Below are 123,901 nucleotides of genomic sequence, written 5' to 3'. Positions count from 1 at the left end.
CCCATTCTTGATGTACAGTTAGCAAAACTCTCTCCATTTTGGTTTGTTGCTATCCTTATTTTTATTGATTTTTCATCTTTTTGAGCTGCCCATCTCCATCTCAAACAAGGGTGTCAAATTCACATCATCAGAGTAGCATCACGTGCAGGACTCTCCCCCACTTTGCTAAACCAGGCATGTGGGCGTGGCCAGTGTTTGAGGCCTCTGGCCTGCAGGACGGGAATTTGACAGCCCTGATCTAGAGTTTCAACTTCATCACGAAATAGACAGTGTTGAATCCTGTGTTGTATGGCTCTCACTGCACTCTTTTCTCTTGGTTCCATGGTACTCCTGGCTCTTTTCTTATCCAGATATCAAGCAAGAATATTCTGGATTCATTTTTCCTATAGCAGAATAATTTTTTCCTAGTCAGGTAGAATGACACCAGCTGGTTAATAAGAGAGTTTTTCTCCCCACTGAACAGAACAGACTCCCTTTATACATTCCTCTCTTTTATGGGGCTACGATGAGCAGTATCCTAACTTACAACCCTTTTGTTCACATGTGCATTGTGGCTGGACATTCTTAGGTAGGAAAAACTTATTAATTCATTCTGTTTTGAAAATTGGAATGAATAATATGGGAGGGAGGCAGTAGCTTATTCATCTAATGAATCCCCCCCATTTAATTGCTTTGTATATGCACACACAGAGAGAGAAACAGAAATAATGACATCTAAGGAAATACTTATGATGCAGAATAAATAATTACTACCCACCTGCCTTCAATCGAGGACCTGTATACTGCACGAGTCAAAAAGAGGGCTGTGAAAATATTTACAGACCCCTCACATCCCGGACATAAACTGTTTCAACTCCTTCCCTGAAAACGACCCTATAGAGCACTGTACACAAGAACAACTAGACACAAGGACAGTTTTTTCCCCCGAAAGCCATCACTCTGCTAAACAAATAATTCCCTCAACACTGTTCAACTATTACAAAGTCTGCACTACTATTACTGTTAATCTTCTCATCAGTCCTTATCACTCATCCCCTCTCACATGTGACTGTATGACTGTAACTTTGTCGCTTGTATCCTTACGATTTATATTGACTGTTTCCTAGTATGATTTGATTTTTGATTGTACCCCGTGACTATCATTAAGTGTTGTACGTTATGATTCCTGATTCTTAATGAATGTTATCTTTTCTTTATGTATACTGAGAGTATTTACATCAAGACAAATTTCTTGTGTGTCCAATCACACTTGGCCAATAAACTATTCTATTCTATTCTATTCTATTCTATTCTATTCTATTCTATTCTATTCTATTCTATGTGCTTCTGTAATGTATTAGGGGGTCAGCTATTGCCCACCTTACAGGTAGGGCTACCAGATCTAGGTGGCAAAACCCCAGAGGACCACTAGTTGGTAGCAAGGGGATACACCTGTAGTCCAAGTTTATCAGCATTTATCAGAAAAGCCCTTTCCACATTCTATGGAATCTCAGTACCATGGCTCACAATTGATTTTCAATATTCCATATAGAAACCCCAAAACATGAGTTTAGCAAGAGAGGGGTCCAACAGTTTGGTCTTTCCCTTTATTAGACGATCTTCATTGGTTAGACAGTTTTAGTTATTTAAAGAAAACAATGGTTTTTCAAGCCTGTCTTATATCTCCATTCTGGGAATGAATGATTGTTGTCTCCTCTTTTCCATATATCTTTAACAGCAAGCTACTGTATTCATTTTCAAAAATGAAGGCTACACCATTTTTTGCTGGTAATGGGCAATATTTGATTATATCTTCTAGGTTTCCCAGTATGCCACCTACAAATGTACATAAGTGATTTAAACACCACTATTGTACCACTTCCCACTTTTTTTAACCAGGCTTTTTAATCCTCTCACTCACAGAGAAATTCTTGGAAATTCAAGAGCACGTGCTTTTTTGTATTACAGATGTTGTTGTAATACAGATTCTAATTCTTTGGTTGCCCGGTCGCTCATGACGTTGGTAGAGATGCAACAATGGAATTTTGCCTCTTGTATTTTGACTTATTTTGCAGGTGTACAAAGTATAAGAGGCTACTATAGAGCTTGTGTGGTGGAGTGGCAATAAATTAATGAATTAAACAGGCAATCACACAATGTTGTGGAAAAGCAGCCACTTTTCTAATTTTCTTGTCTGGATAAACGCGAGGTGTTTTGACCCAAATTCAGTCATGAGAGTCAAATTCAACCCACCCCATTATGGGTCTTAAATGTTACATTAAGAACATATCCTTCGACGTTACGTCACTGACACTTGCTTTCGCTTTCACCGAGACAGACTGAAAGAAAGTTCATTCCTTCTTCCATAACAGCGATCGCCGCAGATGCCCGTCCCGAAGCCGCCGCTGATAAGAAGGGCAAGCAAGAAGGAGCATCGAGAGTAAAAACTACATCTCCCATAGTGCCTTTTGCACCCGGTAGTAGCTGGCAGTGGCGAAGGAAGAGCCACGCGTTTCCCTTCTTTTTTTTTTTCTTTCCCTCTCCCCCTTTTCACCAGCTCAGCGATTTTTCTTTGGTCTTTGGACTCACTTAACGTGAGCAACAGCTTGTACAACAGTTTGCACTTTCCTCGTCTTAGGCTGTTATGCTGCCTTTCCCTTTTAGACACTTTGCCAAGGTAAGATGCGGTGCGAATTGCAGATGGGGCTCTCGTGGAGGGGAAGAGAGCAAGTTGCTTTGCCCCCTTGAAGTGGGAGCAGAGGGGCAGCTGCTTCATTGGTCACTTCTGAGAAGCGCTTTTGATGTTTGGGGCCTCTTGGGATGGAGAGCGGATGACTTGAATTGCAAAGCATCAGGGGTCTGACCTCAATGGTCGTTTTCCCGCCCCCCCGCGCCCCCCCACCCCAAGCCGCATGGAGGGTGATGGGTTATTCAAAAAGGCCTAAGCTGTTCTCCACGCTCGGTTCAGTTCTTCTACTTCTCTGAACAGCAATAAGTTTCGCTGCTCCAGGAAAGAGCCATCTCCTCTCCTCCTCTCTCCCGCCACCCCCCCCTTCATTTTATCTCTTTTGTTTTGAATGGGACTGTTAAGTGTGCAAGTTTAGAAATCGGAGTTTCTTGGGTAGAGGAGTTTATATGCCCGCCTGGGGCTTATAGCAGGGATCTGATAGCGGCACAGATCGTTGCCATTCTGCTACTCAATTATTATTTAATTCTGGCTAATAGCTCTTGGAAGCGGCACAGAGCAAGGCGAAGAGTTATCTTGACGTTCAGGACTGAGACGCTATTATCAGTGGAAACCTCTCCAAGCAGTCATGCTTTGCTGATTTTTATGAGCTAATTTTTTTGTAACATCTCTTTTCTTTCACATACTGTCCTATCTGACATTGCAGCTTTGAAGAGAGGAATTACAGAATTGGTTAGGGCCTCCAGCGGGCAGGAAGGAAAGAACAGATCAGAGACAAAACTAACTTTGTGCAGTTACTCTGTGACCTGGCTAAAGGTCCCTTGGCAGTAACTCTGTTGGACCCTGGAACCATCAATAAAATGACCCGGCCTCTCTGATTTGCAAGGCTGTTGATTAGATAATGTCATTAAAATCCTCCTTTAAAAAAAAAACACAACAACAAAAAAGATGAAAGGTTGTGTGGGCAAATTCATCCTTGCAACCTGTCAAATATCCCTTTCCTTTAAAAAAGGAATTTAAAATTTTTCCCCCTGGCAAACAGCATTGGAGCATTTCATCCTTAAAGCCAAACTTGACGCATTCTTAAAGTTTTGCTACTTTGCTGATGCAACTTATATGAGGTCGTTGCATTTTGTAGAGGAGATGATGGTTGGCTGATAATCCCTTTAATAAAGAAAATGAAAGCCAGTTGTTTTGTTTTTTTCCCTCAAGGTGCCTGTCGTTTGTGGTAATGGCCTTACTTTGAAATGAATTTTAGTGGCGGGGGTAAGGGAACCAGTACAGCTTTGTAGACACATACACACCTAGAAGTTCTTCCCTGACTGGATTTACCAGCTCAGCAGCACAAACAGAAGCCTCGGCTGTTCTTCTCAACAGAGGCCTACTTGCCCATCTGCAGTACAGAGCCATCTCTGTCTCACCAGACCTTGAAATTGACTGTCCCACTCGCCCCTCTAGCTTTGTCTTTTGAGTTCTCACTCCATTGCTCATTCATTGAGTCAAGTGGCTAGAACTGTAATTCCTTTTCTGAGTTCCATTTGGGTAGGATGCTGTAAGGAATGTAAATGCCATTCTGAAAATTCATTGAGACAACTTAGAGCGAAGTTGACTAGCTTCAGCAATTTTGGTTTGCATGCTTGCCAGTATATAGGACTGTGTTCTTTAATGTTAGCAAAAGTAATATTTCGCCTGCATGATTTCCTTTCCCCCCCAATCTTCAAAAACTACCACTGTGCTCAATAACTGTCTGATGACAGAAATTTGTAATTTAAATTTCTTGCTATCCATGATATTTATGTGATGATAGTCTAGTTCTGACATGAACATGATTTCTACTGGTCACTGCTGCAAGAGCCAGCATGGCAGAGTGAGAGAGTTGATCTGGAGATCTATACTGGATCAGTGTAACTTACTGGGTAATCTAGTCTTTACACCATTTTCCTGCAACCTCACAGCCTCCAAAAACAATGGACTCTCAATAAAGGAGAAATGAGGGATCGTTGGTGCTCTCTGAACTTGCTTGTTTTCTTGCAGATGTTTCATTACCCAAACTAGGGTAATAGGGTAATAGTTTGGATAAGGAAAATCTGCAAGAAAACAAGCAAGCTCAGAGAGCATCAAGGATCCCACAATGGACTCTGTTGACAATGTTCTTTGCACTATTGGGAGTTGCGATATTAATATGCTGTATCTGGAGAATTCCAAGCTGTTGAAATCTGTACAGGCAGTAATTCCCAAACTTGAATGGCTCTAGATGCTTTTGGAATATGATTCCCATCATTCTTTGCCATTCCTTATGCTGATAAGAGCAGTAACATCTGAGGACCCAAGGGTAGAGTTTACTGCCAAGTCTGGTTTGGCAGTATCTTTCCTGTGATCTTAATTACACGAAGGAAGAATTGAACTGTATCCTAAACCTTGCAAAGACATCTTTGAGGGATCTGGCCCTTCCCTCACTGGTCTCGAAAAAGGAAAGCTGCTTTAAACATATAGGGCTTCCTCAGGGATTGTGGAGTTTTTATATATGAACAGTCTTTCCCCCAATTTCAAGCATTGGCCCTTAAGATTGCTATTGATCATCTGGGGATACCTCGCTGAACTTAAAACCAGCCCTGCTGATCAGACCTAGGCCCATTTTAGTCCAGCACCTTGTTTCTCATAGTGGCTAGTCCGATATCTTTGGGAGGGCCTCCCAGGCAGGATATTCCCCTCTTCTGTCATAATTCCCTTGCAACACTGTTTGAAGGCATAGCATTTTGAGTTATTAAGAGTGACAATTTGGGAACCAGAACTCTCTGTTCCCAGAATGCTCTTCTCCTTGCTACAAAGCTTTTTTTATAAGTATTTTACTGCTTTGGAAGATTTATCTTTCTGCTCAGTTGTCCCCTGTCCACCATTATTCTCTTTCTTCTGTCAGATAATAGGCTCGAGGTCACATTCTGAGATGAACTAAGAAGAATGGGACCAGGAGCAAGGATTTTTCTATGGTAGCTCTTCCACTGTGGAATCTGTTGTCCTTGGAGATATACTTGGTCCTCTCAATCCTGCTTTATAGGAAATCTCCAAAACCTTCCTTTTTAAAGAAGTCTTGGTGTCTGGTGAGGGGAGAGGAAAATCTTCTTATTTAAACAAGTCATTTTTTTTTCCTCAGACGTTTCCTAATCTCATGCTTTCTTTTCTTATTCATATCGTTGACCTCAGTAGCTTCCAAGTTTGGACACTCAAATGAAATTTAACTATCCTTTAAATTATAGTTGGTGAGGCAGTGTTAGAATGCAGTACTGCGGCTACTTCTGCTGACTGCTGGCTGTTCGATTCTCACTGGCTCGAGGTTGATTCAGCCTTCCAACCTTCTGAGGTCGGTAAAACGAGGACCCAGATTGTTAGGGGCCATAGGCTGACTCTATAAACTGCTTAGAGAGGGCCGTAAAAGCACTGTGAAGCGATATGTAAGCCTAAGTGCTATTGCTACAATCATTGGTCCTATGGAATGGAACTATTTGGCATTCTTATCCCACAACATCTGGAGCTATAAAGGTTTCCCTCCTAGGTGGCCATTTCAAATATGTATTAATGGGGGCTTCCAGTAAAGGATTTAGATAACAGATAATATACAGTATGTTTATATGTTTTTGAAGAATCAGTTGTTTTCTGATCGGGATGGCTTATGCTGGCTCTCTTGTGATCCTGTCTGCTCTTTTACCTTCTCAGCCCCTACAAAGATGCTGCCAAGCAAGGGGCAGCCTGCGGGCCCAGCACAGCAAGGCAGCTGCAGCTTCTTCCAAGGAGGCATCAGGCTGGACTGGGCAGGAAAGCTTGGCAGAGAGCGACCCTGAGATGTGGGATTTGGTGCAGCAAGAAAAAGATCGCCAGTGCCGGGGACTTGAACTCATTGCCTCAGAGGTGAGTGACAGAAGCATCTTCCTCCTCAGCCTGGGGTTAAAGATGAAATGGAGGCATTTTACTTGGGATCCTTTCAATGGGGGAATGTTGTCATCTTCCTTGATTCCTAAAAACATATACTGGGAATCCTTGACTTACAACAATTCATTTAGTGACCATTTACAAGTTACAATGGCACTGAAAAAGTGAATTATGGCCATTTTTCACATCTATGACTATTGTAGCATCCCCATGGTCATGTGATTTACGTTCGGTTGCTTGACCACTGACTCAACATTTATGACGGTTGCAGAATCCCGGAGTCACGCAATCCCCTTTTTGCGACCTTCTGACAAGCAAAGTCAATGGGGAAACCAGATTCACTTCACAACCGTGTTCCTAATTTAAGAACTGCAGTGATCCACTTAACAGCTGTCGCGAGAAAAGTTGTAAAATGGGGCAAAGCTCAGTTAACAAATTTCTCACCTAGCAACCTAACTTTTGGACTCAGTTGTGGTCGTAAGATGAGGATTACCTGTATTCAGCAGAGGGTTAGTTACTTTACTTCCTAATGACAAATGCACCCAGATCTTTAAGAGTACAAATTATGGCTTTTCAGTTGTATTCTTCTGTGTCCATCATACTTCTGGTACAGTAGCAAATCACATATTTCTTGAAAACCCACAAACCATCTGAAAAGGCAATAGATTTCCATCCTTTCATGGAACTGTTCTTCTTCCCTCTGCAATGGATATGTGATCGCAGAGCATGGCCCATTAGTAGATTGGCCTGATGTCTGTTCATTTGTCACAATTCAGTACATTTTGTAGAATGTGGATTGAAAATCTCTAGTTCAACTCTTTGCAGCTGCCTAGAGAAACTTATTGGGACTGCTGTTCTGTCAAATTAGGTTGTCTATTTGCAAAGTAGTCTACCTTTTAAAAAAACGTTGCAAGAATTAAACAGTCTGTAATGTCTTTCCTGTCGTCTTGCAATATTAATGGATGGAGAAAGGATTATAATTGCCTTTAACAAGAAATCAACAACATATTTTTCATATTGCCTAGCCAAAGTTTAAGAAACACCAAAATATTATTTCTCTCCGGATTTGGAGTTCTCCTCTTCTACTATAGGGTTTCCTGCCTAAGCAGGAGGTTGGACTTCAAGTTCCCTTCATTACTCTGGTAATTCCAACTCTGTTATTCTATTCCATTCTAGTAGATATTCACCCTCACCTGTTATTTTATGTTTATCGTACCCTATGACTATTATTAAGTGTTGTACCTTATGATTCGTGACTCTTGACGAATGTATTTTTCTTTTATGTACACTGAGAGCATTTGCACCAGAACAAATTCCTTGTGTGTCCAATCACACCTGGCCAATAAAGAATTCTATTCTATTCTATTGCTTGCTTCCAAAGTGGCCATTACAGCATTGGCTCCACTTGGAAGGTCCTAAGAAGGAACAGCTTAATCTTCCCATTGTGTTCATCTGAATTAAGCTGTCACTCCACAAAATACGGTGTTTTTCTTCTTTAGCATAAGAGAACCAAAAATGTCTATTGAGTTTCACTTTCTTTTCTTTTCTTCCTTCCTTGCTTTCTTTTTTTCATTGTGCACTTCCTTTTTTCTCTTTCTTCAATTTCAGAATTTCTGTAGTCGGGCTGCCTTGGAGGCCCTGGGATCATGTCTCAACAACAAGTATTCAGAGGGCTATCCAGGCAAGAGGTAGTGTACTTTATTATGGGACCCAAAAAGACCTTAATAGATTGGGATGGGCAGATGTGAGAATGGATTAAAAAGAGATTGCCTGAATTTATCCTCAGCAGTTTGCCTTAGGATAAGAAAATACGGTAGTCTTTGACTTACAACAGTTCATTTAGTGACTGCTTGAAGTTCCAACCGCACTGAAAAAAGTGACTTAACGATAATTCTTCACACGACAGTTGCAGCATCCCCCCATGATCAAAATTCAGGAACTTGGCAACTGACTCATATTTATGACAGTTGCAGTATCCTGGGGTCAGGCGATCCGTTTTTGTGACTTCTGACAAGAGCAGTCAATGGGGAAGCCAGATTTATTTAACGGTTGTGTTACTAACTTAACTGCACTGATTCACTTAACAATGATCGCAAGTAATGTTGTTAAAATAGGGCAAAACTCACTTAATGAATGCCTTGCTTAGCAACAGAAATTTTGGCCTCAATTACAGTCATAAGTCAAGGACTACTATATGGCCCTATAACTGTGGTTATATTCCAATATGTCCACCAGTCCTATTCACTAAACATTTGAAGGATCATGATCCCTCCATTCAAGTCCTACAGCATCTCAAGCACTGCACCACACCACTTTTCACAAAGTGATATGTATTTATGGTACACACTGATACAGGTATATGTACTCAGATATCCATTACTCCGTCAGAAGGAGGAAGCCCTATTTTTTTGTTCTCTTGGATTATCTGGGAGTGAAGGCTAAGGAAGCCTGTAGATCCTATTGAACCCTTCTCACAGGCCTGGCGTTTGCCAGCTGCATGAAATGATTTGCCTTCAGAAGAGACCTCAGATTTTGGTAAGGTCCATTGTGGGGCAGATACAGTGATAGGTTGGCTCTGAAAGTGACCTCCGATCCTGATGGTGGAGATAAGAAACGTGTTATAGCTATATTTTGGAAACCAGGGGGGAGGGAAAGTGTTGTATGGGCATTTATTGTGGACCAGGTGCCGAGACTTACATGGAGAGAAGAGGTGGCCAGAATACTTCGTTAGGAAATGGTTGCCAAGGTAATGTTCTTTGTACACTGCAATGGCATAGAGGAGAAAGATAATTTTTTTTTCTAATTTTTTTTTCTGTTTCAGAAATTATGGTGGCGTTGTGTGTTTTTCTGTTACTAACGTTTCCTTTGTGGCTATTGATCTCCCGATGCAGGTATTATGGTGGTTCTGAGGTGGTGGACCGCATTGAATTGCTCTGTGAACGCCGTGCTCTTGAAGCTTTTGACCTGGATCCTGAACGCTGGGGGGTGAATGTCCAGCCTTATTCTGGGTCCCCGGCCAATTTTGCTGCCTACACAGCCTTGCTGCAGCCTCATGAACGTCTCATGGGCCTGGATTTACCCGACGGGGGCCAGTACGTGTGTGGATTGGGGAATGATACTTGGGGAGGAACGCCTCATGAGATGTTCCAGTCTAGGAGCATATCAGAAGAGGCTGAAAGAGAGGATTGGGCTGCCACAGCTGGGATAGCTGAGGGGATAGAGAGGAGGATGGTGCACAAGAATAACTGGGAGAATGAGGATCTGATCCACAAGAAGAAGGAGCTGAAGAAGCTGGGAGAGACAGGGAGGAGGCCTAGAATGACTCATAAGTGGCCATTTTGGAGTACCCTTTTTTGACCAGCAGTCTCGTAGTATTACCTCATCGTTGTCTGTCTCTTATTTAGGCATGATGATGTTTTCTTTAGTTTTGACCTGTGGATGTTTTTGTCATCCCTGGATACCAAAATGGATGGTGGTGATGATGGGTGATGTTGAAGAGCATCTGCCTCTTCTCTTTCTGGGAACTGCTGTCCTTTGTGTCTCCCCATAATCCACATAATCTCCATGCTGCCAGTCTCACGGTGGCCTTGTGGAGGAAGTGCCTGGCTAATTTGTAATCCCTTTAGACATAAATATTTGTTCCCTTAGCTTCCTGGCTTCAGTTGGGCTATGATTGAGGCTTAAACTTTTGTCTTGACAAAATGTCTTCCTTCTTCTTGACAGCCTGACTCATGGATACATGTCGGATGTCAAGCGTATCTCGGCCACGTCCATCTTCTTTGAGTCCATGCCTTACAAACTCAATGTGAGTAAATGGGAGTTCAAAATATTTGCATGGCCCTGATTTCCTTTTCTGCTTCTGAGAGTAGGTGGAGAATGCAGATCTAGAATGGTGTGCTAAAGAGTTCCTGATCAAAACTTAGTGCATGCTGTGATTCTGGATGCAGGCAGAAGTTGGGAATGAAGATCCCATTGAATTTTGTAAAAATCTAGATTTCTTTTTAATGATAATCTTAGTGACAACCAATTGCAACAGTTTAGCTTCTGTGGTGCCAGTAAGTGTGTGAGCGGTGTTTTCTGAAATCAGAGTTGTGACTGAATAGGTTTTCCAGTAGTTGAGAGGATGGTGGGGAAAGTTTCATTTACACATGGACTGGACCTCCCTGCAGCTGACAGAAATCAGAATAAATTACACTCATTAGTAAATTGTGCAGATTAAGTTGTGAAGAAAGGAAACATTGGACATACATATGCTTAAGTTATAGAAATAGGATTTCATGATCACCAGTTTTATTCATTCATTTATGTTCACAATTCAGTATTGTATCACCCCTTCGCCCCTTTGTAGCTTCGATGTCTCTCTTCTGGATATGCTGTGCCCAAAGATCACTCTTTTGAATAACAGTAGATTTTTTTTTAGACTAGATTTTTTACTTCTGGGTGAAGTAATCGTTGTTATGCTTGGCTGGTTGAATCTAACCCTGATGCTTGCTGTCAGCTTTTATTTTCTTTTTAATTGAAACAGAGAATCACTTTCTCAACTAGTGCCCTTTATTACATCTTCATGTGTTTGTTAAATATTAAAGGTATGACCTTGCAACTTTCAAGGTGGTTTGTAGAATTTTGACCATGTTGACTGGAATGTTCCAGACATTGATACTTGCAGTCTGGATGATGTGTCTGGATGATGTCTGGTTGAGGAAGGCTAATTCAAAGGCTCTTATCTGTCATTCCCACATCCCCGTTGCTGGTTTTCTACCTTCAAGGTATGCAAACAGGTTTGACGTTGAGGATCCTTATTGCCAGCACTGAAGGAGAAAGGAAAACATCAGGATGTATTTATGTATCCACTACAGGCATCCAATAAAATTATTTGGGATTTCTTTCACTTTTAGTTCCAGCCTGATTCTCTGTGGATGCTCTTGTTTGGATTCTCTTGCATTAAAAAAAATCTTTTTAGAAAATCAGGACACTGATTGTTGGCGGTGTCAACCAGCTATAAATATAGTGGCTGGGAAGTGATGGCTAGTAATATCTCTACTTCAATATCTTGGCTGGATTTAATGCAAGCTTCTAGAGATGATGTATTTCCTGTAGGTTGATCTACACAAGTATTTGTACTAATTTTGCCAGCATTTGGAGGAAGACAGTACTGGTAGGCCTTGACTTATAACAATTCATTTTGTGACCGTTCAAAGTTACAACAGCAGTGAAAAAAAATGCCCCCAAAGTGCTTTATCAAGGATAGTCTAGTTGCCTCTTGAAAAAGCACATTTGGGACAACACTGACCTGGATGACTGAGAATCTCCATAGACATTTAGCAGTGAAAAAAATGACTTGTGAACATTTTTCACAGTTATGACCATTGCACCATGGTCACGTGATCCAAATTCAGATGCTTTGTACCTGGTCATATTTATGATGGTTGCTGTGTCCTGGGGTCACGTGATCAACTTTTTACTTCTGACAAGCAAACTCAATGGGAAGCCAGATTCATTTAACAACCGTGTTACTACCTTGACAACTGCAATGATTCACTTAACAACTGTGATAAGAAAGGTCATAAAATGGGGGAAAACTCACTTAACAAATGTTTTACTTAGCAACATAAAGTTTGGGCTCAATTGTGATCATAAGTTGAGGACTACCTGCATTGATTTGTTTCTCTGTCCATTGTCCAGCCCAAAACAGGACTCATTGATTATGACCAGCTTGAGTTAACGGCTCGGCTGTTCCGCCCACGCCTCATCATTGCTGGCACCAGCGCTTATGCCCGTCTAATTGACTATGCCCGCATCAAGAAGGTATGTCTTAGTGGATTGGGAGGACAAAGGTTGAACTGAACAGACGGCAAAGTGGTGTGAGCTGACCTGTCCTCATGTGTCCCTTTTTGTCAGGTGTGTGAAGAGGTGAAGGCCTACCTGCTTGCTGACATGGCCCATATCAGTGGTCTGGTGGCAGCCAAAGTCATCCCATCACCCTTTGACTATGCTGACGTGGTGACTAGCACCACTCACAAGACTCTGCGAGGTGCAAGGTAAAAGCGTGATATAGATGGGCATGTGCCATTCTATGTGGGCAGCAAATATATGTCCCTCAGCCAGGGATCAAGGATTTGGGGAACTATACAGTAATCTAACAATATCTAAGGAGCCACAGTAACCCCCTTTTTTTCAGTTGTACCAAGGACTATGGCTATATATTCTATATTCAAAAATCCTGAGTCAAAAACATTTTTAAATAACATCAGGGTATTGCTGTCTGAATCTGTAGAAAGCAGCTGACATATACATACATACATACATACATACATACATACATACATACATATATATTCTTTCTTATGTATGGTATTTAGGTTTCTTCAGGTATTTTCCCACGTCTTAATATTTGTGCCAAGCCTGACACACAAGATTAAAAAGAACCCAATACACAAGCCTGAGGATGGCAGATGAGATTCTACTGAAACATCGCTATAATAAAAGCACAAATATTAAGATGTGGGAAAATACCCCAAAAACATGTATGTATGTATTTTCTGAGGTTTTCGTGGGTATTTGTATGTGGATCTTTAGTTATTCGGGTTTTCTCCCACATAAAATTGGAAGTATCCTGGCGACGTTTCGACGAAATCTCATTCATCATGTTCAGGCTTGTGTCTTCGGTTTTGTGCTTCTCGGAGCATAATAATCCTACCAGCAGACAAGCAACAGTGGTTATGAACACATCTGACCACCAAACCAAGTTAACCAACCTACTCCAAGACCCCACATACAAACCCCTAAACACAGACCCCACCACCTACCTAGAAAAAACCACCAGATCCAAAATAAAAGCCTCCCCCATCAGCGAAGAAATCCAGCAAAAATCATACCCAGAGAGAAATCATCCAGATGCCCTAAACTTTATGGTCTCCTCAAGATACACAAAGAAGGAACCACACTTAGACCAATAGTCAGCTCCATAGGCTCACCTCTACAAAACTTAGCCAAATTTCTTGCCAAACAACTACAGCCCTATGCAGAATCCATCAACTCACACATAAGAAACTCATTCCAGTTCATTGAGATCATAAAGAAACAAAACTTACAGCCCAGTGACCTACTAGTGAGCTTTGATGTCATATCCCTCTTCACCCAAGTGCCTATAAAAGAAGCCTTGACAGCCATCCAAAACAAATACAACCCCCCAAGCACATTCTAGATCTGACCAACCACTGCCTATCCAATACATACTTCACCTACAACGGACAAAAATACAAAAAAATAGGAGGAGCACCCATGGGATCACCCTTCTCACCTGTCATTGCAAACCTCTACATGGAACACTTTGAAACACAAGCTCTAGAAAAATATGATCACAAACCCAAACTCTGGCTCAGATACGTAGATGACACCTTCATAATCTGGCCACATGGGAAAGAAAAACTGAACAACTTCCTCACACACCTCAACAGCCTACACCCCAAAATACAATTCACCATGGAAACAGAAGCTAGCAATCAACTTCCCTTCCTAGATGTCTTAGTATACAAAAAATCCAATGGCTCCCTAGGACACACCATCTACCACAAGAAAACACATACAAACCGCTATCTACACGTACTCTCACACCACCACCCAGCAGAGATCAATTCCGTAGCTGAGACACTCATCTCCAGAACAAAATGCTTAGCCGACGAACAACACCTAAAAACCGAACTACACACTCTCGCTGATATACTAACAGCCAATGGATTCCAAAGAAAGATTACCCACTTAATCCAAAAAGAAACCCCAACCAAAATCCAAGACAGAGGACAAGAGAGCAGCAAAGCCCTCCTCCCATATATAAAAGGCACTACAGACAAAATCAGCAAGATCCTCCAAAAACACAACATTAAGACAGCATTCTGCACAAACAGAAAAATATCCACCATCCTAAGAAACCCTAAAGACAGAATCGAGTTAGAAAACCAAGGAGTATATGAAATCCCATGCACCGTCTGTCCCACCACATACATCGGACAAACCAACAGAATAAGTGCACGCATTGAAGAACACAAGAACTCAATCAAAAAAGAAGAACCGACCTCTTCCCTGGTCCAACAGCTCAAAGCCACAGGACATGAGATTGACTTTAAAAATACCAGAACTATCGCCAAAACCAAACACTTCAACAACAGAATAATCAGAGAAGCCATAGAGATAGTAAAATGCCCAAACAGCATGAATAAATGAGATGATACCTCCCGCCTACCAGCCATTTGGAAACCCGCCCTCATTAACGAACGAGTACCTAACATGAAGAATGACACCAGACCCACACCCACGAGGGCCACACAAGATGCTACCACCACACTTCCACGTAGAAAGCAGACTCACACCCACACAGATGATGAGACACGACCATGGACCAGAAGCCATACCGCAGCTACATCACTACCCGCTTCAAACCCCTCCGACCCATACATGAAACGAACAGACGCCTACCATGAAGATGTGGCATGATCACGAACACGAAGCCAAACAATAGGATCACAACTCACCAGCTCAAATTCTCCAGCAACTAAGACCAACCTGAGCACAACCAAGCCCCCACCTGAACAGAACACACCCCCAGCCAATGAGAACACAGCCAACCCTCCAACCAATCAACACAGCCAAACCCCAACCAATGAGAACACACCCCACCCATCAGAACACAGCCAAGCCCCCACCCAATCAAATCACACCCCCACTAGCAGTTAAAGGAAGAAGCAGCTGCAAGCTCACATTACTCCAAGAAGCACAAAGCCAAAGACACAAGCCTGAAGATGACGAATGAGATTTCGTCGAAACATCGCCAGGATACTTCCAATTTTACGCGGGAGAAAACCCGAATAACCAAAGATCCAGATACAAATACCCGCGAAAACCTCAGAAAAATACCCGTGAAAATATTCATAAAAATATATATATATATATATATATATATATATATATATATATATATATATATATATATATATATATATATATATATATATAGATTTAAGAACATAAGAACTCAATCAAAAAAGAAGAAACGACCTCCTCCCTGGTCCAACACCTCAAAGCCACAGGACATGAAATTGATTTTAAAAATACCAGAATTATCGCTAAAACCAAACACTTCAACAGCAGAATAATCAGAGAAGCCATAGAGATGAAAAACGCCCACACAGCATGAACAAACGAGATGACACCTCCCGCCTTCCAGCCATTTGGAAACCCGCCCTCATGAACAGACTGTTTTGATGTTGTGTTTTTGGAGGATCTTGCTAATTTTGTCTGTAGTGCCTTTTATATATGGGAGGAAGGCTTTGCCGTTTTCTTGTTCTCTGTCTTGGATTTTGGTTGGGGTTTCTTTTTGGATTAGGTGGGTAATCTTCTTTCTTTGGAATCCATTGGCTGCAAGTATCGTTGGTGAGAGTGTGTAGTTCGGTTTTTTGGTGTTGTTCATCGGCTAAGCATTTTGTTCTGGAGATGAGTGTCTTGGCTACGGAATTGATCTGTGCTGGGTGGTGGTGTGAGAGTGCATGTAGATAGCGGTTAGTATGTGTTTTCTTCTGGTAGATGGTGTGTCCTAGGGAGCCATTGGATCTTTTTGTATACCAAGACATCTAGGAAGGAAGTTGGTTGTTGGCTTCTGTTTCCATGGTGAATTGTATTTTGGGGTGTAGGCTGTTGAGGTGTGTGAGGAAGCTGTTCAGTTTTTCTTTCCCATGTGGCCAGATTATGAAGGTGTCATCTACGTATCTGAGCCAGAGTTTGGGTTTGTGGTCGTATTTTTCTAGAGCTTGTGTTTCAAAGTGTTCCATGTAGAGGTTTGCGATGACAGGTGAGAGGGGTGATCCCATGGGTGCTCCTCCTATTTTTTGTATTTTTGTCCATTGTAGGTGAAGTATGTATTGGATAGGCAGTGGTTGGTTAGATCTAGGATGTGCTTGGGGGGGTTGTATTTGTTTTGGATGGCTGTCAAGGCTTCTTTTATTGGCACTTGGGTGAAGAGGGATATGACATCGAAGCTTACTAGTAGGTCGCTAGGTTGTAAGTTTTGTTTCTTTATGATCTCGATGAATTGGAATGAGTTTCTTACGTGTGAGTTGATGAGAAACCACAAAAAGAGAAACCACAAAAAGGTTTCTCCTAGACCAAATCAACAAAGATCTCCTCACACTCCACCTCAGACTCAGCAACAAGATTCACCCTCTACTTTGGGTTTTGAAGATTGACACCAGACCCACACCCATGAGAGCCACACAAGATGCCACCACCACACTTCCATGTAGAAAACAGACTCACACCCACTCAGAAGATGACACACGACCACAGACCAGAAGCCGCACTGCAGCTGCATCACTACCCACTTCAAACCCCTCCGAGCCATACACAAAGCAAACCGACACCCACTATGAAGATGCAGCACGACCACGAACTCGAAGCCAAACAGCAAGATCACAGCTCGCCAACTCAAATCCCCCAGCAACTAAGACTAACCTGAGCACAACCAAGCCCCCACCTGAACAGAACACGCCTCCAGCCAATCAGAACACGGCCAACCCCCAAGCAATCAGAACACAGCCAAACCCCTACCAATGAGAACACACCCCACCCAATCAGAACACAGCCAAGCCCCACCCAATCAAGTCCCACCCCACTAGCAGTTAAAAGGAAGAAGCAGCTGCAATCTCACATCAGTCTGAGAAGCACAGAGCCGAAGACAGAAGCCTGAAGATGATGAATGAGACTTCATCGAAACGTTGCCTAGATACTTCAATCTTACACGGAGAAAACCCAACAACCAAAGATCCACACATATATATATATATATATATACACATATACACACACACACACACGACACACACACACACACACACACACACACACACACACACATACATACATTGACCAATAAAAGAGAATATTTGGGTCAAATTGTGGGGTCCTTGGTGCTCTCTGTATTTTTCTTGCAGACATTGCATTAATCAACTAGCTATCATCAGTGCTAGTGGAGAGAGCACCGAGGACCCCATACAGTGTTGGGGCAGATATATCAAAGTCTTGATGCAATACCAATACATTTTTCTTCATTTGACCTAGTTGTATCTTCTAGGTCAGGGGTGTCAAACTCGATTGTAATTGAGGGCCGCATCAGGGTTGTGCTTGACCCTAGGGGGGGTAGGGGTCGTAGCCAGGATGGGTGTGACCAGCTCGATGTCACTCATGTCAGGGGCACTTGTGGCTCCCGAAGTCCGCTTTCAGTTGCGACATCTTCCTGCAACCCTCTGCCAGCAAAAACGGAGCTTGGGAGGGCTGCCCGCAGTCCTCTTGAGCTCCATTTTCGGTTGCAATGGCCCCCTGCAGCCCTCTGCCAATGAAGCTCCATTTTCGCTGACAGAGGCACCAAAGGCCGATCCTTGGCTATTTCCAGGGGGGGGGCTGTGGGCCAGATCTAAGCACCCCGCAGGCCGGATCTGGACCCCGAACCTTGCGTTTGACACCCCTGTTCTAGGTTTATAGGTTCTGTGGTTTTTCTGCCATTCCCAGTATGGAAAGTGTGAGTTACTGGGGAATAATAGGAATCATGGTGTCACCTGTCCATAGTCTATTGAGCAAGCAGACTATGTTTTATCAGATTCAAGTCATTAGCATTGCAGAAGTAGCCAGCTGGGGATTCTGGTAAACTTAGTCCAAAGTTAATTAGGAGAGATTGTCTTTGGAGTTCAATACAAAGTCAGGAAAGGATGGTGCATTGCTGATTAGCCAATAAGTGAAATTGCAAGTCAAAGAAAGTACATCTTTTAAAAAATATTGCCTGTCTCTTGTCACTTTTTGCCTGCATATATTGAATTTTGGAATGGTAACAATACAGAATTTTTACTTTATTTATTTGTTTGCTGCCCATCTTGCCGTGAGGTGATTCTGAACCCACAGAGATTTCTGTTTAGCTTCTTTGATGACATCTGAGATTTCAGTACTTAGAAAAACAAGAAATTTACATTTTTCTTTACCAACGGAGTCAAAAGGAGGTGAATTTGCTTCCTGTTGCTACAATCACCGCTGTTGTTTTTACCTCAGTAGAATTACTGCAAACATGGTCTTGACGAAGGACGTTATATGGATGGAGGATTATTTTTTTTTTATAATTGCAAAAGCCTTGTTCAGCCTTGTACCTTTTGGAGCAATATTTGCAGTAGACATCTGGACTTTCATTTTTGACGCATCCATCTTCGTATTGCACACAGATCAGGGCTGATTTTCTATCGTAAGGGTGTCCGTTCTGTGGACAAGAAGAGTGGCCAGGAGACCCTTTACAATCTGGAGGACAAAATCAACTTTGCAGTCTTCCCCTCTCTGCAGGGCGGCCCCCACAACCACGCCATTGCTGCGGTGGCAGTGGCACTGAAACAGGTAGGAAAGGAGAGGTCTGGTTTTCTTTGGGGTTTGGGTGGTCATGAGTGGATTTTAGCACAGTTACCGGTAGTGACATGAAATATTGATTTTTCAAATCAGTTTAAGATTGGTAGTCAAGCCTTTGGTTTATGGGTTCTTCTCAAGCGGGGAGTAGCATCCTCTTATCTCTCTTCAGTTCTAATTCTGGAATTTAATTGGCCTTTCACCTTGGCCAAGTTGGATGTTCTACCCTCTGACCGTCCCTTTCCAACAGTGCTTTATCTCCCTTTGCAGATAGGAAAACCAAGGAAGATACATATTATCTCATTTTAAAAAAAACACCCCGGTAAACAGCACAATGTGTATCTGTTTCTGCTTTTATCTGAGCAAGACCGTGACGTATCTTTCCAGGTTGCCCAATTTTGTGCTATCATTTGTGGCATCCATCTTACCTGTAGTTGAAACTCAGCACAGATGTCATGATTGCCACTGCTCTTTATGCTACAATTATCATTACAGCAGTGCATTTTATGTACTTTCATTGCAACATTGCAGTCAAAGAATTACAAGTCGAGTTATTTATGTTGTGCTTTCTGGCCCATAGGCCGTAATAGCAATCGCACTTAGATTTATATACCACTTTCCAGTGCTTTCCAGCCCTCTCTAAGTGGTTTACAGAGTTAGCCTATTGCCCCTAAAAATCTGGGTCCTCATTTTACCCACCTTAGAAGGATGGAAGGCTGAGTCAACCTTGAGCCTGGTGAGATTTGAACAGCCAAATTTCAGGCAGCCGGCAGGCAGCAGAAGGAGGAATAAAGATTTTGATTTGATTTGAAATGGAATGAGCAACATGTAGTCTTCTAAAGTCTTGGATGGTTAGCAGCCTTTAGAAAAGGGAAGCGTCCAACAGGCAACTAAGAAGGATTTTGCTGAGAGCAACTAACCTGCCTTGGCCCTTTGTGTTCACAGTCTACTTTGCTGAGATGCCAGAACAACATCTGTTGACCAACCATTGCAAAATATGGCCAACTAGGTTGTTTCCACGTTCTCTATCCTTGTATCACCCAATCTAGTTGTAAATCCAGAGTTAATCTGAAGGACAATACCAGAGGATTTATGTTGGCAAATGAAGGCTAATATGCATGACCCAGATAACGTGACAGGATCCAATCTGAGTTGGTCACTGAGAACGAAGATTTATTCTTCCAAGCTTTCAGGCTTGTGCCGGAACCCATCCTCAGGAAACTCCTCTCTCTCTCTCCAGAATGTGTCATTCTGAAGATGGGCTCCAGCATGAGTCCCAAAGCTTAGAAGAATAAACCTTTAGTCCCAAGGACTGACTTAGATTGGATTTATGTTGGGACAAACAAATATGAAGTCATCACGGTAGAATAAATCCCAGAGAATCCATTAGAGCTGAGTTTATTGCATTTTTGCTGTAAAGAGGATTGTCTTCCTTATTTGATTCAGCATGGTGGCTCTAATCCTTCTGGGAGAAACTATAACTTGCATTCCCCAACTTGGTGCCCTCGATACTCATTGGATTTGAGTTCCATTCTGGGAGCTCAGGAAGTCTGGATCGAACTCTGAGTAATCCAGAGATTAGGAGTCTACAGAGATTCTCAGTCATCCAGGTCATGGTTTGTCCCCAAAGTGCTTTTTTTCAAGAGGCAAAGGGACTTTCTGGTTTTTCTCTGAAACTGTTTCATTTCTCATCCGAGAAGCTTCTTCGGCTCCGAAGAAGGATGGGAGTTTTTGAAATGAACATAGCAACGCACTAGAGCTCTGCAACGTTTTGGATTTAAAAGAAAAACGTTGCTTAAGAACACAGAAACATTCAGGTAGGATCTGTTGGCCACTCCTTAAAGCATCTTCACCTTTTCCTAGGATTGTGCAGCTGCAAAACAGTTCTGGGAAAAGATGCATTTGATTCCAGGGGTTGCTGACAGATGCTACATGTGTGCCTGCGTGCACTGTGAAATTGCGAAATTGTCTACATGCACTGTAATCTTGTATTACGCCTACAATATCCTAGTAATTTAATGTTTACCAGTAATACCTTTGTTGGCTTTTTAAAAACCACAACAGTGTAATGCAGTTTAAGAGATTCTGTGCAATGCAGCCTTTGGATATATTAGTTTGGCCGGGTAGATAAATAGGTTCTATTAATACATCACACTAAGCCATGCTTGTTTTAAGCATGCTCAATTGAACAAGCTGTAAACAGGGTAGAATTAGTCTTGCAGACAGACAAAATAATCCCGGCTTCTTGATCTAACTTTTTAAGATGATCTTGTCTTATAACTTTGAATTGGTTAGGGAGATGGGTGAGTGCCAGTGTTCATCATATACACTTAAAAACCACGTGTGTCCCTATTTTCACATAATAGTATAGTTTTCATAGCAATAGCAATAGGCTTACAATTTATACTGCTTCATGGTGCTTTACAGCCTTCTCTGAATGGTTTATATATACAGCATATTACCTCCAAAATCTGGGTTCTCATTTTACCTACTCGGAAGGATGGAAGGCTGAATCAAACTGGAACCAGTCAGGTTCAAACGCCAGACTGTGGGCACAGTTAGCCTGCCATACTCTAACCACTGTGCCACCACAGGCTTTTTTTTAAAAATCAGTAAGCCATGAACAAATCATGGTTTCTAACAAAGGTTTAATGCCCTAAAATGTGATTGATCCTGAATGGGCTTAGCATAATGTGGGAGCCCAACTATAAAGTTGTCCTTTAAGTCTTCATGATGGGACATCTTGAGTCCTGTGATGTCTTATAATGTCGTAAGTAGGATAAGTAATGCTGATTCTTCCCAACCTTGCGTCCCTTTCTGCTTCAGGCCAGCTCACCCATGTTCCAAGAGTATTGTCAGCAAGTACTGAAGAACTCCAAGGCCATGGCAGAGGCCTTGCTACAACGAGGATACACTCTTGTTTCAGGTATAGTGAAGATCTGTTCCCATGTGCGGTAGAGCACACATAGGAGCAGCTTTTTCTGAGCTGAGCTGTTGCCCACACTAGACGACTTACAACAGTCAACTCAGTGACCATTCGAAGTTACAACAGCACTGAAAAAAGTGACTTATGACCATTATTCAGACTTATGACTGCTACAGCATTCCCCAGGGTCACCTGATTTACATTCAGATTCTTGACAGCTGAATCACACTTATGACGATAGCAGTATCCCCCAGGGTCATGTGATTATCTTTTGCCACCTTCTGACAAGCCAAGTCAATGTTCACTTAACCACCTGGTTACTAATTTAACAGCTGCAGGTGACTCACTTAACAAATGTGGCAAGAAAAGTTTGTAAAATGGGGCAAAACTCACTTAACAAATTTCTTACTTAGCAACATAAAATGTAGGCTCCATTGTGGTCGTAACTTGAGGACTACCTGTATTTTAATGTTCTCCCCCATTTGTAGCCACCATATAGAATGATTCTTAGGTAAGAGAGAATAATTCTAGGCTAGCTTTCCATATGATGTGTGGGTGGATGGACATTTTCATGTGGGATAGAAATCTCCACCAGCAATCTGAACTGGTACAAGTTGCACTGTTCCTCCTTTACATTATAGTGTTGTGGTTGGCCAGCGGCAGGTGCAGACGGCTGAGGAGAGCGAGGACTCAGATGAGGGGCCAGGACCATTAGGGAGTGGACTGCTGCCTTCAGAGATTGTGGAGGCTGGCAGCAGTGATGAGGAGGTTCCCGAGGAGCCTGTGCCAAGTGCGCATGTGCACAGAGCTGCTCGCGGGAAACAGCAGTTACAACAGCATGGGCGACTTGGGAGTAAGGCTGCAAGGTAATGGCCCCTCCTTCAAGAAGATAAAAGTCAGCTGTGAATGAACGTACTTTGCAGAAGGCAAAGACGTTTTGAAACTCCAGCCTCAGGGACATTCCAATATTCTGCGTTTGTATTTGAACATTTTTGTCTTGCAAATTATTTCTTGTCTGTTATCTTTTGGCAAGCCTCGCACAGTTTGGCAAGGCTTGTGCTTATCACAGCGAATTATTTTGTAAAAGCATTACAAGATTTTTATTCCTTTTGGTTTGTGTTTGATTTGTCGGAAAAGGGCGTGGGTCAGAACATATAGCCTTCTTTTGATGCTTGAAGAAACTGGTTGTTCAGGCAATATCCATGAAGAGGCTGTACAGGTAGTTCTTGACTTTTCAAAGACACAACACGGCACTGAAAAAAGTGACTTATGACCATTTTTCACACTTATGACTGTTGCAGCATCCCCTTGGTCACGTGAACAAAATTCAGACACAAATAAAGGCAATTATATGTGTCCCAGGATAATGATACAGGATCAAATTTGGGTGGGCCAACGGGACCAGAGAATGAGGTTTTCAGACATGGCAGCCAATTCGTATTTATGGACGGTTGCAGTGTCCCAGGGTCACATGATCAGCTTTTGTGACCTTCTGACAGGCAAAGCCAATGGGAAGCCAAGTTCACTTAACAACCAGGTTCCTCCCTTAACAATTGCAATGATTCACTTAACAACTGTGGCAAGAAAGGTCATAAAAATGGGGCAAAATTTACTTCACAAATGTCTTTTTAGCAACATAAATGTTCGGTTCAGCTGTGGTTGTAAGTGGAGAACTACCTGTATACAAGCAGATGTGAAGGGCTGACATGTTTGGTAATGTAGTAAGTCTATGAAAGAATGTGAACAATATTGTGATAGGAGGGAGGACACATTCAGATGGTCGACTCAGCGAAGAACTATATAATATTTTCAAATAAGATAAAATCCCTATGATGTTGAGGTGAACAACATAACATGAAATTTATTGTGCCAGTGGAGGTATTTGCTTAATACTGCTGTATATGTAGTTTTCAGGGCTATGTGCCTTGTAATGGGGTAATTCTTAGTGGGTACAATGGAGGTCACTATTGTCCCCAGGTGAAATGGAGATTTAGTAAAAATATTGCCTATTAAAGTTAAAAAAAAATGCTTTTCTAAGAGTTTTCTGTCTCACCTTTTCCTGGTAAAAAAATGCTTTCTCTTATGCCATAATAATCTCAGGAGAATCAGGTTAGAATTATTTTTTTTTAGCTACTTGGACTATTGCATATAAAAAGAAATAAAAGCAGGTTCAATAGAGATGAAAATGAACTTTTCAAAGAAATCATGTAAACCCGCACACGGGGGCATGACATCTTCTATTATCCCTGCTCTGAGAGCTGAAGGGAAGGTGGATTCTATACCCTGTTCTGAGACCTTCAAGGAGAACATAGTTACCCTGTGGAAATCATTGACACAAGATTTGTTGGCTTGGAGTTTGGCGTCAGTAACATGAAAGAGTTCATTTACTTCATGAAGGAGATATCTGCCATATCTTAGCTGTGATTAAGAGATTCTGATTTGGACAGAAAAAGCTGGACAAGAGGCACTTTTGCCTTGAATCAGCATGGCAATTCTATTTGGATGTTAATCAAAATAACATTTTTGGGGTTATTTTTATTTTTGAACATACATCAATATCATTGCATGGACAGTGTGGCATCTGAGTGTCATTCATTTTGATACAAAAGTAATATTGATGCAAATGAAAATTAGTACATTAATCAAACTTACGTGATCTAATGTTATTATACATATCTGTATCAGCACATAGTCCTTCATTTTTCAATTATTCAATATTTGCTACATCTAACAGTAATAAACATTGTTTTCGAGCACAGCTGATAATATCCTGTTTCAAAATCTAATCTTAACATCTAACATTCAATTTAAATGTGTTATGTAAAAATATGTATAACAATATTCCCCCTATTTCTGATTTTTTAATCTATTCTAATTTTTAGTACAGCCAATCTTTTTTTTAAAACACCTTTCTATCCATCATCTCTCATCCTCTTGGAAATTTCACTTCTTTTCTTTTTAACTTGCCTTCCATATTCCTCAAAATAACTTCTAAATGGACCTCTAATTATAGAGGTATAGAGCAGTCTGCACTTGCAGATAGGCATTATGGGAGTTGTCCATTACATCTGGAGCAGTGTTCCCCAGCCTTTCTGGGTTGGCGCCCTGGCCTGGGGGGTGGGGGGAGAGAAGAGGGGGATGGCTTTCTGTGAGGGGCAGGTGTGCGTGCCCAACTTCATTTGTGTGAGTGGCGAGTGGGGCTGTGAGCATCAGCAGCGGCGCTCGCGCAAGTGGAACTGTGAGCGCTGGCGCCTGTCACACGTGCAAATCAAGCTGCATTCACGCCAGCCTGCTGTTCATGTGGTCTGTTTGTAAATAGGCCACGGTCTGGTATTGAGGACCACAGATTGGGGACCTCTGATCTAGAGGCTATCCTACCAGGTTGGGCAAAGCTTTTATGGAGAATTGCTGGGGATTAGTTAGATTGCCTGGAGAAAACTTAAACTCTTCTCACTCTTTTGGATTAGGTGGCACAGATAACCACCTAATACTACTGGATCTGCGCCCAAAAGGCATTGATGGAGCCCGGGCTGAAAGAGTACTGGAGCTAGTGTCCATCACTGCTAACAAGAACACCTGTCCTGGGGACAAGAGTGCTTTGACACCTGGAGGTTTGCGACTTGGTAAGAGCAAGGAGTATATATATATATATTTTAAAAGATTATCTGGTTGTTTCACAGCTGTGGATAATCTGTCTTAAAAAGGTTCTGCACCATGGCAACCTTGATTTCAGATGCATTTTTAAAATACTGTTTTTACTCGTAGCGAACTAGTTTAGAAATTCAGGAATGGGTGCACATTTCATTAATGCAGAATGGACTACATCCAAGGGTACATAAGCATTGTTCAGAAAATACAGTTAAATATAATTTTTTTTGGGGGGGGGGTTAATTATTTTGGGCATCCTCAATCTACTCTTCAGCACTTTGAGCTATTTTAGGAAGATCCATGGAGTTGGAAGAAGAATCCATTCAACACTTAAACTATTCCTTCAGTGGCTGAATGTATTTAAATACAATCCTTGCAAACGCCGATGTTGCAGGATTCAGAATCACACGCTGCTGAGCATTTCTTATACACACATTTTACTTTAATCTCCATCCCTTACCTTGCTGTAGAAGAGTTTATATATATATATATATACAGATGGGAAAGGGAATTTGTAAACTGAATTTACACCCCTGAATATGTGGGGACTTTTCCCATCTTATACACTACAGCAAGGATCTTCAAACTTGGCAAGTTTAAGACTTGTGGACTTCAACTCCCAGAATTCCTGAGCTAACAGAGACTGGAGGAGGAATTCTGGGAGTCGAAGTCCACAAGTCTTAAAGCTGTCACGTTTGACAACCCCTGCACTACAGCATGGGTGTCAAATTCATGGCTTCACATTGCCGTCACATGACGTTTAGCAAAGTTTTCCCCATTTGCGGAGCTGGGGTGGGTGTGGCCTACGCATGATGCATCCAGCCTGCGGGCCATCAGTTTGACACCCCCGCACTACAGCCGTATCCACTCAGGGTTTCACAGCATAGCATTTGTTTGTAAATTTGGTCTTTGGATGTTAAAAGCCACACTTCTTGAGATTATTTTGACTTTTTCCATAGGAGCACCTGCGCTTACTTCCCGACGGTTCCAGGAAGCTGATTTTCAAAAGGTTGTTGAGTTAATTGATGAAGGAATCCAGATTGGACTGGATGTCAAGAAGAAGACCTGTAAGTTAATGGGTTATGAAAAGCCAGCATCTGCTGGTCCTTATTGGCCAAGTCGTGTCCCCGTCCCGTCCCCCCCTGTTCCTCCCCCGTCAGTGAATTGAAATAGAAATTGCATTGGTTGAAAACGTGGAGATATTTGGTGAACTACTTGGTTATGTTGGATGGATTTGTTACATTCTTTGCTTTGTTTTAACTGTGGTTCAGCTGTGACTCGCGTGGTAACAAGCATCCTCTGAGCGCTGCCTACCGTCTTTTTATTGATCTTGCTATGTAAATTTCAACATACATCCAAATTTTCCCACCTAAAAATGAAAGTGGATTAATGTGCTAACACCCACTAGTCTAGATTTTTTTTTTTTAGTTTGCTCTCTTGCCTGGAAGAGAGGGAAAGCAAATGGATAATACCAGAGGGGGATATGGAAACCCATTGGCTATAAGGCAGAGGTCTCCAAACTTGGCAACTTTGAGACTTGTGGACTTCAACTCCCAGAATTCCCCAGCCAGCCATGCTGGCTGGGAATTCTGGGAGTTGAAGTCCACAAGTCTCAAAGTTGCCAAGTTTGGAGACCTCTGCAATAAGGCAACCTTCCTCAACGTGATGTCCTCCAGATGCGCTGGACAAATTCCCATGTTCACCAGTCAAGGCAGGAGAAGCCTGCCTTAGGGATTAATTATAATTATAAAAGAGAAGTAGGAAGTATTTGGGAGCATTTGCGGATCAGAGGGTTTTCTCCTGTGACTCGTATTTTTTTCCATATGTCGGCAACCTCCAGCTTATTTACCCTCTCTCTTTCTTTTTTTTTTTCCCCCACCACAGCCAAACTGCAAGACTTCAAATCCTTTTTGCTTTCTGATCCAGAGACGAAGCAGAGATTGACAGGTCTTCGGCAGCGTGTTGAAACCTTTGCCCGTGCCTTCCCTATGCCTGGCTTTGACAAACGTTGAGATCGGATTCAACCGAAGACTTGGCTAACCCATTACCCCTAGATAGCCAACAGGCTAGACATGAAGAATCCCTGAAGCCTTGTCTCTCAGGGCTTCGTCTAGTGGAGCCCTTCTTCAGAGGTGATCTCCTTGGCCATTCCCACCCCCCTCTATTCCTTATCTCCATTTTATAATGACTCAGACAACTTACTTGGTGTAAAAGAACTTGGCTCTGATTCCCCATACATGTATCGCATTATGCAGAACGACTTGTAAGAATTAAAGTGATCCACCTCTTTCTATGAATGAAGACATTTGAACTCTTTCTGAATATTTGCTCTTGCTTTTGTCATCTCTTGCCTGCAAGTGCCTTCTGTACGTACGTGTATCATGCAAATAATTTCTCTGGATGTACATGCACAGCCAAAGATGTGAATGTGGGTATTACCCTTGTTCATCATCGTAATCTTTCTACACAGCAACAGAAGTAGGCAGCATTATGCCTTTGTAACAATAGATCACCTCATACACACTGGATCACATCAAAGACATATGGATTTCGATCCATCATATGTAACCAACAACCAATCAACAAGGGAACCGGTGTGTTGTAATGACGAGGCAGTCGAGGTGTTTGATCATGATCAAATGAATCATGATGAACTTTATTGGAGTCTAGTCTTACATTTATACACATTTTTAGTAATCCTCTAACATTGGTTAACTTTAGTTTCTGCTCAGCTTTTGTTACTGTTTAGCATAGTAATTAACACAACTAATTATCTCTAGTTAAAGTCTAACATATGTTTACTTCCTTTCTCTAATCCTTCTTTGCATTAGTGATTTTGTTTGCCTGAGTTGTATTTGCTTTGGAACCTTCATTACCTGAGGTTTGCCATCAAGATAATAACATTCCTGCAATTACAACTCTACACCAGCGAGCTACTCAGAATTTAAATATAGCTCCAAACAAACAACCCATCATGCGATCAACTGATCACACTGGCTCACAAAACATATATAAGTTAAATTGGAATCGGACCAAAAAAATCCCACCGATGATATTTCCTAGCATGGTAACAAACGTTTGGGAACTAACTGGAAACAAGTTTGGAGAACAAACCACTGCCAAATTCTAAAACCCGAGCTGCAAGTATTTTCTATTATTTCCTATCAAGGGCCTTTCTAATTAAATCTCCTGATTTCCCAAAGTTTCCAATTAGATCCTGCTGACTTTCCACAAGAAGCACCCTCTCCATCGTTGTCTTTGAGCCACTGGCATAAAAAAAATGTGTGACTTCTGATTTTGGTGACAGCGTGGAGCCATTGTGACTAGTAACCACGAAGAGGAAACACTATGCAACACCTTTGCACTTCTCTGGCTTACTGAACGCAGGTGGCCACCTATAGTAACCTATTTCTATTGTTGTTTTTTAAATAGATGTATCATGATTTAATAGTCAAAGTTTATCAGAGGACAAGCTGGTAGTCTGCACTATCTATTTAAATGGGGACAATCATCTTGCTACTATTCCCAACATTCTGGCAAGTTTGGCCTGCATTAGTCACAGGGGCTCTTTCCCAGTGTAAAACTTTGGCTAACGAAACCACAAAGAAGGGGCTCTTGAATTTTGGGAACCAGGGAATTAAGTTTGGAGCTAATGATCATCACCTTCCTCCCCTAGATGTCATCAGGTCAGTGCATCTATACCTCCTCCTCTTCCTCCTCCTCATTGGCTCATGGTAAATTACGAGGCAGCATCAGAGACCAGCAGTACAACGGAGAGGTCCCTCCACCAAGAGCCATGTGGATGGAGAAGCCAACTTGAGCCACATGTTGAGAAACAGCGTGACCCAGTGAAGGAGTTCCTCAGAAAAAGACAGCTAGCTACCACGAGGAAGTCTTGTGGAGCTTTGCAAATGGACTAATCTGTCCAGCATCTTCACAACCAGGCAAATAGAATGACTAAGGGATCCAGAACCTAAACCATAACAAATGTGCAGCTGTGGAGTAGACTTTTGCTCACTCCGACAGTGCTGAACGTCAGCTTTCAAATGGCTGTGTGCAGGGATGAGCTTCCAAAATTTTAGCAATGGGTTCTCTGCCCGGTTGCTGGGTGGGCGTGGCCATGGTGGGCATGGCCTAGTGGGCCTCTTGCACCACAGCGGGGTGTGTGTGTTTTTGCCTCCCCGGACTCTGGAGGCTTTCCTCGAGCCTCTGGGAGGGCAAAAACGGCCTCCCTGGGCTCCAGAGGTTCTCTGGAAGCCAGAAATTGGCAGCGGTGGGATTCAATTTTTTTTTACTACCGGTTCTGTGGGCATGGCTTGGTGGGTGTGGTAGGGGAAGGCTACTGTAAAATCTCCAGTCAGAGGTGGTATTGGCCGGTTCTCCGAACTACTCAAATTTTCCACTACCGGTTCTCCAGAACTGGTCGGAACCTGCTGAATCCTACCTCTGATTTCTGGCCTTCCCGAATTTCCAGGAGGCCCATTTTTTGGCCTCCCCAAGCCTCCGTGCATGCCCTGCACTTACCTGCATTAAAAAGGGGCCCACTCCTGGGAGGGTGGGCAGGGCCAGCCAGGAGTGGGATTTGGGGATTCTCCGAACTGCACAGAATCTTGGGCAGGGGCTTTCGTGAACCTCCGCGAACCCCCAGCAGCCCGCCCATGGCTGTGTGGACCCTCTGTCAAGTTGCTATCTAATCAATCAGCCATCATAAATCTGGTGTTTCCCCCCTAAGCGTTTATTGCATTTCTCAGAATTGCTACTTAACAGGGAGGTGGATAGCATCAGCCTGGCGAGACTGTGGTACAATAAAGATCCATTGGTGTAGACATCTTGTAGGCAGAACGCCACTAAATAATAACGCCCCCAAAGGAAAACTGTAGGAGTTCCTCAAATACTAGTGCATTTGTTTTTAAATGAGACATACGTGACTCTAATCCTGAATACTTTAGTTGGTCAGCATGACCTCCTCCTCACCACAAAAGAAGATATATGTGTGGAATAATCCATCTACTACTCTAAGTTGAGATTGAGGTTGATGTGACCAACTTGGGAAGAAAACAGTGGCTGCAGCAGAGTTCCGTGAGAAAGTCTTATTTTGTCCTTGAGGATCCATCAGAGAATGAAAGGGTCGGGATGATGCTATGTTACTACCCCAAAGGGACCATTTCAGATACTATGTGCTTCAAGGCACAGCTTCCAGGGGAATATTTCTGTGTCTTCCTTCCTACTCCCACCCAAGGACACAAACATTTTTATATTCTATGTATAATATTTGGAACAACACATAATGTGGGTCCTTTTGCGCCACATGGCTGGGAGAATGTGGTGTCCCATCTATTCTTCAACTTCTCAGTTAATAGTTTTGAAAGGTAAATGATCTCTTTAATATTATCCATTTTCCCCCTTGTTTTGGGGGAAGCATACTGTTTCCCTCTTATTAATAAATCAGACAACTTTATTCAAATCTAGCTTTATGGGGGAAGTTCTTAAATCACTGGAAAGCTGCAGGTTACAGTAAGTTATATTCTCTCCTCCTCCTCCCTGCGTATCCTGGAAGCTTATCCTGAAGATTAATTACTATTGCTGATGACAACTGGTGTCTTAGTTAAATTGCCCTGGTTTCAACTTCCAGATGTTCTGTTTCTTCTACTACAGCTGGCTTTGATTATGTATTTTGATACTAAGCCTGTGTGTGTGTGTGTGTGTGTGCAATGCTTGTAATCACATGATGTTGCCTGAATCTGAAGATTTGTCTTGCCTGAATGGCCATGCTGGCAATTATAATCCAACACTTATGGAGGGCGCTATAGGTTGAGGAAGACTCATAAGTCAAGGACCTACATGCTAGCAGAATATCCCTGTCATGCTAATGCAATGATTATGATCATTGCCTTGCAAAGAGTTCTTATTTGCTCATTCTATAAGGTCATCACATGCATCAAAAGTGGTTTTTTTAAAAAAAATTTTTGAAAAAGCAACTGGACTGATTTTGGAGGCAAAACAAGACGTTTTGCTTCCTATCCTGGAAGCTTCATCAACAGTATTGGATGCTGTGGGAGATGGAAAGACAGATACTGTACATAGCCATTAGGTCATCACATGGAATATTTTCAAACAATACATTTGACCATGATTAATTGAACCATGACTTAATCAATCCAATTGTGTGGATTTGTAAAACCCATTGAACTAGCAAGCTGACAAACCAGTCATGTTTTTGCATGGTAACACGAGATAGAAAATGGTTAGCTAGTTTGCAGTTCAGTGTCCTGCAAATCATTTGTTGCTTTACATTCCTTTCACTTTTACTTTCCCCCCTAAGGAAAAAAAGAGGCCAAATAATAGCAATAGTATAGCAATAGCAGTTAGACTTATATACCGCTTTACAATGCTTCACAGCCCTCTCTAAGCAGTTTACAAAGTAGCATATTGCCCCCAGCAATCTGGGTCCTCATTTTATCGACCTTGGAAGGATGGATGGCTGAGTCAACCTTGAGCTGGTCAGGATTGAACTGCTGGCAGTCAGCAGAATTAGTCTGCCATACTGCATTCTAATTACTGAGCCACCACAGCTCATTTTATAATATTGCTGATCATTCCTCATCTGTAACCTTAAGAGTGGAGCTTCTGCTTCCAGAGGTGAAATCTATTCTGCCTTATATATAAATAAAAGCCAGTGGATTTAGGATCTGTTTTAATGATTACCATCTGATGTATGTTACAGTACATCTTGATATTTGCAGCTGGATTCTGAGCCTGGCTTCACCTGTGATCACACATACCTTGAATATAATGCAGCTGTCTGCCTTCTCTTGCAGAAAAGTGGGCAACCCATTTTATAATGCAGACGCCGGTCACTTCAAATTCACAATTTCAGAATCTTCTTCAGATCCATGTGATACGATAGCTATCACTGGTTGAGTGTCCATTAGCGATCGTGGTTGAGAATGAAGAAATGGGAAATGTTTATTTCCCTGCATTCTGACTCAGATTAAACTACAACAGCTTTTTCTTTCCAAGTTTGCCATAGCAGCTTGGGATACTCAGCTAGTAAAGATGTGAGTTTCAAAGCCATTAGGGCTGAAGGTACATATGAAAATCTTGCTTTCTCAGCTGTTCAGTAGCAAAATTGCTAAAGAAATGGGAGAGTGTAGGCTGATATATATGTAACACCAACCTGACCTCCATTGTACCATCCCTGCCCCAATCCTCGATGACATTAGGGCAGAGTCCTCCCCACCTCAGCTCAGAAATTCATTATCTGTGTAATGGTCAATTTAGCACTGCAAGAGCTCATCATGACAGCCCCCATCCATATTCAAGCCCCCAGGAAATTGAAAACGCATGTACACTTGGAAGCACAAAAACAAAGAAGGAATATTGATCCCTTATTCAACACAGCTACCCAAAACAAACAACCGCTGATTCCATCTCTTTGAACTCCACGCTGCGCTTACTTTTGATTTCCTAGGTTTAACCTGTAAATCCCACTGAGCTTTAACAAAAGAGCCTCAGCCAGCTGAAATGCAACCTTTAGTTTTTAATTAGAAATGCAAACAATCTTGCGAAGAAGTGTTAACATTTAAATGGCTAGCACGGTGTAAGAAACCTCCATTTAAAGAAAAATCAGTTCCAGATTTATTATTTTTCTCATCCTTTGACTTCTCCTGTGTTAAACCTGTCAGATACGGAAGTAAAATTTGAAAGCCTTGTTATCACCTTTTTGACCTGTCAGAAGAAGGCTGTCAAGCAGCTTGGCATGTTGACAGATGACATAATCACTCCCTCTCTAAAAAATATCCCAGAGCTGTAGAACATAAGATTCCCATTCTGCTCCATCACTGCTTACCATTAGTACCAATATGATCCATTTCCGTTAAAGGAATAAAGTAAACAAGAATATGTTTAATATTGCTTATATCACAATGGAGAAGATCCATTTTTTGCCAATTCAGTAAAAGTTAAATAATAATAATAATAATTATTATTATTATCATTATTGAAGGAGGGGCAGGTTGCATAGCTAAGCAAACACAACGCATTGCAAAGAACTAAATGAGTTATGCAATGTGGGTACTTTCTAAAAATATTAGCAAGCCAGGATTGATGGTCAAGATATCAAGGGAAAGGATATATTACATAAAACATAGCAACAGCCATGGAACTAATAGTATACCCGATTAAAAGTACGGCAAGTTCTCTGCTCTATCCTAACAGCTGATAGGGGTTGCAAAGCTTGCTTCTAAAGCTGCTCACCATGGTGGCATTTTTGTTTTTTTTGCGGCTATTGATCTAGGAAATGTAGCTCTTAACTATGCTTATCTTAATTGGCAATATAGAATGGATTAGGAAGTCTAGCAAATATCTTGATTCTTGGGCAAAACTGACTTCATGAACCACCAATGGGGAAGCAGAGTTTCAGAGTTAGAAGATGTAGATCACTGTCCACATGATGATGATGATGAATTGCATTTCCTAAGACTGCGATCTGGAAAACTTTGCATTAGCATTGCATTAATGGTTTGCTAACTATAAAAGGGAATTCAGGTCTCCTTTTGTCTTTCCTCTTGACTCAGTAGTTTTCATTTTACAAAGCCATTCAGAAATCTCTAGAGCAATAGATAGGTTTAGAAATGCAGCGACCTAAGACATCAACTATCAAATATATCCTTTTCTTAATGGAAACCGAAACAAAAAATTGCAAGGCAGTGTTGTGTTGTTCAGGATTCTAGCAATCCAGCCAGACCTAAACTTCATTCTACCTCCTCTTATACACTTTTTCATATTAATCTCCCAGCAATATTCTGCAGCCATTGTATATGCTTCATTCCCACTGAGTAACTTTCAGGGATCTTCTTACAATAAGATTAGGTTGACATTCTTCTGCAGATTTTTCCAAACCTGCCCAAATCTTTATGCTGTACCTGGATAGGATGAGCAACAGTGCCTAAAGATTATCACCAGGAGAACATGTATAAAGTACTGCTATTCTTATTTAACAGCCTTACAGAAGATAAGAGAACCTCCAAAATTCTCTTGGACTTTTATCTTTTTTTTACATGCCTGGTCATTGTGGCTGGGTATGATGAGAACTGCTGTAGGGGAGGATGGTGTACCAAATGGTTCATTTTCTTAATGTGTATTTCCCTTTGCTCTGGAAACAGCCAATTTACTTCTGGACCTGCATTTTTCTCTGATGACGACCAATATTTGTGATGCCGGAATGCAAGTCCATTCCAATTTCCTCCATTCTGTAAGTAGCACAAAGGATGACTGGCTAAATTTGTTCTGTTCTTACAACTGACCTTTACTCTGCCTCATTCACGAAGGAACAAGTGGTACTTTTCCTGCAATTTAATGCAGAACAAGATTTTAAAAGGAGAAGAAACAGTGATTGGTAGCTGGAAACATTTTCCCTCCCAAGTTGGGATTCAATTTTTTTTTACTATCGGTTCTGTGGGTGTGGCTTGGTTTGGGGGATGTGGCTTGGTGGGCATGGCGGGGGAAGGATACTGTAAAATCCCCATTCCCACCCCACTCCTGGGGGAAGGATACTACAAAATCCCATTCCCTCCCCATCCCACTAACCTGCTTCCAGGGCAACCAAAGAAGACCCAGCCAATCAGTTGGGACTCGGGAGGCAGGGAATAGATGGGGGCGGGGCCAGTCAGAGGTGGTATTTGCCGGTTCTCCAAACTGCTCAAAATTTCCACTACCGGTTCTCCAGAACTGGTCAGAACCTGCTGAATACCGCCTCTGCTCCCAACCCTGTTCCCAGTCTTACCTGCTAGGCTGTGGGGAGAAAAGTTAGTTGCTCCCCCTAATGGCATTGAGCTGGAAGGAGACAAGTTTTGACCGATGGCCAGAACCATGGGTTTAGCTATTTGTCAGAACCTGATTCTTAGAAAGAGAGGGGTGGGTGTGTTTCTGCTTCACTTGCTCTCACCAGCCTGCCTCTCTCTCGGGTTCTTCTTCTCTCATCGTTCACTCTCTCTTGCTCTGCCTCTCATACTATTATTTGCCTATGGAAATCCCCATGCTGCTTTGCTGGCTGCCTAAACATTCCTGCTGCCTGGACCAAAATAGTAATGGAGGGAAGTTGACAGTAACACAAGGGGAAGGAAGGGCTTGCAGTGGCTAAAGGCAGCCAATGTGATTTGGGCGCCTCCCAGTGGGTCTAGAACAACTCGCCATGGCTGACTCGCCCTGATCAACTTGCCCGGGGCAACTCGCTGTGCCCAGGGTTAATTTGGTAACATGGTTCAGTTAACCATGAACCCGCATTTGGTATGAAGATAGCTGTTTGCTGGAGCAGATGGAGAAGAAATAGTTCTGTTCTGCAGCTTTATTTATACTGAAGTGCAGGAAATTCCTTCATAGACTATTATGTTTCCCTTCTAGATACAAATACATATCTTCAAACACATGTACCTAAAGACCAGTTCTTTTGCCATTATAGACTGATCTACTTACCAGAAAATCAGGATCTTACTGTTCTAGACATACAGAAACTTACTCAATGTCTGAGCTAGAACACATCACCTTTTCCAGTGGTGGGATTCAATTTTTTTTAATATCGGTTCTGTGGGCGTGGCTTGGTGAGCTTGGCTTGGTGGGTGTGGCTTGGTGGGCATGGCAGGGGATAAAATCTCCATTCCCACCCCACTCCAGGGGAAAGAAAGTTACTGCAAAATCCCCATTCCCTCCCCACCCCACCAACCTGCTTTCCAGCTCCGTTCTCCTGTGCAGGGCAACAAAAGAAGACCCAGCCGATCAGCTGGGACTCGGGAGGCAGAGAATAGATGGGGGCGGGGCCAGTCAGAGGTGGGATTTGGCAGTTCTCTGAATTACTCAAAATTCCCGGTTCTCCAGAACTGGTCAGAACCTGCTGAATACCACCTCTGACCTTTCCCCTCTCAGAAATGCAGAGGTGTCCCATCATATGGAAGAAGAGCAAGGAAGGCCAGCAAGGAAGGCCTCTAGGAAAGAAGTTGGGCTGCATTTATGACCCACAAGTGAGTTGTTGTCGTTAAGGAGGAAGAGGGAAATTAATGAGAAAAATGGAGATGAGGGCTGCCCTCCAGGAGCACTTGAGTTTTCCTCTTTGCCTTTGTCTAATGTTAATCGAAACAGGAGACTGCATAGAAATGTAATTGTATCATTCTCCTGATAATTTTCTTTTTTTCTGGAGCCTAGTCAAAGGTTGAGAGAGGGGGTGGGCGGGAAATCAAGGAAAACTTGCCCAGCCCCATATGTGTGGATGGTTCAGTATCCAACTTCATTCTTTCTCTACTTGGCCTGAGGCCTAGATGCTTTTCAGAGCCTTTCTGATGCTGCCATCGCTTAAACCAGCAACAAACTCTATTAGCTGCTGCTGCAAATTGGATTTGTTCAACGCGATTGGATTTTGCTTTCGGCGTGTGTGGCTTAGGTTGGGGGCGCGGGCGGGAGGAAGAGAGTGGGAGGGCAATCATTAATAATAGTGAATGATGCATTTCTCTCCTGAGTCCAAGCAGAACCGTCATCTGTTTCTATAGGGTGGCAGGAAACTAAAGATTTAAGGGAGTAGCAGAAGACAACACTTGCCACTTTTTCACTGTAGATTTGTTAGATGGGGGAGGTGTCATCCACCCCCTCTCCTTCTTGCTTTTAGAGCTAAAAAGACAACAGCTATAGGAAATGTGACCTATCTTGGGAAGGAGGGGCATCAGTTGTAATAATTGTAAAACAGGAGTACAAAACAAGCGTGCACTCTAATGTTACAGTTGTGTAGCTGATTATTGGCACTATATTTACATATATAGTTAAATCCCAACCCTGCTAAGCTGCCAGGTGGAAGTCATGTCTTTTTCTATGCAATTTTTAAAAAAATTGCTTATACAGCCATGGCAATTTCTTTATTCACTGGTCCTTCATGTGTGTGCGTGTGCATTTGTGCACCTCCTGGCAACCGATGAATTAGTCCCTGCAACTTTCTTGGCAAGATTTTGGAAGTGGTTTGCCGTTGCATACTTCCCAGGATGGTGAGAAGTGGCTGGCTTAAGATCCCCCAGCTGGTTTTGTACCAAAGGTGGAACTAGAGCTCACTGTCTCCCAGCCTCAACTGCTAGTTTGTTCCCAAAGGCAGGAATAAGAATGAACAATGAATTGGAGAATTGTAGGGCTGTTAAAAAGAAAGGCCAGGTTTACATTACTTGGCAGACTTCAGCATGAAAATAGCACATCTAGGCAATTGGCATATTACAGATTTGCAGAATAATAATGAAAAGATTATGAGCAGCTGTAATAAACTATGTATATGGCTTAGACACCAACCATGGCTTGTTGTACTAACTGTGGTTAGACAAAATGAAACGGAGCCTCAGGTCTGGATTCAGATCACCGCTTAGGTCAGAGGTCTCCAAACTTGGCCAATTTAAGACTTGTGGACTTCAACTCCCAGAATTCTGGGAATTGAAGTCCACAAGTCTTAAAATGGCCAAGTATGGGGGACCCCTGGTTTATGTTGATTTGAGGTGTGTCAGTTCCGAGTCTCAGCAGGTTTAAATAATTTATTCTGTGTAGGAGCAGAGGCATCATTTCTTTTTCTCTGCAAGGAGATTATCTTGGTGTGAGGTATGACAGAAGGCATGTAAGGCTGAGGTGAAGCAGGGGATAAAACCAACTGCAGTTTTTCCTTGCGGTACTGTAATTCTTAATCACTTCATGTCCTGTAATAGTATAGAATTAAAGGAAATCTGTGAAAGAAAGCCTGCGTTGAACTGAGGGCTGACAGGGTAGGAGAAAGGTAAAGACTCCCTTTAGCGGAAACTCAGCTCATGGCAGCTTCACAGATTTTCTTGGGCAGTGTCTTCTTCCAAGATGTTTTGTCTTCCAGAACAGAGGTCTCCAACCTTGGCTACTTTTAGACTTGTGGACTGCAACTTTTGAAGTTGAAGTCCACAAGTCTTAAAGTGGCTAAGGTTGGAGACCCCCGTTCTAGAAAGATATCCTGGTGGCCTCCTATCCAAGTACAAATCTGGTCTGACCTTGCTTAATTTTGGGAAACCAACCACTCTGACCAATTAACTGCAGGATGCCTGAATGCATCTTGACTATGGCCTAAAACAGGGGTCTCCAACCTTAGCAACCTTAAGACTTGTGGACTTCAACTCCCAGAATTCCTCAGCCAGCAAAGCTGGCTGAGGAATTTTGGGAGTTGAAGTCCACAAGTCTTAAGGTTGCCAAGGTTGGAGACCCCTGGCCTAAAAGACAGTGAAGGAACAGATGATATAGCTACCATGGGCTCCACAGGCATGGAGGTTTCCAGCCAGCCCTTTGGTCTTTAAAAAGAAATGTATGCGACAGAGACCAACCCAGAGAGTTCCAATATATAGAAGTGGAGCCACAGGTGAAGAAGGCTGTAGATAAGTGGTCAACCTTTCCATTTAACTGTCAGATGGGTGGTATTATCCACTCCTCCTCCTCCTCCTCCTCCTTTTCTTTCAACTAAAAAGACCACATTCTGCTGCTGTCCAGATTTTTGCAGGCCAGATCTGACAGTTTTCCTGCTGATACAACATGCTGGCATTTATCTGGCCCCCAAACAGTGCCTGGTGCTTTTTTTTCCCTGCTGCTGCTGCTGTTTCCCCAAATCACAGGTTAAATCTTCAAGCCCCAAAGTAGATGCTGGTGCTTTAATCAAAGATTAAAGTTGAAATTTTGGAGCAAAAATTTGCTTTAGGGCCACCGAGCTATGCTTACGATCCTAGATCTCGAAATGAAAGAAGCTAAAGAATCCAGAGAACCCCAGTAATGTAGAAAGTTGGGGATGGGGTTCCTTGATGCTAATTATTATTATTATTATTTATTTTAAAAGAGTTGCAACAAGGATGAAATCCTATTGGGACTGAAGCAGCTGCGCCAGAGGCAGATTTCTGACAATGTTTTCATGTTGTATTATTTTCTGATCCAAGTTACCCTTTCTCATGCAGTTAATTTTGCACATGAGGATGGGGGAGTGGTGGGGGAAAAAGGCTTTTGTGCCTATGTTTCTGACACCCAGTAGGCAAAGAACAGCTCTGAAAGAATGATTCTGGTAATTTTTTTCAGAACTGATAGTTTCCATCAGAAAACTGTGGGGTGAAGAAAGTGTACAGTGTTCCTCCCAAAGTGGAAATGAAAATGGGGAGTCTTCCCCTACTGCTTTTTTAAAAGAGAAAGAAACAAGGAGCAATCTAATAGCAGGTGCCTTGTTGTTGATCCTGTAACAATAGACCACCTCTCCTGAATGGCAGAGGGAGTAAGTGACCACGTTCTCTACTGCTGCAAGCCCCAGAGAAAAGGAAGAGGAGGAGAAGGAAGTGAGTGGGGGAGAGGGCAGGGCCTTGGGGCTAAATTCTGAATAGCTTTTGGGATCAGCACAGTACAGGTAGTTACGAGCAGAATTGGGACCAAAATGTCTGTTGTTAAATAAGACGAATCATGCCAGATTTTACAACCTTTTGGCCATAGCTTCAAATCACTGCAGTTATTAGGTGAATTGTGTGGTCATTAAGCAAATCCAGCTTCTTCCATGGACTGCTTGTTGGAAGCTCCCTGAGAAGGTCACAAATGGTTATCACTGAGCCACAGTGGCACAGTGGTTAGAGCGCAATACTGCAGGTTACTTCTGCTGACTGCCAGCTGCCTGCAGTTTGGCAGTTCAAATCTCAACAGGCTCAAGGTTTGACTCAGCCTTCCCACCCTTCCAAGGTGGGTAAAATGAGGACCCAAATTATTGGAGGCAAATATGCTGACTCTGTAAGCCACTGTAAAGCACTATAAAGCGGTATATAAGTCTAACTGCTATTGCTGTCACAGGACTCTGGGATGCTGCAACCGTTGTGCCTACATGCCATCTGCCAAGCTCCTGGATTTCAATCACGTGACTGTGGGGATGATGCGGTGGTTGTAAGGATCGGGTTGTAAGTCACTTTTTTCAGTGCTGTTATAATTCTGAATGGTTTTAAGACCTACTTGTGGCCTGTTTGTTGGTCTATCTCTAGCCTGTGTTTATGTTTTGTGGTTGGGGCCAAAGAACCCACACAGGGAAGACACAACTTTCCCAGAGGTGAAGATAGTTTGAAAGAAAATCATGCGATTATTATTATGACTCTTATCCCAGTGACACTGGGTGGTTACGGTCTGCATATCTCCACCTCATGTTGCTTCTGAGGAAATGGTCTTACAGGTTTTTTTTGTGAGACAAGAGCATGAGACAAAAGTGAGCTAGCTGGCGTATATGTCTGTTAACAGATGCGATACTCTCTCAAACCACTTTCAACTCTTATTGAAGCAATTTAGCAGTGTGCAAAATGTTTATATATATATATATATATATATATATAAAGAAATGCATGAGTAATTTGGATACCTTCACAATACGACCATACTCATGGCAGAGGATACAATTTATGCTGAACTGCAGGCAGTCCTTGACTTACGACCACAATTGAGACCAGAATTTATGTTGCCAAGTGAGAAATTTGTAAAGTGAGTTTTGCCCTGTTTCACGACTTTTCTTACCACATTTGTTAAGTGAATCACTGCAGTTCTTCAATTAGGAACATGGTTGCTAAGTGAATCGGGCTTTCCCCATTGACTTTGCTTGTCAGAAGGTCGCAAAATAGGATCAGGTGACCTTGGGATGCTGCAACCGTCATAAATATGAACTAGTTTTCAAGCATCTGAATGTAAATCACATGACCATGGGGAAGGTGCCACAGTTGTAAGTGTGAAAAATGGACGTAAGTCACTTTTTTCAGTGCTGTTGTAATGTTGAATGCTCACTAAGTGAACTGTTGTAAGTCGACAACTGCCTGTATTCCAAGTTGTGGACAAGAAAGCAAATGGGGTGATACAAGAGCATTGGATAAAAACATACTCCCAATGAGGCCCAGGTAGATTCTGTGAAAATGTGATACTTTTGCAGACTAATCTGGATCAGGAGTCTCCAACCTTGGCAACTTTTAAGACTTGTGGACTTCAATTTCCAGAATTCCTCAGCCAGCAAAGCTGGGAGTTGAAGTCCACAAGTTTTAAACTTGCCAGGTTTGAAGACCCTTGCTCTAGGTCAATGATGGCGAATCTATGGAAACACACGTAAAGAGTGACACACCATGTTTTGGGTGAAACATTTGACAATATTCTTGAAAGCACACCCAATTCTTGCACAAATTTTGGAGGCAGTGTGAGAATAGGGTGTGTTCTTATGTGGCCTCTGGATCCTCTAGAAGTTACATGACAGGGCTGTGGACTTCTGCAGTCTCTGGAGCCTCTGAAAATCATACAAGGATGGACACACTTTTGTGGTTTTGGGAGGCTGCAGAAGCTGTGGAAGAGCCTTCTCCCAAGGCGCTTCAAGAATGAAGGCCTTGGGCGATCCAGACCTGCCACAAGGGCCTGTCACAGAAAAAGAACACCACCTGAGGGTAAGTGTGCAGCAGATTCTGGGAATCACACACATGATTGGATTCTCTCTGTGTGTGTATGTGTGTGTATGTATTGTTTCTCTTTTGTTTGGCTAGAGAGTCAAATTAGGCATTTTTCAAATGTTGGACAAACGAAGCCCAAAAGGTTCTCCATCACTGATCTAGGTGCTGGGACTGTCTTGTCTCTGTGTGGGAATGGTAAAATTAAGCATGGGAGGCAGGAAATGCCACACACATCAAGGTCAAGGATTTTTGCAGGAAGGGAAGGAAAATACTGAACCAAGGACTTTGCACAAATGGGATCAAAAAGAATGTGCTTTGTGTCACTTTGTCTCTTCCTCTCTCCCCCAACCCTCCTTTTTTTAAAAATAAACAAGATGTTTATCAGCTCAATATTTAGGGGCATTTCCCAGAGGTAGAATGGGTCAGTGCGTACTTTTGATTCTGTTGGATGGGCTGTAGATGTTGATTGGTGACCTTTGCGGTTTACACACCAGCAAATGGCAGAGGCAGGGAAGAACAGCTGCAAAATTATCTTGGCTGAGGCAGAAGCTTCATCGAGAACCCTTGAAAGGCTGAAATGGTCTGCCTGGGAAGAGGGCAGAAGATGCGGCTGTGCCAATGACAAGTCCAGTAACTTTCCTTCAACATGGCAGGAGTGAGGAACTGACTCCGTGTGACACGTTCAGCAGTCTGGGCGATCCTCCTTCAGGTCTTTGGAGTCCACAGACGTGGCAAATAACTAGGGAAGAAGGCATTATCGATGAACAACACTTCCTTTTCTGCACCTTGATCAGGTTACTGTGGTATGAGGCAATGAGTATTTTTCCTTAAAATGCAATCCCTAAATCAGTGTTTCCACCGGCAACTTGAAGTTCACACATGTTCAAGATGCAGGGTTGAAAACCACGGCCTTAAATCCTCACATTCCCAGCTCTTCCTTTCTATATCTGCCAAGGTTTTTCCAGGATTAACTATTGGACTATATTTTTCATTAGTTCTACAAGGTACCCACAGGTAGTCCTGCACCTACCTCGTGCTGGTCACTAAGACCCCGATTATTCCACGATTCTTGGTTTTTCTCCCAACTGGAAAAAAAAAACAAAAAAACAAAATGAAGTTTATACATAATGAGCGTGTCATCTGGAATTTGCAACTGAGCTGCTCCTTGGTCTGCTGCTTGTAATGTGCACTAGGACCGTTTTTATCCCCATAGCCTGTTTTGGGGAATTCTCTTGTAAGATATCATGATCAGAAAGACCATTAGGGGATCTGCGCTCACCAACCCACCCACGTGTTATAGTTTGAATTCATGTTGGTACTTTAAGCATTAATAAAATGGGACACTAGTGTGGACAAAATGGGTGTCATATAGCGACAAGCAATGGAATGAGACCAAGCAGACAATTATAATCCTCACCCAGTCACCATTTCTTACTGCAATTTACATCCTAGTCTTGTGAAGATAAAACATCACCCTTTGTTTTGTGAGCTGCTTCGGGGAGCGGGGGGAGTATAAATGTATTAATACGTTATAAAAAAGGCTCACCACCATGAGCCCCTCTAGTTCAAATCATCCACTTTTAAAGGGAAAGAATAGTTTAGGTAAAACCCACAAATATTCTTCTGCTACTTTAAAATTAGCAAATTTGAAATAGCCTAATTTTTACAGGCAATGGTCTGCTTTATTAGTTTTATGGATTATTATCCTGAGACAAGAGATATACTATACTGCCCATTCTTACAGAGACTGGGACATAAATTGGATTTTAGGGGGAAATAATGTTTTTATTGTAAGGTTTTAAAAGCTTCCTGCTATTTTAATTCGGTTGGGTTGTGGGTTTTTTTTTCCAGATTTTGAACTAATTGTTTTATATAAAAAAAAACATTTTACGTAAGCCATCCCAGAATGATAGAAAACAGGGAATAATGAAATAAACACATTTTTAAAACCTTGTACAATAATTAAGCCAAAACAATTATGAAAGTTACATCCGCTGCTGGCACTGTTCATTTTATGCAAAGCTGGGTTGTCTGGTTGCTCTTCCAAGATTACTCCCTTTGTTTCTAAAACAAGTAGTGGGCAAATATAAGAGGTAAGATGACAGCCATCAACCGAAAGATAAAATAGCCTTTTCTCTTTGACCCATGCTGGCTGAGCATTATGGGAGTTGAATCCAATGAATTGGGATGTTGGGTTAAAGTTTGATAGGCTCCAAGAATAAACTTCAGGCCCACACAATTTTGCACACCTTAATTATTTCCCCCCTCGAGAATAGCTCTGAGAAACGGGATATAATAACTTAAACTGATAAACATTCGTTTTATCTCTGAACCTATATGAAATTCACTTAACTATGTCTTATTCTAGCCACCCAATTTCAAATCATGGATTCTGAATCTAGCTGGCTGGCTTGAATAAAATGCAATTAAGATTAACTAGTGCCTCTCGGCAAGATGATAAATGGTGGTTAATTGAAAACAGACAGACTCTCTGAATTGGTTTGTGGTAAAAAATATGACCTTGTTTCTGCTGCAATTCGCAGAATATGACTGTGTATCTGTGTGTCTGTATGTGAATGGAGAGTGTATACTGGATAATGTTGTATGTGTATTTGCAACCTTCTTCTCCAGCCAGTCTGCCACATGGAGCCCACGATCATAAAAGGTTTGAGCATGGACACATCCGTGTGGTTTTCTTCAAAAGAATATATGAAATTGGTTTGCTGTTGTCTCCTTGCAGGATGGTTTTAGGATTTTCCAGTCTAGGTTACAGTCCTGGTCATTTTACATCAAGGATTCACCAGCTCTAAGCCTGCTTAGCACTTTGAGATCAGCTAGCAGTAATTTAATTCAGCTATTTTGAGACAAAAGGGCATGAATTTGTCCGCATCCTCATTTGGCCCGAGGAGTCTCATGAAAAACTTTTCAATGTCAGATTGTAAAATGGCTGCTGTCAAGGAGAGTTGCCATATATAAATGCTGCTTGCTGGACCCTGAGTTTTCCTGGATTTGCCTGCTACTCTACTTGGTATAACACCATGTTTAACTTAGGGTCCTGAGTAGATTTTGAGTCAGTTACTTCATTTCCAGAATGAAGGAAGGCAGAACCTCAGCTCTACCTGAAATCTAGCTGTTTCCTGGAAGATCTTCCTTCCAGGCCAGTCATGTTTCCAGATAGTCAGGAGTGAGGCAAAGATACTTTATACCTATTCAGAAGTGTGATTTTTTTTCCTGTGAGGGGAAAGTGTGGACTGGCAAGCCTCATGATCATGTTCACATATCTCAGTATCTTTTTTTTTCTAATTGGCTGAAGGTCAGACCATCTCCCAAGTAGATGGCATAAGATCATCTCTGGGTTGGGCCCAAGCCCTGTTACCCTCCGCTAGCTAACCTTCCTTCCTTTGCACCCCCTTTCTTGACAAGCACAGAAACATAAAGCACTTGCGCTGACTTCCTCCATGTTTTTCAGTGGATGACAAAGGATACCCTGAAGGCTTTGGGAGGGAGGCTTATAGTCACATTCTTCATCCCAGTTTGAAAGCACGATGCATAATAAGTCACTGTATAGATTATTGCAGTGCTCATCTGTGAGAGCCAAAAATCAGGAGCAGGGTGGTAGCCCCCTTTCAGACTAGCAAATGTGATTAAAATGCATGAAGCTTGTACATTTAATAAAGTTTGTTTGTCTGAAAAGGTCCTACTGCACTCCTGCATAGGTTATAGCTGTGCAATATGATTGCCGTAGATTAGAGTGGGCTGCACGTGAAATTGTGGGAATATTTTATTCCTCGCCAAATTTGTTTCTGAGCTGGGATCAAGAAAATAGGCAATTGCATGAATTAAGTTCCTTATTTTTCATCCAAGAGCAGCAAGCTGTTAGATGGGCAGCTGCAGAGACCCTCTCTATCCAGCACAGATTATATATATTATAATCTTCCCCTCCTATAAAATACCATTCCTTACATATTCACACATTTCCCTCTTCAAATAATAGAACAGAAGAGAAGAGAATACAGAATTAGAAGGGACCTTGGAAGTCTTCTAGTCTAACCCTATACTATTTCAGGAAAATGGTTGTCCATTTGTCATTCCATATAAGGAACATCATTCCATGTAAGGAAGTTCCTTCCTTGCCAGGGCTTCTTCTAAAGAGAATTCTTAAATTGTACACCTATGAATGTATACCTTCTCTCATTTTTCTGAGTAAATTTCTTTCAAGGGTTGTGAACAATAAAGTGCAAGGCAACCTACAGATCTTAAAGCAAAAAGAAATGTAGGTTATGAGCCTTGTAAAAGTATACATGCTCAAATAAAATATTCTAATGTTATACAGGTAGTCCTTGACTTTCAACAGTTCATTTAGTGACTGTCCAAAGTTGCAATGGCACTGAAAAAAGAGACATGACTATTTTTCACATTTATAGCCACTGCAGCACTGCCCTGTTTACATGATCAAAATTCAGATAGTTGGCAACCGACTCACATTTATGACAGTTGCATTGTCCCGGGGCCATGCGACCCCCTTTTGTGACCTTCTGCCAAGCAAAGTCAATGGAGAAGCCAGATTCATTTAACAACTGTGTCACTAACGTATCAACTGCAGTGATTCACTTAACAACTGAGGCAAGAAAGGGGCAAAACTTACTTAACAAGTGTCTCATTTAACAATGGAAATTTGGGGCTCAGTTGTGGTCATAAATTAAGGACTACCTGTATAAAAAATATATGGCAATAGATGAAGAAAACTAAAGCAAAGCTAGGCCAGAACCCAGTTTACGCTGATGTACATCCTTTAACCCAGGGGTGTCAAACTCGATTTCATTCAGGACCGCATCAGGGTTGTGTTAGATCTCGAAGGGCCAGGGTGGGCATGGCCAGCTCGCCATCACTCCTGTCAGGGGTGCCTGTGGTGGCCCAAGGGCTCTGTCAGTGGAAACAGGCTGCAGTGCTCCATTTCCAGCTGCCACGGCCTCCTGCCATCCTCTTCCAGTGAAAACGGAATTTGGAAGGGCCGCGTGTGGTCCTTCACTGTTTTTGAGGTGGCCCTGTGGGCCAAGTCTAAGTACCCTGTGGGCCAGATCTGGCCCACGGGCCTTAAGTTTGACAACCCTGCTTTGATCTCTCCCCACAATTTTTTAAAAAACAAAGATGTATTGTTTCAAACAAAACACATAGAGTAACTGAAAGGCACCCAAAGCTCTCTGTTCCCTGGACTTATCTTGCTGTTTCTTTTAGACAACGGGTTTTGGTGAAGCCATCCTGCTTCCCCTTCCCACTAGCAATCTCAGATATGTCAGTATGTGTTGCTGCTTTGCTGCTGACACTGGTTCCGTAGTAAGTAATGCAATGAGCTAACAAGATTATGGTTGTAAGCCACAATCTGCCAAGTCCCGTTACAATCCTTTTCCGTCAACTGTACTAACTGTACAAGCAATGTAGAGAGAGATTTTATTTTATTTTATTTTATTCTTTGCCCCAAATTACCTTTTGAAGTGTAAAAGTATTAGAAGTGAACAAGAAAACAATTGGAAAAATCATTGTCTCGAGTCACAGAAAAAAACAGGTTGTTTTTGCAGAGAAGCATTTGCAACATGGTTCAAAAGACCCTGGCAATTAGCACACTTCAGTCCTACCAGATGTTTAATGTCACTTAAACTTAATTTATTGCATAGTAGGCATGACGGGCAACTTTGCCAAAACATCCTTTTTTTTTTTAAATACAAAATCATCTTGGATGCTCTTTATTGAACTCTAATTTTTTAAAACCATTTTTGGTAAATCCTGAGCTAGTAAGAACCACCATGTTGCTTCATTTTTTAAAATAAAATTTTAAGCCTAACAGCATTTTTAACTGCAAATTTTATTTTTGACAAATAGCCCATATTTACATGTTGCAAACAAGATTATGAAATAGATATTTAAAAAGGAAAATTTGTTTATAGAACATCTCTTCTAGATTTAAATTCTTAAATCCTTGTTAGGGGTACAAACCCTGTTATTTCTAAAATTCTCTTAAAGCAGAGATAATGAAAGTGTTCTGCTTGATAGATGGAATATTTTATTCAAATTTAAACTTGTTAAAATTGCAGATTTAAATGTAATTAATAGTCTTTTTTATTTCTACAAGCAACTATTTTGTAAAGGGGGAAAACCCTGGGATATTAAATTTAATTTTATGTTTTGGATTGTCATAGGTTATAGTGTAATGATGCTATTCCCACCTCAGTGATTATATAGGCAAGAAACTATTTGGGTGTGTGGTTTCCATATAGTAGTCCTGAAAATTGCATTTTGAAAGAAATCCTTCTCCCTAAGCCCTTATAGACCTTCTGTAAACTGTATTATTTGACAGTTCTGGTGGTCCTTGTTTAGCTACTGCCTTGGACAGTGACCTTTTGTAGTTAAAACAGTAATGAAAAAGTAACTTTCCAATCATTTACCACCTTTGCAGGCCTTTAAAACATATGCCCGGCTGCAGTTTCATTTAACAGTTGCTTCACTTAATGCCTTAGTTGCTTTCCCAATTACGGTTGCTAAACAAGTACTGTCAGTACTGTATTGAATCAGGTGAGGCAATTGATTATCTCGTCTTGAAGGCAGCTTTACATGATAGATCTCCCCAGGGGAAATTCAGCATCTTAACTATTACACCACTTTATGGATTGACTCGGTCCCAGGATGTAATCATACGCTACTGAGCTTTGTGATAAGATTCTGAAAAGGTAAGGTTTTAGAACCCTGAAAGAAACAGCCCATCGTGAGATACGTACAGTAGCAAGAGTGGGAGAGATTATAGAGAGATGATTTGGTATTTGGTAAAATGATAGCAGAAATTCTGGGGAAACTAGATTGGTTGAGCCCATTGAGAATACTCTGTTGAAGAATGAATAACTGAGACAGGGAGAGTTAAGTGGAGCCCAGAAGGAGATTTCTACTATACCTGTGTGAAATTACCTACCGCACTGAAGAAACTAATGAAAAGCAAGAAACAGATTTATTTCTTGCCTGATGCTGAAAGATGTAGCTTAGTTTCTGTTGGTAGTATAAGGCCACTCTTCTTTCTAATAAATTCCCACTCCTTTCTTGTGTGATCTCATTAACCTTCTGGGGGATCTGTGAATATTTTACCTAATATCTTTCTAGGTACAGTAATAGTATATTAAGCATTTACAAACTGGATCCCTGTATGAAACTTATGAAATTGGTCCTAAATGTATGCATTAGGAAAAATATTTGATGTCACAGGAAAAGGGAGAATCTCATCTGTGTATTTACTATTTTTTAAAAAATGTATTACTGGCCTTGGTATGCTAAATGGGTTAGTAAGGTTTTCCTTTGACATAAGGAACAAATGTCTTCTTTGATCCTTTAAAATTTAAATGTTTTTGCTCTTACAAACTTTGCTGTACATGAAACATCATAAAATGTAACTCTCCAAGCCTCTCTTTTTCATCCTATGGAAATTACTAAATGTCCATAATTGATAATAAGTGACACTTCTCATTTATGATTTCTTTCTTTGTAAGATTTATATCCCATTTTTATTTTATGAACTCAATACATTTTCCACTTTTCGTTTTCTCCCCACAACAGCAACATTGTGAGCTAAGTCAGGCTGGGAGAGAATGTCCGGTTCAAAGTTGTCCAGTGTAATGGTATAATCAGAGCCTGAGAAGGATTCCCATTCTGGACATCTGGACATTCCTATTTTATTAGTCAAAAGAATAGTCTTGCTGCCAATTTATAAGTAGATTGTGGTTAAGAAGCTGGAAAAATCCCCACCTTAGCAGGATAAGAAAGAAAGTGGTTTTGGAAACTTAAAATCCTCTAGGGACAGAGTGTCAGGGTTTCAACAAATCCAGCCCCATTGCTGTAACATTTCAGCAAATCTGATCAGGAACCCCTTGCAGAAATATTGCTGTCAAGAGGCAGACACCAAGTAAGCTCCTGTGCCTGAGAATGGATTTGAACCTAGGTTTCTCAGTGACAGTCTAACCCCTTAATCACTACATCATGCTGCCCCTCAATTCCATTCTTGTAAATGCCAGATTATATTTTCCTAACTCTTTATACTTTCAAATTCTCTATTCATGTTGATCAATTTTGTCTGAATATGTTTTTAATTGCTCTACACCTCTGATTCATGTTATGAAATCAGCTCTATATTGTTCATCTATCTCCTTCCTTTTCCCTAAAGTTGATGAACTTTATAAGCAACGCAACCAACATACGGTTATGGGTTTATTTTTGCTTTCCTTTAGCTTTTTTGATTTCAGAGACAGAAAATATAAAATGGAACATTTTTAACTCCGAGACATAATTTACTAGGGTTTTCTGTTCTTGATTTCTGCTGGCTGGCTTCTCCTGAATCAGATTTGTCTCTGCCCCATAGAGCCATCCTTGATGGCAGTTAAGTGTGTTCTTGAATTCCAGTATTCCTTGTATTCTGCCTTGAATTGTCTCACTTCTTTTCAACCATGAAACCATCTCAGGTTATGTATGGGCAAGGGGGCATGAGATGAAACCTGATAAAATGTCTGGCCTGCCCCAAGTTTATCTTGAATTACAGTGAAGATAGAGTCTGTGCATATCCATGAAATTAATACAGTGGTTAGTGGGAATCATGATTAAGCAGGACTCACAGAGTCAGTTTGGTGTAGTGATTAAGAAACCAAGCCAGAAAAAAGGAAACTGTAAGTTCTAGTTCTCCTTTAGGCACGAAGCCAACTGGGTGACCTTGGGCCAGTCATTCTTTCTCAGCCCTGGAAGGAAAGCAAGGGAAAACCACTTCCAAAATCCTATCAAGTAAACAGCAGGGAGAAGTCCAGAGGGTTGCAAAGTGTCAAAAATTGACGATGACAACAACAGCAACAATAATACTTCAGACAACAATTAACAATAAGAAAGACAAAAAAGTGCACTTTGTAGTACCTGAAGACAGCAGAAAGAGAAGAGAAAAAAACTAGAAGAAATAAGAAAACGTAAAGATCGGACTTCCGGTGGTGAGGTCACAGCGGAGCGGAGCGGAGCAGGAGAGCAAACTCTGAGAATTGGAAGCGTGGGGGAAATTACAGCTATCACTACTGGGGAAAATTGCAGCAATTAAAATGTCTATCCTACCAAAAATACTATATCTTTTTCAAACTGTACCAATAAGATTGGATAAAACCTTTTTTAGAGAATTAGATCGAATAATAAGTAAATTTGTTTGAGATGGGAAAAAGGCTAGGATAAAAATGAAATTGTTACAGGACAAAAGAGAAAGGGGCTGCTTTGGACTCCCTGACTGGGAAATGTATTATCAGGCTGCAGCTATGGTATGGATTAAAGATTGGACCAACCTGGAAAATAGAAGAGTATTGTCAATAGAGGGTCATGACTTGCAGAGAGGGTGGCATAGTTTCCTATGGAATGGGAAATGTAAACAGCATGCATATTTTCAGAGACACATGATTAGAGATTCATTAATTCGGACATGGAACAAGATTAAAAAGAATCATTATTACTAAAATACCAAACTGGTTGTCAACTATGGAAGCACAAATATACCCAAACGCAATGGATCTGGGAAAAAAGAGGAGTTACAAAGACCTATTAGACCCACAAGGAAGATTAAAAATTAGACAAGAATTACAGCAACAAAATATAAAGATAGATTGGTGGCCATACATGCAAATCCAAGCGAGATATCAGAAGGACAAAGAACAATTTCGTTTCTGCATGGAAAAGCATAAATTAGATAAAATTCTACAAGAAATGGAAAAGAAAATGATGTCAAAAATATATAACTTTCTACTAGATTTTAAAATGGAAGAGGAGGTGGTCAAAGAGATGATGGTGGTATGGACGAAAAATGTTGGCCATAATATAGACCTGGAAAATTGGGAGAGAATGTGGGGAGCAAATTACAAACTAATTACATCCACAGCATACAAGGAAAATCAATACAAAATGTTCTACAGATGGCACCTTCCTCCTGCTAGATTGGCAAAAATGTTTAATTCAGACCCAAATTGTTGGAAATGTGGAAAAGAAAAAGGCACTTATTTTGATACCTGGTGGACATGCCAGGAAGTGAAAAAATATTGGAATACAATTAGACAATGGACAGAAGAAATCACGAATCAGAAAATTGAATTTAATCCGGAAACTTTTTTATTAGATATAATAATACAAAAATGCAATAAAACAGATGGATATATTATGTTGCATATATTAACAACTGCAAGGATTTCGTACGCACAACTCCGGAAGGAAAAAAGGGTTCCACCAGAAGGCATGGTTATTAAAAAATAATAGATTGTATAGAGATGGACAGGCTAACGATGAAAATAAAAGACAGAGAAGATTCAATTTATTATAGGGCCTGGGATGCCTGGTATGAGTGGTTTAGAAATAAAAAGAAAATAAAATGGCAATTAGGAAAAGAATAAAGTAATATGTAAATATGTAAATATACCATGGAGAAGACTGAGATGTAAGGATAAAAGATATTGATTTATAGTAAGAGTAAGATGTAATAGTAAAGGAATAAGTACATACATATACTGAAAAATGTGAGGAAATGCAAAAGATGTCTTGATGTTGATAACAATGTATAAAGTTTTGTTTTATGTTTTTTAAAATTTGCAAAATTAATAAAACATTTATTTAAAAAAAAGAAAATGTAAAGATCTGCACATAGAACAACTGTGGCAAAAGAAATCAATGATGTCAGAGTTTGTTGCAGAAAATCAAATCCTGAAAGCACACACAGATAACTGATTCAGTAGGATTCATTAACTTCTTTATATACATAATAACACATGAAGTAAATTTACAATACCAACAGCAGATTCTTCCAACGTGGTAGAGAGGAGAGATTGTAAGTAAGTTCTTAGTTTCAGTTCAGCAGGCAGACAAGACCAGACTAGTTTCATTTTAAAGCTGAGCACAGAGCTTAATACAGAGCCATGCCCAGGCTCCTTCCAGTTTCAGTTTCCAAACAGTCCTCATTGGCTGACTTAGTTGCTATGCCTATTTATTGGCTGACCTTGTTACCATGCTTCTGCCAGTTTGTGAATATTCTGACAAAAGAGAATACCAATAGAGATAGTACCAATCCCAAAACATCTGGAGCCTCACTTGAACAACACTGGCATGAACAAATCAACATCACTTGATTGCAAAAGTATTTTTAGTATTTATTTGATTTGTCAATCGCTTACAAGATACAGGTATAAGAATAAATATAATTTTGAATACATGAGATAGATACTTATAAGAAAAATAAAAAAAAACAATAGGACAGGGACGGTAGGCACGATTGGTGCACTTATGTACGCCCCCTACAGGCCTCTTAGGAAGGGGGTGAGGTCAATAGTACATAGTCTAAGGTTAAAGTTTTTGGGGTTTGGGTAAGAAACCACAGAGTCAGGTAGAGTATTCCAGACATTGACCACTCTGTTGCTGAAGTTGTATTTTCTGCAGTCAAGTTTGGTGTGGTTTACCTTGAGTTTGTATCTATTGTGTGCTCTTGTATTGTTATGATAAAAGCTGAAGTATTCATTTGCAGATAGGACATTGCAATGTCCTATAATTAATTAATATATAATTAAGATAATATAATTGCTTTACTTGGGACACCTTACACGCTGCAATCAAACAACATCATCTGCCTATCCCAGATCCTTGGGAAGGACTCAATAGCTGGATAAAAAAATGCCAAATCCAGTCTAAAGCAGCTGATTGTGCAACCAACCAGAATTATAACAGAGGTTCGTAGACACCAAATGTATCAGTGAAATATATCTGTTCTTTCCTTCACCATATATGAATGTTGGTACTTATATGGTAATAACAAACACAAGGGGATGAAAAGATAGGATGAAATGTTCCTGCTTCTTGTTCTATACCTGTGCTACACTTGTGAGAATTTCATAACTCCATGAAACATTACCTTTTCAAACACTATAAATCTGACCACCTTCCTTTTCTGTATCTTCACAAACACAATGGTAAACAGAACCACTGCGATGAAGACACGTATTCTGTGAACAAAGGCAGTGCATGGAGATAAGGAATTGACTATATATGTATATAGGCTGAGGAATAACTGTGCAAAAATATATTAAAGGGTGCTCAATTCTTTTGGTTACCAGCTGTTTTAGCCAAGTAAAGTATGGACTTGACAAATGCATTTTAATGCATATTTATCTGTCAGGCAATAATCAGAGATTGTGGTAAGGTGCCCAGGGGGAAATAGCCTGCATCTTTCCATTTAAATTAATATCCAGGACATTGGCAGACATGATACCAAGGCCTGACAAGGGATGGAAATCGTACTGTCAGATGCAGCCCTCTTTTCTTCGAATGAGGCTGAATTAACTCTTCTCAGGTCAGGAATGAAACTATTCCACCTTTCCAAATGTAATACAATTGTAAAGAAGAACAATGGGGAAAATTGAAGCTACTGAATGTGAAGAAGCAGCTGAATTTCCTTCAGAATTTAGACTCGGGAACCCTGAGCCACGGTAATGAAGCTGGCAGTTGTTTCTATCCACTTGTTACTCACTTATTATTAGCAGGCATTTCTCCCCACCCCTACCCCAAGAAGCATACAGAGATTAAAAGGTAAGAATATCTCTGCTCAAGGAAAAAAAAAGAAATGGGAATAGATTTCCCCCCCTCAAATAATCAGTGAGGTAAGATCAGGGTGAGAATACAGGAACATTGAAGTTTATCAAGTGGGCTTCTTGAAAGAGCAAGGGCCCATTCACCTAACTATCTACTTATCTGATTTAGGTCTCATCATTCATTTAGGAGTTCAAGACACCCCTTTGAGGCTATTTTGATGGCATCATTATTTCATTCACAATGCTGCTATCTCCTATTTTTCCCTACAACAATCGTAAAGGTTAGGTTAAGTGAGACTGACTGTTCTAGATTCATCCAGAATCCATTAACCAATCCATTATCCTCCACTTAGAGACAAACAACCTACTCTCCAATAAACAATTTGGTTTTAGAAAAAAACTATCCTGTAATCTGCAACTCTTACACTGCAAAAACATATGGACTACACAACTCGATCAGGGCAAAACAATAGATGCAATCTACATAGACTTCTGTAAAGCCTTTGATTCAGTGGTACATGACAAACTACTCCTAAAACTAAAATCTTGTGGTATCTCTGGACAACTGCATAACTGGATAGAAGCATTCCTGTTAAACAGACAACAAATGGTCAAAATTGGGAGTGTCCTATCAAATTCTGTACCTGTCAACAGTGGTGTCCCCCAAGGCAGTGTTCTAGGACCAGCTCTCTTCATACTCTACATAAATGATCTCTGTGATCATATTAAGAGCAACTGCGTTCTCTTCACTGATGATGTAAAGCTGTTCAATACCACAGACAATATTGCTACCCTTCAAAAAGATCTTGACTATGTATCAGAATGGTCAAACAAATGGCAACTTCAAATCTCAACAAATAAATGCTCTGTCTTACATATTGGCAAAAAAAAAAATCAGAAAATAAAATACAAGCTGAATAATCAAGACCTTGTTGATGATCCAAGCTCTGTAAACCTTGGAATACTCATTTCTAATGATCTAAGTGCTAGATCCCACTGTAACTACATAGCCAAAAAGGCATAAGAGTTGTTAACCTAATCCTACATAGTTTTTTCTCTGGTAATATCACACTACTAACTAGAGCATACAAAACATTTGCTAGACCAATACTCGAATACAGCTCATCAGTCTGGAACCCACATTACGTATCTGATAGTCGCACAGTTGAGAAAGTCCAGAAATATTTCACAAGAAGAGTTCTCCACTCCTCTACTCATTATAGAATACCTTATATCACCAGACTTGAAATTCTAGACCTAGAAAACCTTGAATTACGCCGTCTTCAGACTAAGTATGGTATATAAAATCATACATTGCAATAACTTACCTGTCAATGAATACTTCAGCTTCAACCATAACAACACAAGAGCACACAATAGATACAAACTCAAGGTTAACCGCACCAAACTTGATTGCAGGAAATACGACTTCAGCAACAGAGTGGTCAATGTCTGGAATACTCTACCTGATTCTGTGGTTTCTTCCCCAAACCCCCAAAACTTTAACCTTAGACTGTCTACTATTGACCTCACCCTTTCCTAAGAGGTCTATAGGGGGCATGCATAAGCGCACCAACGTGCCAGCCGTCCCTGTCCTATTGTTTCTTTTATTTTTCTTATATGTACCCATTTCATGTATTCATAACTATGTATATACTTATACCTATTATTTGGTAAGCAATTGACAAATAAAATAAATAAATAAATAAAACTTGTGTGGCAGAGGGCCAAATGCGTTCCTATTTACTGAGCATTTTTTACAAGTCAACTTGTATTTCTTCTCCTGTCTTGAAATTTTGCTTCTTCTTTAGGAGTACCTAAAAATGAGTATTGGAGCAATTGTCTCCACAGTTCAGTCCCTACAAAGTGGCATCTGTGCGTCCATTTTTACTGCTGTTCACTACAGAAAGCTGAGAACAGGTGGAAGCCATCATGAACCAATGACTGCTTTCTCCAGCCAACCACGAGGGGAATGCAAAAATCTTCAGTCAGTCAAAACCTCATCCCATTGGCTCCTATGCTAGCTCTCGAAATATGAATAGCCCCCCTTTTTTTTACACAGAAGAAAATGCCCTTCTTCATGTTTCAATACATGGTTTATGTATTTGTTAGTCTGTTTTGCAAAACAACTTCAAAAAAACCAAGTGAACTGACTAGTCTTCAATGTCAGTTCCCATCAAAAGGTGAAATGACAGTATGACATCATGGTTTGACATCATGGTTGTAGGATGCAATGTAGAACATGAGAAGAGAGCTTTCCTGAAGCTGTGGGTGACTGAGGCAAGGTGTAACCTGCTTGTGTAAGTAGTGAAAAAAGGACCCAGAAGACACAACTTGAACTGCAAGATGAGTGGCATATAGATATAATAAATAACTAAATAAATAAGCAAGGAAGGAAGCAGGAATTGGCAACATGACTAGAACAATAAGTTATACTTGTAAAGTTACCTGTGAGCATTGTTAGAAGAGGTTGGATGAGATGAATGTTCTCAAGAATCTTTCCAGGTCTTTTGGATAGAGCTCCAATGCCACAAATAATCAAATTGTAGATTTGTGGCAAGTTAAACCACTGCTAAATTAAATTTGGCTGCCCAAGGAAGATCAGATAGGAATGCTATCTAGTGGTGGACCAATGCAAAAACTAAATATAGAAAAGCCCACATTAATTTCAGATAACTCATTGGGATTTTTCTTTTGAAGGTATTCAATCTCCAGTACTGGCAGGTCACAGCTACTGCATCTTACTCAAATTGAGCCCAAGTCTGTTCCTTCCCATCGAGATCCATAGCCTCATACTGGGACACAATTACATCATTTTGGGGCCTGGGGTCAAAATAATCAGCTGAATATTTTCACCATACTGATGATAGTTTACCTCAAATTACAGATGAATATTTCCAGTAGATTCATGTAGATTAATGGTTCCCAAAGTGGGTGGTACCGCCCCCTGGGGGCGGCGGTATGCCTTAGGGGGGTGCTAAGAGGCAAGGGGGCTGGCAAGGGGACGCTAAGAGATGGCAGTGGGTTGTTTGAGGTGCCAGCCCTGCAGGTTCTCTCCAATGTGGAAGCGGTGGCATGTTATGTACTGCCGCATTCGACACACTGCCCCGTGCCAAATCTTAGCATCCCCAAGAGGGCTGGCAGAGGGGCACTAAGAGGCGCCAGGGGGCGACGCGTTGAACATGGCCACGGTGGCATGTAACATGCCACAGCTTCCGCATTGGAGGCGCCAGCTCCGGAGTGGTGCTAGTCAATGGGTGAACCTGCAGGGCCGGCCGGTACCTCGAACGCCCCCCTGCCGCCTCTTTGTGCCCCTCTGCCAGCCTCCTTGGGGACGCTAAGAGGCAGCAGGGGGGCGTTCGAGGCGCCAGCCCTGCAGCCACATTGGAAAAGTAAAGCAAAGCCAGTCTGAGAGGGAGGGAGGGAGAGACAGAGAGAGAGAAAGAGAGACCTGATGCATCAGATTGAATGAGGCCTAGTTTAGACTGAGGCCCTTTTCCACATTGAAACATCTTTGCCAGCACATTGAAACCTCTTTCGCTTCTATTAAAGGTTTTGTGGATGAAACATGGTCAAGACTATCAGGAAGCTCCCACATTTTGTTGGGGCTTTAAACAGGATCCATTGGACCAGATCTCCATCCTAAAAATTACTTTTCCCCAATGTATTACAGTGCCAATTCTAAAGAAGGCAAAACCAAAATGTACCGGTAAATTACAAGGAGAACACACACACACACACACACGCACACACACAACACACACACACACACACCAAACACACTCCCTTCTAACACTGTTGGAGCAGGTGATTGGACTAGAATAGATATCTCATTATCTTTCTCCTCCCTCCCTGCCCTCCTTCTTTATTTCTTTTTCTTTCTGTCCCTTCCTTCCATCCCCCCCTCTTTGTCCCTTTTTCTTTCTTTCCCTTTTCTCTTTCTTTTCTTCCTCTCTTTCTCTCTCTCTTTCTTTTCTCTCTCTCTTTCCCTCTCTTAGGATCACCCCTTTGGATCAGGGGTCGCCAAACTTTTGGACCTCAGGGACCACCAAACTGATAATTTTAAATCCCAGAGACCACTAATATGAATTTTGACTGACGGTGGCTTTCTGGCATTGGTGGGAGAGAGAGAGAGATCTGATCCAACCTCTCTCTCTCCCTCTCTCACATACACACAGGCAGGGGTGGGATTTAGACCCCTGATCTAAAGCTGTCAAAACTCCAAAAACAGGTCAAATAGCTCTGGGGAGGCCAGTCATAAATTAGAACACTTGCTAAACAACCGGCCATTAAGTGAGGACCACTTGTACTTGGTTTGCCAGTCACCTGGCCACGCCCACCTAGTCACATGACCAGCAAGTTGCACCCTCAAATTAGGCCACACCCACTGAAATTTGCATCCCACCCCTGGGTGGGGGGCACCAAGGATGAGTTTGTAGCACCAAGGGGGCGGTGGACTTAAAAAGTTTGGGAACCACTGATGTTGATGTTAAATAAGAGTGGGGAAATAGTTGTGCCCTGTGGCATTCCATACCACAGGAGGTTTGATTCTCACCACCACTGCTGACTGAAACTGGTCACAAAGAAAGAAAGAAACCTATTGCAACACAGTGAAAGTTACTCCTAATCTCTGTAGACAGCCCAGAAGGATACCACAGTTGATGAACTTGAAAGTTGCTTGAGATATCAGATTAAGTCAGGACAATTGCGCCTGCCCCATCCCAACTTCACCTGAAATCGTTAACAAGGATGACCAATGCTACCTCAATACCATGCCTTAGTTTGAAGCCCAACTGAAAAAGACCAATATAATATGTTTTCTCCAGGGCCCTCTGAAGCCACAACCTGACCACCTCCTCAACAAGCTTTCCTAGAAAGAGAAGGTTGAAGATTGGATAAAAGCAATCCAGAACGGTTGGATTCTTAAGGAAGCTGTATATGAAGTTAATGCAGCCTGACTAGTGGCATCCCTCCATGTTCTTTTTGAGTCAGAAATCACCTGGCTCTCTTGCCTAAGAATGATGAAAGGGTATATGATTTAAAATGTTTCAGGCAAGTCTATATATGAAATTTTACTTGAGAATTTTAGGCATCTAGGTTTTTGGCATTTCTTGCCTGCTTTACTTTTGGCAGGTGTCAGAAATGAAACCTCATCAAACTCAACTGTCAAATGGTAAAACTGTGGCATATCTTCTGTCAAACACTGACAAAATACTCAGAATATGTCAATGATAATCACTTAAAAATAGCATTGTATTGTTTTTTTTTTTATTCTGACCTTTCCATAACAAGCTCATGGTGCCTGAGATGATCCTCTCTCTTCTTTACAGGAGCACTAGCAGAAATGTACAGATCTGGTGGGAAAATAGGAGGAAGTGCTACACACTGCCCCAAGCTCCAGAAAGAAAGATGGGATATAAAATTAACCAATCGACCTGGGAGTGTGTGAACTAGGTCCCCCACTTCCCCCTGCTGTTCTCTAGGTTGGTTTGGAAAATTGGCATTAGCCCCAGATTTTAGAACAATGTTCCTCAACCTTATCAGCTGAAGTCATCAGCTGAGTGGACTTCAGCTTTCAGAATTCCTCAGCCAACATGGCTGGCTGGGGAGTTCTGGGAGTTGAAGTTCACTCATCTTAAAGTTGTTGAGGTTGAGAAACATTGTTTAAGAGTCTTCTATTCATCTGAGAACTTTGTGGGCCAAACTTGCTCGTAATAGTTAAGGTGCTGGAGTAGAAACTGGGAGACCATGAGTTCTAATCTTTTTTTAGACATAGATGTTAGCAGAATGACTCCCGATAATTAGCTAAAGGCTTTTTATTATTTCAGTCCAAGTTCCTCCTTTTGTGAGGGACAGGATTTATGCAAAAAGAAATTCTCTGGACTATGGTCACAATTTCACAAAGACTGCTGGAGAACAAAGACATTTATTTGTGTAAAGCCAAAAATATGGAATTAAGATTGCAAAATCTACATTAAAAACCAACAAGAAAGGTTTGTGAATCCAGTAGCTATGACAATGACCTGTTGGAGAAACCATGAGGGAACGTGCTACAGAGCGCTTCAATTATTTGCAAAGTAGCTTCAAAGGAGGAAAATAAGCCAAGTTTGTATGATCCCTTGGAGAAGCAACCACATTTAGCCGTATATGCATATGCCCTCTATTCAAGATTTGATCCCATGCAGATATATGTATCTGCCTGTCAGATATATTTTATTCTGCCATCTCACTGTACCAGGCTCTTAAAAAATCTCTTTAGTCCCTGCAGTGCGCTATATTTACTAATATTAGTAAATATTATAGGCCAGCATTGTCTTAGCTTCAAAACAAATATAAAATTAGCCAGCTAAAAGTTGCTCTCAGAGCTCTGAATTTCTCTGAGATTATTTTTTATGCTCAAGTTCAAATGTTTTTTTAAGATGCTTACATCAGGTAAAACTATTTGTCCACATATACAGGGTACACCTAAAGTCAAGCCATACAGATAATTTATGACATAAATTACATTAAATGTTGAAATTGAATGCTATTTATTTTTTATATCCTGCTTTATTATTTTTATAAATAACTCAAGTTGGTGAACACACTAAATTCTCCGCTTCTTCCCATTTCCCCCACAACAATGTCCTTGTAAAGTGAATTGGTCTGAGAGACAGTAACTGGCCCAAAGTCACCCAGCCAGCTTTCATGCATAAGGTGGGACTTGAACTCACAGTCTCCTGGTTTCTAGCCTGAGGCCTTAACCACTTTTTCTTCTTAACATTTCCTTATTCATCTGACGTATGACTTTCAAACATTTCTTAGTAACTATTTAATTGGAAAAAAATTAATAAAACATATTGTGATTATGGGGCCTGATTTTTGGTACACTTCGTATATGTCTCAGCTGAACAAGTGCCTCTTTAATTTCTTTTCAATTGTCAAAGATCTCATCCATGTGCTTTAAATTCTAATGATGTGTAACATTAGAATCTAATTAAAGAATGTATGTCATTAGCGTTTAATTTATCAGGTGCCAAGGTCTCTTATACAGGTAGTCCTTAGTTAACAATTACAATTGGGACAAGAATTTCCATTGCTAAGATGATCACAATGTCACGTGACCAGTTCTGGCACTTCCAGTTGCCATCGTTAAGCAAATCCTAATGCAACATCATATGGTTGCATTTGTGAACTGCTGGATTCCCCAGTGACTTTGCTTGTAGGAAGCCAAGCAAGAAGATTGGAAATGGTGATCATATTACACTATGAGAAACTAATCAATTAGAATTAATTAATTGACTATCAATATTGATTTTAAGTATCCAAGTGTTTTATGGACTGGTCATTGGCTAAAATAAAGATTCTATTCTATTCTACAAAGGTTTTCACAATTCATTGTGTGTTTGTTTGGACCTGAGTCAGAATCTTTCCACTTACTAAGGACAATAACTCTCATATAATAAAGTCTATAGAAACCTATGGAAATGTGTAGGGTTTACTGGGGTTGGACTTCCTTTAACTATTTCAGAATAATTACTTCAAAAAAAAAATTTAAAGATGTCAATATTCCAAATTGATATTATTTCACATTAATGTTGATATAAACTGAAGATTAAAAATCAGAAAGAGTTTATGGGAAAGACAATTTTTGCAAAATTGAAAAAGATTGATATATGTATTTGGATTCCTATGTTAATAGCTTTAATGTATTTTAAGCAGGTTGATAAATAATTAAGAACATTCTTATGGGATGGATAAACACAAATTAAATTATAATTCACATATGATAACAGGGCTTTTAACTTCATTTTTATTACTGGGCATGTATTTCAAATTCTATTTCTTAAAGGAATTCAAGTGATCAAATTGAGAAAACATATGCACAATTAAGTAATTATATGTTCTTTCTGATATTTTGGCAGCCACTTGATTAGTCAGAACTCAGTTGCATTTCCAGCTTTAAAGACTAAAATATATTTGAATAATGTTGGACTGCAGTTTTAATACTGACCCTTATTAGCATCATAAATTTACACTGGGGAATAATCCCAGTTTGAAAATAACATGCACGTTTTTTTTCTATTTCGGAGTTCATGGTCTAACAGGGGTATTAATGTGCATCTGCATATTACCTATATATTTTTAAACCATTCAAGGTGTTATTAGGGGAATAAGGATTGTCCAAAACTGTGGAATCCCTATGTGTTCAATTAAATGTCTTTTTGAGGATTCAAAAATGTGTTGTATTTTTATAGCCATTAAAGAGCATTGCTGAGGCAGATTAATATCTTGCAGGACATCTCTGAGAGCCTTGGAAAAGATATTCAAATATGATGCGTCTAAGAATCAGAACTGCACAACTTTGTATTCCTGTGACACTCCATGAAAGAGAAAGTTGGACTTTAAAGTAGCAGGATGAGAAGATTATTGATGCCTTTGAACTTTGGTGTTGCAGAAGACTCCTGATAATAATGTAGACAGCCAAGAAACAAGTTGATGGATCCTCTAACGAATCAACCTAGAATTCTCACTCAAGTGACTAGGTTGAAATGATCCTCCTCAGACACCCTATGCAAAAACCCAGGTCTCTGAAAATGGCTCTAATGCTGGGGAAAAGTGGAAGGAAGGAGAAGAAGATAACAACTAGCAGCAGGGTGGGTAAAGTCAATTATACTGGCGATCACTGCTTTGTTGGGAGACTTGAAATAACAGATTAGGATAGGGGATCATGGAGAATATCTATATGGTCACTAGAGGTTGAAAATGATGGGATGGTACATCATCCATCCATCCATCCATCCATCCATCCATCCATCCATCTCTTTCCATCCATCAACAACTAAGATGGATATCAGTTATTTACATGCAAGAGTCAGAATATTCCTTATTAATAAATTAGTGGTTAAGAGTCTTAAACAATTTGTCATCATGTTGAATGTTGATGCTGAATGTATAATACAACACATATAAACTATAGGCTTGCCCCATAATTGTTCAATTTGATTTCATATCCATACATTTGTTTATATATTTTTGGGAAAGTGGATTAAAATATATTAGGGTGAATTATGATTTTGAATTATTTAGCAAAATATGGAATTTGTCAATATATGAAGGACTCTGGATTTAATGAGAATGGAGTATAGCAGATAGAATGGTTACAATATGAAGAAAAGGCAGTGTCATATTGGGCTTACAACTTTGGATTTTTTTATATGTGTTTGCTCTCTGCTTATGAATTCGTTTTCTACTGATCTAATGAAATATTACTCTGTGCCAAGATTTAATGCTGTAAAAAATACTTTTTTCCTATTCTCTGATAACATTTTTGGTTTTCAGTTTTCTCCATTTATTATTTTTCTTTATATCTCTTTCTGTATATTAAAGCAAATAAAAATCTTAGGAGAAAAAGGGACAACATTATCAACTTTAATATTGGTTGTCTGAATTGCCACTTATCCTATTTCTGCTGAGATGGGAATACTGAGCTCACCAATTATTCTAGAAGTTATTCACAAGTCTTTGTACTGTTTTTACCACTGTTGGAGGTTACTTATAGTTTGTGTGTGGTGGAACTAATTTTGAATGTCCATTCTAAGGCATGGTTTCCATAAGGATGTCCAAATGCCGCCTCAAGTTCATGTGGCAGTGCAGAAATGCAAGTGGAAAGAAAAGTTCTGTTGACACGAAGCTGACAACTAAATGCCCAAAATGGAAGTGAAGCCAGCAAGAACCATGTTTAGGGAATTCCTTATTGGTTGTCCTGAAGTTGAGAATTGGAGTGCCTAAATGTAAAACCAATAAACTCAAGTGGAGATTCTTAGCAGATAACAGCACGCTATGTATATGTGGAGAGACCCAGAGTCCGGCCCACTTGCTGGTATGTCAGCTACTACCAGAAACATGTACTGATGTTTTATTTTGGGCCAACGACAAACCCAAAAAGGTGGCTTCATTCTGGCACTTTAAAGTTTGATCTAGACATGAAAGAAAGCGTTCTGAGGAATCCTTTATCTTCTATTGAAGCGCTAGTTTGTTATTATTGTTTGTGGTCTGGAATACTTCATATTCCAGATATATCCCAGCATATTCCAGGCATGTTTTCCTGGGGGGGGGGGGGGGGGCGGGGGGGGGCTGTTCTACTAAGCAGTACATTTATGTTATTCCTTATAACCAAATTTCTTTCTGCCAATATAGCAAAGAGTGCATAGCCTGAAGTATTTTGTTGCCATTTTTTTTTAACACAGTCATGTTGTATTTATTGACTCAGGCACAAACATCTCTTGCTATCACCCATCCAAGATCAAACCTTTGAGTTTATGGACCACTGTAGATGAAGTTTTCATTATTAATGAACTTTGTGCTCCTTTTATTTCCTATGAAACAGTAAGGTTCAGTCTTCAAGATATACCATAGACATCACAATCCAAAGGTGACTAACTGTCACTGTTCATTTTCAGCATTTAGTGAAGAATCTCACCCCAACTGGTTGCAATCTTATGCATTCTATCAGAGTAGATACCTTCAACTGCTACTGCTTCTTATTGTTGTCTTGGTCACTTCCACAGAGGTGTTCAGAACATCCTCTTGTGTTTTTCATGAAGTCCATGAAATGATTTTTTTTTTAAATTTCAGAGTTTACTCCAAAAACTGTCTCCAGATAACAGAGACATCAAAACATAGGTCAGTCTTGTACATCATCAAGTTCTCTTACCTCATAATAGCAATAGCACTTAGACTTACAGTATATACCACTTCACAGTGCTTTACAGCCTCCTCTAAGTTGTTTACAAACTCTTTAACAGCCAAGACACCACAGGGTTTAATGCAAGGAAGCCAGTGGGATTAGCCTGGAAAAGGGAAGGGTAGGCTGAAGAATCAGAGCTCCTGTGATAGATAGCAATAGCAACAACACTTAGACATATATACCGCTTCATAGTGCTTTACATCCCTCTCTAAGAAGTTTACAGAGTTAGCATGCTACCCCCAACAACCTGGGTCCTCATTTTACCAACCTCGGGAGGATGGACAGGTGAGTCAACCTTGAGCCGGTTAGGATAATATCTTCTTAAACTATTTTCTTGAATATGTATGTTCTATTCTTTCTGGGCTGCTATTAGCATTTCCCTAATTTTTTTAAAGCAGATTTTATTTATTGTGTAGGGTTATTTATATCCGATGATCTAATCACTGAATATAATACTTTAAAGACACATTCCCCATCTTTTTGCTCAACTAGTCCAATTCCTCATTTGACCCTGTATTTAAGTGTTTGACTACATTTTTAAATGTGAACCTCCAGGCTCTATTGTTCTTAGGATGGTCATTAAATTCAATGAGGCATGTGCCAACAAGCTCATGGCTAATTTTGCCAGATATGATGTAACCAGGACTTTAGCCTGGGCATCCTAGAAGGCTTGTAAAATGCTTAGGAAGTGTTGAGTATTACAGCAGAGAGCTATCTTTGCAGTTTTGGATAACAGAAAAGATTGAAGCCGGTCTTTGGATTTCCAGTGTACGAGGTGGCTTAGCCCCAAAACCAGCCAGCTCGGGGTGCTCTGGCAGCGAGCATAGATTGAAACCGTGCAGGATCGTGGTTTCGGTCTGTCGGCGAAGGAACTCAAACCGGAAGACCATTTTTCCCCCATTTTTTTTTACAATTCCCATATTTTTTTCTTTCCTGTTCCTGAAGGCACTCTTAAAATCACATTTCACTCTGGGTTTAGAGGCATTAAACTGGAATGGTGAATCATCTGAATATCATCCATGAATCCTGTAGGCTGGTGGTGACAGCACCTACAGAGAAGCATGGATCATTTTGTTTTTCATCGGGCTTCATGGATTCTCGGTGAGGAGATCACATCTGTTTAGTAAACAATCCATCTTCACTTCCAAAAAAATCAAGAAACGGGATTGTGGGGCAGTATATTCTAGGTGCACTGAAGAGCATTCTGGATAACTACTAGTGTCACACTCCTGGCTGTCTCACATTACAGTTGCTTCCAAGATGTTGGTACAAGCAAGTTCAACAGCTTCTTTATCACAGTATAGCATACTGAGAAAGCCAGTCCGGGCTAGTGATTAAAGACACTTGACTAGATGCTGGGAGAATATGAGTTCTTTGTTCTGCCTTCAGCATGGAGGCCAATTGGGTGGCTTTGAGCCAGTCACACTCTCTCTCAGCTTAGGGAAGAAGGCAATGGTAATCTACTTCCAAGAAGATGGCCAAGAAAGCTGCATGGAATATCTGCTGTATGAATCATGGGAAGCGGGATCATGTTAAAGCAGAAGTATCATGGACTAGGAGAGGAATTCCAGGAGTCAGTGAATCAAAATGAATAAGAATGTGTCATTTCAATCAAACAAATTCTATCGTAGAAATGAAACTCAAAGGAAAAATAGTTAGCAATTATCATTCCAAAACAAATCACTGCCTCTGTAATGGGATACAAGTCCATCAGCAACAGAATAATTTCTCTAATGGGATACAACTCCATCAGCAACAGAATAATTTTCACCAAGATTCAGGGAAACTGTGCACCGACAATGGATGCTGAAGAAGTAGTTGATTAAATCTATGGAAATTACAAGTAATAGATCATACACCAAAGAAGGATGTGCTAATAATTATCGGCAACTTTAATGCAAACGTTGGAGAGGAACCTTCATTAAAAACAGTTGGAATATTTGGACTAGGAACCCACAGTGATGCAAGAGGCTGATAAGCTTCTGTATAGTAAATGGTGTTTGTCTCACTACCTGTTTTTTCATCAGGTTCCACATCCTGATGTCTCCAGGATTTCTCCAAACTTGCAACACTATAGTTAAATAGTTTGCATCTTACGTAGCAATGGATAGAAAAGCTCTATGCTGAATTTCAAAACGCTGTTGGTGCTGTCTGTGGCTACTGATTAATCAACTACTGGTAAGAGAAATACACATTAGGCTCACAAAGATCAGAAAAGATCCAATCCCTATGAGATATAACCTAGAATCCACTGTAGAAGAGCCTAAGGTTACAAACAAATTTAAGAAAACCAGAGAAATCACAGTGACACCCAACCTTGTATCAATGTCATAAGGTAGCATTTCTTGACCTTGGCAGCTTTAAGATATGTGGACTTCAATTCCCAGCATCCTGGCTGAGGTGGCAGGATCGGGGTGGGAGGGCGGAGAGGGTTGAAGCTCCCATATCTTAAATTGCTAAGGTTTGAGAAACAGTGTCATAATGAACAAACATGAAAGGAGTTAATGATGGGACATAACATGAAAAAATGGGAGGGATACATGGAAAAAAACCGTTCAAGAAGATTAATTCAGGTGTCATCATATTCAAGAGAGAAAAGTGTGAGGGGGAACCAGTGATGCTTGAGGAGAGTGTCAGATAAGCTTAACAACTGGCAAAAAAGAAAGCCCGGGATGGAGGAATAAAATCCCTGTGGAGCTTTTAAAAGAGGCTGATGTGGAAACAACAAAGGTCATGGTAGTCCTCTCTCAACAAATGTAGAAAATATGGCTAGTAAAGTTATATCGATATCCCCAAATCATTGGAAAGAAAGATGTAAAATGTTCTAATTGCAGGCCACTAGCCCCAATTAGAGTCTTGGTGGCACAGTGGTTAGAGTGCAGTACTGTAAGCTACATCTGCTGCAGCCAACTGTCTGCAGTTTGGCAGATCGAATCTCACCAGGCTCAAGGTTGACTCAGCCTTCCATCCTTCCGAGGCGGGTAAAATGAGGACCCAAATTGTTGGGGGCAATAGGCAGACTCTGTAAACCGCTTAGACAGGACTGTAAAGCAATATAAAGTGGTACATAAGTCTAAGTGCTATACCATCAAGATATTGTTGAACATTCTGCAGACAAGGTCAGAGTTCTAAGTATAGATAGAAGTGGCAATTGAACAAGCAGGGCTCGGAAAGAACAGAGGAATGCGAGACCAAACAGCCAATATTAAGTGGATGAAGGAAACTATAAGATAATATTAAAAAAGAGCTCTGTACCTGTTTTATAGCTACTCCAAAGATTTTGAGAGCACCGAACATTCGAGTCTGGAATACAATAGGTATAGCTGCCCTGACATCTACTTCATATGGTAAGAAATATCTAAAACAACCAAAAAGCCTCAGTCTGAACTCTGAATGGTTTACCGTGGAAAAGGAGATTAAAAAGGGCTATATTCTGTTATCATACCTGTTCAAGCTATACTGATGAATACTTCATATGGGCAACAGATCTCTAAAGACTGGATCCAAACAAGGAAGAAGGAATATCAGCATGCTGAAGTATGGAGACCACATATTTGCAAGTATTGCCTAATGTGGTGAGAGATAGGACTGCTTGAAGAGCTTTTTCCTGTGTAAACATTTTTTTTATTAAGTTATAGAGTATTATAAAATACAAAACACAAAAGTAAATAGAACAGTGAGGAGGGGAAGGGGGAAGAGAAGTGAGGAAAGATAGGGAAAAGGAAAAGAAAATGAAGCATTGACTACCAACTCTCTCTGTTACAGTAAAATATGGCTTTAACATCAAATCACAACTTTTTGCTTTTCCATAATAGTATGAACAAGTGATTTCTATAAAGATCTATCAGTCTAATCTATAAAACCCAAAGTCAGAGTTTCATTCTTTTCCAAATAGTTCAGAAGTGGTCTCCATGTGAAAACAAAAGTAGAAGAGCTTTTATCCACAGAGTGACTAGGAATCAGCTGTGATTGGTCTTGGCTAGGAGCCACAGGACAGCAGTTTTCTGCAGGTTTAAGTATTTATTTGTTATTTATTTATTTGATTTGTCAATATATCAGATGAACCTAGAGAATGATCTGGACAATATTTTCTTATTAGATCTAAGACACTTGTTAAAAACTTGAAGAAATCTGTGTGAGGGGATGAAGAGGGATTGAAGAAAAATCAAATGCTACTACAATTTTTAAATGAATTAAAGATTAAGACTGTTAGAAGGGAGGGATATAAAGTTGGCTTATTTGATCAAGGTTGAAATAATACTTTTTTGTTTTGCAAAGTTCTGACAGTGCTTTTTGTTGACATAAAAATTGAATAGTTGACATTTCATGGATTTATTATAAATTAGGGATGAGATATTAAACTCTTTAACATCTTCATAAATGATTTAGATGAGGGGATAGTAGAGGAACTTATCAAATTTGCAGACAACACCAAGCTGGGGAAAATAGCCAACACTTTAGAAGATAGGCTCAAGATCAAGAAGGATCTTGATAGACTTCAACCCGGAGCCCTATAAGATTTTACACTTAGGCAAGAAAAACTAAACGCACCAGTATAGAATAAGTGGCACCTGGCTCAATAGCAATAACTATGAGAAGGATCTAGGAGTCCTAGTGGACAACCACTTAAGTATGAGCCAGCAGTGTGCTATAGCTACCCCAAAAGCAGTCCTATGCTACATCAACAGAAGAACAGTATCAAGATCACATGAAGTGTAGTAAGACCACACTTGGAATACTGCATCTGATTTGGTCACCACAATACAAAAAAGATGTTGAAACTCAAGAAAGAGTACAGAGAAGAGCAACAAAAATGATTAGAGATTGGAGGATAAAACATACAATGAACAGTTGCAAAAGTTGGGTATGTCTAGACTAATGAAGAGAAGGACTAAGGGTGACTTGATGGCAATCTTCCAATATCTGAGGGGCTCCCACAGAGAAGAGATCTACCTATTCTCCAAACCACCTGAGGACAGGACAAGAAGTATCAGTTGGAAGTGTATCAAAGAAAAATAGAACTAAGGAGACATTTCCTGTCACTGAGAACAATTAATCAGGCTTGCCTCCAGAAGTTGTGGATGCTCTAATGCTGGAGGTTTTTGTTAGGAATATAAGTCACCTAACAGGTATTTGGGTTAGAAATATATAAACCAGGATAAACATTTTATACTATATCTTTAAGAGATTGCAAAAACTGCAATTGGGTGTGGTTTTTCAAATGGCCATAAGATGGAGCCAGAAACCTGGTTTGTTTAGTCTTAGTCTCAGAAGAGAGTGTGTCTGAGTGAGTCTCTCTGTTTCCTTCTGTTGGAAAGTATTGCCGTTCCTTCATTTTCCTAATTGACTGATATTTCTGGATTTAATGTAAGTCTGATACTGAACTGTTTTTGACACTGGAATTTGTTACTGAATTATCCCTCAATTGAAAAACTGACTGATTTACCTGTGAATGATTTTGGATTGCTTGTTTGGACTTGGCTTAACATTTCTGGAAGTAAAAACCTACATTTACTGTACAGTGTATCTGTGTGTTGTATGTGTATTATTCAAACACTACTCTTAAATACGTCTCCCTGTATGCGCTCATTCTCCTAACGGGGAATCACCTCAACAGTTTTTAAGAAGAGTTAGGAGAGCCATTAGTCTGGAATCTTATAGGGTTCCTGGTTGAGGAGGGGGTTGTATTAGAAGACTTCCAATGTTCCTCCCAACTTTGTTATTCTGACATTTTGTTATTATTCTGTTAAATATTGTCTGAAAGAGTTTAGCTTTTTTTTCCACACTCACACACTAGGTCATATGATAATGAAGACAGCGCTATTATATCTGCTGGGTTTATAAGGCAATCAAGTGTCATTGCACCCACAGACAACAATGTAATTGCAGGGGGAAAGAGTTTTGAAAAGACTTGTGTAGTTTTGTGCTTATAGCAAGCATGCATGGCACAAGTGTGTGGCTGCACCTGTAAAGGAAGGGAAAGGTCATCATCCAGTTCAGATTCTCGCTAAATAAAACAAATAAAAAGTTGGAGTGTTTAGCACAACTTTAAAATGTTCTGGTTAATCTTAGGTGTGCAGTTGTATTATTGCTGAAAATCAGCTCCCTCTGTATTTATTTATTTGGCAGCCTGTGGCAAATTTTTCTTCTTTGATTCCATCCTTTAGTAAAACCAGTGGGGAGTGGAATTAAGTTCACAAGCTCTATAGGGGGAAGCAATTCTAGTTTGTGTCATCCTGATGTAAAGCTATAATAAAATTGTATTTTATTATGGCATTAGTTAGTATTTTATTAGTATTGCTAATAAAATATTGTAACACCGTATTTTAGGTATGTTAATGGGAAAGAGAGCCATGGTGGTGCAGATTGAAATGCAGAAGGCCATTGGACTGTAAAGGGAAGGGTTTGGTAGCTGACACCTGGGGTGTTCTCGTTTTGAAGCTTGGTTTTCAAGGAGCAGGATGGTTGGAGAAAAGTATCTACCAAACCTCTTGCTTTTTGCTGTTGGAACATCAAGTATTTCTATACTCTTGCTTTTGTTTGGTTTTGTTTTCTTTAATTCTTTTCTTTTCCTTCGAGGTGTCTGTAGGGAAACAATCTGTGATCGGGCAAGGAACAGGATAGGGCGAAGTTGAGCCAGAAAAACAACCCTGGAGTCAAGGCCGGGGAAAGTTCCCACGAGAAACTCCTTCTCACACACACATGCACTCTTTGCTGCTCTTCTAACACTTTGGCCCCTGACAGGAAGCAAACTTTCCATTTGGGAATCCGATTCAGATAAAAGAAGAGATTTGTTGTTGCCTAGGCAGAAAAAGAGATTTGGGATGTACTTATTCCACTCTAACTCTGGATTTTACTCCACAACCCTGACCAGCAATAGCTGTTGCCAGACTGTGAATTTGCTGAGACTCATAGATGGATCTCATCTGGGGGCTGTGGGTACCCTAAGTTTGCTAGTACTGCTGGGCTTCGTTGGTCACTTTGAGACAGATTTCAAAAACAGGCACAGAGTCTGCAGTCCAAGATCACATCTGGCCCACTAGGAAGTCACGTTTCCCGGTCTGTTGCACTCCACATCATCTCTCGGCTCTCCCTTGTCCCATCACTTCTTTCGTAGATGAGATTTGTGTGCGTTTGTGTGTATGGGAAACTAAGAGAATAAGAGTTTGTTTGTTTGGGAGGTGGTACTTTTGATCCCACACTTCATCAAGTTCAGACATGGAATTCAAGAGTTGCACGTCCTAACTTTGTGCAGGCCCTAAAGACTGAATGGTTTTATAATTAATTTTAGACAATTACAGCAATTTTTAATCCATTTAATTTGTAGCTCTGTGCTTGTTCAAATGCTCCCTTGACCAAAGAAAAGTTATGCACCCCCAACCCAGGAGACTGAAGTAACAGACTCAGAGGGAATAACCTTTCCCTTAATTTCTGATGTTCTGGGGCTGACTGTGAATACTCCTGGGAAAAGAGAGAAGAACTTGAATATTCTTAAGGATCTTCACTTGGATGGAAAAATTCTAGGAGAACAACCTCTTCCTCCAAAGCCTGGAGCTAATTGTGCCTATATCTCTTGAGAGGTTGATGAAGATGTGTCTATTCCACTTTTATCAGCAATTCAATCAAAGACAAAGGAAATCTGCCATTGATAATTTTTGTGCTAAGAGCCTTGGGCATCTGCTGCCAAATTGAATCAACGATCACTTTAGCAAGTAAACAGATATTATTATAAAAGCATTAGACATCTTCAAAGGGTGACTCACAGTACACTTGCCAGAGGCCCATAGCACGATACCTTATCAGGCAGGTATCGGTGACCAAGAGTTCAGTAGTCATCTACCTTTTTCCTTTTCTTTCTTCTTCCATGTTTTCATGGAATTTCTACATTTTTTAAAAAATGTTTTTTATTTTATTTTACAACAAATCCATCTTTCAGTTATATAGTGTGTTGACTGGGTACATATATCATGTGTAAATATTTATATTTAATATACGTTTTCTTATTATGATTACATTCATGTTAAAAATTGTTCAACCTTATATATCTTATCATTATAACAATATTCATTTAACTTCTTATTTTATTTTTCAACCATTTATAAAATAAATCCCATATCATATAATATTCTACTTCTTCTTGTTCTTTAATTGCCAATGTTAATATATTCATTTCTGCACATTCCAATATTTTCATGATCACCTCTTCCTCTATCAGAAACTTTTCATTTTTCCAATTTTGAAACAAATACAATTCTTAGCTGCTGTTAATATATGTATAATTAAATCTGTTTTTTCTTTACTATAATTTTCAGGTAAAATCCCCAATAAAAATATCTCAGGCTTTAAGTCTATGTGTTGTTTTACTACCGTATATGTGGTAGACATGTACAGAAGCTAAAAGATATTGGACAAAAATACACACATGGCTGGAACTTCTACATTTTGGAGGAGGTGTTGACATACAGGAGTTTGTAGATAATCACTAAAGGTTTTTCCCCATTTCTTGGAAAAATATTGCTCAGGCATTCCACACATGCTCTTATGGGAACAGATAGTCAAGAATGAAAACATAGTCATTTGGCATCATCTCTCCTGAGCCAAGATGTGAAAATGTAAAAGCATTGAGATTTTATTCCAATTAAAAATGAGACAAAAATACCCTTGAGCGTGTATGGAATGGCTTTTAAAATTAAGGAGCATGTCTTCTTTTGCTAAGGAGATAGTACAGAGAAAAGTACATATCAAAGTAATCCTGGTAGAGTTTAAGGACTGTTCGAAGCTTCCTTGACAAAACAATTGAATCACTTATAAACTTACAGATTTATTCCAATATTGTTGTTGTATTTTATATTTAATGCTTCCACCTATGCTATAGATATAATCAACAATTTTTATGTTGCATTTTTAGAGTTTTTCCCTGATTCAGCAGCAATTTTCAAAACAATATTGGCTTCTTTCTTCCTTTGTTTATATTTATGAAAGTACCAATCATCTTATGATTACCGGGAATGACAGTAAGATATTTCATCAAAATTCATATTTTTTCCTGAAAAATGTTAGTTGTTTTTTTTCCCCATTAACCTTAGTGCTTAACCATCTCAGTATTATTTGGGGAACAACTGTGGCACATGGATACTATTATTGGGAAGGGAAATATCACCATGAATAGTTTCAACTTTAACTGGCAGTCCTAGATTGATATTGTAAAGATATTGCATGGGTTTTTTTTTGTTCATATGGGCACTGCATATCTGGTGGTTGGGGCCAGTGTCATCTTAAATTCAGATTTCCTTCCTCTGGTAATACATATACAGTGCTACAAAGAATAAAATTCAAATCTCAAAAACATATTCTATCCAAAATGTACTAAATCTATGGCTTTGTCAGACAAGGAGTTTATGATTCATTCACTAGTATGAGCAGAAGAGTTTCCATTAACATTTTGAAGTAAGAAGGTGTTCTAACCCTAAATCTGAAAATACCCATATGCACTATGGTTTTACACTGATCTCTGATTCTTGGAAACATGAGCAAGGATAAGTCACTCTGTGAGAGAGATGGGTGATCTTTGATAAACAAGTGGATGTTCACGTTCTATCCCTATAAACAACAGCAGCCAGTTCTTCCTTCTTCACTCTTTCTCCTATCCAGGCTAGCATAAATCCTAGGATAATCTGGGCCTGAGATGGGAAGCATTTGGCCCATCAGTCAAATCAGACCTGCCAGGTTGGCCTGAGAACAGGTCTTGACAGCAATACCCTTCCCAGGTCATTTACATAGTCCCTAACATTCAAATTGATCAGCTTTGCTGATTCTGCTGGTACTCTTGTACTAATGCTGGCAGGATTTGGTTTGTCTTCAAACTTTCAATGTTCCAATATCTCAAGGGATGCCACAAAGAAGAGGGAGTCAAGTTATTCTCCAAAGTACCAGAGGGCAGGACAAGAAGCAATGGGTAGAAACTAATCAAGGAGAGAAGCAACTTAGAGCTAAGGAGAAATTTCCTGAGAGAACAATTGATCAGTGGAACAACTTGCCTCCAGAAGCTGTGAATGCTCCAACACTGGAAGCTTTTAAAAAGATGTTGGATAACCATTTGTCTGAAGTGGTGTAGGGTTTTCCTGCCTAAGCAGGGGGTTGGACTAGAAGACCTCCAAGGTCCCTTCCAACTCTGTTATTCTATTCTATTCTGTTCTATTCTGTTCTGTTTTATTCTTATTCTATTCTATTAACTGTATGAAGAAGAATGGCAAAGCAGATCATGAGGATTCTGCAATGCTAGGTTAGATCAAATAATGGATCCCTTATAAATATTGCAGAGACTCTTGTCCCAATCTAAACATAATGGCTGTCCAGAAACATACCTCACTTCAGGAACAAAGAAGGTCTTCCTTGCAAGGATATAAAGACCACCCACAACTCCAAATCCGGTGATGAGAATTAAGGAGAGCTAAAGAAAAAGAGGGAGAGAGAGATGAAACATACTTATATAAAATGAATATTTATCAAGGGATTGGGGAGTGAAAGGGAGCTCTTGACACATCAGGAGATTTACAGTGAAAATATGGCACAGCAGTCATGTAGCCCAGTTCTTGTACATAGTGTAGCTGTCAGTTTGAGTGACTGAATTAAAAGGGGGAGGGGAAATAGCCGTGTCTTGGTGAGGAACTGTGTCTTGGGAAGAGAAATTGCTCTCTGCTGCTGATAATCTTGAAGGAGAGAAGGGAGCAGGACTTTTCAGCCAGGGGGACTAAAGAGAAAAGTCTACGGGTGCTCAAACACTTTTTCTTCTCCCGTTTGCTGAAAATTGTTACTGGGATATTTTATTTCATCATGGACGATGTCATTTACTTTATCAGTGAGGATCAGAGGTGGTATTCAGCAGGTTCTGACCTGTTCTAGAGAACTGGGAGTGGAAATTTTGAGTAGTTTGGAGAAGCGATAGTAACCTTCCCTCAGGAGTGGGGAGGGAATGGAGATTTTGCAGTGTCCTTCCCCTGCCATGCCCACCAAGCCACACCCATCAAGCCATGCCATGCCCACCAAGCCACGCCCACAGAACCGGTGGTAAAAATGTTTGAATCCCACCACTGGCGAGGATGCAATTTCAGACTGATTTTCACTATCCTTTAACCTGCCCTTGACTCTGCTTGGTTCTATTTCCAATTCCTTCTGCCTCTTTAACCTTTTGAATCCTGTTACTTATCGTCCTCTGAGTATCATTTTTTTCTTAACCAGCTTTCACCCGAATTGTTGTTCCCAAATCAATGGAGCACAAGGCCGATTCAATGGATGTACCGTATATGACTAAAACAGGAATTTCTATAGGGATAGCTCTTGCCATAAAATCTCACCCATCACTGAGTTACTTCTACATCTATCAACCCCAAAACCAGAGCAGGAAACCAACTCTACAGGAAGACCAAAAACTGCTTTCATTGAGTCTGGCTGTAGTAATAGGATCTGCCAGATCTGATTCTGCTGTACAACTTCCTTTTCTTATAGCTAATGAATTGGGGAACCCTTTGCCTAATCCATTTCCAAATGTTATCTTGTTCCAGCCTTTAAAAAATTCTTCAGCCCCTAGACAATGGCTTCTGCAAACCCTATGATTTTCAGAAGTGTTAAAAAAATCATTTTGGCAGCTCCGGACGTATGAAATTCCTTGAGAATTCTGTCTATTTTCCTAGCGATCTATGTGTTGGATCTGTCTACACTGATTGGCGATTTTGAAAGTTCCAGTCTCAATACTTCCAAAACACCAAGTGTGATGACCCCAGGGCATGACACAAAAGCAACACAGTCAAATAAGCAAGAAGTGTCCCTTTAATACCTCCAACTTTGCCCCCAATGTCCAGGTTACCTTCATCTGGAGAAAAAACTCTCCCAAGAACAGTCTTTAAGTGGAGGAAATTCAGTCCGCAAACTAAGTACATACAAACTTTAAATAAAAATCCACACAAACCATGCTGCAGTAATTAACTTGACAGGGCAGGAGAAGGAATTGCAGACTTGAAAGCCCAGGAAAACACCCACAGTTGAGAAGACACCAGGAACCCAGATAAGCCTCGATGATAATTCACGATTTGCTCCCAACAACTTTGCTGTGCGCAGCTTCCCTTTTTAAACACTGTGTTCTCAGCTGCAGCTAATGAAGGAAATCAGGGCCCTTTCTTCCCCATAAGCCACACAACTCACGTTGCTCCCTTCTCCATTCCTCCCCGTGTGCCCTAGGATGAAGAGGGGGTGGGCGTGGGTCCTCCTCCAAATTCCCTCTCCTTTGCTCTACCTCTCCCCTGCTCTGCCCAGCTGGCCTTTGCCCTTCCCCAGTTTCTTCCACAGCCAATGGAGTCACATTCCCACTTCCTGTCAGCTGCTTAGCCTCTCCCTCCAAATCAGATTCTGACAGGGGCATGACGCCAAGGTTAAGGAGCTGATTTAAACTGAAATTCTGCTTATTCTTAAAACTATTAATCACCTGTTGCTTCTTCTTAGTTTTTAAATTGTTTTATTTAGGGATTTCCTTTTTTAAAAAAAACTAAGTCAGTTTGCAGGATATCCCCTGCAATGAAAAATAAGAGAAAAATTCCCAATTTATAATAATAAAATATTTTAAAACTTATACTAGATACAGTTCTCAACTTACAACAGTTTGTTTAGTAACCTTTCAAGGTTACTGGGGAAAAAATGACATGGAGTGTTTTTCGCAGTTATGACCTTTGCAGAATCCCCGTGAATATGTGATCAAAATTCAGATGCTTGGCAACTGATTCACATTTATGACCAAGTGTCATAAATTTAGGAACAAGTGTCCCAAGGACATGTAATCATCTTTTGCGACCTTCTGATGAGCGAAATCAAAGGGGAAGACAGATTCACTTCACTCACTCTGTGTTACTAACTAATCAACCACAATGGTTCACTTAACAATGGTGACAAGAAAGGTCATAAAACAGGGCAAAACAAATTCCTTACTGAACAACAGAAATGTTGGACTCCATTGTGGTTGTAAGTAGAGGACTTCCTGTATTATAAACAAAGAACTTTAAGAAAGTTCAAAACATTCTCAAAGATCCACCTCATCCTGGGAACCCTTTTTTTGAACTATTACCACCTGGCAGACGGTACAGGATGATAAAAACAAAGACAAATAGGCTGAAAAACAGCTTCTATCCCAGGACAGTAACTATATTGAATTCTACTGTATAATAGTGCAATATTAATGCAATATCGGTTTTTCAATTCAATTATATGGAATGTGAAGGATGTGTGTTTGTGTTTTATTTTTATAGTTACAATATCACTGAATATGACACTTAATTTCATTGTACGAGGTGCAATGATAATAAACTAAACTAAACGAACCAAATATAATGAAGGGTTAAATAGTAACAAATCTGAAATTTTGTGCACAAGAAATCCTTCTTGGTGGCCTTCCTTAAGGTGTTATATGCTCTGAGAGTGTTTTGAGGTACAGAATTGTATAGAAAGACAATTCATTTTTCTGATTATTTCAAATGTCAAAAGTTTATACTTGCAAAGCATGGCTAGAAGGAAAATTGGCAATGCATGGTAAAATCTTAGCTGCTGATGTGGAGATAGCAGTTGAGATAGTTAAGAAGAATAGATGGGATCAGCAGATGTAAATACAGAGTTCCATGCTGTTACCATGTGAAATAAAGTATTTCTACTTGGTCCTGAATTTGCTATCAATCTCTTCATAGGTTAAGCTCGGTTTCTAATATTATGAGAGAAACAGACAATCTATATTCACTTTGCACATCAGGATTGTAAACATATATTGAGTATGGATTTTTGCTAGGCATATTCTCAAATAATTTGAAAGAGTGGTCTATCGCTACTTTTTCCTTAACATCTCCTCCCCCTTTTCATATCTGTCAAAAGCTTGGCTTTTTGTAGGGTTGATGTGAGGGACGAGTACAGGGGTGGGATTCTATCAGTTCGCAAGAACTGGTTGTTAACATTCTAAGCAGTTCGGAGAACTGGTTGTTAGAAAAAATTACTGGCCTAATCTTGTAAGGAAAGCAGGAAGGAAACATTCTGGTGTTGCTTACGGAAACTGCCTCTCCGTTAACCCTTATTTCATTCTTGGCAGGACTAGACTTCCTGTCTCAGGAACGTCTCTGGAATTTTTCCCCCTCCTTTGCTGGTACTTTGCTTGTGTGGAGTGATCATTCAAAGTTACAGTGGCATTGAAAAAAGTGACTTATGACCATTTTTCACACTTATGACTGTTGCAGCATCCCCACTGTTAGGAATGTAAGTCACCTAACAGGTATTTGGGTTGGAAATATATAAACCAGGATAGACATTTTAAAACTGTATCTTTAAGAGAATGCTAAACTGAAATTGGGTGTGGTTTCTCAAATGGCCATAAGATGGAGGCAGAAACCTGGGTTGTTTAGTCTTAGTCTTAGTCTCAGAAGAAGTGAGTGAGTCTCTGTTTTCTTTCTGTTGGAGAGTTCTGCCGTTTCTCCTAATGGACTGTTATTCATGGATTTGATGTAAGTCTGTTACTGAACTGTTTTTGACACTGGACTTTGTTATTGGATTATCCCTGAATTGAACACTGACTGCCTTACCTGTGAATTACTTTGGACTGCTTATCTTGAACTTTGCTTGAAAGTTTCTGGAAGTAAAAACCTACATTTACTGTACAGTGTATCTGTGTGCTGTGTGTGTATTATTCAAACACTTCCCTCAAATACGTCTCCCTGTATGCGCTCATTCTCCTAATGTGGAATTACCTCAACATTACCCCACAGTCACCAGAGGCCAGGTGAGGGGAAGCGTGCCTTGATGTGAGCGATATTGAGTTGGCCACGCACAACCAATAACATGACCACCAAGATATGTCCACCCAGTCACATGACCACCAAGCCATGCCCACCACCTAAGCCACACCCACAGAACCAGTTGTTAAAAATTTGAATCCCACATCTGGACAAGTATGATGGATGAGACAAGGTTGGAGTGCCTGGGTGTAAGCAAACATTCACCCCCCTTTCCGTCTAAAAGGAAAATGGCTTCCGGGGTCTGCAGAAAGCATAGCTGATGTTGCAGCGAGTTAGATGAAGTGGCAAGGCTGAACTTTTCACCTTTTCTTTGTCTTGGTGTGTGTGTGAAATTTGGGGTGTCAACCCCAAAGAGACAGGTTACAGTTTAATGCATCTATTCTCATTCTTCTTCTCCCTGTATGACAAAAGATGCTGAAATTGGTGTTTAGTTGCTAAGATTCAACAATGTATTATTAGAGGGGTGCGAGAGGGATTGGGGATTGACATGGAGTTGTAAATCCAGCTGTGTATTCTCAGCTCTATAGTCAGTGCCGTTGTTTTGCTTCAAAGAATACAGGCACAATTTCCAGAGAAATGTTTTAAAGTCTGAATCTGGCCTTGCTCATCAAAATGGCCTGTGGCAGACCATCCACTATTTATTAAGATTTATATCAATTCTTGATCACAGTCTTCTTATTCCAGCCTCAGGAACAATAACTCTATTCTAGGCCCTAGTCTATTTCTTTTCTTTTCTTGATCTCTCCAGCCCTTTAAAGAGGCAAGATCCATTGCTTTCCAGAAAGGCGGTGGACGTTCCTCGTGGCACTATTTGGTGGTCCAAACAAGCAGTCTAGCTTCATCCATTCCATTTAGGTCTTCCTGAAGGTGGAACTTTTAACCTGCAATACAGAATGCTGTACAATTGCTACTAGGATGCATTAAAGAAAGGATCAGTTCCTGGTATATAGCTCATTCCTCTGTTCTTTTTGATGCCTAGTGTCAACTCATAAAACATTTCTATGGTCTTTTTAGAGTTGCCAACAGAAAGGGAGAGGGGAGCAGTGCGGCAGCTTGGAAACCAAAAGTGCATTCCATAACTAGTATTCAAAGATGTGTAACTAAGTGACCGAAGTTTCTGTCGCGCAAAGTTCTAATTGGAGAGCATGATTGAAGACTCTTGGCTATGGATGTGTCCCATTGGAGAATATGAATTACGATACACCCAGGGAGTGGGGGGAAAACTGGGGTCAAGGGTGACAATGAATGATGTTGGCTACACCGAGGCAGTGCCGGCATGTTAACTCCCAAGAAATCCTTTTTAAGTTTTGGAAGTTTGGCTCAAGACTCATGATTTAAATGGGGATAACTGCCGGAATCCTGACATCTAGGTTTTGCTGGTTTGAATAGTATTTCCAAAAGTTGGACAATTTGATCTGAATAGAAATATGAAGGAAACTGAAGGAAAAAAGGGTCTGACAAAGTTTTTCCAGATAATCAATCTGCATAGGATCTTCTCTTTAGAATTCCTAGCCAGCACTGGTTGCAATGTTGGGTGTTGAGATGCCAACAGAGCAATAGCACTTAGTCTTATACAGGTAGTCCTTGAGTTACAACCACAATTGAGCCCCCAAAATTAGGTTGCTAAGTGAAACATTTGTTAATGTTTCACATTTGTTAAAGTCTAATGACTTTTCTGTTGTGATCCGCTGGCAGCCTGTGGAGACGGCAGAAGAATCGGACAGTGGGGAAGAACATGGGCAAGTCTGAGAGTCTGGGGAGGACTCGAACGATGGGTCCTGTATCTGATACAAAGAGAGATGGGGCCAGGGCCATCTGGGAGTTATGTGCTGACTCTGGAGCCTCCAGAATCTGACAGCAGTGAGACAGAGGAACAAGGGGAGCCTGTTCCCAGTGTGCATGTGCGCAGAGCTGCCAGAAGGCAAGGGGCAGTTAAGACAAAAAGGGTGACTCAGGAGTAAGGCTTGGAGGTGTTTGCCCCTCCCATAAGATATAAAGGAAGTGCAAAGGGACAGGAACCTTTGCAGGAAGCAACGTTGTTTGCTCTGGTCAGTTTGGAACCTGAAAGCTCCATGGTGAATTTGTGCTCTGTTTGGTTTTGAAAGACTAATTGGTACTATAGTCATTGGCAGCACTTCAAGTAAGATAAAGGTGCGTTCTTATCAGACTTCTCCCGAAGAACTTTGGCAGACTTGCATGGGACTATTTATAACTAGTTGAGACTCTTTACGGGCTGTGAATGATGATAATTCACAGCTGTTGAACTAAAATAAAAGGGTTGGAGTGTCCTGGGGTCTAACGTGTGTTTGCTGGTATCTCAGAAAGCCTTGGTCAGAACATTTTCTTGCTACAGTTAAGTGAATCATGGCATTTGTTAAGTTAGTAAAGCGGTTGTTCAGTGAATCCGGATTCTCCATTGACTTTGCCTGTCTTCTAGAACATTGCAAAAGCTAATCACACGACCCCAGGACATTCCAACCGTCATAAAAATGAACCAGTTGCCAAGCATCTGAATTTTGATCACATGAGCATGGGGATGCTGCCATGGACATAAGTGTGGAAAAACGATCATAAGTCACTTTTTAAAAGTGCCATTCTAACTTTGAACTGTTGTAAGTCAAGGAATACCTGTATACCACTTCACAGTGCTTCACAGCACTCTCTAGTTTTACAGAGTCAGCCTATTGCCCCTAAAAATCTGGATCCTCATTCTACTGACCTTGGAAGGATGGAAGGCTAAGTTAAGCTTGAACTGGTGAGTCTCAAACTGCTGGCAGCCAGCAGTCAGCAGAACTAGCTTGAAATACTGCATTCTAATCACTGCGCCACTGTTGTGGCTCCGATTCCTGAGCCTGCGTTGTTAGAGGAAGAGGACTCGGCAGATGAGGAGGAGGAATCGGGAATGCCTTCCTCCCCAGGACCTTCCTCTCTGGCAATGCCTTCCTCCCTGATAATACCTCAGGTTTCAGCAGACAACCGAGAGAAACAGCCTGAGATTAATCAGGAGGAGGAGGGCATATCGGAGCAGCCCCTGACAGGGAGTCAAGTGGACAAATCTTGGCTTGATCCTAGGCAGCGTCGTAGGAAGAAATATGAGTAGGAGGCATGGGCGAATCAGAGAGTGAGCTGAGTCATTGAGCCACACCCCACAGGGGATAAAAGTGGGTGTGTTTTCTCTGGAAACGTTGTACGGGACAAAGTTTTACTTCTCTTCCAGGTTTCGGTGTGATTGTTTCTTGTGGTGAGCTATTTTTCGTGTTATCTTTTCGGACTTGGCAGGCAGTGTTAAGTTTGAGCAATGAGAGGCTGAACCAGAGCATGAGTGCAACAGTACTTTATTTTACAAATAAAGGGCTGACCGTGCTTGCCAAGCCTGGAACTGGCTCGCAGCAATCAGCAGCCAGTTGGACCCCACAGCCTGCTTTTATAGCTGGCTGCTGGGGAGAACCGACCAATGGGAATGGGGGAATAACGCCCACACAAAGTGAGTGGACCTGAGTGAGAACTCCTTGAGTCCTCAGGACATAACACCCCTTTCCCCCAGATGCGAACACGCATAGTCCTTGAGGTAGATGGGGGGTTTGTGTTGGCGCCTGGAGCGGCGCAACTCGGGAACATTGTCTGACTGTTCGGTATCAGTCTGTGACGATTGAGCTGGCATAGTGTCGCCAACACTCTCTCTGGACTGGGCATCCTCGGAAACCACCGGGTTGGTTTCTGGAGTCAAACTCTCGTGGGTTGGATCCGGTTGGTCAACTCTCTGGGCGCTGTTGTCCGAGTTTGGGCTGACCGGAACGACCGCTGGCGCAGACTGGTCACTGGGTGCGGTGTGGCTGGGTGGCGGATGGGACGGTTCCCCTTCGACTGGAGACTCTGGATTCTTGTTTGCGAGGTTGCCGAGGCGCCTTCTGAGTTGGTCGATGTGTCTCCTCCAGACGCGACCATCCTCCAGCCTGACTCTATACGATCTCGGCCCGGTGACGGCGATGACCTCGCCCGGAATCCAAAGTGGGTCCCCAGCGAAATTCCTTGCGAATATCGGCTCCTGTAACATAAAATGTCTAACCCCCGAAGTGGAAGCGAGGGGAGAGTCAGGGCAGTATTGTGGGTGCAGTCTATCTAATACAGTCCTCAGGCGCCGGCCCATCAGAAGTTCCGCTGGGGACTTATTGGTGACTGCACAGGGGGTTGAGTGCTGGCTCATCAGGAACCGTGAGAGTTTGTGGTGCCAGTCATCTCTGCCAAACCTAGCGAGGGCCTCTTTGGTGGTCCTGACGGCCCTTTCAGCCAACCCATTACTCGCAGGGTGAAATGGGGCTGTGAAAATGTGGCGAATGCCTAGGTTGGCTGCAAAACGGCTGAATTCTACTGATGCGAACTGTGGGCCATTATCGGAGACCAAGGAGTCGGGTAGTCCATGTGTAACTAACAGGCGCTTAACACGTTGGTGATTGCTAGTGTGGTGGTCGTGGATAGCTGCGCCACGCCTATCCACTTGGAATAAGCGTCCACGACCACTAGGAACATCTTTCCATGCACAGGGCCGGCCAGATCGATATGGATTCTAGACCAAGGGCGCTGGCGCTCTCCCATCTGGTAGGGGTGGTGATGGGGGAGCAGGACGGGATTCCTGGCAAATGCTGCAGGAACTTACCCAATTGACAATGTCCTCGTCTAGACCCGGCCACCACACGTAGCTGCGTGCCAACGCCTTCATTCTCACAATGCCGGGTGTCCTCGTGCAACGCTTCCAGGACTCGGGCACGCAGCGCAGGTCGGGATGACCACTCGAGTGCCCCACAGTAGACAACCCTGCAAACTGGACAGCTCCTGCATGCGAGTCTTAAAGGGTGCGAATTTGTTATCAACATTGCCTCCCGGCCACCCCCTCCTCACCCAGTCGAGCACCTGGGCGAGCGTTTGGTCTGCCTTGGTTTTGGCGGTGATGTCAAGGGCGGTGATGGGCAGGTCCAACTGGGTGATTTCAAAAATGGCATTGACAGGAGCTGGGTCTTCAGCCGGAGCGGGTAAGGGCAGCAGACTGAGTGCGTCAGCGTGGGATAGAGTTTTGCCCGGGCGGTGGATAAGTTTGTATGAGTAGGCCGCTAGGAAAAGTGTCCACCTTGTCATCCGAGGGGAGAGGACTTGAGGTGTCTGTTTGTCGCCGCCAGTAGGCCCAGGAGGGGCTTATGGTCGGTGACCAGTTCAAGAAGTGGCCAAAAGGAATTCGTGAAACTTTTTCACGGCTGCAACAGCTGCTAGGGCTTCCTTGTCTATTTGGCTGTAATTTCGCTCCGTGGCCGAGAGCGTCCTGGAGAAAAAGGCGATGGGGGCCTCGGCGCCATTGGCGAGTCGGTGACTAAGGACCGCCCCAATTCCAAAAGGGGATGCGTCTGCTGCCAGTACTAAAGGAAGGTTGGGGTCGAATTGGATGAGCACTGCCTCTGACGTAAGTAGTGATTTGACGGCGTTAAACGCCTGGTCTTCTTTGTGCCCCCAGTGCCACGGTGACTTTTTGTCTAGTAATCTGTGTAGGGGTTCGGCTACTGAGGCTTTATGGGGCAAAAAGGATGCATAAAAGTTTAGGAGTCCCAAGAAAGCTTGTAGCTCTGTTTTGGAGGTCGGTGTGGGAGCTTGTGGATCGCCCTGACCTTGGACTCCAGGGGGTGAATGCCAGAGGCGTCAATTTTATAACCCAGAAAGTCCACCTGTCTAGTGGCAATGGCGCATTTTTCTTTTTTTAACTTGAGGCCATGCTGTCTGAACCTCTCTAACACTGCTCGCACTCTCTGGAAGAGTTGGGGTCTGTCCCTGGCCGAGACCAAGATGTCGTCGAAGTAGGGTACTACACCAGGGAGGCCCTGTAAAATCCGCTCCATGAGGGATTGAAAAATACCCGGGCAACACTTACGCCAAATTGGAGACGCTTGCATCGGAAGGCACCCCTGTGAGTGACGATGGTCTGAAGTTCCGCTGTTTGGTTATCAACAGGGAACTGTTGATATGCTTGAGACATGTCCAATTTAGCAAAAATACTGCCCGGTTCGAATGTGTGCAATAAGTGCTGAATGACGGGCACGGGGTAGGCGCTAACTTGTAAATATTTATTGATTGTTGTCTTGTAGTCCGAGCAAATTCTCAGGCTACCATCTTTTTGAGGGTGTGACAATGGGCGTCTCCCACTTGGCGAAATCTGTTGGCTCAATGACCCCTTGTTTTAGTAGTTTATCCAATTCAGCGTCTAGTTTTGGTCGAATAGCAAATGGAACTCTACGTGGTTTTAATCTGATTGGGACTGCCTGGGGGTCAACGGTGAACGAGATGGGGTTCCATTATAACACCCAGCTCCTCGCTGAACACATCTGCGTAGTCAGCGAATAAGGAGTCAGTGTCTGAGGTTGAGACAGCATGGACTCCTGTTAACCCTAGGCCGAGGTGGGGAAACCAATCGAGCCCCAATAAGGTGGGTAGATTGCCGTTAACTACCACTAGAGGTAGGTGGCCTTTAAAAGCTCTAAAACTGACAAAGAACTTGCCTCTGCCGATCACGGGAATGGCCTTCCCTGGTAGTCCTTCAGACCGAACTGGCATCTCTGAAGCCGGGTAGTAGATAGGCTGGGGTGGAGTCTCTTGAGGGTGTTCCACGAGATTATTGAGAGCGCTGACCCTGTGTCAATCTCCATGTGGCACGGTTTACCTTCTAGGGAAACGGAGAGAGAAATTTTACTAACAGAGTGGCAAGTACGCCTGGCAAGGCGGTGCGTGCGACAGTTTAATACTTGCCTCTGTGGTCCCGAGTGCGAGGACGGGGTCTTTGTGCAGCGCTTTGGGGGCTTGGCAGACTCTCGCAATGTGCCCCTCTTATGGCAGTTGTTGCAAACGGCTCCTTTAAACTTGCAGGTGGCCCTTTGATGTGATCCCCACAGGCTAGGCACAGGGTGATGTGCTTGGGTGGACCGGTGTATTCTTGTTTGGCCCCTACCTGCGACCGTCTGTCATTGGTGAGGCGATGGACATCGTTCTCATCGTTGTGGCCTTCCTCCGCTTCCACCTCTTCGGAATGGACTGGGAACGCTGCTAGCTTGGCGCTTGGGCCCTGAATTTCGGTGGCTGAGTTCGTTGCTAGCTCGGCTGCTAGGGCCTCCTCTACCGCTTGCGCGAGGTTGAGGTCTTTTTAGCTAGCAGTCGCCTCTGTAGGTTGAGATCCTTGACCCCACAAACCAATTGATCGAGGAGCATGTCCTCCAGGTATGTTCCAAACCCGCAGTGCAGGGCTGCTGTTCTGAGGGCGCCATATATTGGTTGATGGTCTCCTTACTTGATTGCTTCCTCATTCGGAACGTGAACCTCCTGGCGATTTGTGAAGGCCTGGGAGCGTAGTGGTTTGTGAGGATCTCAAGCAACTCGGACCACGGAACGTTTTTAATTCTCTCGGCGCCACGAGTGCTGCAGCGGTATCAGTAACGGTGGCTCCGCAGTAGATTAGGAAATAGGATTTTTCCGATGCTCTCCCGCATCCGACAGGCCGACCGCATCGATGTAATGATTGAAACGGTTCTTATACGATTCCCACTTCTCTTCGTCTGGTTTAAACGCCGGGAATACTGGATTGGAACTCATGGTGCTGGAACGGTTGGGCTACCTGCGGAAAAATCTCTCTGGGACTACGAACGCTCGTGAGTTACTAGTGATATCAGCTCTGGAGAGGTTTTTTGCTACCCTCTCTTTCTCTCTCTCTGGGTTACCACGTTGGCTGCTAGCCGTTGGAGGTGTCTTGATTCGCGCCAAAAAGTGGGCGTTAGTGACTCTCTACAGCGCTGTGCTGTGATTCCTACTGGCTCGAAATTCAAATGACACCCGTTTGAATTTCGCTCCAAATGCAGAGCGGCTGCGGCTCGCAGCGCTTCACTTTCCCGTAGCGAGGCTAACAAGCGGCTACAGACGCTTCTAACCATTTGACTCAGACCGCTTTCTCTGGCTGCGGATCTGCGTTTGCTCGTTTTGATCGCTCGTTTCGCTAGCTGACCGCTCTCTCTGGCTGCGGATCAGCGTTTCCCTTGTCGCCAGCCGATCGCTCTCTCTGGGCTGTAGATCGGTGGCTAGTGACTCAGCGGTTGCAAGGTGCTTCTGGTAGCCATCCCATCCTCGTCGCCAGTGTTAAGTTTGAGCAATGAGAGGCTGAACCAGAGCATGAGTGCAACAGTACTTTATTTTACAAATAAAGGGCTGACCGTGCTTGCCAAGCCTGGAACTGGCTCGCAGCAATCAGCAGCCAGTTGGACCCCGCAGCCTGCTTTTATAGCTGGCTGCTGGGGAGAACCGACCAATGGGAATGGGGGAATAACGCCCACACAAAGTGAGTGGACCTGAGTGAGAACTCCTTGAGTCCTCAGGACATAACAGGCAGAGTGTGTTAGAATGCCAAGGACATTATCAGTATAAAAGATTAACTCTGTAAAGACCGAGTCTTCTTGCCTGCCTGTGTTTGGACTCTTTCATCTTTCTTGGAAAGAGGAAAGGTGAGACATAACATGCCACCTTGGCTCTTTACCTTACATACCTTGAAAAATGTGGTTTGTTTTCCAATCATATAATAACCCTCTTGCTGTACTGTATGGTCTCAATGTCCGAGTTGGCCAACAGAGTTGTTTCCTGCTTATCTCTTTTCTCCCACTTTCTTCAACCATGCCTACAGCTCAACTCCACACACCCCACATACACAAAGACCTACCGGAATGCTAATGTTTGCTTAACTCTTGGTCCTTGGCTCCATCCCTGTTTAACGAAGTAACCTGGAATGCCAACAGCTTTTTGTATCCAATTCCAAGGCAATTTCCTTCTCAGCCGACTCTATGAATCCTCAAGAGGCTGGAGGTGGAAAGCCTTCATCCGAACAGATACAGCAGCTACTTGACCTTTACTAAATTGCACTGGCCCTTCATGCTCAAGTAGGTGTTTGGAGTATAATGAACTTTCTGGCACCACCCCTGCCCTCTAGCCAGGTGTATGTAATCCTAACAGTTGGCATAAGAACAAAGCAAATGGTTGCTTATCCCAGAAAAATCAGGATGGACCCCGAATAAGGCAATGTGCAAACAGAGGAGAAATTAATGGGCTGACTTATTGGGGAAGATGATTATAGACTGCTTACAAGCAGGACGGAGACTGAAAACTCTCTTTGGGTCCTTAGGGCGAAAGAAATCGAACGGTTTGAATAGTTCCTGGAAACAATTAAGAGTTGCCCCATAAAGAAAAAGGAGGGAAACAAAACAAACACCTCCCGGGCATAGCTGCTTATTTAGAACTCAAATAATCTGCACTTTACCAAAGCTCACTCTGTAACTACGGTGAACAGCGGTAGAGGTGGTTGTGCATCGATTGCCCAGATGTCTGTGTGATGGCACCCAGAATTATTTCTCATTTGCAAAAAGAATTTGGTCTCCACTTCGCAGCCCACTCTGTGAGGAGGTTTGTATTTTTTAAAATCTTTGGTTTCAGAAATAGATGCAGAATATAGCACAGAGTGGAGTTTGGCTACAAAATGATTTTGTCCCCACTTCTCCCTCCCTCCCTCCCTTTCTGTCTCTCTCTCTCCTCCCTCAGTCTCTCTCTCTCCTCCTCCTCCTGTCTTTCTCTTTCTCTCTCTCTTTTTTCCCCCCTCCCTCCACCCTCCCTCTTTCTCTCTCCTTTCTCTCTCTTCTCCACCCTCCCTCTCTCTTTCTCCCCTTCCCTCCCCCCTCTGCCACTCCTTCCCTCTCTCCCTCCCTCCCTCCTTCCTCCCTCTCCTCCACCCTCCCTCTCTTTCTCTCTTCCCCTCCTCTCCCACTCTCTCCCACTTTCCCTCCCCCTCTCTCCTCCTCTCTCCCTCCCTCTCTTTCTCCCTCCCCCCAAATGTGTTTTTAAAAAATATGCCATGCAATTCATTACATGAACTGAAACACCTAAGAAAGTGGCAAAACTCACAGGTTAATCAGTGATTGATTGACAGCCATTTACCTAAAAAGAAACTGGTCTTGTATTTAATCCCCTTCAAAAAAGTATAAAGAGAAAAAAAGTGAAAAAAAAAGTATGCAATGTCCAGCTTTCCAACTTGTGCACTAAGATTAACACCAGGCCTAGAAATTGTTCCCTTTGCAATAAATATGCGAAAGTATGCAGTCTCTAAAAGCCACTTTACAGAAAAGGACAAAACAGTTCCCCCTCCACCCGATTACATTAATTATTGATTAAAATTAGTTGCCTGCACATTGTTACCCTGTCTGTATAATTGAGTCCCCACCTGAGTATGCTAAACATTTTTCTTCCCTTAAACCAAACACACAACAAACCTATGTGCACAAACATACATACACTCCTCTCCTTCCAACAGGAATTACAAGCAGACATGGAAAAATATAGAATGGCAAGACTACTTGCCCTGAATATTTTGCTCAGAAAAATGGAGGGGAACTGTAATTTTACAAAAATGCTAATATTGTTTTCTTCTCGGTTTGCCATTCAAAGGATCTTCATAAGAGATAGAATTTCCATATTTTGTAAGATAGGAGCAAATATTATCAGGTTTTCAAACACAAGTAAGGTGAATAATGTAGGTATGTCCCAAGGGATTTGGGAAGATTATGAATATTCAAAATAACAGTATAGTGGACACTATGAATCAGTAAGAACACAAAGATACTCAAAGGGAGATACTCAGTGGTGTTCTTCTACAAGGCAACTGAAACTTCTGAAGAAATGTATGTATGTATGTATGTATGTATGTATGTATGTATGTGTGTGTGTAGCATGTGTATATGTGTGTTATGTATGTATACACTTTTGACAGCAGGCAACAGAATTTCATTTTTAATATGCCTGTGTGCCCATAGTAAAAAATGACAATAAAGGTTATCTATCTATCTATCTATCTATCTATCTATCTATCTATCTATCTATCTATCTACCTATCTATTTACCTATTTACCTACCTATCTATCTATCATCATTATCTCTCTCTCTCTCTCTCTCTCTCTCTCTCTCTCTCTCTCTCTCTCTCTAGGAGAAAGGGATATAATTAAACATAAAGTAGAAAAATTTGGATCTCATTTTTCCACAGTGGAAGAGTGAATTAGAAAATCCAGAATAAGCCACCCACCCCAGAACCCGTGGGTGTTTAGCATACAGCATCCCATCCATTTCTGGATCTCTTTAAATACTTACATGCTCACTTTCATGCACCATCTTCCTGAATATGGTTTGGCATAGCCTAGTTTCAGCAGATGTTGAGTGTATTCAGAAGGTTAAAGTTATTGGGAGATGCTCATTTTCCTTCTTTGCACTGTGCGCCGGCCTTGTGCCAGGTAGACCTGGCAGTGGCCGCTAGCCGCAATACACCAGATAATGAAGAATGACGCCACAGTCCCAGGAACTGCTGGCACCTCTGTGGAGCGTCAGGGTTTACAGACGTATTTCACCATCTGCTGCTGGCATCTTCTGGGTTATTAATACTGGGGAAACATCTGAGGAGGGGTGAGTCACTGGGAATAAACATATGAATTAACTAACTAAAGCTGTTACCTGGAAGAAGACCACCGTGGCTTTATGGCAGCAGTGGGTAGAAACTATATAGAGCAACGAAGGAGCTTTTGTTTTGTTATTTTGTTTTGTTTTTTCAGCTTCAACCAAAGCAACACAACAGCAAACAATAGATACAAACGCAAGGTTAATCGCATCAAACTTGATTGCAGGAAATACGACTTCAGCAACAGAGGGGTCAATGTCTGGAATACTCTACCTGACTCTGTGGTTTCTTCCCCAAACCCCCAAAACTTTAACCTTAGACTATCTACTATTGACCTCACCCCATTCCTAAGAGGTCTGTAAGGGGCGTGCATAAGCGCACCAATGTGCCTACCCTCCCTGTCCTATTGTTTCTTTTATTTCTTTTATTTTTCTTCTTTGTATCCATGTATTCATAACTTATATGTATCCATTTCATGTATTCATAACTATGTTTTCACTTATACCTATGATCTTTTAAGCAATGGACAAAAATAAATAAATAAATTTAAAAAAATAAATTATTTTCTTGTTCTCTGGGACTGAGGTGAATGGCTGTCCCCCTCCCCCTTCATCACAATCACAGTTGTGGAAAATACCTTGAAACAGAAGAGCATAAGCTAGTGAAAAATGACGGCTGCTTCATTAATACTGTATTTGAATGAATAGACTGATTGCTGCCCTAAAACACTGGTTCCAGTTTGCTTCTAGGACACTGAAGGAGCCCAGCCACCGATTTGCTAATTGGCCATGTGTAGCAAAAACTATTATTTGGGGCATGGTGTGGGACGATTTCTTAGATCTGCGGTGTCAAAACTGATTGCATCACAGGCCCTATTGTGATGTATTGGGATTTTTGCCTTTGCGGAGCTGGGGTGGGCGTGGCCTGCATGGACCATATCTGGCCTGTGGGCCACCAATTTCACAGGTCAATGTCATCAGAGGGGCTCTTGGTGTTCTCTGAGCTTCTCTCTCTCTCTCTCTCTCTCTCTCTCCTCCCTCCCTCCCTCCCTCTCTCTCTCTTTGCATAGGTTTCATGACCCAACCAGGTAACATCATCAGTACTAGAAGGGAGTGGGGTTTTCTCTCAGTTTAGATACAAGTGGCTTGCCCTGTCAGTGTTGGCGGGAGTGTCCTTGGTGGTTCCTCGATTAGGCTGCTGTTTACTGCTAGCTTGTTTGTCTGGGTTAGTAGTTCCTTAATCAGGGTATTGTCATTAGGATGGATGGTAGTGGTGGGAGCAGCAGCTCAGGGCATTAGCCTTGCTGGTAGTGGAGAAACTGTGCCTTTGTATTGAATCAGAATCAGAATAGAGCTGAGAGGGACTTTGGAGGTCTTCTTATCCAGCCCCCTCCTCAGGCAGGAAATGTGGTTATACAAGTGGCTGCCCAGTCTTTTCTTAAAAACTTCCAGTGATGAAGCACCCACAATGTCTGAATGCAAGCTGTTCCACTGGTTAATTGCCCTCACTGATAAGAAGTTTCTCAATTCCTGGTTGCTTCTTCTCCTCAATTAGTTTCTATCCATTGTTCCTTGTCCTGCCCTGTGATGCTTTGGAAAATAAATTGACTCCTTCCTCTTTGTGGCAGCCTCTCAAATACTGGAATATTGCTATCACGTCCCCCTCAGTTCTTCTTTTCTGTAGACTAGCCAAACCCAAATCCTACAACTGTTGTTCATATGTTTTAATTTCCAGGCTTTTAATCATTTTAGTGGCTCTTCTTTGAGCTTTTTTCAAAGTCTCAACATCTTATTTGTAATGCGATAACCAAAACTGGATACAGTATTCCAGGTGTGATCTTACTAAGGCTATGCAGTATTGGCAGGGTATTGGAACTGTTGATATACTGTACCTCCAGAAGGAAGCATGGAAGACTCCGGGAGAAATGTGAGATTTCCCCCCTAACCCTTCCCCTTCCCATTTTGCATGTGTTCGGAAGTTACAATGACAGCCATTAGGATGATGATCAAAAACAAGTCATTGGTTAGAAAAGGAAACTCTGCCTGTAACCAGTCACAGTCACTCCTTATCAGCACAAACAACAACAACAATAACAACAACAGTGGAGTATGTGGACAGTGGTGTAGCTTGGAGTAACTCTTATCCTATTAAGGGAATGGGGACAGCTTCACTGTGAAATGATCCAAGCAGTGATGGGTACGAAGGATGGAAGGTGAACCACAGCTCTAACTTCCATCTAGGCTAGTCTAGGTGGTTAGACTTTTCTGCTAGGCACAATGTCAGAAGCCCTCAAAATTCACACACACCCAAATTATATAGCAGCTACTCTTTTCTACGTAGCTTTTGTTTTATCGAGATGGCCATTATTTCTGTTCCACCAGCAGAATTCTGAGGTTGTAAATTGGTTGGATTTTTTTTTTGAGGGTGGCTTGGTGGGGATTTGATGTGGAGTTGGCATTAATCGCAGGCTGAGGCAGTTGGATACCCTAGGAAGTGCGACCACACAACAGCAGGAGAAGCTGTTGCAAGGTGAAAATGCTGATCTGCACGGATGGTGCAAACAACAGCTGATGATGGATAATGGATGGTGTGTCAGGAGTCTCTTCAGCAGCCGACATTGTCCCATTTGCCGCAATTAAAAAAGAAAGAGGCTTGCCATTAACCATTTGTGTGCTTTCCAAGCACCCCTCTTTTTCAAGAGGAGTCCCCTTATTTCTGGCACCTGTTTCAGGTAAACATGACCCCTCCCCATTTTTTTTTTTTAGTTTCTTGGGGGTAGGAATTCAAGAATGTCTTTTGAAAACTTTCCTAGTGCTGTGCAGAAAAGTGGAACTCGCTAGTTTTTCTCCCACAGCATTGCCAAAATCGACTGCATGTTAAACAGATGTTCTGTAATTAAACCATGGAATTTAAAAGATCTCAAGTGAGAACTTTTGGCATAAAATTATGTGGAAATTTGGGGTACCTTGGAGATAGGGATGGGCCTATCTGATGAAGAGCAAACTGTGTATGGGATCATTATTGGCTGTGAAAGAAAAAGTCATTTTTCTTTTTTTGCCATTAGCCTCTTTTCCACTTTTTGTTCTTGACCTGTCCTCAGATAGATAGGAGTAGATACTGCTACTCCTTCCAAAATGCTGCATGTAGAATTTTGCTCTAGGGTATTCTAGAAATCTAGAGACAACATGATGGGAGTCACATAGTAATATAAAGCACCATCCCTTGAATCTTCTGAAGCCTTTTTGCTTACTGAATCCAGAATTGTGCAAACAGTATCTTGAACTACAAATAAAAGCATTTTCAGTTTCACTCAACCTTGTTGGACTAAATGGTTGAAAAAAAAGGGGGGTTTATGTTTGTTCTTTACAATTAATACAATAGGCTCAGTAATCAATGCAAAATTTGTTACTAGTTGCTCAGTACATTCAGTGATCTATCTATCTACCATCGGCTACCTGAGTCTGTCACATAAAATCTGCTTGCTGTGAGTCTGCACTGAATAATAGAACTTTCAGTCCCAAGGGAAGTTCAGCTGTGCTTAAAAGCAGAGCCGAAGATCTAAAGATTAGCTAGAAAGCAAGAAATGCAACCATTTCCTGCTTCCTAGCTATTCTAAATCTCCTGGCACAGCAGAACAGCTGATGGTTGGGGGGGAAAAAAAGGAAAAATAACAATTCAGCAGGCAAGTTTGCCGGGTAAGGAGTGAGTGGGCAGGAGGGTTCCCGTGGGCCATGTGGGTGGCGCAGCCTTGTGTTTCTGCGCAGTCTGGATTAATTGCTTTGGGGGGGTGCTCTGAGGGTGACATTTCTCTATGGCCTACCAAAATTTTCTCATGGACCACCAGTGGGCTGTGGCCCACCGGTTGGTGACTGCTGTCATAGAGTACATTGCAATAACTCAGTTTTTAAGTTATTGACACACAGTCCACCAATGCGTAATTTCTCAAATATCTGGAATCTGGAATCCAAACTCAGCTTGTCTTCTCACAAATCTTCTAGAGTAACCCGCCCCCACCCCAGCCCCTGGGGCACAGACCTAGTACCAGTCCATGACCTGTAAGGAACTGTGCCACATGAGCAGCAGGTGAGTCACTTGTATGGCCCATTACCTGGCTATGAACAGAATCTAGGTTGTAAATGAAACCATCCACACCCAGCCCTTGGAAGACATTTTTTCTTCCAAAATCAGTCCTTGGTGCCAGAAAGGTTGGGGACCGCTGTTCTAAAGCACGCTGCTTCCCAACCCTTCTTCCAGGCTCTTCAAATATATCTGTGTTTTGAACATTGCCAAGCTCAAAGTGGTGGTGGTAGGACATGAAAGGCTCTGAATCAGTTTAGCCAAGATGTCCCCAGTAGCAGAGCAGCTGGTATTCAAACAGAATGTCTGTTTTTATCCTAACCCTTCTGAAAAAGCTGTATGCCCTTAAGGGCAAAATCCTGAAGAGGATGCCTGAAAAAAGTCATGAAACCTTTGGAGACAAGGGTGGCTACTCCTTCCAGACCATTAGGTTTGCATTACTAACACCTATTTACATTAGATAGGATCACACAAAGTAGAAACATTGTTAGAAGGGACTGGACAGTTTTCTAGGCTATACCACACACTGGTGACTGGCAGAAAATAAAACAGTAAAGCTATGGGTCCCAGAGGAAGAGGTCCAAAGGATTAAATGGGAGAGGAATCCCACTGGGGGAAGAGAGAGGAAGGACAGGGAATTGAGAGGGGCAAACTCTATCCAAGGTCCTGAAAATAATATGAACTTGCAACTAAAGCAAATGTTTTAGTACAAGTCTACTCTCCACTCAAAATCCCAATTTATTGTAATTGGCCCTTCTTTCCTTCCTTCCTTCCTTCCTTCCTTCCTTCCTTCCTTCCTTCCTTCCTTCCTTCCTTCCTTCCTCTCAGCCATTCCAAGGAACTCCTACATCACCTCCCTTGGCAAACCATTGGGTGGTTAAATTATATTTTTCCTCTGTTCTGTTGATGCTGGGCCAAATTAAAGAGGGAAAGCCACAGGGCCTTATTGTTGTTGGGAAATGTGACCAAGGATTGCCTTTATCAGCTTCCTGCATCCTATACTTCCATTCCTGCTGCTTTAAGCCTTGACAGCTGGGCTAAATCTTGAATAGGATGCCAAATGGTGGGATGTCAGAACCTCTGAGAAGTTCTCTTTTCCTCTCTTGCTTTTCTTCTGTTGGTGCTAGCAGATGTCAAAACCCTGCTTCTTTGAAACTGTGCCCAAACACATAGGCATGTTTTCTTAGTTACATGCATGATTGCTTCTCATAAAGGGAAGAAGTCCTTCTTCAACAGAGAAAATTAATGTATCAGGAAGAGCTTGAATCCTTCTCTCAACATGCTGGGTTTCTACATGCACAGGATCTTGAAAATAAAATAGGCTTGTTCTTTGCAGACCTTTGATAGAATGGTCTTACCAGTGCTGAGTTCTGAGATTGTAATTTAATTGCAATTTACTTTGTGGAAAAGGGTAGTATGTTTTGGAGGCAAGGGTTTCAATGTCTAGGGCCAATGTTTGAAGAAAGATTCTTCCTCAGATAGGCTGAAATAAAAAATCTATGATGGAGGTGGATGGGAAAGGACCCTTGAAGAAAATCTGCTATTCATATATTCAGTATCCACTTCGCAGGGAATGAAAAAAAGGCAGTCTGTGTTATGTGTTTGTGCATATTTGCACGTATTAAATAAGGCCGTCTTCTTTCTTTTTTTCTTTAGCCCATGAGAAGAGAAATTGTATTTATATCAAGGCCTCAGAGGCATATAAAATTTATTAGGGTTTATTCATTTTTATAAACAAAATCCCTGTCATGAATTTTTGATGGAAAAGGAGACAGTCATTTTGAGGGATGGAAAAAATGGGGTGTGGAGTGGATTGTATGTTTTCCATTCTATCACTGAAATCCTGAAAATGAGGTAAGGTTGTGGATCAGTTAGATGACAAAACATTGGGAACATATTAAAAAAAAATATCCTTAAAAGCTGGTTTTTAAAATGGGAAGGCTGATGTGTGTGAGCGGGAAGCTAGCAACCTGCTGCTGTGTTGATTTATTTCTGGAGTGTAGTAAAACCCCCTTAGAGGCATCAGATATAACAAGGTAAATAACACATCAAATCTCCCCTCTTGCCAATTGTGTGTGCATGCCAGCTGCAGATGTCTAGGGTTAGGGAACAAAGTACGCAGCATTAAATATATACAAGCTTCCATCCATGTGGAGGCAGGCAGCAAAGAGTTCTAAGATTTGGGCCATCAAATAAGTAAATAAATAAATAGTCTTTGGAAAGACACAGAAAGAATTAGCAGTTGTTTTGAATCCTTCCAAGTTATATGCTTAAGGGACAGGGTGATCTGTCCTTTGGATCAACATGAAATCCAGTAGCAAAAGGAGGTTCTTCCTCACAAAATCCTAGAAACGTGTCCAGCAGAAAGTTTCGGATATGGAAGCTAGGGATGCCAATGTTTTACCCCCCTCTCTGTCTTTTTACAGATGTGTCATTTGAAAAATCAGGAAAGGAAAAAAGACCCAAATGTTACTTGTAGCCTCTTTTCCTTCCTGGTAGCACTTCTTGGAGCAATACATGAACTATTCTCCCAGGGAGGTTGGTTAGACTGGGAAGTCAATCTCAGAAGATGACACAGGCTGGCCACTTCCTCTTTATATTTAATTTTTTTTTTTACATGGACCCAGACCAAGAATCCAGAAGAGAGTAGGAAGTTTGAGCAGGGAGAATTAGAACTTAGGGCAAAGTGCATGATGTTTGAGGACAGAGGGCCATGGAGTCCTAAGCTTTGGTTGCAGATCCCCTTAAAATAGCTTTGTAGCGGAAGAAGATCAGTAGATACATGCACAATAATCTATTCACTGGATATTTAATTAGCTTGGTTTAAGTTAGTTTTTGGCCTAAACTGGTTAACTTTCAGAGCACCCCCCCAAATTGAATTAGCCACAATAGCTGGTTTCATATACTACTATTACTATGAAAAAGGAAACAAACTGTGTTATGGCTCTAACAGCATAAAGGATATTAAATGACAAAGAATTTCTAGACCACCATATTTGGCCTGCAAGTTCCCATTACCCTAATTACATTTTCAATCATCTGAGATTATTGGATTTGTAGTCCAACAACATCTGGAGAGCCTTAAGTTCCCCACCGCTGACCTTCTGCAAAAGAATTAGAAAATGTACAGTGTATCAGAAAAATATGTGATAGGTTTAGGTGTTTCTATATGGCCAGCTTGCCTTTGTATAATTACTCCACTGGAACTCATGTATTTTATTTCATGCTACCTCAATGATTCTACACACTTTGTTCCACACAATTACCCACATCTATAGTTTAGGCACATGTGACAGATGCACTCATTCTTTCTGTTTACCGTCTTTTTGAGGATGTTGATTCCAAGTTTCTTGTGTGTCTAATTACACTTGGCCAATGAAGAGAATTCTATTCTATTCTATTCTATTCTATTCTATTCTATTCTATTCTATTCTATTCTATTCTATTCTATTCTATTCTATTCTATTCTATTCCATTCCATTCCATTCCATTCCATTCCATTCCTTATTATTAAATATACTGTATACTGAAGGAAAAATATGACTATTTTCTCGGAGTAATTTATTTTCTCATAATATCTTGAATTTAGGGAAAGTCAAGAAGGTTAGATTTTAGCCTTAAGAGTTCCTTCATGCTGCTTCTTTCACATCAGTTATTCAGTCTTGCATTCAATCTGCTTCCATTCATCACACATACATTTTTGGTCTCGTTTCCCCTTGTTGCATAGCACATGCATGTCTTAAATATCTTATTCCCACTAGATTTAACTTCTGTGTTTTTCCTGATGCACCAAGCTTTCACTTCCGTGTAATAAAATGGGCAGAACTGCATTCATATACATGCTAATTTTAACTTCCACAACAAAAATATTATGTCATAAAATTTGTGATCTGGCAAATAAATAAATAAATAGGAATGGCCATTTTTTTACATGTTGTCTACCTTAATATCATTTCTATGTATAGTCAAATTTTCAAAGTCATGTGTGAGAATATCTCTGTAATGTTCCCACCAAGAAAAATGTGGGTACAGTAAAAGTATAGGCAAGAAGTGGAACTATCCACTATAAGCCACGATGGTGCAGTGGTTAGAGTGCAGTACTGCAGGCTACTTGTGGTGACCGCCAGCTGCCTGTAATTTGGCAGTTCAAATCTCATCAGGGTCAAGGTTGACTCAGCCTTCCATCCTTCCGAGGTGGATAAAATGAGGACCCAGATTGTTGCAGGCAATATGTTGACTCTGTAAACTGCTTAGAGAGGGCTGTAAAGCACTGTAAAGCGGTACATAAGTCTAAGTGCGATTAGTATCCTGCTTTGGGATTCTTTTGAAGCATGAAAATATGAACTACAATATTAAAAAGCAATCATAAAAAGCCATGTAGTTTCCTACCATGTATTCAGTGCTCACAGAAAAAGTGACTAATTGTGCTCCTAATTATAAGACATTGTGGAGCAATTCCATCTTTGCTTCCTTATAAATGTTTAAAAAAAAAGATTAAGCAAAGACAAAACGCATCAAAAATGACAGAACAAATGCAAGAGAAACTTTTTATAGAGAGTTATTTTAAAGCAACAACTAGGCAAGGAATATTATGCTTGCGATGTGTTTGTTAGTTTTATATTCCATTTTTGCTCCTATTACGTTTTTTTTTTTGGGGGGGGGAAGTATTAGGGGCTTTAAAAACTCTTTGACTTTCCTATGAACGGGGCTGCTTCCTTTGAAAAGAGAAGCAGCGAAGACTACGAAGCGCAGCCAGGACAGAGATACTTAACCAAAGAGTTTGACAGCTCCCCTGAATTTGTGTGGAGAATTGGGGAAGACGGAAAGGTGGCTGGGAATGGACGATTGCCTGTTAAGATGGGTGACATTTCACCGCTTCCCTTCTGCTTGGGCACCTATACAGTACGCCCTTCTCAACTGGGTCCTTTCTCTTCCCCTCTCCCGTCCTCCCAGAAGAAGAAAAAAACACCTGTCAAAACTTCGTGTCTGCAGCAAGACACGGAAACGAGAAGGAAGGAAGGAAGGAAGGGAGGCTGTGAGAGGAAAGGAGAGCTTTGGGACAGACCCAAGAATCCGGGGATTAGGGACGGGGAGTGGGATCCGGGGACCCTCCTGAATTGCAGGATGAGGGCACAGACGTAGGAAGACATAGAATAACAAGGGTTGGAAGGGACCTTGGGGGTCATCTAGTCCAACCCCCTGACTCCAGGGCCGGAGAAGGAAGAGAGGAGGGAGAAAGGACTCACTGTTGGAACCCGCGTGAGTTGCCGCATTCGAAGGGACATGTTCCTCAACGGGGCGTCCTTCCTTCCAGGGCCGCGCTGCGAGGCTTTGGGGAGTCCCCTCGGCTCGACGGCGCGGCTTTTGAGGCTGCCACAGTTTATCCCGCCGGCCCAGACGCGCCTGCCCCCGCCTCCAGGACGGGAAGGAGGGGGGAGTCCCCCAGTAACTCCTCCGCCTATTTTTTTTTGGTTGCGGGGGTGGGGGGGAGAAGATTGGTGGGACGTGAACGAGAGGAAGAGGCGGAGGAATCGTAGTAAATGCGAACAGGAGTTAAAAGTCACCCGAACTTACTAGCCAGAGAGAAAAGTAGCCTCGGATTTGAGCCTTTGCGCGGTTGCCTGCGGGGGAATAAGGGTGCCGGGTCTGGATTTCTTTTTGGTGTGTGGGGGGACACTTTGTAGGATCGCAGGAGAAGCGGGGTGAGTTGGGGTCCGTTCTTTTCGCTGGGGATTTGATTCCTTCAGACGAGCGTTTGCGGGATGAGTTTTGGAGCTCATCCCTTGGACTTCATCGATCGTACCCTGCTTCCTCCCCTTCCTGCTCCACGATCTGGAGCATCCAAAAGTGACAGATGTAACAGATAATCAGAGTTGGAAGGGACCTTGTAGGTCATCTAGTCCAACCCCCCACCCAAGCGGGAGACCCTACACCGTTTCTGACAAATGGCAGTCCAATCTCTTCTTGAAGGTCTCAAGTGATGATGCTTCCACAACTTCTGAGGGCAAGCTGTTCCCTTGGTTGATTGTTCTCACTGTCAGAAAGTTTCTCCTTATTTCCAGGTTAAATCTCTCCTTGTCCAGTTTCCATCCATTATTCCTTGTCTGGCCTTTGGGTGTTTTGGAAAATAGATTGAGCCCTTCCTCTCTGTGGCAGCCCTCAAATATTGGAATATGGCAATCACGTCTCCCCTGGTCCTTCCCTTCACTAGACTAGCCAAGCCCAGTTCCTGTAACTGTTCTTCATAAGTTTTAGCCTCCAGTCCCCTAATCATCTTGGTTGCTCTTCACTGTACTTTTTCTAGAGTCTCAACATCTTTTTTATAATGTGGTGGATGCAGTACTCTAGGTGTCGTCTTACTAAGACTTGTGGACTTCAACTCCCAGAATTCCTCCTCTAGTCATATTAGCTCAAGAATTCTGGTAGTTCAAGTCCACAAGTCTTAAAGTTGCCAAGTTTGGAGGCCTCTGCTGAAGAGGAAGGCCAATTGGGGAGGAATTGGGATAATGCTTTGTGGGACTCAAGTCTCTCAGGTGCTTTTTGGCATAGGTGTTTTTTGCCCCATGACTCTGAAGGGAGGAAAGGAGAGGGCTGACAAAATGGCTCTGGGGGTATCTCTAGCATCCTCCTTCAGCCTTTCCAATACAGGCAGTCCTTGACTTACAACGGTTTCTTTTAGTGACCATTCGAAGTTACAATGGGATTGAAAAAAAATGTCTTCTGGCCATTTTTCACACTTATGACCATTGCAGCATCCCTGTGCTTGGGGATGGGTTCATATTTATGATGGCTGCAGTGTCCTAGGCTCGCATGACCACCTTCTGTGACCTTCTGACGAGCAAAGTCAATGGGGAAGCCGGATTCACTTAAGCAACCGGGTTACTCACTTGAACAGTTGCGGTGATTTGCTTTACAACGGTGGCAAGAAAAGTCGTAAAATGGGGCAAAAGTCTCTTAACGAATGTTTCACTGGACAACAGAAACGTTGGGCTCAATTATGGGCCATTCGTCGAGGACTGCCTGTACATCTGATGGTAGCTCTTATCAATGCACTTCAGGAGCTGGTAATTTTGGCTGGGGATGATGGACAGTTCAACCCACCTAGATGGCCTTAGACTTAGAACATATAATGATGTGCAATAGGAAGGCCACATAAAGCAAGGGCAATTGGCCGATCGTTTGCAAACTCTTTAACAGCCCAGTCGCTACAGGGTTGAATGCAAGGAAGCCAGTGGGATTAGCCTGGAAAATGGGAGGGTAGGCTGAAGAATCAGAGAATCTGCACTCAGAATAGCAATAGCAACAGCCCTTAAGATGTATATACTTCATAGTGCTTTACATCAGAGGTGGTATTCTGCAGGTTCTGACCAGTTCTGGTGAACTGGTAGCAGAAATTTGGAGTAGTTTGGAGAACCGGAAAATACCCCCTCTGACTGGCCCCGCCCCCATCTATTCTCTGCCTCCCAAGTCCCAGCTGATCTGCTGGGTTCTTCTTTTGTTGCCCTACACAGGAGAACGGAGCTGGAAAGCAGGTTAGTGGGGTGGGGAGGGAATGGGGATTTTGCAGTATCCTTCCCCTGCCATGCCTACCAAGCCACGCCCACCAAGCCCACCAAGACACGCCCACAGAACCGGTAGTAATGTTTTTTTTTTCGAAATCCCACCACTGTTTTACATCCCTCTCTAAGAAGTTTACAAAGTCAGCCTATTGCCCCCAACAATCTGGCTCCCCATTTTATTGACCTTAGAAGGATGGAAGGCTGAGTCAACTTTGAGCCAGTGAGAATCAAACTCCTGGCCATTGGTAGATCTAACCTGCAATACTGCATTCTGATCACTGTGCTGCCACAGCTGTGCCTCAAAACATTGGAATGACTCCTAACCAAGAATGCTGTTCCCACACCCTTTGAAAGATCCTTTTGCTGTGTGTACTGGGGGCCCAGCCTATCAAAGCTTACAGACTCCGAGTGGCCGGCAGGGTTTTTCAAAACGTCATTGCCTTGCAATTAATTTTCTTATTTGCTTTTCCTAAAGGGCGGGGGGGAAGAAGAAAGGTAGGAAGATCAGCAGTTTTCCTGGGAGACGAATATATACATCTTTCGATCTAAGTAACTAAGCTGCCTAGTCTGATAAAAACCCCAGGCTTGCCTTCTGAGGAATTGAATGTGGAAAGGGAGCGTCTTGTCCCACCTTCCTTGCTTTGAAGAGCCCCATTGTAAGAACAGATTCTGATGCTAGCCTTCAAATATGTACAATTTCCGCAACGGTGCATCTTCAAACCCCTAGCAGGGCTGAACTGCAGCTGTTTGCCAAGACTGACAAAACGCATGCCTCTTCACCATATGCCAGTCGGCAATCAATTTTATTTCTCATACAAACAAAACACAGGTATGTTTGCTTCTGGGCCCCTACATTTCACACCAGGCGGAGGTGACATTTATAACTGATGGGGCCGTCAACCTGCATGGTTTATATATATATGATAGGTGCGTGCATCTGTGTGTGTTTTCCCCATTCGGCTTGATTGCTTGGATCGAGACAAACCTTTCCTTAGTTAATGGGGCAGGCTAGCAGTTGCTAGTAGAGACTGAAAGAATCTAATAACACTTTTCTCAACTCGCAATCTACAGATGTGCTAAATGTCTAAGCGCTATCCTTCTTGGTCAGCTGAGGAGCTTGGCTGGCTAACTGGGAATGATGGGAGATGCGATCCCACGTAACTTAGAAGCCTAAAGTTTGAGACAGGCTGTCATAATTCTAGCAAAATTTTGTTTTGACTCTGAAAAGCTGTGACACGAGGGAATATGAACAGGAACTAAAACAATGTATAGTTTTACAGTATTTCTAACTCTCACAGAGATTGAAACAATGAGTATGTTTCAAGGAAGTTGCAGCACTTAACTAGTTAATCCTCCTAAATTAAATCTGTGGACCTGATTGTACTTGTGATGACCTGGAGTGTAACACAAATGTAACAAAATCCAAAACGTAAATAAATGTCCTTTAATGCCTCCAACTTGGCCCCACTGTTCAATAATTCTCAGTTGGAGATAGAACTTACTCAAAAATAGTCTTCAAAAGAAAGCAATACAGTCCGAACTCAATGGGCAGATAGAGGTGAAATAAAAAACCAAACAAATCACAATGTAAAATTTCCACAATGGACCAGGATAAGTAATTACCAAATTCAAGGAGATAACAAGGCACAGTCTGTTGGAAGGACTCCAACCAAGATAACTTCAGCCCCAAATAAACACGCTTTGCTTCTGGCAAAGCTGTGTTGTAACTGTCTCTCTTATATACTATTCTCCCCAGCTGCAACTAATGAGGGGGATCATGGCCGCTTCCTCTCTCATAAGCCAAGCTGTTTCCTTCTCCATTCCTCCCTGCGTATTCTAGGATGCAGAGGGGATGGGCCTGGTTTTTCCTCTGACTGCCCAGCCGGCCTCTGCCCTTCCCCAGCCTCCTCCACAACCTCCAGAGCCACACCTCCACTCCCTGTTGGCTGTTCCTCCTCTCCCCCAGAGTCCGACTCTACCAAGGGCATGACAGTACTCAGATGGAAAACCAGAATGAAATTTCAGGAGTGTGGATGAGACTGGAAAGTTGAAAAAGCACTCTAAAAGTTAGAGTCAATTATTTGTGTATTGCTCCTAAGAAAATGACACAGATGTCCCTTGAAATCAACAGAAGCTAAGCTTCATTCAAGACATAGTTGACTTTACTTCTGTATCTGCTGGGTAATTAGAAAAGATGGGCCAAGGACATGTTTAAATTTTCTTCTTACTTGAATAAAGTCTTCTGATGTGATAACATCTCTTCTGCTCTCTACTGTTAATAAATGCAGTGCAATCAAATGGAAGGTGGAAGCTTAGATGAAGTAGGGGGATGTTGTGTTCGATAGGTCCCCTTGCTAATTTCCATTGGATTTATCATCGGATAGTGGCCCTAAGAGGTTTATTGGCTTGTGAGGGCCTAGGTCTAATCACTTTTTATATTATCCCCGATGCTACCCAAGTGATGCCAGGGCAGAATAATTTTGTAGAGTTTTAAAAAGTAGAGATCCTGTTGTCATTAGCCTCAGAGCAAAATCAAGATTTATTGGATTCCCTGGGCAGTGGAGATTGGATAGATTTATAAAGCCCTTAGATTAGAGAGATTTGGAAATCTTCAATTCGAATCCCTTGCCTGGGGCAGGAATCATTAGACCATCCTATCTAATCCTGTGGTAAAAACCTCCCACGATGAAGCACCCCCAACTCCACAAACTGAATTGTTCCTTTGCTTTATAACTCTCATAATCAGGAAATTCTTCCTTTATTTTGAAGCTCTCTCTCTGTAAAACATCTATCAGTGGTTTCTAGTTCTACTCTTGAGAACTATGGAGAATAAATTTATGCTCTTGTTCCTTGTGAATAAAGCCAATGCAATCCTAGGCCGAATTAATAGAAGGATAGAATCAAGATCTCATGAAATGTTAATGCCTGTTAATTTTATAATACCTTGGTAAGACAAAATGGTAATAAAAAAATGTTACTGTTCAGCCAAACTGGTAGTAAAAAAACAGCTACCAGTTCAACTGAACCGGTATTTCTTTTTTTCCCTCCTCCCAACGATCAGCTGTTCTGACAATCAGCTGTGCTGAGATCCCCTTTGCTGTCTTACTCCTTCACCAGGAGGCTGCTTCCCTGAGGCCCAGGAGGCAAAAGGGGTGCGTGGGGTGTGTGTGTGTGCTGCTGCACGCCCCACGTGCCCCGTGCTCCAATTTTTGCCTCCTGGGCATCAGGGAAGCTACCTGGGAGCAAAAACGGCCTCCCAGGAGGCTTCCCTGAGGCCCAGGAGGCAAAAAAAATAAAAATAAAATTCCTTCATAGCCTCTAAGCTCTTCATCATCTTCACTCCTCTTTTCTTTTTACTGTAGCCCTCAGCAAAACGTCTTGTGTTGGAATGACCAGAACTGAACACTGTATTCCAGGTATGATGTGACCAGGGCAGCATTAGACTAGCACTGTTTTGGAAGCAGGTTCCTTTTCAAACCTTACGTACTCTGATTCTATGACTGGAGCAGATAAAAGAGAAAATTAGATTCACTAGAATGACTCTAGGGTATATAGTAGAGGGATGCAGCCTGTGATCCATCAATTTGCCAACCTTTTGTTTATTTCCAAACTATGAGAAGTACCATTGGATATTTTACTTCAGGAGAGCAACTAATTATCCCAGGCTCTCCCTGGATTCTTGAATTATGCTGTCATTCAGTGATGGAATTGTTGAATAGAAGGGAACAGAATTAGAAAATAAAATGCAGCTAAACCAGTGAAATGGCCATTTCGATTTAGATATCAAAATGGCTCATATCATATTTCCATTTTCCATTCAATAAAGCTCACAGGTGTCCTTGAGCAAGTCATTACTTCCTCTTCACCTAACTTAGCTTGTGAATGGATTGGGAAGTGAGATCATAAAGCCATTTGTAATGCATGCTGAAAAAGGCTACGATTTCTCTGTATTATGTTTTCATGGTGAAACTGCCAATACTGCCTGAGCTAGGGTGATGTTTCATCAAGCGCACGGAACAAAGACATTTGCGGCTAGCTTCTCTAAGCAAAGAAAATCTGGCAATTTGGCCAGGATTTAATACAAAAAATTAACACAAACAATGCAGTTAATGTTAGGGGAGAGATACCAGATACACAGCACAGCTAGTAATCTCTGCCTTTCCAGAGACTGCTGAACCAAAGTTCTAAATATCCTTTACCATTGGCCATGTTGGTTGAATATGCTAGAAATTACAGTCAGGGAGCATTAGGTTTCCCTACCTTGATATGGAGACATGAAAAGACAGGGAAACTAAAGGAAAGACAATGGAAATCGAAGAGGTAAGAAAAGGAGATAATGAACGGGAAATGCTTCTGTACTTAAGATGAGAAAGGGCCAAATGCTATAGGAGTTGCAGGAAGCTGTGGGTCTATTATGTTGCTGAAAGCCACTTCCAGTATCCCTCACCATTGACTCACTATTTGAGAATTGTAATTCACAATTTCTGAAGGGCCATAGCTTTATTATACTATAGAACAGTGGTTCTCGACCTGTGGTCCACAGACTCTGGGGTGCCGTGTATTGTCACAGTGAGTCAATGAAGTTTTGAAGAAACATTATGATTTAAATCTTGAGTTGTCTTGGGGGTTTGTGGTCATGGTCTGTGGCCATAAAATATATTTAAAGGGGGTCCATGGTGGAAAGACAAGGTTGAGAACCGCTGCTATGGAGCATTGGCAAGAACTATTTTTTTCTGTGTTGCTTTGGCTGTATATATTGACATAGCTTGCATGATGATACGCATTGCAAACCTCCACATTTTAGTTTTTCACTAACCTTGCAAATCCCTTTGCATTTTCTCTTCCTCACTCCAGAGACCAATGAAATTCATATTCCAACAAGTTCACCTTGTATTTGGGGCTCCTTGTTTTCCCATTATCCAGGCCCTCCATCTAGCTAGTGTTTCATTCAGTCCAGCTAGGAGAAAAATGTAATTTTTCCATTCTCATAGGATTTGGTGCTATAAAACACTCTCAAGATTTCCTGGGATAACGCATTTCACAGAACATTAGTATGTCACTGATACACCTTCTCTCTATAACACTGATACAGCACTACAGTGAACAGAAAACTGTTGAGAGTTCTCAGTGCTTAAAAATCAAAATTCTCTTCCAACCCCCCAGATATCAGCAAGAATATTTTGTAAACCACTATGTAAACATAAACACCTGAGATCAAATGGGTTGAGAAACAGGGTACAGAAACACATTTATCTTTTTCTGAGGGAGGGGGAAATGGTTTATTAATTCATTAACTGACAGAATCTCTGAGGGCAGCATGCCCAGCAACTAAAATAATAAAGAAATACTGATTATTTTATTTACTTATATCCCGTCTTCATTATTTTTTACAAGTAAGTCAAGAAGGCAAACATACCTAATACTCCTTCCTCCCTCCTATTTTCTATTTGCTCCTGTTTATGTCCAATTTGTTAGTGTTCACCCTTATTGGCTAAGACTGAGCAATGACTGACTGAAATGGTTTTTGAGAGTCCTGACTTGCAAGCATATAGTCAACCCTATAATAAATATATTATGCATTCCTTGTAACCTGTGTGGACTTCTCTACATATTGCCTATCACTTTTTGCACCACTTCTGCCAATGTTGGGAAAGCTTTTTCAAGTCATTGGGAAAGAGATTCATACTCTGTCCCTTCAACTAGATAATGTAAGTTCTTTCAGTATTAATGTATTTTATTTATTTATTTTTATTTATTAAACCTGTTCACTGCCTATCTCACCACAAGGTGACTCTAGCTTACAACATTAACTCAGTTGTAGTGAAACAGATTCCACAAAAGTACTCATGGAAAGATGTAGAAATCACATGGAACAAAATTTGGACTGTGTATTGGATGGAATAAAATGGCGACATTCAACTTTGCAATGGCTTCTTGAACGGCACAGTGTTGTGAGGCCTAGTGCTGGCATGTGGCATCAAAATGTTCTCCTTTTGCTTCCAGATACTGCTTAATTGTTGCTTCAAGGTTTTGGCTATAGCGCTCTGAGTTGATAGAGGTGCCAGGCTCAAGGAGATAAATAGAATAACCCATCTATGCCTCAAAAATCTGTAACAGTGAACATTTCTGTAAAGCCCGGGTTTTGATTATTTTTCCCCTGCAGGTAAAGCTTTATGATAATATTCCATGGACAGACACTTCATTTCTGAGACACAATGATGAGTCTGTGTTTCATCAGGTGTCACAATGCTTTGAAGAAATTCGTCCCCCACATTCTTGTAGTGTGAAAACAATCGTGGGCAAATTTCAACTCTTGAAGCTTTCATCTCTGCTGTGAGCAGCATAAAGCTTCCAATATTGAAGAACATCAATAATGTGATCCCACATGAGAAATGCCAAGCTTGACAACAATTTCTTTTTGAGTGATCCACCAGTTGTTCTTAATTAGTTCATCAACCTTTCTCATGTGATTGCTGTCCCAGGTCATCTACTTCATTCTTGGTCACTCAAATCAGTTCTTAACCAGTTTATCATCTTTACATTTTTTTGGCTCAGTGACGCACAGTACTCATGTCAGCACAACCAACACATAACCAACTCACATTTAATGGTTAATTTGAATTGGAGGGACTGTTCAGCAGTGAATATTTCAACCACACTGCATTGCTTAAAGTAGGGTTGGCCAACCTTCTGGACCTCAGGGACCACAAAACTCATAATTTTAAATCCCACGGACCAGAGACCCTGGGAAGATTCCAAAAAAAAAAATGCCTACAGGAAAATTCTTGTTTTCCTACCAATAGATCATTCTTTATTTGGGAACACAGGATACGATCTCCAGCTCCGTTCTCAGGAGAGAGGGGGGAGGGGGAGGGAGGGAGAGAGAGAGAGAGAGAGAGAGAGAGAGAGAGAGAGAGAGAGACTTCTGGCTTCATTCAAGGAAAGCAGCAGAAGCAGCAGAAATCTTTCTTTTTCTCCCCCAAACTCTGCCAGAAACGAGTCTCTGTGAGACTTGTTGTGTGGGCGCAGCCTCTTGAAGCAGGAGGCCTTGTAGGGTCCCAAAGATTCATTTCTGGCCGAGTTTGCAGGAGAGAAAGAAAGACTCTTGCTGCTTTCCTTGCGTGCAGCCAAAAGCAGAAGAAAGAAGCAGCCTGGTGGCCAGGCGAGGCATGTGGGGCGAGTGGGGCAAGTTCCCCACTTCTGCCCTTTCCTCCCTCCCCTCACTACCTTGTGTTGTCGCAATGCAAGCTTTGTGTTCCCATGGGCCGTGTGGTCGACACAGCCTTGTGTTCCCGTGCAGCGTGGATTAATTGCTTTGGGGGTGACATTTCTCTGTGGACCACCAAAATTTTCTCACGGATCACCAGTGGTCCCTGGCCCATTGGTTGCTGACCACTGGCTTAAAGCAAGCTGATATGTACTTGCTGCAAGCTTCCATTTCACACACAATAGCACTAGCACTTAGACTTATATACCGCTTCACAGTGCTTTACAGCCTTCTTTAAGCAGTTCACAATGTCAGCCTATTCCCCCCAGCAATCTGGGTTCTCATTTTGCTGACCTTGGAAGGATGGAAGGTTGAGTCAACCTTGAGCTGGTCAGGATCGAACTGTTGGCAGTCGGCAGTCAGCAGAATTAGCCTGCAATACTGCATTCTGACCACTGCGCCATCACAACCTTTTGTCATAGAAACTTTCTGCCAACTAAGGCAAAAGAACAGATGCTAGAGATGTCCTTGCTGTGCAGATTTATCCCGTGTTTTTGGATCCTAGGCACCCTTTCCTGCAGCACTGGCTTCTCTCCCATAGTGCTGGCTTGCACATCACTGGCTCCATTTCTGTCTCACAGCATCAACTTGTACAGAAAAGCTAAATGCCATGCGAGCTGGTGCCGGGGGAAAGAAGCAAAGCCTGTGCTATACAAATCATGCCATGGAAAATATCACAACAGCTGCCCAGGGATATTGTAAGCAAGGTACTAGTGGGGAAAGGTTGCCTGACATCACCTTTTCTTGGGCCTCCCATCAATGGCAACTTCAGTACCTTTTTCTTCTCATTCCCGAGTCAGCTTATTTGTCCCCAGTCAAAGAACCACACCTGGAACTGCCAAAGGTGCTGTTAGATAGAAAATGAGACCAATGGGAAACCCAGGAAAAATAAATATAATTTTCATATTGTTATTATTTAGTCTTTTTAGCACCTCCTATCACTCTAAAAAAATATCCTGATTTGGATAATAAATTACATAGTCACTGGCCAAAGAGAAATGGGGCTGGTTGTGTCAAAGGAGACACAGTGTTAACTAATGTTATTCCATATATTTCAAATACAAATTTATTTTTCAATTCTTTTTTAACATTTGCTGAATGTTTGCATTTGTATGAAAGCAAGCCGCTATTTAGAAAATTTTATGGAATGTTGCCCCCATATTCATTTGTGTTTGAGACTTCGGATCTAGGAAGTCAGTTGTTGGTGTTTTTTTTTAACCAATTTATATATTGATGGTATTACCTTTCATTCAGTCTTCATATTTGAAACTTGTGAACATTGAGGAAAATGTTGAGAAATAATGAGTTGGTTTTAGGGAGCATTGTGAATTATCAGCAAATGGGAAGGTTTAACGATGTGACGTAAGGAAGCAGGATAGGTAATGCTATATGGTCAATGATAAGGTGAGTGAGTGAAAAACTAGAAAGCCATACAGACAAATTATAAGTGGTACAGATCAAAGTGAGCTATTCTGCTGATGTTTCCAAAAGCATCTTGGTATTTTTTTTCAGTTTATAAATCATGACCAGGTAAGGCTTTAGAAGTGGTGTGTATGGATGTGTATGGATATGGAGCGGGCATCAGAATTTCTTTTTAATGTGTGCCATTTTGCACACAGAAAAGTAAGGTTATGTTATCTAAATAAATACATTTAACAAGAAATCCTTTGGTGGGTTTGTGGGGGGGGGGCAGTCACACTGTCCCCCCCCAACACCCTTGCTTTATACACTACCTTTTATACTTTAAATTTCTTCTCCATCTTCCTGAAGATCACAAACCAATCCAAACAGAATGTTCTTAATCTTCTTCTTCCTCTTGACTCATTCATTCTTGCTTTGTATATTCGCTTTGTAATCTGATCCTCCTGTATTCTTATATACTCAAGCAACCTCTTCATATGTCTTTTGTAACTGTCAATCTTGTGCTCCACCTATGTTCATTCAAAATTCATTCATTCTACATATTTTTGTTTTATTAGATGCATTTAACTACCCCATCCCCATTGCATTCAACTTATTTTTATCTATCCTCTTGACATACTCAACTCTCTCTTCCATATAACAAAGTGGATATGTTCTTACACACAGCCATTTTTGCTCCTTTTGAAAAGCATTATTACTCACAACAGATCACATACTATCCAAGATCTTAGCAGGATTTGCTTGGCTTAACATTCTTCCATCCACTTCCCTAACTTTAGTAAATGTTCTCAAGAATTTACACAAAAACAAAATTGAATTAAAAGATGGAGGAAGAAGACCATCGAGCAAGGAATAACATTAAAGGAGGATATGGTGAAGGTTCTGATCTCCTTTATACTACTCGGAGGACTCTGAATAGATTGAGAATAGAATAGAATAGAATAGAATAGAATAGAATAGAACAGAATAGAATAGAATAGAATAGAATACTTCGTTGGCCAAGTGTGATTGGACACACAAGGAATTTGTCTTGGTGTAAATACTCTCAGTATAAGTATGAGACTTGGAGTGCCTAAATATAAAATCAATAATACCAAAGTGGAGGCTGTTTGGATTACAACACACCGTGTGAATATGGAGAGGCACAGAGCCTGGCCCATCTGCTGGTATGTTGGCTACTACTAGAAACATGTGCCGATAATGACATTTTTGGCCAATGACAAAACTCAAAAAGGTGACTTCATTCTGGCAGTTTAAAGTGTGATCTAGATACGGAAGAAGTGGTAAACGTTCTACCGAGTCACACAAATTCAGCTTCTCTTGCACTAGATTTTTATCATTTATGTATAACTTGCAATTGTTCATTCAATTTTCTCTGACAAACAAAACTACTTTGGCCTCTGATACATTAATTTTCAGATCTGTACTCTCTGATGCTGAATCTATCTAATATTCATTTCAAATCATTCATGTTCTCAGGCAACAAGATTGCATTATCTGCATATAAAAGTACACATCCATTCATGTCCCCAGCTCCACTTCTGCTATCACTACAAGCATTTCTTTATCTGTAGTATATTAAACAACCAAGCGGACCTGATATATCGTTGTTTCACTTCCTGCCGACTGTGGAACTATTCATTAATCATTCCATTTATTCACATACATGCTTTATTTCTATATTATATTATTACTGTCATACTGGCAATCAAGCTCCAACTCCATACTCACCTAAAAATTCTTTTATTTCAAGCCCGTTCACTTTGTCATACGCTTTTTTCTAAAAGAGCAAATGTACAATAAACTTTCTTACATTCATACATTCTTGAGAGCCTGTTGAAGAACAAACAACTAGTTTGTACTGTCCTTCCAAATTTTGCACACCTATTTTCTTTGCATCCTTTGCAAACAGAATCCTGTGAAATAACTTCCTGAGTAGTACATTTAACAAACTAACCCCTCTGTAATTTTTACATTTACTCCTGTTATCTTTCTGTTTGTGTAATGGAATAGTAAAGTATTATTTCAACCTTCAGGCCGATTTGAAGCTAAAACAAAGCACTGGTTTCTGTTCTACTCTTTGTGGTACGCCATCATTATCTTACAAGGGACTCCTTCTACCACTCCTTTAGTTTCATCCTCAATGGCTTTTCTTTCCTGGTACCTCCTTATCTAATCCTCCATTTCCAAAACAAGTCCTTATTTCCAGTAGAATTGTTCACCATTTCTACTGCCTCTTTTAATATTAACCATTCCTTGTTGTCTTTGATTACAGTTTACAGCTCTTTTTGTCTCTGGATACCTACTATATATATACTATATCTTTCTCATCCTTACTGTTTGCTGCAATCATTCTTACTTTCATTTTTTTCCTCATCCATAGCTCCTGTCACTTCAGGATTTCATTAATCATCTTTCTTCATATTTCCCATCTACATACCTTGGCGATACCCTATAACAAAATCCTTCTCATTTTATTCTAAGCAGCTTCCATATCCTCTGTTCTTACATCATGCTGCTTGGCAATTAATGTTTTTTCTTCTTCTTCTTCTTCTTCTTCTTCTTCTTCTTCTTCTTCTTCTTCTTCTTCTTCTTCTTCTTCTTCTTCTTCTTCTTCTTCTTCTTCTTCTTCTTCTTCTTCTTCTTCTTCTTCTTCTTCTTCTTCTTCTTCTCTTCCATATAAGGCTTATACTTTCTATTCATGTGGTTGTTTTACTGCCAATCTAGTTTCTTCTTTCTGATGTGGCTCGTATTCAGAACCTTTTATCATACCCTCCACTAATTCTCTCAATCTTTCTTATGAAAAAATAAATAAACAAACCAATCATTATTTTGCAATCTCTGCAAATTCGAAGAATCATAGACGCATCGGGCTGGAAGGAACCTTGGTGGTCTTCAAGTTCAATCCCCTGCCTAAGGCAGGAGTCCTTATTCCTTCCAGGACAAATGGTTATTCAATCTTTTCTTGAAAACCTCCAGTGAGGAACCACCCACATCTCCAGGAGGCAAACTGTTTCATGATGAATCATTCTTACTGTCAGGAAATTCCTATTTATTTCCAGGTTGAATTTCCCTCTGATGAGCTTCCACCCATTGCTTCTTTTCCTGTCCTCATAAATCCTGCCCTTATGGCCAGGGGTGGGATTCTACCAGTTCGCACCTATTCGCTAGAACCGGTTGTTAATTTTCTAAGCAGTTCTGAGAACTGGTTTTTAGAAGAAATCTCCTTTTGTTTTTTTGGTTTTTTCACTTTACTGGCCTAATCCTGTAAGGAAGGCAGGAAGGAAACATTCTGGTGTTGCTGCCTCTCCATTAACCCTTATTACATTCTTGGCAGGACTAGAGTTCCTGTCTCAGGAACTTCTCTGGAGTTTTTTCCCCCTCCTTTGCTGGTATTTTACTTGTGTGGAGCCCGAATTTGACATATGTGTAGCCCTTCACTTGGAAACCTGACAGCTTGACTTTCTTAAAGGGGAAGGGTTGTTTTAAGCTTGTTGGAGTTAGCACTTTAAAGAAATAATTGAATAACGAAGCAGAGCTGATGGAAAGAATCTTTTAATGACAAGGAACCAAGATGAGTGACATTCAGCAAGGCTTCTTGGCTAACTAGAAAGATTGACATTCAAACGTGAGTTTACATACCCTTTCTGAGTTTTGGTCTAAAACTGGTTTTTGGTGAAGTTTAATACTGTGTTTGGTGACCTTTAATCCTGTGTTTATTGATGGGATAATTTTCCCTGTTCAGCTTTGTTTGGAAGGAAGAAGGTTAAAATCAGTTCCTGAAAAGAAACTGGGTTGAGAAATCTGGCTAGTTCCTGTGTCTATTTGTTCTGGTAATTGGTTCAATAAGCAACAGCTACTATTGTGATTTAATTATTTGTATTGTGTTTGAATTTTTTCCTGCCTCATGGTTTCTTTTTTTATCTGGTGAGGGGGTCTTCCTTCACTGCTTTAATGGTATCTGGCGCTGTCCTTTTTGGGTGTACTTCCAAGAGGCAGGATGCAAGCTTGGTACTGATTTTTTTACTGCCTTTCTGGGGGGCATGTGACCTTTCCTTAAATCTGGATGATTTCCTTAGGATATCTTGTGAGGTGAGTGAGACCAGCTAGTGTCTTTAAGTGGTACAAATGGATCTTTATGAGCAAGAGTTGGCTGCTAATAGTTATCACTGCATTTTAACTGTTTTAATTCCTCAAGGTGCTCTGGCACCCTGCTTGATTGGTAACTTTGGCTTGCAGGTATTTTTAATCTAATGACTGGTGTATAGGGCAGCTTTTTGCAAGCAAAGAAGTTTTTTGTATTTTTGTACAGGTAATCCTTGACTTAACAACAGTTCATCTAGTGACCATTCAAAGTTACAATGGCACTGCAAAAAGTGACTTATGACCATTTTTCATGCTTATGACTGTTGCCGCATCCCCACTGTCATGAAAGGCCGGGCGAGGAGAAGCACCCCTCGATGTGAGTGATGTTGAGTTGGCCATACCCACCATTCACATGACCACCAAGCCACACCCACCAACTAAGCCATGCCCACAGAACCAGTTGTTAAAATATTTGAATCCCACCCCTGCTTATGGCTGATCCTGCATTTGTTTCCTATATCTCCTATTACATGCCTGAATGCCACCACGTATTTTAAACTTAAACCACATTTACATACTTACAGATCACTCTTTTAATGCATTCATTCGCTCTTGGGTCTCTAAATGGCCCGATTGCCTTTTCTATACTCTCATCTTCTTCCCACACATCTATTCATGTTTCCTATCAGACGAAGATTTTTCTTTGATTGCATTCATTCAGAATCATGTACACTCCCCCCCACAAAAGACTCATCTCTGATTCTTCCATTACCATCCTTTGCCCTAACTACTGATTCCTACTTTCACACGCACTCATAACAACCCTGAGAGTATTCATACTTCTTGACACATATTTTAGCCTTTTCATTCATAATTATACCATCACCTTAATTTCTTTTCATCTATTATTCTACTCAATTGCACAAGTTCAAATCACCTTCTTTCTAATGTGTTACAGTGGAAACCGCAGTCTTCCATAAAACACAGTTGTGCCCATATGAAGAGTGACCAATCTGCTCATCATAGCTTTGATCACTATAGAACAGATCAGTAAAACCGAGAAGTTGTAGACTAGGTTACCAGTTCCTCATCATAGGCCTGCTGCCATTAGGCAACATTCACTGCTAAGGGACAGAACCAGGCCAAATGCCATAAACACTAATCCAACCCAGTTTTATCCGACACTTGATTCACATTATTTATACCAGCTAGAATCTCTAATGTAGAAATTACCTTGCAATCTGATGTACCACAATCCAATGTACTGTTGCCTTTTCCCCACCAATTCCAAAATATATGTAGTGTACTGAACACATACTTAGGTTGTAAAAGAAGGCATCCTAGTTATAACATTATTTGATTCCCTTCTGTATACATCAAATCATTCTTTCTCTCATACCCCAGCTATTCTTACAAACAAAAACCATAGATTTATGCACACGTTTTCCTTCCTCTGTAGTGAAACCCACTCAGGATCAGGGGTCTTGCTGGCAAGAAAGGTTTGTGGGGGGGAATCAAAATGGCAGCCGCAGTCATATATGTATGTGTGTATGTATGAATGTATTATGTATTTATTTATATTTCACCTTTATTATTTTTTATAAATAACTCAAGGCACAGAGCTTGCCTAATACTCCTTCCTTCTCTTATTTTGCCCACAAGAACAACAAACCCATGGCTTTCATGGTAAGGCAGGACTTGAACTCATGGTCTTTTAGTTTGTTGCTTTACCACTAGATCAAACAGGCAATAGGAACCAGGGCCATTTTGTTGTGCAAGAAAATCAACTGCCCAGTCTCTGCAGCCATCTTGACTCTTTTGACCCCCTCAGATGCTCTTGCTCAAGATGCTCATATTAAGGTGTTCTTACATGTGCCACAGAAGTACAGAGTTGCTTAGTAATTGGATGAGAAAAAGAATAACCCTTTACTGGGAGATGCAACATTCTTTAATTCACCAAATATCTGTAGGTGAGTTTATTAACTGGGACTGATCTGTGGTTATTCCTGATCTAAGCAACACGTATGATAAAAATTTGGATATTTCTCACCAGAACTTGTTGATGCCAGAACCTTGATGTGACACTTCTGTCTCTTTTACCAGTGTGGTTCACACATGAGCAAAAGGTTGTGCTGAGTGTGCATGTGGGAATACATTGAAAACTTTCCCACAGTATTTTGCCAGTTTTCACATAAGTGCTCCTCGGCTGATACTCATTCATTATTGAAATCCGTCAGAAAAAACATTGGTTAGAATTAATGTGTTTGTTTCTCTCCTTATTGAAAATTTGGAATGGAAAAGGTAATAATAGAATTAAGTCTGCATATATCAATGTATAATTGCTGTCATATTTGTATGAAAACGTGATGACCCGGAAATATGTTGTCCACTAAAAAGAGATTTTTGTTTTTAATGTGAAAAACTGAATAAAGTTTGTTTAAAAAAGAAAAGAAAAAACATCGGGATAGTTGGCTTATTTCTTCCTTCCTTCCAGGGACATTCGCTTCCCCTTCTCTTTGTCTCCTTAGTTTTTGATCACTTTCTCTTCCCTTTCTCCACACTTCTTTCCCCCCCCTCCACTTTTTTTGATAAATGACATAATATACAAATTACATTTAGCCATGCAAATTTCCCCAGCAGTAACAGATGTTGCTGTGCATATGGAAAACAGCTATTTGTATCCATTTACGCTTAACAAAAGATTTGTAGATTGACAGAACTGCGTGTTTGAAAGGAGGCCTGTTAAACTATTATACTAGCAAGGAACAGAGGCCCAGTTTGGCTTTAAACGTAATTCTAATTAGTTTTTTTTTCCCTACATAGCAGCAGATAATATCTCCTAATGGGTATTTACTACAAAAGGATGAGAGAAAGGGCAGGAAGGGAGCACAGACAATACAGTGGCTAGCAGGAACATATACTGTGCCAGGTACCATCACTGGGAGGTATTGGGTATCTTCTGTTATATGCATATTATAGATGAATGTACCAATTGAAGCTAGGAATCAGCACCATGCCAGGCAAAGTCAATTTATCCAATGCCGAAGTTTGGTATCATCTACAGTGTTGGAGGCTTCTTTGTTAGGCTATACACCTTGGCCTGGCTTTAAATTGCAGTTCTCCAGACACTTTAAAACTCTTATTTAGAACTTGGCTTACTACATTGTAGAGTCTCAGACAGAGTCTGCCAGGTAAGTTTCTTTAATGCAGACAACAATGAAGCTGTATTACACAGACATGTTCGTCCACTGCCTTTCCCCCCTGCCTTTCCAAATCAATGGATACTTGGCCATCCTCCTGATCAGGGGTGGGCAACTATGGCCCCTTTACAACCGGTGGACTTCAACTCCTAGAATTCCTGAGCCAGCTGACTGAGGAATTCTGGGAGTTGAAGTCCAAGGTTGTAAAAGGGGCCACTAAGTTGCCTATTGCTGTTCTGGATGGCCTTGGTTGCCTTTGCTGCTGCTGATTTTTGCATCACCAGCTTCATTTCTTCCTCCAGGGCTATCAAACTCATGGCCCGCGGGACGGATGCATCACACACTGGCCACGCCCACCCCTCGGTTTAGCAAAGGGGAAAAAAGTCGCGATACGTCATGTGAGGTCAACAGGACGCTGCAAGTTTGACACCTCTGACTTATGCACTTCTTGATCCTTCTTATGTCATTTTGCAGTAAGGTTTCCCCCCTTTCCAGATGTGACTCTAGGAGAGGGATAAAGGGTAAAGGAAACGAGTGTTACAGGAATACAATGACAGGAAGAGATTACAACTTGTTGCAGAGAAGGAGAAGCACCTAGTTAAATAGGTATCTTCAAGGAGGGGGCAAGGGGCTGTGACCAAACCTGTATTGTGACCTTATCACACACCCTGTAATTTATGCATTTTTACCTTTTTTTGTTTAGGCACAGATTAGACATATATACCTGTGTTCAGTCGTGTAGTCTCATCTAACGTATAAAATGATACAGCCAAGATTCAAGCTTATTATCTTAGAGGAAGCAGACTGAATAGCGCCATTCCTTAAAAGAGACTACAGGTAAGTTTCAACTCACAACAAACCTCCCTGGGGCTACTTAAGATATGGATTTAAAGTTCCATCAACTATCCCACCCCCTTGCAGTCATGTAGTTTATAGTTTTGGCATTCATCAACCAGCCTGTATTTATGTTTTTTCTCAGAAAATGCTGTTAGATCTCTGGCAAAAAAAAAATGTTCATTGCATATAATGGATTTGCTTAACAACAGTAGTGATTCATTTAACAATTGTCACAAAAAGGTTGTAAAATCAGGTACGGTCGCATGGTTATCCACTTAACAACCAGCATAACTTACGACCATAATTCTGGCCTTAATTATGGAGGTAAATTGAAAACTACTTCTACACACAAAACAGCATATGGAAATACACCAATATAGAAGGACATGTTGAAAGATTTACTGTAATATAAGTAGAAATACAATATATGACAAACCTATGGCATGCATGCCACAGGTGGTACGCAAAGCCATTTCTGCGGGCACACAAGCCCCAAACTTACCTCACTGCGCATGCGTGTGCCTCCCAGCTGATTTTCGGGCCTTTTTCGGCCTGCCAGAGGCTTGGGGGAAGCCTCTGCAGGCTTTGCAGGCTGAAAAATAGGTCCGTTTCATCACTTCATGTATTTCCGGAAATACCGGAAGTGATGAAATGGGCCCATTTTTTGGCCTCCAAAGCCTGCAGAGGTTCCCTCAAACCTCTGGCAGGCTGAAAAAGGCCTCAAATGGGCTTTAAATCAGCTGGGAGGCGCAGTACAGGTAAGGGGGGGGAGGGAAAATCACGTGTGCATGTGCAAGGGGCATGGGGGGGGCCGCATGCATTGCCTTCTGGGTGTTGGCATGCGAGTGTGCGCACACAAGCGCATGCACAATTTTTGGCACAAGAGCCCAAAAAGGTTAACCACCACTGCAATATATCCTAAGTAGGTAAGATTTGACTTGATATTATAAGTTGACCTCGGTTTCTGTACGTTTAGGAATGTCCCATCATCTATTGTGCAATCATCTCTCCCACAGTCTTCAGAAGGTCCCAGCCCTATTTCAATTAAATCCTATAAGAAGGCATCATGAAGCCTCTCCACTGATTTTTTTTTTTTAAATTAGGTAGCCAGAGAGAATTCAAAGAAAAGGAACATGCAACGGAAAACCATAATCCGATCTCCAACAAAAAAGTAAGCATGGAAATGTCCCCAAGATATGCTTCAAAGAAATTCTCAGACAACCTAAGAATGATTTTGTAGCATTCCAATTTTAATATATCTGCTGTGGAAGCAAGCATGACTTCAGTATAATTCTTTTTTTTTCCCCCCCCCCACTAAGGGAAGAAAACTTTTGAAAAATTGCAAAATGGTTTTAACATAGTAGTACTTGATTGACCTGGACAAGTCTTTAGAAGATACGTTCAAAAAGAAATCTATCTTCTCTTTAGAGTTGGGAACATAACCATCCTTAAAAAGGTGGTGAGGAACAATGGTGGGTGAGTACAAATTTGATCAGAAAGACAAGGAGAAAAAGGTGTTTTCCAGTCACTTGCCGTAATCACTTTTCTCATCTCATTGAACAAGGCAGTTTTATGGGAGCAGAGGAAAATATTTTGAGTGACATAAAAATGTGCATGTGGGGTGGGCAAGGGGGACTAAGCAGTCCCCATTTCTATGGGAAATATTAGTTTCATGCCCTGTTCATAATAATCAGGGTATTATTATATAAACTGCATGAATCTGGTGCAATGTTACATAACTTTTTCGTGTGTTTTGACTGACCCATTTATAGAGCTTGCTCTTCCCCTAGTATTTGGCTTTATTTTTCTCACTGTTTTAAAATCGTCTCTGGAATTCCACCCCCACCTCCACCCCAGAATTGAAGGAGGTCCAAGAGAGGTATGCCAGCAAAAAGTTGGATCTCCTGGATCCAATACTCCCTTATTCTCTGAACCCCCTTTTCCAACTGAGAAGCATCTATGCTTGGCCTGGGGCTTGCATATATTGTTAAATTTCTGGAGCAAGGAAAGAGAGGGAAAAGACTGCCTGGTTAGGTTAAAACTGATGAGGTGGTGTTGCTCAAGTGCACTAATGTCCAGGCTCTCCAAAAATGTAACCTGCGTGACCTCACCATAGTACTTCTGTTGCTGATTGTTATGTTAAGATGCTCTGTGTGGAAAACAAAACCAAAACAGCAACAACAACAAAAAATACCGTGGAAAACCTATTGATAAATGCTACATAAATGGTTTTGAAAATAAATAGGTCTAGACAGGCCCCTAGGGAATTTCTTATATTTCAGAAAGCATTACTCACAAGCTCAGCCTCATGTCTCTAAAAGATAATAACTCGCTTTTTTTTTTCTCTCCAGACAAGAAAACAACAACAAAGTTCTATAAAACTGAATTCTCAGCTTTCTGTCAAATGCTGAACCTACAGAGATGACCTTGCCAAAAGTTAACAGTCTAAACTTTGTGGCTTTGGGGGATCTACTTGGTCCATTTGTTGGGGGTGGGGGAAAGATTATGGCTGATTGGCCAATGTAGGTTTCAACCTCTCCCAGAAATAATATAGTTTTAATATCCTCCCTCACACCCTTCCTTATCTTCCATCTATTCTTTCCCCTGGCCTTCCTCTCTAGTTGCAATACCTATCTCCTCCAAAAATCAGCCCAATATTTTTGATCCTGTCTCTGTTTTCCCACTATTTTCTTATATGTCCTCCTCTCCTAGAGTTCAGAGAATTGTTGGACTCTCGAAAATCACATCTTTTAATCAGGGCATCCTTGACTTACCAGTTCCAATGCCTTTGAAGTAGTTGTGTTTGGTTATTGATTATTGAGGGAATAATGCTCCAGGGCACACTCTTTTTTATTGGTTCACATTACTGACAAAATAGAGCTGGAAGGGACCTTGGAGGTCTTCTAGTCTAACCCCCTGCTCAAACAGAAGACCCTATACCAGGGGTGGGATACAACAGGGTTAACTACCGGTTTGGGATTGAAGAGCTTCCCTGCCCGCTGTGAGCTGCGTGCCTGTTAATCGTCATTAGTACGCTGTGTGCTGAGAAGCAGCCTTTGAAACAGCCCTCTTTTCCTGCTTTTTTAACTGCAGCTGTGCCTCATTCGGCAGCTGAAGTTGAAAAATCAGGAAATAAAGGTCAGTTAAGAGCCCGGGTGGGCAGGTGGGCAAAAACATCAGCAGACAAAGAACCGGTTCTATGTCTGCTGCTCTTCAGAGCTACCAATTCTACAGAGGTGGACAGAACCAGTAGAAACCCACCCCTGCCCTATACCATTTCAGACAAATAGCTGTCCAGTCTCTTCTATAAAACCTTCAGTGATGAAGCATACACAACTTCGGAAGGCAAGCTCTTTCACTAGTTAATTGTTCTCACAGTTAGGAAGTCTCTCCTTATTTCCAAGTTGCTTCTCTCCTTGAGTAGTTTCCATTCATTGTTTCTTATCTTGCCTTCTGATGCTTTGGAAAATAAGGTGACCCTCTCTTCTTGTTGCAGCCCCTCAAATACTGGAACACTGCTATCATGGCACCCCCTAGTCCTTCTTTTCTCTAGACTAGCCATATCCAACCCTTCTTCATATGTTTTCATTTCCAGGCCCTTAATCAACTTATCTGCTCTTCTCTGCACTTTTTCCAAATTCTCAACAACTTTTTTGTAACCTGGTAACCAAAACTGGATTCAGTATTCCAGGTGTAGTCTTACTAAAGTTTTATAAAGCAGTACTAATACTTCATGTGATCCTGATTCTATGCG

The 123,901-nt window shown here is 41.4% G+C and overlaps 2 protein-coding genes across 2 annotated transcripts; one reads left to right on the top strand and one right to left on the bottom strand.

Moving 5' to 3' along the window:
• The first annotated feature begins 2,295 nt into the window (after window positions 1-2,295).
• On the top strand, window positions 2,296-27,902 carry SHMT2 (serine hydroxymethyltransferase 2). Its single transcript, XM_087925458.1, has 12 exons — window positions 2,296-2,656; window positions 6,377-6,568; window positions 8,198-8,277; window positions 9,481-9,681; window positions 10,313-10,394; window positions 12,272-12,394; window positions 12,488-12,627; window positions 18,841-19,006; window positions 21,839-21,938; window positions 25,406-25,561; window positions 26,546-26,653; window positions 27,471-27,902. Exons 1-12 carry the CDS (start codon window positions 2,624-2,626, stop codon window positions 27,596-27,598), a joined length of 1,509 nt encoding a protein of 502 aa, XP_087781584.1. The 5' UTR covers window positions 2,296-2,623; the 3' UTR covers window positions 27,599-27,902.
• Window positions 27,903-40,874: 12,972 nt separating this feature from the next.
• On the bottom strand, window positions 40,875-101,213 carry COXFA4L2 (cytochrome c oxidase hypoxia associated subunit FA4L2). The gene is made up of 4 exons (XM_026713760.2): window positions 101,023-101,213; window positions 75,748-75,833; window positions 43,071-43,125; window positions 40,875-42,779 (listed from the first exon to the last, which is right to left on the bottom strand). Exons 1-4 carry the CDS (start codon window positions 101,059-101,061, stop codon window positions 42,723-42,725), a joined length of 237 nt encoding a protein of 78 aa, XP_026569545.1. The 5' UTR covers window positions 101,062-101,213; the 3' UTR covers window positions 40,875-42,722.
• Between the last annotated feature and the right edge of the window lie 22,688 nt (window positions 101,214-123,901).

Source organism: Pseudonaja textilis, chromosome 2 (genome assembly GCF_049901715.1).
Source record: "Pseudonaja textilis isolate UNSWEBS1 chromosome 2, rPseTex1.2, whole genome shotgun sequence".
NCBI lineage: Eukaryota > Metazoa > Chordata > Lepidosauria > Squamata > Elapidae > Pseudonaja > Pseudonaja textilis.
The sequence above is the reverse complement of the archived record's forward strand: the minus strand, read 5'-3'. Positions and strand labels throughout refer to the sequence as shown.

What these genes read in the sequence shown, in the direction of transcription:
- COXFA4L2 (XM_026713760.2), bottom strand. Translation starts at nt 101,061, where the DNA reads ATGTCCCTTCGAATGCGGCAACTCACGCGGGTTCCAACA. An exon ending in AACTCACGCGGGTTCCAACA is followed by an intron (nt 75,834 to 101,022) that starts GTGAGTCCTTTC and finishes CTTTTTCTTTAG; the next exon opens with CTCTCCTTAATTCTCATCAC. An exon ending in TTCTTTGTTCCTGAAGTGAG is followed by an intron (nt 43,126 to 75,747) that starts GTATGTTTCTGG and finishes TTTTTTTTCCAG; the next exon opens with TTGGGAGAAAAACCAAGAAT.
- SHMT2 (XM_087925458.1), top strand. Translation starts at nt 2,624, where the DNA reads ATGCTGCCTTTCCCTTTTAGACACTTTGCCAAG. An exon ending in ACTATGCCCGCATCAAGAAG is followed by an intron (nt 12,395 to 12,487) that starts GTATGTCTTAGT and finishes CCTTTTTGTCAG; the next exon opens with GTGTGTGAAGAGGTGAAGGC. An exon ending in AAGACTCTGCGAGGTGCAAG is followed by an intron (nt 12,628 to 18,840) that starts GTAAAAGCGTGA and finishes TATTGCACACAG; the next exon opens with ATCAGGGCTGATTTTCTATC.